Below are 111,574 nucleotides of genomic sequence, written 5' to 3' on the forward strand. Positions count from 1 at the left end.
GAAAACACTATACAGGGAAACAGTGGAACAGTGGAATTACTGGCAGTGTTGAGTGAGCCCTGAGGTTTATGGTCATGATTTTAAATGAAAGTAGTCAACTCAAATGTATGATTTTTCTCCTGTATATTTCAATTGTTTGAGAAAATGGAACATAGTTACCCTCAACCAAGGTCAGGGTTGTGCCAGGCATGTAAGATAGAAAGAGGAACGAGGTAATCGATTGTATTTACCAGGGAGCCATTATAATGATGGAACATGAAATTTAAGCTAGATAGTAAAGAAAATGAAGATAGGAGGAAAATGAAGGAATATGGGAGTTTGAAAAGAGAAAAGGATAGGACCGATGAATGAGAGGTCTTGATGAGGTCAGAGCATTGTTGCAGTGGAACTATTCTAGTTAGTGAATTGAAAGGACAGTAGGTGGTGGTCAGAGTGCGGATGCTTGAAACCAGAGATAGTGCAGTTTCTGGTCTAGGCTGTAACCATGGGAACAGGTGGCTCAGTTAAAATACAGAAAAAAAAATCATTGATCCTGAGGCAGGTAATCAACTGAATCGTCAAGATGTTGGATGAGTCACTCAGCTGGATGTTGATGTCACCAAGGGTGATGACAGAGGAAGGCAGCCAGGAAGAAGTCTTCAACAGATGCAGTTGGCAGATTTTTCCCCAGAAAAATCCAGCCCTCCTCCTTGGTGGCTGAAAATAATAGGTTTTCCAGTGAAGATGTTGTAGAGTAAAGCATTTCCCTTGCTTTAACCAAGGTGGACATCAGTAGATTAACCCCTAATTGAAATTCAATTATAAATGGGATCTGATTCTTTTCATATATATGAAAAAAAACCCCACAAAACCCAAAAAGCACCTATAAAGTGTAAGAGAGATCTCGTCCTTTTTAAAACATATTCGATGTCCTTGGATTTATCCCTGGACTTGGAGGCCTTCAAACAGTGTAAGTAGATAGACTCTGGAACAAGACTGTCTGGGTTCAAATCCTGGCTTTGTTTATTTTCTAACTTCTTGATCTAAGTCAGTTTCCTCAACCTCCCTGGTCCTATCTCCTCATCTGCAGTATAGAAGTAATAATAGTACTTAATCCACAGGGCTGTCATAAGGATTAAATTATTTAATGCATGTAAAGTGCCGAGTATGTAGAACTGAGGACAAAGTACAAAGTAAGTGTTAGCCATTGGCTTTAGTATTCTAAAATGCAGAGTAGAGAATTCCACCACAAGACACTGCCAAAAAGGGCTAGAAAAGCAAAGTGTTAACTCTTATTCTAAATTACTCAGAACTTGGGAAGATCATAGGCTTAAATTTTTTTTTAAGAAAAAATAAGAATAAATTTTTAAAGCATTTTCTTTACTTTTGGAAAATAAGAATTTTAGAAAGGGGTTGGATGCAACAAAGAGATGCCTCACCTCTAAGAACTTAGAAATCAGTTGGCCTCATATGGTTAAACTAAAGCGGAAATATACAAAACACCTTATAAAGACACACTATCTCTCCAGCCAAGGCAGGACTTTGAGTTAATTGAATATACTAATTAACATATAAAGAAACTATATGATGATCACAAGAGAGGTTATTCCACAATGGAAGCTGGGCTCGGAGCTGGGGGGTGCTGAGCAGGTAATGGACCTCAAATGCCAATGTCTTGTCCTTTTGACAGCTTTATTTCTCATCTAAATCAATAAAGGTCAAGATTTCACCCCCAAAGCCTGCAAGCCTGTGGCCACAAAGCCCTCCCCAGAAAACCTGTCTTCCCTCAAGATCCTTGTCCATTCACAGGATGTGCACGGGAGTGGTCAATGGTCAAGAGAGGAGGCCATGAAGGGCGCAATTGTGACGGCTTAAGCAAGGTGAGTCAGGGTTACCCTAAGGGCCCAGTGAGAAAATGATTTTGCTCTCAAAGTTGGAGTTCTTGGAGGACCAATGTTAAAAATGCCTAAAAAAAAAAAAAAAAAAAACCAAAAAAAAAGAAGATGATAATTTGCCAAACGTTCCGCTAAAATCAACTTTCAAAAGCAAATGTGGTTCCTAAAGTAAGCAAAAATGTCAGCTTCTTCTGGATCTTTAAAATGCCCTTATTATTTTGGAAAATCTTATGGCTTTGAGTCGAGGGGAGTGTGGGATTTTCCTGACCCCATTTTAGACATGCGTTAGATTTCTTTTAAAATCGTGCCAGTTTTCTTTCAAAATCAACAAATAATCTTGTTTTTAAAAGTTGAGTAAAGACTGTTTCTCATATGTACTTACTCCCTGGATTCTCTGTGTTGATTCTAACTTCCTGCTGAGGTTTCACAAAATAATTCAAAAACATTTCAATAATTTTTCTGATTCAAACCAGGCTAGATTTTATTACCAACTGAGGTTTAACCAACCCTATACAGAGGTATAAAGTGAATCTCATCTACCCCTCTCAGAAACATCATCATAACAAATTAGTCTGATTTTTGGAAAGAAGTCTTATCTTCTGCTGATTTACAGATTTAACCTCAATTAAAATATCCTATTTATAAACTTGCATTACTGGTCATAAATTTACTTGGTCTATAAAACTTCCTCTTATAAAAGAGAAAGAGAAGCAAGCAAGATACAGGAAGATGAGCAATCAGCTAATTATTTTTAAAGAAATAAACTCCTCAGCTTTCCCAGGGACAGATGTCTCTTGAGATAGTTTCTAGAAGTTTTATTACTAGATACAAAACACTGATTTGAGTGTCAACCACTTTTATTTTAGTTGATAAATCAGTCTGCTTAATACAGAGCACTGATCAGAATGTACAATGAGTTAAAAAGAGAGTAAAGCGTATTTAACTCTATCCTCAAAAACTTTTAGATTAATGAGGAATGATGAAATTTGTAAAAGAGAAGAAACAAAAACACCTCAAAAAAATTAGTCACAGAGCAATATTGCCAGGATACTAAGTTATAACTTGAGTTATAAAAGTACCTGATGCCTTCTCTGGGGAGGTAAATCATATGAGAACTCTGAAAGATAAAACGAGAAAAAGTAAGAATTTTTCTAACTCATAGCACTTCTTCCTTGGGGGTGGCCATTTTGAAACACATGTGTAAGCAAAGCTCTCTGAATCAGTTCTTATACATTTCAGTATTTACACATCGTCACAGAAACACAAACATAAATGCAGCCTGACTTGCCCCAAGGCAAAAACATAAATCTCAGGCCCAGGTTTATGTTTTCCAATTTTTATATCTCAGTCATATGTGTAGCAGAGACTGGTTTGCTCACACTAAACCCAGTTAGGTGTGACCTCGAAATCTGACCTTTGGGATGTGGCAAAACTGAAGTATGTCACTTCCAGGTTTGGCACATAAAAATGTCCTGTGTGACTCTGTGTGCTCTCTCTTCCCCTGTGTTCTGGCTAGGTCTTGATTCCAAGATGTCCTCCAAAGCCACATACTGAAGGTGACAGAGCCACCATCAGCCAGGTCTCTGAATGCTTCATAGAGCCAGTAACCATCCCCTGCCCCCAGCTTCCCACACCCCGCTCCCAGCCAATTGTACTTGCATCAGTGTACATTTTATTCTGTTAAACCCCTGAGCTTGGGATGTTTATCTGTTATGGCAGCTAGCATAGCCTTAACTATATAATGTATCATTTTTTTAAAACGAAACAAAAAGACATACATGTGATACTGCTGAATTATGTTGGTGAATGTTAGAAATTTATGAAAGACTTATTATGAGTCATTTTCATCTTTAAAGGTAAAAAATAAAACATTTGAATAGTGAGTATAACTAAAACTGTAAGTGTAGATACAGTTAGAAGAATACATGAGTGATAAGTTCAAGGGGAAAATTCGTTTGCATTTTCTTTTCCTTTTTTTTTTTCTTAGAGGTTCTCGCTCTGTCACCCGGGCTAGAGTACAGTGAGTGGCATCATCATAGCTCACTGCAACCTCAAACTCCCGGGCTCAAGCAATCCTCCTGCCTCAGCCTCCAGAGTACCTGGGGGTATAGGTGCCAATGCTTGACTAATTTTTTCTTTTTTCTTTTTTTCTTTAGCTCTAAGGTCTAAGTAAAGGCCTCAAACTCCTGGCCTCAAGTGATCCTTCTGCCTCAGTCTCCTGAGTTGCTGGGATTAAAGGCTTGTGCTGCCAACACCCAGCAGAAAATTCTTTTCTGTATTGGGTCAGACCTGGAATATATAGCTGTTCCCTTGCACCTAGCGGGGGACCGGAATAGCTTCTGACTGTGCGGAGACAGAGACTCTTTACTCACAGAATAAGAAGTTTTTGAGTGTGCAGGGTACTTCCCTTTCCTTTTCTTCTTTGTGTAACACTTCAGTAAATTTTACAGGGAAGCAAATACATAAGACAGACCATCTAGGGTCTAGGCTCTGCTTGGATTGAAGTGGGAGTTGAGAGTGTGGCTCTAGCCCCAAACTGTTCCTGGCACCCCTGGAAACACCTTAACAAAATCCCAGGGACTCTTAGGAGCACAGTTTGAAAGCCACAATTTATATTAATTCAATCACAAAATATTAAGTGCAGTCACATCAAACATCTTTAGTTTCCCTTATAACTTATAATGGCCCCATCACCTACCAGTTTATTTGTAGTTTTGGAAATTATTTAATTTTTCTACCTGTCTAAGCTCTTAGGTAATAGATTCTACTTTCCTTTAAAATATATATTTTTTACATCCATCTTTTTCCCCTTTTCTCTACTATCAGCCTAAGTCAGGCCCATGTTACATGGTGCTTTGCCTCAGTTTCTCCCCACCCTCCCAATCCATCCTCTTGGGGTCTGTTCTCCAGCAGCGGTGCAAGTGGACTTCATTAAATATAAAGCACTTCCTCCTCAGAAACTCCCCATGGCTCCCTGTCACCTATAACAGCAGTTTTCCACACTTTGTCCTTTTAAAGCCAATGCACTGTGTTCAATTGGAGACTTTTTGGGGGAGCCGGGATCAATTTGGAGATTCCCCTGTTGACCTAGTTAACAAGGGGTGGGGCACCAGAGTCCCACTAACATGCCCCTCCATGACCCCCACTGTACACTCCACCCTAAGCCCCCTAAGTACCTCCACAGAATCCCCGAGAGCCCCCAAAACCACAAATTGAAAACCAGTGGCCAATAAGACAAAGTCAAAGTTTTTAGAGTTATATTTCTGATTCCTGGGAGATCTCACTACTTGTCCTTAAATAGTAATTTATGGGGCCATAGAAAGAGCAGAGGACTCGGAAGTCATTAGGTTCAAGTCCCAACCCAGCCACTTACTAGCTGTGTGGACCCTATTCAACCTCGTTGACTCGTAGATCAAGTTAGTGTAACAATACCTCTGTCAGTGCTCTTGTGATATCACATAGTATGTGTCTTTGCAAAATGTGCGCTAGAGCACTTTGTTTATGGGATGCAAGATAGGTGATAGCAAAAACTATAGGTTGGGACCTGTTGACTTTGTTCAAATACAGATTCTGCCATTTGCTACCATGGGCAAATTTCTTATTCTCTCAGAGTCTGTTATCTCATGTATAAAATGGAGTGAATGTAGCATTGCATCCAGACATGAAAACCTTTAGCAGAAGAGGGATATCTCTTTCCATAAACCCTTTTTTAAGAGCAAGAAAATCTTTTCTGGAAGCTGTCAGCAACCCTGCCTCCTCACCTTGGCCAGTGTTTCATGCCATTTCTGAAGCAATCACTGGAAAGGGGGGTGGTACCAACATGGGGAAGGATGCCCAAATGAGATGGCGGCTGTGCCAGCAGGAAAGAAGGAAAAATGACTTTTGTATAGTCATTCAATTCCTACCCTTGAAGTCCTATTGCTAAGCCAGGCCCCTTGATATTATAGAATATTCCTCCATTCCATGAAGAATTACTACTGTATGTAGTGTCAATAATCTACAACACGGAATATTTTCAGTGGATTTGTTTACCTGAAAATAAGTTCTATCCTCTGGTTCTTCCTTACTAATACATTTAATTTTATCTTCATGATTTGTCTTATAGAAACCACTTAAAATTTCCAAAAGAGTAGTGTACATGTTGTCATGTATAATAGATACCCCCAAACTGCTCACCATGGAGCTGGGAGTCATCATCATCTTATGGATGGAAACCAAGATGGAACTTAGCCAATACTTCCATGGGTTAAACAGATTAGCAGAGAGAAAAAGTAGAGTTTTCCATGAAGAAAATAAATGGCATAAATAAAGTAGGAAGAAGAAGATAGAATTCTCTACAAAGATAAAGTGCCAACTTTTGTGCAATAGAAATAGGATTGCCCTGTCTTGGTGCATGGCAGAAAACACAGTTAGATCCTAAAATTATAGATAGTTAGAGCTAAAAGTGAATTTACTGTTTATATATAAAGATATTATGTAGCAAAATGAAAGAACACCTAGCTAGATTTTGTAACCTAGCTTTTTTTTTTTTCTTTTTAAAAGACAGGGTTGCCAGGCGAGGTGGCTCACACCTGTAATCCTATCACTCTGGGAGGCCGAGGCAGGTGGATCGCTTGAGGTCAGGAGTTCGAGACCAGCCTGAACAAGAGCGAGACCCTGTCTCTACTAAAAATAGAAATTATCTGGCCAACTAAAAGTATATGTAGAAAAAAAATTAGCTGGACATGGTGATACATGCCTGTAGTCCCAGCTACTCAGGAGGCTGAGGCAGTAGGATCGCTTGAGCCCAGGAGTTTGAGGTTGCTGTGAGCTAGGCTGACGCCACGGCACTCACTCTAGCCTGGGCAACAGAGTGAGACTCTGTCTCAGAAAAAAAAAAAAAAAAAAGACAGTGTCTCACTCTGTCCCAGGCTGGAGTTCAGTGACCTCATCACAGTTCATTGCAGCCTCAAACTCCTGGCCTCAAGATCCTCCCAGCTCAGCCTCCCAGAGTAGCTAGGACTCCAGGCGCATGCCACCATGCCCAGCCTAACCTGGCTTTAAGTGACATAGTGATAGAGCTGAGAGTACAATCTTTGCCCAAGTTATAACTCTTTGAGCCCATCTCAGTAGGAAGGTGGCTGGTGGGTCTCCTCCAAGACCACAACTATTAGGGTTTCAGTGGTTCAAATCATGTACCATTTGAGAACTGATGAGAAAGGAAACAAAAACATAGAATTAAAGCAAACTTTTACAGATTAATGTCAAATTGTACCTCATTTAATTTTAAACAATTTATCATTAATCCTATAAAATATCAGGCAGGATCCTCATTAGTATAGTGGTGAAGAAAAAATAATAAAAAAAGGAAAAAAAATCAGGCAGGAATTAAATTAATTTCTATGAACAGAATTTTGGATTTCACTGAGAACAAAACACAACTATATCATCCCTTTGGTTGGAAGAATGAGCCAGTTCATCCTTGTCAAATCATTTCCATCTGTTCACGAATACAGTTTCCCTTCAAAATAACTACCACTGGCTTCCAATTGCTTGGTGGCCTGAAACATGAGAAGCATCCTTTTTGTTATAGATTTGCTGATGATGTTCATCCCTCGACATGAAAGCTCTTAAAGAACTTCTTTCTCAGTGTGGTGTTCAGCCTGTTGTAAAAATCCTTGAATTCCTATGTGCCCAAAGATACCAAATGTAATGATACAGAAAACCAACACAAACCCTTACCCCCAACTGTAGATCTTTATTGTAAAACATGAAAGTAGGGTGCAGTGGCTCGTGCCTGTAATTGCAGTGCTTTGGGAGGCTGAGCTGGGAGGATGGCTTGAGGACAGTAGTTTGAGGGCAGCCTGGACAACATAGTGAGACCCCATCTGTACAAAAATTTTTAAAATTATCCAGGTATGGTGGTGCACACTGGTAGTCCTAGCTACTCAGGAGGCTGAGGCAGGAGGATGGTTTGAGCCCGGGTGTTTGAGGCTGCTGTGATCACGTCACTGCACTGCAGCTTGGGCGACAGAACAAGACCCTGTCCAAAAAAAAAAAAAGCCAAAGCAAAACATAATAATAGTAGTTAGCTATATTTTTCTTCTTTTACTGAGGCTTCAACATATTAATAATTCATAATATGGCTTATCATTCACATAATCATGGCTCAAATGTCCATTGATATTAATAGTATATTTATCCATTTTAAAAATGTATTTATTTATTTATTTTAACATATCCATGTAAGAAAATACTTACTCTACATGGCTACAAATTATGCTAAAAGCGTGGTAATTTCAAATACAAAGCCGTAACTTGAGTTTTGGAGGCCAGAACGGAGCTTGAATTCTGGCTCTGTTGACTGGCTGAGTGGCTTCGTGCCAATTAACTTGAAATCTGAGACCTGGTTTCTTTAAATGTATAATGGAATAAAAATATTTTCCTTCAGGATTTTTATGAGGATATCATGCCACATTACAAGTAAAGCATTTAACACAGTGCCTGGAACATAGTGCTTCATAAATGGTATCTATATTGATTATAATGCATCTGTACACACACGATTTTCACAGATTGCCCAGTAACTATCATAAAACTTGAAAAAACACATGAAAGAAATTTTCGTAAATTTTGCCTCTTGCCTTATATTTTAAACAAACAGTTCTTTCAGATTTCTCATTTTTAGGACCATTAAGATATTTTTAAATAACAGTTCTAAATATGAGAGACATTCCAAACACTTTTCCAGCTTTTTTGATTTTAAAAAGCCTCCTAATAATAAGGCTAAGGATGACTCAGTCCATGTACATGTGGGAAATCTTTCATTTCTTTTAAAGATCTTTTGAAGGCACTGAGCTGGACAAGAAAGCATTGGTATTAAGTGAAATTTGAGTTGGGAAGAAAAAAATACACTATAACATGTCTCCTCTTTGCCTCAAAAAAAAAAAAAAAACTGGTCATAACTTTCACCAACTTTGTGAAAAGGGAAGAAAGAGAGCTGAGGAAAAAGGAGCAAAAATAAGAGCAGATGTTCTTAACTGCTTTTGTATCATTGACTCCTCCAAATAAAGTGTTTAAATGCCTTAAATAAACAATGCACAGGGGAAAATTACGTCAATATAGTTGTCAAAACATTAAAAAGATACATTTGTAATAAAGTAATATATGTGATTCTTTATTAGCACATTAAGATCTAACAGTGGGTCTAACTATTGTAATTTTGATGTAATGATGAACTAATATTTAAAGACAGCTGAAACAACTGATGTCATATGAAAACATCTGTGATTTCTACAGGTGACAAAGGCACAGTTATTGCTAACACTCCTGAGGTTTGTGGCCCATATTCAAACTTGAAGGAAATACCAAATTTTAAGTATAGGGTGAGGAAAATAAAGATGAAACTTCTTCCCACCCAAGTTTACAGACCATCTGGATTCTACCCACTAAACCCCTTGGTCACCTGCTTTAAGAATTCCTGCATGAAAGACACACCTAATCTGTATCATCTTAAATGTAAGATAGAATCGGAATATTAGTTTCTTTAAATCTTTCCAATCATGGTTAAAATTAATGTGTTGTATTACAATTAACAAACTGAGAGGGAACATATAGTATTTCTTCTTTCCTTTAGTTTCTTGTGTGCAATATTCAAGTAAAGGTTAAGTGAATGGAAAACAATTACCTTAATTTTATTACTAAGTTTTTCTGGTGTGACTTTTCCACATTTATTAACAAAACTCTATTTCTTCTACTTTTCCTGGATTTTAATATTTTTTCAAATTCACCTATTTTATGATATACTTCTATGATAAACCACTGTAATATTTTATTGCAAGAATTATGTATATGTATAAAAATTAACCCAACAAATGAATGAGGACACACATATAATCTTATCATCATTGAGCTTATTGTGTTTTACCATGGTAGACACCAGAATCCTAGCTCCAGGGTAATGATTTTAAAGTTGAAACCACAAGAATGTGTGCAGTCAACAATGGAAATTATACTTTGCCCATTTTTCTTGCTGACATCTCTGTACTAAATAGTACAGAAGAAAAATCCAAGCACTTTATTATGCTAACAAATTTATGCCTAAACTTGGTATTGAACTCAAACAGGATTGAAAGTCATCAGGATGGTATATAGTATGCATTAAAGGAAAAGCAGGGAGAGAAGCAAGTTCCCTTTTCATGGTAAGCACTTGCTGAATATTAATATTGAGAGTTTGGGGTTATAAATCTAATGCAAACACTATTCTAGGTAGACTAGAATAACTGGGTGGTTCCTAATAATTAGCAGTATCTGGAAACTTGAAAATCTTAACGTTATTATTAGTGGTCTTAAGATGTTCATTTCAGCTTTTTTTTTAATTATAGCAAAAATTTTGAACAATCTATATAGCAAGAGACAATATGATCTAGTCATATGATGAAATAAATGTAGACATTAAAAACCACCTGTTTGAAGAATTTTTAACAAATTGGAAATGAATCACAATATAATGTTGAAGGGCTAAAGCTATATTCAAAGATGCATATTTTTATTGAAAACTCCCAATTATGTAAAATATATATTCCTTTATTTAATCAATAAGTACTAACTGATGTCCTAGTATATGTCAAGGTTTCCAGAAGACCCATTTCATCGTTCAGACCTCAATTTACATAGCTTCAGCTCAAAATTTTAAAGAATTATTCCAAATGCTGGAATTCATTGTCTGTCAACCAGTCATTCATTGAGCACCTACTCTGTGCTCAACAGTGTGCAGGGCAAATACACAGAAGATACAGCTGGAGGCTGCCTCCAAAACTGTGTGACTAGTAGGAATTGACACATTAGAAATGTCTTCGGTATGAACCAATTTTCCCTTTTATTTTCTAAAAAACTCTGAAAATAGAGCGAAGTAATATTAAACAAACCGAAAGGGACAAATGTGACACACCAAAGAAAAGCAAAAAGGAGGGAGAACAGTTCGAATGGTGGCCTCTGACGTGATGGCTCAGAGCACGCTACCTGCTGCTCCACAGGCAACAGTACTTCCCTGTTTCCAAAAGGGAAAGGGTGAGGTTTTATGGAATATTCCAGTGGCCACTAGGGGATGCCAGCATGCTAATGTCGTTCAGTGTTTCCAGTTTCCCTAGGGTAATCTGGGTTTGGGATTGAATACAGTTCAAGTTGACCAGAAATAACTTCTTCTTTTCCAGTAAAATTGTGAGAATGTGACTCAGGTCACACAGTTCATAGGAGACTGGTGCTATGGTTTGAATGTGTCCCCTCCAAAATTCGGTCTTGAAACTTAATAGCCAATGTGATGGTGTTAAGAGGCAGGGCCTTTAAGAGGTGATTAAATCACAAGGGCTCCTTCCTCTTGCATGGGATTAAGGCCCTTACAAAAGAGGTGTCGTACAGAGTTCGGCTCACTTGCCATTGTGCCACATGGGAGACACAGCGTCCCTCCCCTCCGGAAGACACAGCAACAACACACCGTCTTGGAAGCTGAGGCCGGGCCCTCACCAGAAAACAAACCTGTTGGTGCCTTAATCTTGAACTCCAAGCCTCCAAAACTATGAGAAATAAATTTCTGTTGTTTTCAAACCACCCAGTGTCAGGTTCCTGATAGCAGCACAAACAAACGAAGACAACTAGGAATTAGAACTCAAGTATTTGAAGAGTCTCAAGCCATTATTGAGTCCCAGGTAATATTAAATATTGCTACCCAAGAGAAAAAAATCTATCCCTTCAGCAGGAACTAATTAGTAAACTAAAAAAAAAAAAAGAAATTACCAAAGCAAAATGACAACAAAACCAACCAACCAATCAAAAGTCAGGAGTTGGAAAAATACTTCAGAATTTTTTAAAAAATGTTAAAGCTGCCAGGAGAATTGTAGTGTGCAAAGTGGAGAAGAGCTCCTGTAAAGCCTTCATCAGATCAAGGCCCTTGTGGTTAGAGCCAGGGCCTTTTTCTCTCCAGTGTCAGGGCAAGGTTTCTTCTTTTTTTTAAATTAATTTTTTCTAGCGGTAAAATACACATAACATAAAATCTACCACTAGGGACATTTAGCATATTCACACTGTCATGCAACAATCACCACTATTTAGTTCCAGAACATTTTCATTACCCCAAAGGCAAAACTCATACCCATTAAGCAGTCATTTCCCATTCTCCCTCCTCCTGGCCCCAACCGCTAATCCACTTTCTGTTTCTATGGATTTGCCTCTGCTGGGTACTTCATATAAATAGAATCATACGATGTGTGGTTTTTTTGTGGGTGGCTTCTTTTACTTGACATGTTGACATGTTTTCAAAGTTCATCCATGTTGTAGCGTGGATCAGAACTTCATTCCATTTTATGACTGGAATCCCATTTTTGTATCCCATTCTGTGGATATGCCCCAATTTGGTTATCATTCAGGGTTGCATTTTATTGTAGTTTAAATACTGGACTCTTTTTAAACTGCTCTGTAAAATAGATGTTGACTGAAATAGAACAGTGGTGTTTCTCCTGGAAAAATTTTTTTTATGGTATGATCCTGCTTTTTAGTCTTAGAAATGTAAAAAAAAGATGTCTATAGTGAAAAGCTTAGAAATATATACATCAAAATCTTAACGGAGGTGTTTAGAGGTGGTGGTACTATGTTCTTATTGTTGTTTTCCTGGGTTTTGTTCTCCTCTCGTTTATTCATTTTTTTCCCATCATCCTCTTGTTGCTATATGGTTTATTCATTTTTTTATAATTTAAAGATGTCACTTATTGTCTAACACAAGCTTCTGACATTACATTAGCACTTTGTCTAGGTAATGACATGTATGTATAGAGGTGATCAAAGTCTTCCCCACTCTTAACTTAGCAAAAAAGGGAGAGAGTAGAGAGGAAGAGAGGGAAAAAGAAAGGTTTCGTGGCAGGAGAAGTTCTGGAATAAGGCTTAGTGGGGGTTTGGGCAGAGAGAGCTGTGTTAGAACATGGGTGGGAGAGGGAATTTAATAAGTAGAATTCTGAATTATATTTTCAATCCACTGTGGGGTTTTCTTAAAATGCAAGTAAAGGTTTGAACTATGTTGGCATTGATTTCTGTGGCTTGTGTGTATTTCTTTTATAAAAAGATAACCTTGAGATTGAACAATGTGGCTTCTGGTTTAATAAAGGTTCAAAAATATATTTTATCAAACACAAAAAATTGTCTCAAATTAGATAGAAAAGCTGAATCGTGCCAAGTCTTGTCCTTTTGCTGTTTAATAAAGACACCATCCTCTGCCTAATTATTTACCTGCCCTGCCCTTCATCCTCCACATTTCCATCTTGGATCTAAATCCAGGACTTGATAAGTGTATTGCATAATTTTTTTTTTTTTAGAGAGAGAGTCTCTGTCACCCCGGGTAGTGTGCAGCGGCGTCATCATGGCTCACTGCAACCTCAAACTCCTGGGCTCAAGCAATCCTCCTGCCTCAGCCTTCCAAGTAGCTGGGACTACAGGCAGGCACCATGATGCCCCACTAATTTTATTCTATTTTTAGTAGAGATGGAGTCTCACTCTTGCTCAGGCTGTTCTTGAACTCCTGAGCTCAAGCGATCCTCCCACCTCGGCCTCCCAGAGTGCTAGGATTACAGGCGTGACCAGTTCAGGAAGCCGGGTTTAAGCCAATCAACACAGAGAATTGTCCTGGTCACTGTCACTGGTCCAGGAGTAGGCATATAAACTATGCTGGCCTAAGCAGATTTATATTTCTGTTTGGGGGAGGAGGTTTTTTCCTCTGTCCATGATGGATGTGAACAAGGAATAATGTCACAATTGCATAGGACTTGGTGACACAGCCACATCTGGACAATGAGGGAAGCCTGGAGATAGCACCAATACAAAGAAGAGGGCAGAACTGGGAGCACCACAGAGAGGAGGAGTCAGAGCTCTGATTATTCCATGCCTGGAAACTGCTGCACTTCGAGACTCCTCATTCTGTGCAATGAAGAATCTCCTTACTGTTTATGTCAGTTCAAGTTTCATTTTTTATTCGTTAGTGTTTAAAGGTTCTTGATTATGACAATAAAAATAATAGTGGCCAACATTTCTTGAGAATTACCTGTGACCAGCACATTGCTTATATTTGTAATTTTGCTTAATGTTCTTGACAATCTTATAAGGCAAATACACTATCGTCCTTATTTGTAAAATGTAAGTGATTTTGCTCAAGGTCATATGTATAGTAAGTGGCAGAACCAAATCTTTTTGTTTGTTGGTTTGTTTGAGACAAAGTCTCGCTCTGTTGCCCAAGCTAGAATTCAGTGGCATCATCACAGCTCATTGCATCCTCCAACTCCCGGGCTTGTGTGATTCTTCTGCCTCAGACTCCCAAGTAGCTGGGACTACAGGCATGCACCACCATGCCCGGCTAAGTTTTCTATTTTTGTAGAGATGGGGTCTCCCCATTGCTCAAGCTGGTCTTAAACTCCTGGGCTCAAGTGATCCTCCTGCCTTAGCGTCCTGAGTCACTGGGATTATAGGCATGAGGCACTCCATCTGGCAGACCCAAAATCTTTCAGAGCTCAGAGCCTGTGCTCTTAACTACTATGATGGTTCCACTGACAGATGAGGCAGAGAAAAAGAAAGAGGAAGGAGCTTGTGATGAGGCCACAGGAAGAAGAGGGGATGGTGATATTACTATTAATTTTATCATTATTAATATATAATCTTGTTCTCTCCACCTGGAATACCTCATCCCTGGGACACCTTTTCCCCATTCCCACTTTTCTGCCTAGGAACTTCTATTTGTTCTTTAAGAACTCGACTCAGATGTTACCTCCTCTGAGGAGCTTTCCCACGTCCCATCTTCCCAAACCTCCAACCCTCTGGAATCCCACAAAAATTTGCTCAGATTTGTATTATAGCCCAAGTTATATTATAAAGTGTTCATTTTCATACCTCCTCCTTGTACTAAACTCAGAACTCCTTGAAGGCAAGGACTATGTCTAATTATTCCTTGTGGTTCCAGTGCTTAGCTCAGCTCACTGTAGGTGCTCAGGGAAAGTGAGATTGAATAAATCAATCATCATACCTCAAGGACCCTCTGTGCTACCAGGTACCATGCTAAGAGATGTAAAGTTACAAAGATCAGACCTTTGGCCCCTTAAAGTTCATAAGCAAATTGAGGATGTGTTCATATCTTTCAATTCTACATTATAGAAACCCAACACAAATTAGCTTACAGGAAAAAAAGAATGTGGGCAGGGACAGAATTTATTTGTCCTAGGAAGGTTACTTCTATTAATAGTTTTAGGAATAGCTGAATCTAAGATCCAAAGGTTTCCAACAATGTTATCCTCCAGATTAGGTCTCTTTCTATAACCTGCTCTTGGGTGGCTTCATCCTCAGGAATTTTTTTTTCCATGTGAAAGCCCCTCACACCTCCATGTTTACATCCAATTGTAGCAAAAATAGAGATTTTTATACCAATGGTCCTAGCACAATCTCTAGGACTAATTCTCAATGCTTTTAATTGAGTCTCCTGCCCTTCACTGAACCCATTAGAGTAACTCTGAATAGGCCTACGTCACATGCCTACCTCTGGATTTGGAAGTGGGGTTGACTGCATCCAAATCATATGGATTAAAAGGTTGTTCACCAGAGGAAAATCAAGTTGCTGTTACTAAAAGGAGGAGAAGATATTAGGCAAGCAAAACCCAACACATGTCCTCCATAGAGGAGATGTCCTACACATCAGTAATTATATGGTAAGACTAGGAGTGATGGCGTCTTAAGTGCTTACAGCCAAAGATTAAGTAGGAGAAACGGATCACTTCAAGAACAGCTGTCCACAAACACCTTCTAGGAGGAAACCTATGAACCAGGCCTTTTGGATAGGTAGGATTATGGTAGGTGAAGATGAGGAGGCCTTTCAGATACATGGAAAGGCATGAACAAAGGCAGGAAGGTAAAGGACCCTTTGGAGGTTTTCCAAGTTTGCTGTGAACTTTTGGGAATTAAGTCTGGAGCTTTGGTTGGGGGCTAGATCTATACATAGTCTAATAAGTGCTAATCCTTTATGCAGATTTCTTCCATATATGATCTCAGAAAAGAGCAATTTTGGCAGGCACCAGGAGTAGGATTATCCTTCCCATGTTACTGATGGGGCAAGTAAGGCCTAGTGCAAGAGATGCCTGCTGAGAGTTCACCTTCTTGTGTCCAGAAACAGAACAGCACAAGAAGCCCATTTTCTACTCTCCAGCCCAGGACTGTGCCCCTCCCCCATCCACAGGAAAAATAAAATCTGGGGTTGGAAACCATATGACAGCAGCTGTGGCTGAGCCCCAGGGCCAGCCTGAGGACACCTTTGGAGGAAGCTGTGGGAACAACCATGTAGGCAGGAAGAAGGTATCTGACTTGCATAATGGCTAAGAGCAGAGACTCTATAATCAGCCCTGGTTTTGATTCTCAGTTTCATGAGTTAAGATGTTACCTTGGGCAGATATATAACTTCTGTAAGCCTTAGTTTCCTCATCTGTAAACAAGGTAAAGAACAATACCTATCTTATAGAATGGTTGATGAGGTCTGAATGAGGTATTGCATATTAAGAACCTAGCGTTCTCTTCCTCCTCCAGTCTGGTCTCCTCTTCCTCATCTGGTCTGGTCTGGTCTCCTCTTCCTCGTCCAGTCTCTCCAGTCTCGTCTTGTCTTCCCCATCCGGTCTCTTCTCCTCTTCTGGTCTGGTCACCTCTTCTTCGTCTGGTCTTGGTTTCTTCTCCTCTTCCTTGACTGGTCTAGTCTCTTCCTTGACCGGTCTGGTTTGGTCTTGTCTTCTTTTCCTCATCTGGTCTCATCTCCTCTTCTAGTCTGGTCTCCTAGTCCTTATCTGGTCTGGTCTCCTCTTCTGGTCTGGTCTCCTCTTCCTCATCTGGTCTCCTCTACCTCATCCAGTCTGGTCTCCTCTTCCAGTCTGGTCTCCTCTTCCTCGTCTAGTCTCGTCTGATCTCCTCTCCTGTTCCTCATTTGGTCTGGTCTCCTCTTCTTCGTCTGAAAAATATTTTTTGTAAGCATCACTGCTTCATTTTTCTGCAAAGAATCTTCTTTCATAATCTCTTAGATGCTTTCAAGGATATTATGTACAATTTTTGATTCATGCATCTTTTTGCTGGCAACATTAATTTTATTTAAAATCATACCAAGTTAATTTAGAACAAATAAATTTCAAAGTTATATTTTGAAGTAACATTTGGCCTGCTTTTTACGATCCATGATAAATTATACTGCAAATCTTTGACTCATTCTTTGCTTCATTTTTTCATTCTCAAAGGGTTTATAATATTGACAGAAAAAATACTGTGAGGCAGAAAAAATAACCAGAATTCACAGATTTTTTTCAACATTTTGTTATATATGATAAATTTCTTTCTCTTTTTTTTTTTTTGAGACAGAGTCTAACTCTGTTGCCTGAGGTAGAGTGCAGTGGCATCACCATGTAATAGCTCACTGCAGCTTCAATCTCCTGGGCTCAAGTGATTCTCCTGCCTCAGCCTACAGAGCAGGTGGGATTACAGGTGTGCACCACCATGCTTGTCTCATTTTAAAATTTTTTGTGGAGACTGGGTCTTGCTATGTTGCTCAGGTTGGTCTTGAACTCCTGGCCTCAAGTGATCCTCCCTTCTCGGCCTCCCAAAATGCTAGGATTATAGGAATGAACCACTGTGCTTAGCCTGTTATGTGATGATTTTCTAAACTTTGTACCTACAGAGTGTTTTGGAAAACCTATTTGACTTCAGGTAGATAATTTTTTTTTTTTTTTTTTTTGAGACAGAGTCTCACTTTGTTGCCTGGGCTAGAGTGAGTGCCGTGGCGTCAGCCTAGCTCACAGCAACCTCAAACTCCTGGGCTTAAGCGATCCTACTGCCTCAGCCTCCCGAGTAGCTGGGACTACAGGCATGTGCCACTATGCCCGGCTAATTTTTTCTATATATATTTTTAGTTGTCCAGATAATTTATTTCTATTTTTAGTAGAGACGGGGTCTCTCTCAGGCTGGTCTCGAACTCCTGACCTCGAGCGATCCACCCACCTCAGCCTCCCAGAGGGCTAGGATTACAGGCGTGAGCCACTGCGCCTGGCCAGGTAGATAATTTTTAACAAGAATGTATAATTTAAAAATATTTATATTTACATGGTCATGTACCCAAATTGGCAGGAGGTTCACTTAGTTTATCACAGTTAATTATTGCATTATTAAATATTAGTTATTTCATAGCAATTGTTGTCTTAATGAAAATACCTTTAGATTTAAATTGGGAACTCAAAGATACCATTCTTTTTTTTTTTTTTTTAATTAATTATTTATTTTTTTGAGACAGAGTCTCGCTCTTTTGCCCTGGCTAGAGTGAGTGCCGTGGCGTCAGCCTAGCTCACAGCAACCTCAAACTCCTGGACTTAAAAAGATACCATTCTGTACAATAAACAAACAGCAGATTATATGAACTGCAATATGAATGTCAAATTTGACCAGTGCCTAAGTCCATTAGAATGCAGTAAATGCTTGGTATTCATAGTAGTTATGTTCTATAAAGTTGCTATGAATGCTGAATTAGTGAATACTGAACCACTGCTCCTGGGGAAGTACAGGGTTAGTGTACCCCTAAATGTGGTGCCCTTCTGCAGTGCACAACCTGACCAATCATATGTGACAGCCTGGACTGTAGCACACGTTATGTAGGGGAAACACAACAGGAAAAGTAGATGTGTGCAACTTTTGAGAAATACTGAATGTTAGATAATATCAATAGTAAAATGAGTAGAAAATTTGGAGGCAAGAGATCTCACTTAAAATACCTGTACTGCCATTTAAGGGGCGTGAACATGAGCAATTTCCCTCTCTGAACTTTAGTTCCTGCCTCAGCCTTCTAAGTAGCTGGGACTACAGGCATGTGAGACCACACCTGGCTATACTTTACATTTTTGATAAAAAGGATTTTGTTTATTTTAAAAAATTAAAAACTTTAATTTTATTTTTTATTTTTATTTATTTTTATTTTTTTTTAGAAATGGCGTCTTGGTATGTTGCCCAGTCTGGACTCAACTCCAGGGCTTAAGCAATTCTCTCATCTCAGCCTCCCAAGTAGTTGGGACTACAGGCGTACACCCCTATGCACAGCTTGGATTTTGCTTTTTAAAAGAACAATTGTAATTTACCTTAACAATGAAACAGCAAGTCATCCAGTTGGTTATTTTCCATAAAGTGAGCTCTCAGTGGTTCTCAAAACTGAGCCTATTGTAAAGTTATAAAATGGATCACATTTATTTGAGGTAAAAAAATATATTGGAAATGGTCATATATATGGGGAAGAGAAAGAAAATTGACCTTAAAAATAAATGAAGTGAAAATTTATGAAAATCTTTGGACATGACATTGATAAATTGTTTTACAAACAGCTGTATGTCACAATAGAACAAATAAGGCACAGCGATCCATTTTAGGATGAATTGATAACGCTAACATCATTGCGAAAGAAGGGCTCATTTATTAGAGAGATAAAGTAGGGATTCAGTAAACAACTAAAATAAGGCAAGGAAAGGACTGAGATTGTCTTTAAAGACCTTTAAATGCTGTCACTCACTTGTGATGGCAGTACAAGGTTTTAGTCATCCGTATTTCACCAAGTAATTTTCTGTTAGATAAATAAAGTAGTTGTTTGCAGCCTTTGGCAATATTTCATTCAGTTAAGTATTAGTCCATTCAGGCCACAATAGCAAAATACCTTAGACCTGGTTAATTAAATAAACAATAGAAATTTATTTCTCACAATTATGGAGGCTAGGAAGTACAAGATCAATGTGTCAGCAGACTTGGTGTCTGATGAGGGCCTGTCCCTTATAGATGGATGTCACCTTCTTCCTGCATCTCACATAGTAGAAAGGGCAAGGGACCTCACTTGAGCCACTTTTCATTAAGTTTCAACAATATTTGTTTAATATAAACACATGCATATGTCACTTTTAGGAAAAATTTTGCTTCTAAAAATATTTTTTCATTAAACATTTTTAAAATTTTATTTTATTTTCAATTGGCATATAATAATTGTACATATTTATGGGGTACATAGTGATGTTTCTTTTCCTATGATGTAAAGTGATCAGATCAGGGTAATTGGCATATCCATCATCTCAAACGTTTATCATTTGTGTTGGGAACATTCAATATCTTCCTAGCTATTTGAAACTATATAATATATTATTGTTAACTGTAGTCATCCTATTGTCGTATGGAACACTAGAACTTATTCCTATTTAGCTGTAATTTTGTACCTTTAACAAATGTGAGCCACTTTTATAAGGCCACTAATCTCACTCAGAAGCTTGGAGCCCTCATGACTTGATCACTTCCCAAATGATTAAGGCCCCACCTCTTAACACTATCACATTGGGTATTAGGTTCCAACATATGAATTTGTGTGTGTGTGGAGGGACATCAACATTCAGACCGTAGCAAGTTGTTTAGGAAAATATTAAAATCAAACCTACTCTTTTCATCAGTCTTTAGACAAATAAAAATCACAGAAGTGGTTTCAGTGACAAGCTTTTAAACATAAGTCAAAAGCATCAAAAGTTGTTACCATATTACAGATTTTCCTATGATAAGCATGTGTATTTGTAAAACAAAGAAACAAACAAAAAGGAGGAAACCAAAGTCATAAACTTATGACACCACAAGAAAACCCCAAAATAGAAGCTCTAGTCTGTGGTTAGAATGGATAGAGCTCCTCACTGCCCTGCTGAACTACTTCCCTGGCATTTTTATTGTCTTTGGTATTGTGTTTATTCATATATATTCCAGCATACTGGGATTATCAATATGTTTCAGGATAAAATTTAACATAATAGTAGGGTAAGCTGGATATTCTGATTTAAACTGGATGTGCCCCGGACTTCCTGTTTCCCACCACAAAATATCTGTTTGTCTTGTCCTATGGGCCCCTCAGACTAAATTTGTCCCAAACTAAACTCTGTCTTCTCTCTTCTCTGCTTTGTTTCCTTGCTGCCTGATCAGGCCTCACCACATTTCTAGCCTGGCTGGCAAACTTGGACTCTTGTCAATTCCACCTCCAAATCTTTCCCCTCTTCACCATCACCACTTCCATTTCCTCAGGAGATAGTGTCAGATGATGTGTACAAGGCTCTCACAGCTGGTAGCTTCCTGTCTGTTGTCATTGTAAAGGAAAATAGAAGTCCGGACTGATGTACTGCAGACCCTAAAGTAGTGCCCACACACAGAGTTTTGTGAGAAGTCTGGACTGGAACACACTTTTGTGCCTTTTTACTTCCCTCCTATGCTTAAACTGCCATCAGACTTGGAGTGACTGGTCCCCCGCCCCCACAGTCCCAGTTCCTCCAAACTGTCATGCCCTCCAGGGTCCAACCTCGGAGTCCTCCCACTCACCCCCTTGACATCATCACATCCAGTCATCAGATACTGCCTTGAAGGGTCACTTGGCTCATGTCTTGACATCCCCAGAACCTCAAAGGCATCCGGGCAGGGATGAGCCAAGCACTTTTTCTGCCTTTGCTTACCACAAAAGTCCATTGCTTTTCCATAGAGAAAAATCTGTTTCACACAGATTTTTAAAGACTGTGCAAATTCATATCCATTGTTCTCCTAAAGAAGAGTTACAGGTTGACCAAAGTGACCAGAATTAAACTTTATAACATGGATTCTGAAACAACTGGATTAGAGTTAATAGAAAGAGGACTTTCTCAGGTTGGTTCTTTTCCAAGTACCTTGAATTTTCATTAATTTTGTGTTTCTTCTGCAAGTGTTGGTTCATTGAAAATCGAACAAGTTTGTAATGATTCTACTGTAAGGAAAAGCTTCAAACTTGAAAATACACTTACTACGAATGATACTATTAATAGGAGATTTCTGGAAAGCCTTAGTTTCCATTAAGAACTTTTTTTTAATGTTGCTTCAGGTGACAATGTTGAGATGATTCTGGATTGGGTATATGACAATGTCACTGTTAGATCAAAAGCCATTGTCAAGACCAAGAAATCCTCAGAGACAATATGGATTCGGGTAGGATGATTGGATGGAATATGAGGAAAGCTGCCACAGCTCTGATTTTATGTAAGTTTTGAACAGCACATGGGTCCACCAAGAGCTTTAACGTGAAGTGATTGTAGTTTCCATTTTCAGGTTTTGCTACAAATTGTGGGACTTTAGGCAGGTTACTCACCTTCTCTGTGCTTTAGTTTTATAATCTGGGGTCTGACTGTCACTCTACCACTTGCCAGCCATATATCTTGGACAATTTATTTTATTTCTCTGTGACCATTTCCTTACCCTACAAATAGATTATTCTAATAGCCATCGCATAATCTTGTTTTATTTAAGGAGATCATACCTGGGAAGCACTTGGAACAGCTCGGGTAGGAACACACAGCTGTGGCTGTTACCAACACTTGTATTATTACTATTACTTGTATTTCCTTGCAGGGTTGTTGAGAAGGTTAAATGAAAGAATGTGCACCAGGACAGGCCACCTAATTTGCGGAGCCCAGTACAAAATGAAAACGCAGGACGCTTTGTTCAAAAACGACTAAGAATTTCAGGAATGGGACAGCAGAGGGTTGAACCAAGCGCAGCACCTGAGCCTGTGTAACCAACCGCGCGGGTTGCACAGCTACAAAGACAGCCCTGGAGCTCACAGACGCATCTGCACACAGTGGGTGCTAAATAAATGCACCATTCACCGTTGTGAACTCTCCGACACCTCGCCCACGCCAGCACCGTTAACACTACCCACTCACTGTCACTTGTCCCTGACCTAAGGACGAGGCCTGGAATCGCGCTCACGATGGAGTCCCAGCGGGAAGACCGACCTCCATGCCGCCGACCCCGAGGCGCTTTGGCAGCGTCCCCCGCTCAGCCTCTGCCCCTGGTCCCTGAGCCTGTCCCGTGCCCCCGGGCGCGTCCCGGAGGCCGAAGGCGGCCGGGCCACAGTGCCCGTGCGCAGCGGGGCGCCGCCGCGTCCCCGCGGTGTTTGCCGGTTGCCCGAGGAGACGCGCCCGCGCCTCCCGCCCGCTCCCCGCCGCCGCCCGGCTCCAGACCCGCTCGGTTCGAGCGCCCCGCGGGGCTCCAGCCGCTATGAGCCGCGGCCGCTTCTCCGGCTCCAGGTGCCTGGACGGCACTAGCGACGCCGCGCTGGGCGCCAAGTCGCCGGTGCGCGAGGTACGGTCCCAGCCCCGGCCGCGCGTCCCGGAGGCCTCTCAGCCGCGGGAGAGGGCGCGGGGACAGGCCGCCCCAGGAGGGGCAGAGGCGCCGCTACGGGCACCCCTTTCCTCCTGAATGCGTGGGGAGGACCAGCGCAGAGGCGTCTCCCCGTGCGCGGTGGACGGGGACTGCCGGCCGCGCTGATTTGGGAAGTGATGTGCAGGACGGGAGTTTGTGAAATGCGTGTGAATTTTGGGTTGTGCCGCGCTGCTTCGCTCGACGTTGAAACTGGTTGAATTCGAAAGGCGCGGTGGTCGGCTCCTGTGGTTCCTCTCCCCACCTCGGCCGCCCGGGGCCAATCAGGCCTTCGTTGACCTGTCGCTGCTTAGCTACGGAGACGCGATTCAGAGCCATTTCTTGAAAATCGGATGTGGTAGGATTAATGCCAGCTCTGAGTAAAGTCGCTGGCCTTTTTGTTGCTAACTACTCCAAAAACAATAGTTCCGTTGTCGCTGGATCCATTTGCTCATTTACCCCAAGGAATCACTTAGGCCTTGGGGACTTCCAGGCGCGCGCGCACACACACACACACACACACACACACACACACACATACACAAGTTCTGGCTGGCTCAGCCTGAGTTGAGGGTCCACCTCTGGACCTGGCATTGGGAGCCACCCGGGTATTGTGCGTGTCGGGAGCAGTGGCCAGAGATGGGAGAATAGTGTTGAGCTGACCTGCTAACCTAAGAGGTGTCCTCGATATGGCCATAGGGACCGTGTATGTCCCTGGGGATATATTAGATTCAAAACATGGGTTGGACTCTCCAGCATGATGCCAGAATTCTGATACTCAGCAGCTTTGATTGTGGCTTTTACATCTCACTTGTACTTAGATTTCTCTGATTCCTGGTATATTTGTGGAAAATTAGTACTACCGTGTGCATAAAACCTATTTTTTCTTTCCTCTGACATTTTCATATTTGACTTTACTACATTTTATTCCAATACAGTGTCTTCTATGAATTAAGATTGTTAGCCCATATATAAATATGTAGTATTTTTATATTATTTATACTTTGGTGAGCCCACTGAAAGTATTAATAAATTACAGACATCAAGACCCTTCATCCCTGAATACTCTGGTGTGTATCTCTGAAGAGTACAGGCATTCTCTAACCAAAACACAGTGATCAAAATCAGGATATTTAGCATTGCTACAATAATATTATGTACACTATCTACTAAAATTTTGCCAATTATCCCAATTATTGCCAACAAATTTTTTTTATTCAAGAATCACACATTATATTTAGTTGTTACGTCTCTTTAAACCTGTAACAGTTCTTCAGCTTTTTTTGTTTGTTTGTTTTTGATGATACTGACATTTTTGCATAGTCCAGGTTATTTGTTTTATAGAATATGTTTATTTGATTGTTCTTCATGGTTAGATTTTTGGTAGGAATACTATATAAGAGATATTGTGTCTCAGTTCATCATATCAGGAGGTTCCTGATATCAACTTATCTCATTATTGTACTGGTGATGTCCCCAGATGGTGGCATCTTCCAGATTTTTCCACTGTAAAGGTCCCCTTTCCCCTTTAGCAATAAGTAAGTAATTATATCAATTAATTAATTTTGATTTAGATAGGAAAGTTTAGAATGATTCACTCCCTACATAAAGGAAAAGTTCCATCAAGCTTAAGATTTTAATTGGCTTGAAAGAACTAAACTTTATTGAGAACAAAAGTAGAAGTAGAAAGGCCAGCATTTATTATGATTGCATGTTCAGTTTGCAAAATACTTCATGAGACAATCTTACAATTTAGGTAGAAAAGGCAGGGATTTCCCATTATATAGAGGAGGAAATGACTTGCTCAAATGATGGAGCAGGGACTTCGATATCTTTCTTTTGAATGTTTTGTATTTTTCTCACCATGCTGCATTGAAAAACATTAGAATAAAAAGCAGAAATAGTTTGCAACTTTCTGAAGAAGCAGAATACTTAGGGACTGAGGTATTAGGTTTGGAACAAAAACTGAGTTCAAATTATCTTGATGTTACCACTTAATGTGTGACACCTTGGTCAAAAAAGTTAATGTCTCAGAACTTTAGTTGCTCCATATGAAACACAGGATCATCACACTTATCACATAGTGTAGTTTGGGGATTTTATAGTTAATATATGTAAGACACCCCATAGAGTGTCTGACAGAATAACTGCTTATCTATATTAGTTATTATTATTCTTTACAACTTTTGGAATGTACTTTGGTGTCAACACCACTACCACCCACTACTACCAGCTTCACCAGTACCCACATCAGTACCTCAGCTACCCTCTCAACAATCAGTTTATTGAGGATCTGTGTGAGGGACTAAGATACAAAACTGAATTTGACACCATCCCTGCTCTGTTCACAAAGAGTCAAGAGCTCACAATCAAGAGAAACAGACATACAAAAAGATTACTCTTTCATCTGTGTCACCCATGAAACAAATTTAATGCTGAATTTTTCTCAAGTTGGGTTTACCTGTAATCAAATCATCAGCAGAGCTTTACTAGGCTAGAAAATGTGCCAAATACTAAGAGCAATATTATGAGAATCAAAGCAGAGCAGGTCAAGCATGGAGGACAGAGATATGTTCTGAGGGACATTTACAAACCCAGCTGTCAGTGGACGGTATAACTTTGTCATGCATCTGAAATAATGCTACTGAATGAAAAATGTGACCAAATTATAAAATGGTATTCACGGGCAGCAAAAAGCTATAGCAATAGGTTAGTGGAAAGTGCTTGGATTTTGTGTCAGAGGCCACAGGCATATGGTGGCTTGCAGGCTGTCTTGCTATGCATTTTCACATACCCAGAGGACCTGAATCAATGGACTGGAGCTCCAGGCCATACCACTGAAGGAAATCTGAGCAAGTCTCTTTCCTCTCTGTAAAACAAGGGTTAATTGGAGTAACTGTCTGATGGGATTGTTGTGAGAAGTAAATGTAAATAGCAATAGTCTATCAGCGGCTATAGTTCCTCAAAGCAAAAGACTTGGTTAAATATAATTACAAAGGAGCTGGTTGTATATAATTATAAAGGAAATAAAATTTGTTTTTCTTTTCCTCCCATCATTTCCATTTAAAAAAATTGTATAAAATACACATAACATAAAATTTAGTGTAATACATTAAGTACTTTTATTAAGCACATAAAATACATTCACATTGGTGTGCAGCCATTGCCACCATCCATGTTTAGAACTTAGTTCATCTTGCAAAACTGAAACTCTGTACCCATTAAAGAATGACTTCCCATTCTCTCCTCCCCACAGCCCCTAATAACCACCGTTCTACTTTGTGTCTCTATGAATTTGACTATTCTAGGTATCCCATTTGAGTGAAATCATACTGTATTTGTCCTTTTGTGACTGGCTTATTTCACTTAGCATGTCTTCCAGGATCATCTGTGTAGTATGTGTCAGAATTTCCTTCCTTTTAAAGGGTGATTTATATTCCTTTGTATGCATATACCATGTTTTGTTTATCCATTCATCTGTCCATGGACATGTGGGTTGTTTCCACCTTTGGCTATTGCAAATAATGCTGCTATGAACATGGGTGAACAAATGTATCTTTGAGACTCTGCTTTCAATTCCTTTGGGTATATACCTGGAAGTGGAATTGCTGGATCCTGTGGTAATTCTATTATTAATTTTTTGAGAAACTGCTATATTGTTTTCCATAGTGACTGCACATTTTACATTCCTACCAGCAGTGCACAAAAGTTTTCGTTTCTCCACATTCTCACCCACACTTGTTATTTTCTGTTTTTCTTTCTTTGATTGTAGCCATTCTAGTGGGTGGGAGGTGGTATCCATTCACACTTTTTAATGAATCATTTCCTCTCTCTTCTGGTTTGCTTTGCTTCTTTTTGTTATTGTTGTTGCTCCTCCTTTTTATTAAAATCAAATTTAAGGAAAGATCTGACTCTAATCACGTCTTCATATGAATTTAAGCTAGAAGCCTCTTTTTTATAGGTATAAAGAAAAAAAACCCTAAATCCTCCCCTCTCCCTGAAAAATCAAAAATGGAGAGAAAAAGAAACAGAAAGAGCAAGGAAAAAAGAAAACACAAAATGATAGTTGAAAGCAATACAAATATATCAGCAATTACAATAAATGTATATGGACCAAATGCTCAGTTAACTGACAAAAATCATCAGATCACATTAAAAAATCCAAGTATGTGCTATTTATGAAAAAGACATCTAAACAAAGGGATATGGGAAAGTTGAAAGTAAAAGTGTATAAAAAGACATATCAGGCAAATAGACAAAATAAAGCTGATTAGTTATATTAACATTATGCAAAATACTTTTAAGGCCAAAAGGCATTACTAGAGGTGAAGAGAGTCACTACATAATGATAAAAAGTTTCATTAATCAGAAACCTGTAATAATTCTAAACCTGTATGTACCTAATAATATAGCCTCGAGATATAAAAACAAAAATTGACAAAGGTAAAAATCTGTAGGAACAAATAGACAAATCCACAACGAAAGAGAATATTTTTAACATACCTCTTAGTATTTGGTAGATCAACCACACAAAAATTTGGTAGGAGAGCTGTTAAAAGTGCCCAAATGCATACTTGGTTAAGTCATTGTGAAGAATAAAAACATATAAAATATTTGAGATATGGCCATAAAAGTTAACAGGATATTTTTTTCCCCTTTGCCCAAGGGAATAAATAAATACATTTAGACTATGAAATAATCAATTGGACCAAAGCCTAGAAAGTGTACTCTATTGGTAGAGATTGTATTAGATGAGTAATTAGTTTTCCTTTTGTTTTAAATAAAAAGCCTTTATACTATTAAAACTAAATCATGACCATATAATCATGAGAAACCATTAGACAAACTCACCTTGAAGGACATTCTACAAAATACCAACCAATAATCTCCGAAAGTGTCAAGGTCATGATTGGGGGAGACTAAGAAGGAATGAAAACTAAATGGTATGTGGGAGCCTGGATTGGCTCCTAGACCACAAAAAGGACATTAGTGAAAAAACTGGTGAAATTGGAATAAAGTCCGTAGTTTAATTGGTAGTATTATAAGAATGTCAATTTCCTGGTTTTAATAAATGTACCTCGGTTATGTAGGTTGCTAACATTAGGGAAAGCTCTGTAAAGGGTATATAGAAACTCTCTGTTCTGTTTTGCAACATTTCTGTAATTCTAAAATTATTTCAGAATAAAAAGTTTTAAAAAACAGATGATAAACAGTTAATTTATTTAGACATACAACTTTATTTTAACTTTAACGTTTGGTTTCTCTTGGTATCTAACAATTGTTTGACCATCTGGCTTCAGAATGTAGCGTGAGATAAAACCTTCAAAGAACAGGTAGGAGAGAACTTTTTGAACACAGAGAGTAGGTTTTTATTTGCATATTTTAAAGAGATTGTGTATTTACTTGGTGTTACCAAATACAATGTGTAGTATACTTCAAACAATAGTAAATACTCCTTGGTTTGTACTTGAGTTGACTAATTATAAAGGCTTATTTTTCCTGTGGTCAAGGACAACTTAAAATTTTTTTAATTGAAAAAGGGAGTAACATTTGCTGTACTAGGAATTATTTATGCTATGTTCTTTTACCCAAGGTTTCTTTATTTCTTTGTTTTGCTTCCAATTTTTTTTCCTTTGAAATTAGTGCTTTGGTAGCTTTGATCTAAGGCAGAGAAGTTCAAAAGCATTGCTGAGGCAGACCAGTAGCACCTCACTCATTCTCTTACTGATAACAAGGACAGCTATTGATTATAGCTTTTATAGCTACATGCTTAGATATTGATTAAATAAAATATTTTAAATATTGCTTATAAAAATAACTAAGTTTCCTCCTTAGTGCAGTAGGGGGTGTGTTGGTCTCATGAAAATAAATATCTGAATTATATTTCTGAATAACTGAAATGACTTTCTTTTCATCGACTGAATTTACCCTTAGACTTTTCCTCTTGAATTTTACTTCCTAGCTTTTTATAAAAATGTACTTTTCAGCAACATTAAGGTCATCTTAGTCTAGCCTCAATGTCAGTGCAAAGGGGAATGATATTAGACTTGACTATAATTGCCACATTTCCCGAAGTCTCTTCTACTTCAGGGTAAAAGAAACAGATAGCAGAATACTGAAAAGGAACACTTGATGTAGAAATCGTATGAATATTGGGAGTAAGAAAAAATGAGAACTTAGGAGGAAATGTGAACAATAGGTATTCTGCTTAGTGAATCATACACTGTGTTAGTCACCCATTTGGCAAACATTTATTGAGTCTTAGGCACCCTGTTAGGCACTGAAGATACAGAAACTCTTTCCTTCAGGAACTATAAAATGAGTACCTATTTTATTTTATTTATTTATTTTGAGACAGAGTCTCACTGTGTTGCCTGGGCTAGAGTGCTGTGGTGTCAGCCTAGCTCTTAGCAACCTCAAACTCCTGGACTCAAGAGATCCTCCTGTCTCAGCCTCCTGAGTAGCTGGGACTACAGGTGTGAGCCACCATGCCCGGCTAATTTTTTTCTCTGTTTTTAGTTGCCTGGCTAATTTCTTTCTATTTTCAGTAGAGACGGGGGTCTCACTCTTGCTTAGGCTGGTCTTGAACCCCTGACCTTAAGCAATCCTCCTGCCTCCGCCTCCCAGAGTGCTAAGATGACAGGTGTGAGCCACCACTCCCTGACCATGTGCCTATTTCAAAGCAGGCATTGTTTTAAAACAGGTCCCACTCTCCTAAAAGTTATATTCTATAAAAAAGTAAACAGATAAACAAGGTAGTTTCTGAGAGTGGCAAATGCTTTGAAAAGAAAAGAGAGCAGGATAACAGGATAGGGATTGGATGCGGTGAAGGCAGGTCTTGTTTGGATAGAGTGGGTGGGTTTGGTTCTCCCAGGAGAGGATGTACTAAGTCTGAATGATGCTGGGAAGAATGTTCGTGGAAACAGCAAGAGCAACACCAGGCCCTCAGTGGGAACAAACTCGAGGTGTTTAAAAAGAGTGCAGTTTGTGGAATGTTCTTCAATTTGGGTATATCTAATGTTTCTTCATGGTTAGATTCAGGTTAATCATTTTTAGCATTTTTGATGATTCTGTGAAAGGTGTTGTGTTCTCAGTGCGTCACAGTAGGAGCCTCATGTCAATTTATTTCATTATTGAAATTATGAAAGACAAAGAAAGGCTGAGACACTGTTCCACATTAAACAGATTAAAGATACCTGACAACCACATGCAATGCATTTACAGTTGCTCTAAGGAATGCTGTTGGGATAATTGGTGAATAATACTGTGTCATTGTTAAATTTCTTGAATTTGACCATTGTATGAAGAGGAATGTCCTTGTTCTTAGGAGACACAAGCTGAAGCATTTAGGGATAAGGGGCCATGACATCTGTAAATTGCTTACAAATGATCCAGCAATTATATTGTAATATTCGCATAGAAAAAGGAATAAATCAAATGTAGCAGAATGTTCTCACAATTGGTGAATCTAAATGAAACATACATAATTAAGTTCATTGAATTATTCCTGCAACTTTTCTGTAGGATTCAAAGAGAAATTAAAAAAAAAATTGTGTGCCAGGCAATAAATGGGGTTACAAAGTAGAAGGTACTCATTCCACCTATTGAGCTTACAGTTTAGTTAGGTAAATAATAATTGGTAATAAATAAAAGTTTTAAAAAGGAAGAAGACAAGCGTAGCTGGAGTAAATATATGGTCTCGGATAAGGATCTAGAGGGAAAGACACAATAAAGCAAGTGTAATTACACAGGTGCTCTAGCAGATGAAGGGGTAGGAGGGATGGCAGGTTTTGCTGCGGTTACTGGGGCAATGGTGGGGGTGGTTGGGAGCTGATTCTGACCTTGAGGTGCCAGCAGGACATGCAGTTGATGGTCAGTGGCCAGTTGGAAATGTGACTTCGAGCTAGAGGTGCAGATTTTGGAGCCATCAAACACTGGAAGTGGCTGAAATCTCAGGAGGGCATGGAGTAGGCCAATGGGAATGTCTTGAGTGGTGGGGAAAGAGTGTTAAGGACAGAACCCAGCAAATATGAGGTTGTGGAGTAGGTGGAGGAAGATAAGCTGTGAGGGGACTGGGAAGGGAAGGCCAGAAAAGGATAAGTTTCTGCGAGTGTGATGGGTGGGGCCCAGAGGATGAGCATTTAGACTAAGCACTATTTTCTTCTTCTTCTCCTCTCCTCCTCCTCCCCCTCCTCCTCCTCCCCCTCCTCCTCCCCCTCCTTTTCCTCCTCTTTCTTCTCCTTCTCCTTTTCATTCTTCTTTCTCTTCCTCCTCCCCCTTCCCCTCCACCCCCCTTCCTTCTCCTCCTCCTCCTCTTTCTTCTTTTTCTTCTTCTTGGAGGACCTAGGGACATCCTGTCTTCTTCTTGGCTCCAGCTCTAACTCTTCCCTCTTGGACTTGGCCGTCTGTCTCTGCTGAAGTCCTGGGCTCTGCCCTGACTTCTGAAGGTCCAGCCTGTTGCCTGCCCCATATTCCCATCCCAAGTCTCTTTAGATCTATTGCCTTACCTAAGTGGCCTTTTTGGTTTTCTTGGGAAAATGGGAAACAAGGTATGGTTTCCCTTCCTTGCCTGAGAAGTGGGTGCTGGAGCTGGAGCTTGGGACCTTATGGCACTGTCCTCTGCCCACTCAGTCATTGCCCTTGATTCTACTCCCAGGAGCTGTGCTGCCTGCAGTGTTTTCTGAGAGGCTCCTGTCTCTGTGGGCCGCTTTCTGGGAAGCCAGGGATCTAGCTGGAGTTTTTATTCCCAGCACCCATCTCAGATTGTGGGTCCCAAAATGGCAGGCAGCATCTAAGCACTGGTCCTGTCTCCCTCTGGTTTTCCTTCCCACTGTGTTGGTGCCAATTGTTCCCTTTCAGGTGGGAAAATGGCTCTCCATCATGGATTGTTCCCCACTCTAGGATTTAAAGCAATGATATTTCTGCTGTGAATCTTCAAGGCTTTGCTATTCTTATGCAAAAACATGCTATTGAAATTCAAAAAAAATTATTCTTTTTCAGAAAGCCCAGTTCTTAAAAATCAAGAACTCTCTAACTCTGGAAAGCTTCTGTTGATCCCCCAGTGTGGGCCTGAGCCACATGGTCATGGGCCCACCAGCAGTGTCTACCCACAAAATGATCCCTCCAAGTAATGGGATGAGTTGACTTACTGGATGGATTCATTTAGAATTGATAATTATAATTTTAGGGAATAGCTGAGAAAAATGATGATTATGGTTTTGACCATATTGGCAGTTAAGTGGTTGCTTTCTGATAGTACTTAAACAAGTATTTAGTGTCATTTCTGGTTCATGATTTTAAAACCACGACATTTGGGTAAAGATAAATATCTGTGCTCTTATTCATGAAGGCAAATGGGCAGACTGACATTTACTTAAAAGCAAAATTAAAATATTTAGATGTATTCAAGTTTACAAACCTAGATTTGTTCAAGATGCAGTGATATAGTTCCATGTTACATCATTGTGACCAAGAGACAATTTATTCCTCCTCCAATTCTGGCAGTGATATTTGCATGAAGATTTTTGTAACCTCGTGTAATTGGTATCAACCTTAAGGTCACACTCTTTTTGAAATGCAGGATGTGATGGCTAATTTTATGTATCGCTATGAAGGTATTTTTTTTTTAGATGAGATTGCCATTTAAATGAATAGACTGAAATAAAGTAGATTACCCTCTATAAGTTGGGTGGGCCTCATCCAATCAGTTGAAGGCCTTAAGAGAAAAGAATAAGATTTCCTGAAAAACAGGGAATTCTGCCTTCAGACTTCCTTTGCACTTGAGCTGCAATATTAACTCCAGGCTGCTGGCCTGCCTTGCAGATTTCAGGGTTGCCAGACCTCACAATCATGTGAATCAATTCCTTAAAATGAATCTCTCTCTCTTTGTGTATATGCACATCCTATTGGTTCTGTTTCTTTGGACAGCCTTGACTAATGCATGGTAAATTCACTTTGAGTCCTTCCATGCTTGAGGAATTTGTTAGAATAAATGGATTTGGAGCCCCCCACAAAGGACAGGCTGTGGCTAGGCCCACAAGTACATCATACATGGACTCAGAGGCTAATGCTTGCCAGGACCAGTGGCTCACACCTGTAAACCTAGCACTCTGGAGGCTGAAGCAGGAGGATCATTTGAGGCCAGGAGTTTGACACTAGTCTGGGCAATAGTGGGACCGTCATCTCTACATAAAATAAGAAAATTAGCCAGGCATGGTGGCACGTGCTGTATTCCCAGCTACTTGGGAGGCTGATGCAGGAGGATTGCTTGAATGCTCAGCTAATTTAAAAATTTTTTTGTAGAAACAGAATCTTACTATGTTGCCCAGGCTGGTCTCAAACTCCTGGCCTCAGGTGATCCTCTCACCTTGGCCCCCCAAAATACTGGGATTATAGTTGTGAGCCACCGCACCTGGCTGACCTGAAGCTTTGAATGGAGGTTGAAGTCATTTTCTGAAATCTAGGCCTTTTGTCAACAGTAAAGATTACAGGAAACACTAGCAAGGTGGGCACTTGCCTTTAGTTTATGACCCTGCCATGCTACAGGGGAAGTATGTTCCAGATCACTCACAGAAGGGAACTTTTCTCCTGTCAGAGCTTATAGCTACAGGAAACATTCATGCCTTTTGGTTTGTTAATGCTTCTGGAGAGGGACAAGCTGAGATGGAGTATAGCAGGCTATTTCCTGATAGTGGAGAGTCTGTGAACTTCCCACACCAGCCACTTCCAGGGCGTGGTGTTGGGTAGAAACAGCCAGCTCCAGGGGCTGAGGATACTTGGTATTGCACATAGGAAAAGAATGGGACTGTGGAGTCAGTCCTGTGGATCAGGACGTTGGTAAAAAGGGCATCCATCCTTCTTTAAACAATCAGATGGGAGGACTAGGATATTAGTAAAATGAGCATCCATTCATTCACTTGAGCATTTGCATTGTGAGGTCCCAAGCAGGTGCTAGTGTGACTAAACACCACAGCCTTCTGAGGCAGGGAGATGTTGACTACTCACTCACACACACAACCTGTCCCTTACCCTGTGCCAAGCGCTAGGAGAAGTGTGGGTTGCTGTGGGAGGACAGCTGACAGCGAGCAGTGGGAGCTGTGATCCGTCCAGTTGTCCAGAGCACTGGGCAGAGGAAAAATGGCTTGGGAAGACTTTTTAAGTTGTAAATATAGGGAGAGTGAGAGGATTGCTCGGAAGGTGTGTGCACTGGCCAGTCGCTGATTTTCTTCGTGGCCTCTGATTCCTTCCTACGTTCCTGAGCTGCCTCCTGCTGCTCTCTTCAGTGGAGGGAGGGTGAGCTTGGCAGGACAGGAGTCCACCCACATCCGTCCTAAAGAGCGTGTTGAGGACACTCTTGTCACCTTCATGGTACGTCATCAGAGTTGCTAAGCACCACGGCGTAAGGTTTGAAAGCTGCCTTTAATCCGATTTATTCTGGGAACAAAGTAGTGAAAAAAACAATTCTAAAGACTTAATTGTGGACCTTTCTTTGTCTCCTTGGAAGGATTCTTATAGGAAGGTTAGAAATGATTTGATTTCTTTCTCACGAAGAGATTACATGTTGCTAACATTTCCTCTCTTCTCAGTTGTTTACACAGCGGGCCACTGCGGAGGCTTTGTTACCATCAGGAGTTTGTGTTCACTGCATGTTCTAGATTCCTTTTCACAGAAGAAACGGCAGCTAGACATGATGAAGCAGCACGATTTGCACCGAGTTTTCTTTGAGCAGAGCTAAGGACCACCTCGGAAGGCAAAGCAGGGATTTAGCGTGACATGGAAGTTACTTAGACAATTTTCTCTCGCTGGTTTGTGCTTTGCTAATTGGAAGTCTTACTCCAGTGAATAAAAACATAAAAATCATTGAATTCTTGTCTTAACCTTTGAAGACACTTAATATTTTGGCTATAACATTATTTATATTCCATTTATTTTAATGATGAATTTCCTGTTCCAAATGTAGTCAGAATGTGTACTTGCACAACAAATGCATTCCAAGGATTGCTGGAGCTCAGTGATTCTTCTTTCTACTTCTTTGTGCACGCTGGGGTTCAAGTTCAGGGTTTCCTATTGCCTCTGCAGGCAATAAGGAATTCACAAACGTAGTATGAAGTTTCTTGAAGTCTGAAGTATAGGAAGATTAAGATGTGAACCTGAGAACCTAATAAATTGGACTCCAGATATTTTCAGTTGTCTTTTACTTAAGAAACTGATTTTAATGCTAAAATTATAGTCGCTTTTCCTTTAAACATTAGAACATTACAAATGCAGTGACAGTTCCCTTTGATGACCACATCCCATCTTGATCCTCTTCCCCCATTCTCCAGAGGTAATTATTATGTAAGTTTGATGAGTGTTCTTCAGAACGTTAAAAAATACTTCTCACATTCATATTTGTGTTGATAGAAAATATATTTTGTTTAGCATGTGCTTTTAAAACATAAATTGTATCATACTGTTTGTTTTGTTCTCTAATTTCCTTTATTTAAAAAAACAATATGTTTTTCAGATCTAGCTATCTCGCTCCAAATAGATTTAGTCTGGTTCTTTTAACTGCTTTTCCAGATTCCCATCTTATGAGTGATGTACTGTCGTTTACTAATTCCTGTATTGATGGACATTGCAGACCATAAACATTCACGTAGAATTAGAGATAGAGCCATAGGGTATCTGCCAAAGTGCCCCCTGCAGTGGCTGGGACATTTTACATGCCCATTCATTACACATATTTTAAACTTGCTTTTTAAATTATATAGCACAGAAAAGCAGTCGTTGCTTCCAGATTTACTGTTAGTTTTTTCTTTTCTTTTCTTTTTCTTTCTTTCTTTCTTTCATTCTTTTCTCTCTCTCTCTCTCTCTTTTTCTAGTTGTTTTCTATCTGGCAATATAGTTTCCCTTTTGTAGGCCTTAATTGCCTTATTTTTAGGTAAAGGCATAAGAACAGTCCCCACTAAAAAGATTATTATAAGGAGTGAATAGGAACAGTTCCTGGCTCAGTAAATATTAGTTGTTATGATGATGATGATGATGTGTGTGTGTGTGTATATGTATGTTTAGGATTACATCAGGACTAGTAAAGTAAACCCCCCAAAGGGTTTGATACCTAAGTTTTTCTAACTGTGGCCCCTGCCCACCCAATGAAAAGAAGACTCAATTTATTTTAGTAGAACAATAATATTAAGAATATTTTGGAATACTGCATCTTTTTCAATAGGGATGTTGAATAAGAAGGGTTTTTAAGTGAATAAGAGTGATGTCCAAGACAAAAGGAATAGGAAAATAGTGCATAAATAATATGATCAGCATTTTCACAATTCTTGGTTTTATGCAGAATGCCTTCTTCCAAAACTTACCCCGTAACCACTAAGATGCAGATGCTTAGATTCATTTTCTGTATCCCACACCCATCACACTCTCCCTTGCAGGCACTAGTGAGTCCCAGAAGCCAAGTGCAGTTAGAAGGAAAAAGAGAAGCAGGAAGGTCAAGAAAGTCCTTCCAAGTAGGGAGAAGAACTGATAAGTAGTCAAAAATTGGAGGAATGATTAGATCGGAGAAATACAACTTGCAAGACTTAATTTATGCACTGTAAGTTATCAAAGACACTTTACCTGGTGGGAAGAAGCTGGATAGTAGAAAGGAGCAGTGGCAGGGAGGGAGGGGGGAGAGAGAGAGAGAGAGAGAGAAGGAAACATTCCATAATGGAAGAGCCTGTGGTAATGCAGCCGTGCACTGCAGTATGGATGATGCAGGGACAAAGGAGAGATTGCTTATGGGACAGGATGATGAGAATGGAATGGATAGGAGCTTTTGTGTGTCAGAGGCAGGCAGTGATTTTCATCTTATTTTTCTGTCCATGGGATAATAAGACAACTAAATACCATAGTAGCAAGACTGGCCCGAGACATTGTCCTTAGGTCAGATAATGGGGCACATTGTATACTAAATTAGGAATAAGCTTATCTTTGCTTTATGCCATTGAGCTTTGAATCCATCCTTTATTCTGAAAAAGACTATGAACCACCCTGTGAGGCAATTTCAATCATTATCATAAATACCAGTAGCAGAATCAAATCATATGTAGTTGGCCCGTTCAAATTAATATAAAATTGCTTCATGGATTAGTTGAGAGGTACCTAATAATATAGATTGTCCTCATGTGAGGACAAATGGATGAGTTTTTATTTAATCATGCCATTTTGAATAAGGTAAAAAAACTTTTTTTAAAGCAAAAATTGTTTAATACTTATAGGAAAAGTTGAAGAACTTTCAGAAACTTTTATGAAGTCCAGGAGGGCTTAATTGAGAGCAAACCCCCTGAAATGTCAGCTCTCTTGTCTGTTCAAGTCTATGCTACCTATGGTTGTTTCTTTGTCATCATGTTCTTCATAAAAGCACAGCATAGCAGGGTTGGTGAGTTTTGTCTGTCCTTGTTTCTTTTTCTTTTTTTTTTTTAACATCTAAGAGAGGATGTTTATTTATCTGATTATGAAAGTAATACACAGTCATTGTAAAGGATTTGTAAATATAGAAACATATAATAAAGAAGAAAATAAAATCTATCCTATAACCAAAAGATAACCACACTGAACATTTCTTTTTTTTTTTTTTTTCTTTTTTTGAGACAGAGTCTCACTCTGTTGCCTGGGCTAGAGTGCTGTGCTGTCAGCCTAGCTCACAGCAACCTCAAACTCCTGGGCTCAAGAGATCCTTCTGCCTCAGCCTCCCGAATAGCTGGGACTACAGGCATGTGCCACCATGCCCGGCTAATTCTTTCTATATATTTTTAGTTGTCCAGCCTATTTCTTTCTATTTTTAGAGGAGACAGAGTCTCGCTCTTGCTCAGGCTAGTCTCAAACTCCTGACCTTGAGCGATCGTCCTGCCTCGGCCTCCCAGAGCGCTAGGATTACAGGCGTGAGCCACCACTCCAGGCCACACTGAACATTTACTTCCAGTGGTTTTTTTTCTTTTCTTTTCTTTCAATTATATTTAGTTATACAAATAATGCCTAAGGACATCTTTCTTAAAAAAATTAAACCATTGCCCCACTCCCCCTAGCTCCAATAGTGGTGTCACCCCCAGAGGTAAGTACTATCATCAGGTGACGTGTGCTCTGTCAGACTTTTCTTTTTTGTCTCTAAATATATTTGTAGCAAATACATAGTATTTTTCCTCCTGTCTGTATTGTAGAAAAAAAGAGTATCAAACTATGGATCTACACTTTCTTATTTTTGTTCAGTGGTATATATATTTTAGGGTCATTATTATGCCCAAACATACAGATCTCTCTTATACTCCCTGTTGCACAGAATTTGACAGTATGGAAATGCCTTTATTTGGTAATTTCCCTGTCAACAGGAATTTACATTTTTCATTATTGCCCTTCTTGTTGCTATTACGAATAATGGTATAATGAATATCCTTATACATATCTCTATGCACATGTGTGAATATTTTTCAAGGGGAGATGATTGGAAAGTGAAGCTGCTGGGTCAGATGGTATCTTAGTCCATTTTCTGTTGCTATAACAGAATACCCCTGACTGAGTAATTTATAAAGAAAAGAAGTGTATTTGGCTCAAAGTTCTGGAGGCTGGGAAGTCCAAGAGCATCATGCTGTTATTTGGCGAGGGTCATCCCGTGGCGGAAGGGCAAAGGGCAAATGAAGGAGAACTCACTTTTATGGTAAAGCCACTTTGGTGGTATCTAACCTACTCCCACAATACTATTTATTAAACAGTATTTTCTTTCCCCACTAGAAAATATTTGTGATGTCTCTTTTTTCATACACTAAATTCTTCTGAGGATTAGAGATTAAGGACTGTACCTGGGGTTTCTATTGATCTCTCTGTTGATTTCCTGCATGAGTATCATATGGTTTTAGATGTTTTTCAAAAGGAGAATTTTTAAAAGGGATTTTTAATTAAAAAATTTTTAAATGCCTCTAAGCCACCAAAGGGCCATTTAGTTTAGAAAACTATCTGGACACTTCTAGTTTGAAAATGGTGGCATACCACTGGTCTTTCCCCCTTGCATTCCTAGAAATTAGCCACATACAACAAAGAAAACAAGAAACAGACTCTATTTTTGACACAATGAGATGGCTGAAATCCCAAAATGCAAAATTAGTGGAAGGCCTCCTCGAGGGCAGGGGTGGGGAGAAAGAATTTTAGCCTTAATCACAAAGACAAACCTGACTTTATTTACTTTCAAATCAAAGTGATATAGAAAGATTGGAAATAAGAAGATGGAACACACGTATATGCAGTCAGATGCAAACACAAAGAAACCAGAGAACAAAATCTCAATATCAGAGAAGATTGAATTCATAGGAGAAGTGATTAAATGAGACAAATAATGGCACATTCTAATGTTACACGCCACAATTCACAATGAAGATGTGAAAGTTTTGAGTATCTTTGCATGGAGTAAAATAGCATCAGCATCGATAAAGGAAGGATACACATGCTACAAGGAGACAGATTAAATTAGTAATAGAAGGCTTTAACTCACCTTTCTTAGTTGATGGGTTAAGTGTGCTCATAAAAGTGGCTCAAGAAAGCTCCTACCTCTATAAAAGGGTAGAAATTAAGCAAGGGCAAAAATACCTAATTAAATAACCAGTAAAGTAGATCTAATTTATTCTATATTCCAAGCCCTGCAGAGAATACAACTTTTTAAGTGCCCGTGGGATATTTATAGAATTGAACATTCACAAAAACCTCAATAGATCCACTGAAGTAGAAATAATATAGAAAGGATAATGATCACAATACACAATGACTGCTATAGCATGAGAATGGACTCAATTCTGAATGGACACTCTTCAGCCACACTGGCATGCACCAGTGAATATTAGCTCTGAATGTCGATGACATTCTCTGAGCACAAAACAATAAAGAAGTCAGTAACAAACTCAGAAAACAAAAAGCCACAACAATAAAGCTCTTAAACAACTCAGCTCGAAGATAAGGTCACACTGGATTAGGGTGGTCCCTAATCCAATACGACTAGTAACCTTACAAGAAAAGGAAAACAGACACAGAGGCAATGACATAGGGAAGAATTCTATTTAATAAGAGAGGTAGAGATTGGAATGATGTGTCCACAAGCCAAGGAATGCCAAGGATTGCCAGCAACAGCAGGAGCTAAGAGAAAATCATGGAACAGATTCTCCCTAGAACCTTCCGAGAGAGCACACCTGCTGACTTCTTGGTTTTGGATTTCTGGACTTCAGAACTGTGAGAGAATAAATTTCCATTGTTTTAAGCCACTCAGTTTGGGGAAATTTGTTACAGCAAATTTCCTAGGAAATTAATATACCATATAATGTAACATAGTCATAGGTTGGGAGGACATTATTCTGGCTGCCACAAGATTAAGTCAATATTAGAAAAGTTATTCATACAGTACCCTTTATCAACAGATCCAGGGAGAAAAATATCATTATCTTCATAGAGATCAAAAATGGATTTGATAAAAATCCATTCTTGATTTAAAAAAACCTCTTAGTAAAATAGGTATAGATGGATACTTCCTTAACATGATAAAATGTATCTGTTTCAACCCAAATTCCAAATTTTACCATCATGCTTAACAGGGAAATATAAATACATTTCTATGAAAGTTAGGAATAAGAAAAAATATCCATTATTGCTATTACTATTTAACAATGTTTTGGCATTATTAACCAGGGCAATCAGTCAAAAAAAATAGCGGCATAAAAATTGGAAAAGAGGAAGTGAAATTATTCTTATTTATAGATGATTTTCATGTTTACAGTATAAAATCCAGGAGAATCAAATTAAAACCATTTCAAACTGTAAGAAATATCAAAAAGGTATCTAGGTTCATATTAAATATACAGGAATAAATAGATCCAATTTACAATATCAACAAAACAGATAAAGTACAAAATATAGTAAATCTAAATTGCTACTGACAGATACATAAGAATACTTGAACAAATGGGAAAAAATGATATTAGTTGGAAGACTCAACACTTAAAAGATATCAGTTCTCCATAAATTTATTTATAAAATTAACATGATTTCAATAACAATACCAACAGGATTTTTGGGAATTTAGCAAGCTGATTTTAAATTTTATATGGTAAAATTAACAAGCAAGAACAGCTAGGAGTATTCTGAAAAAGAAGCCCTGCCAGATATTAAAATATATTAATGAGCTCAGAGCTGCCTTTCAAGCCTTGCTGCCACTATTCTTTACCTGACTTTGTGCCTGAGCCTCACTGTTTGCTCTCAGATCTTTGCCTACACAGGGCAGACTCCTGCCACAGGGCCCTTGCACGGGCATTTTGCTCTTTGAATGATGTGTGCTGCTTCTGCCTCAATACGTCTTGCCTGTTTAATTTATTTAATCATCACTTCCTTAGGGAACTCTTATTTTCCTTCTACCTCTCTAATCTTAATTCAGTTTCCTTTGTTATCTGTTTTTTCCCCTGTTCCTTGTGTTTATTTCAGTTTGTAATTCTGCGGTCATTAATATGGTTATTTGATAAATGCTCTTTCTCTTATTAGTCTGTAAGCTCAGTGCCTGATGCAGAGTAGGCTTTCAATAAATATTAGTTGGTGAATAATCCCCAGTCAGCTGGACTCTGAAGGGTGATTTGGGCCTAACAACTATTTTCTAAATTCAGTAATCAAAAGAGTCCCCCTAATGTAGGTCCTGCTCCAGTGTCAAGGTCATGATATCTTAATACATAGTTTCTTTTACCCATGAACGTTTGAAGATGCTAATGCTTTTGGTACTGTTCTGCAGTAGATTGCAGCCTCCTAAAGCAAAGGGCCATTTCTGAACTGTCTTATCTGGCTCATAATATTATATTATTGGATACAATATTTATTATAGGAAGGACATATAAAATAATGGTATGACTGTATATCATTTCCTAAAAAAGAAAATGTTAGTCATTGGAAGAAATAATCATATTTCCCCATAATTCATTGGGGAACTTATTTTCCTAAAGAATTTTATAAAATGATGTGGCATGTATACTACGGGTCAAATTTCTCCTAAGTGACCTACATCCTCACACGGCCTCGCTGAGGAAATATACCTGGTCAGGGTGGAGAAGACCCTTTTGACTATTGAACGAGTCTGAACAGGATGTGGTTCTCTAGTAAGAGATTCAGTTAAACTATTTAATGCTTCCGCCCCCAAGAGTACATATCTACCGTCTTCTTGACTGTGTTGTGATTGGCAAACACCAGCTGTTACTAAGTGCCCTGAAGGTTTTGTTTGGCATTTTGTGGATTGAATCACACTAGTCATGACAACGTGTGTTGTGAAGTTAAGGGCTTTGAGATGACTTGTATTCATAAGTATATCAAACAGTAGTCACTGGCAGCTGAGAAGTCTCTGGCAGTCATAAATGGGTTTTACTGGTGAGTCCCCTGAGGCCACTTAGATATTCCAGGAAATCCTCCTTTATGTGACCTCTTTGATATTCCTTCAAAAATGAATGGCTTTCTTGAACGCCTTTCACAAAGACCACAGGCCCTGGAAACTTCATAGCGGTGGGTGTAGGTCTCTGTCCAAGCTTAGGAAGAAATCCTGAAGGAGGCAGGCATATGGCATGAGTCAGACTGAAACAGGGCCAGAGGCTGCAGACTGCGACCCACAGGCCAAAGCCAGCAAATCTGCTCTGCAGGTGTGCTTATCTGGCTCATATGTATTTCTTTTTTACACATTTAAATCGGTTGCCAAGCTGCAAACACTGGGAATTTTTACTTGAAAAAATCTGGATATATGGCTTGTCTTAAAACATTGGAATGATTTGGCCAGGCTAGGAGCCTGATTTCTGCACCAGCACCCATCAGTGGAACTGAGAGTTGCTCCTGTCTAGGTGAGCCACGGGCTGTCCCTGTACCACTACACTGTCTCTAACCTCAAGCATTCATTTGAGTCAACTTCATGACCCCATGAGAGGTGATAAGATTGAAAGTAAAAGGCTTAATGAATAATTATGAAGGAGACAGACTTTTACATTTAGATTACACAATCCTTTTGATATGTAAACGAGACCCTTTATTCAACAGACAAGAGAAGAGTTGATCATCGTTGTGGTCTGGAAACAGAAGAACAATGAAAACTGCCCCCCTGCCCCCAATGCAGCATTAATTCTCTTCTGACTCTCCTGGTTCTGGGCAGAGCTAAATAGCATTTGAGTTGGGTGGAAGGAAATTCTCTACAGTGGCAAAGGCCAATTCTTAAATGCTAATGCTAAATCTCACCATTACCCTGGGGGAGTACATCATTTGTTCCTGGGCTGCCTCCTGCCTCCTTTTGAATTTTGAGAATGAGAACAAAATGGTCTGAAAACAGCACTTTCTGGGTAGCATTTTTTACACATTTGGAATACAAAGAATGCTTCTGTCTTTGATCTTGCTTTGCACAACTGCACAGAAAAGATTGTTTAACACTCTTTTTTGTATTTAATCTTTTGGGGAACTCTACCAGGAAACTTACGATCATCTTCTGGAAGTCCCGGTCACTCGGGAGCAATTAAACCACTATCGGAATGTGGCTGAAAATGCTCGAAGTGAACTTGCAGCAACTTTGGTCAAATTTGAATGTGCTCAGTCTGAGGTAAGATTATGCATCTTCACCAATCAGAAGTGGGCCTTCTTATCTTCTTATAAAATGAAGCAGAGCATAGAGGCAATTAGAAACAGGACAGTGGGATACAGATTTAAACCTTTTGGCAAAGTTGACACTTATTCCCTCACTGTGCGCCAATCTCCTAGAATTCCCGGAAGGTTATGCATTTGCCATGCTGTGAAGCACAGTGGCCGGGGCTGGACTGTGGATCCCAGAGGAGCTCTACAGCCTTGCGAGATGGGGGCACCTGAGGACTTTGGGCTGATGCTCCATGGGCCTCGGAGAACTTTTAGCCTCTGTCAGAATTCCTTCCGTTAATGTAGATTGCTTGTAATTTGGAGCTCTTAGGAGGGAATTCTGAACTCCTTCCCCGTGATAGTTCCAACTGGTTGGGAAAATTCTTGGAAGATGATTGGGATCCATCTACCCTCTAGTCTACATCAGGTCTAGAGAGGAGTTCTGAGAGAGTCTCCCTAAACTCCGTCTGCTTATGGGCTGGTGGCCCCGAGGCATGCTAGACTGGCCTGTGAGGTCTCGTTAAGGCTGCCAGGACCCCACAGAAAGATGATAATGTGTGTGTGAATAAATGTATACATATACACTTATAGTTCTAAATAAGTATATGCTTTCATAAAGTTTTCTTATAGGGTACACCCGACATCCTAACTCTATAGGGCACATACATTGTTTAGCATTTTGATGCCACAGAACGCATAAAAGTTAAAATGCTTCCTTTGTATAAATCCCATAAGGATTTCTCTTTTCTCCATAGTTTTTTCCCAGAAATTGGAACATTGTTTTTCCTTATGACCCACAATTAGAGTCCAGAAGACAAGTGGGAGAAATTTGGTGATACATTGAATAGTTTGCATTTACTTGGGAAACAGTTAATAGCTATGAAGTCACAGAGCGTACGACTTGTAGGTTCCTTGTTTCACATTCATCAGCAGGCAATAGCGGCAATACAGATTTAGAAAATGGGTTACCATTGCAAAATATTTTATTGCTCTTTTGAAATACACATCACATATGTCTCCTGGCTATATTTGTGATATATATCACAAATCAACATAAGACATTGCACAATTGTTTTTGGAACAGACAGAATATGAAGTTCATTACTTAGGCATAATTTCCCATTTGCTAAGACAGACACAAATATTTCAAAGAAGAAAATTGGATTAAGACATGAATAAAACAGTGAAATTTTAAATTAGGGTTTTGGGGTTCTTAAAGATACTTCAAACTTATACTGTTAAGTTCTTATTCCCTTTTTTTTCCTTAACTTTTTTTCCATGGTAGCTTCAAGACCTCCGATCCAAGATGCTTTCTAAAGAAGTGTCCTGTCAAGAGTTGAAAGCTGAAATGGAGAGCTACAAAGAAAATAATGCCAGAAAATCATCTCTCCTCACTTCTCTGAGAGACAGAGTTCAGGAGTTAGAAGAAGAATCAGCAGCACTTTCCACCTCTAAAATCAGAACAGAAATCACAGCTCATACTGCAATTAAGGAGAACCAGGAATTAAAGAAGAAAGTTGTAGAACTAGATGAGAAATTACAGTAAGGATACTGAAATATATTTCTCAGTTTAGCTAGCATTATGATACTAGCTTTTGATATCAAGACACATCTTTGAATATACTGGTATTGTGGATTATTTGGCCCTGAAACTCAATTTGGAAAAAAAAAAGTATTGACCTCAAAACACTCCTCATTAGGTTTTATTGCCAGTTTATGCAACAAATTCCTGAGACCTAGGTTTTCCACACTTTGTTCTGACAAGAGATAATTGTTGAGAAAAAATTGGGGACTAGTTGTTCCTAAAAAATATTTAAAAAATTCCACATTTGACTTAAATATCTTTATTTATAAAATGCTTGATGTTTATTTAATTTAATTCTTCTTAAACAATAACTTAATACTTCCAGCTATTGTTCTCTTTCTCTCTTTCCACTTAAAGCAAAATTCATTAAATATTTCTATGCACTCATGGTCTCCAATGTCTGCCCCCTCTCCTCTCTCTTGAACACGCTCCACCGACACCACTCATTAAGGTCACCAGGGAGTGCACAGTGCAAGTTGAGTGGTCAGTCTTCTCTTACTTAACCAATCAGCAGTATCAGGCACAGTTGATCTTTCTACTTGAATCACTTTCTTCTCTTGGCTTCCAGGGCAATACACATGCCTAGTTTTTATCTTACCTTCCTAGCTAGTCTCTGTTGCTGTTCCTCCTTACCTCCTTAGCTTTGAAATATCAGAGTGCTTTAGGGCTCAGTCCTTGAGTCACTTCTCATTTTTTTCTAAATTCACTCTCTTGGTGATATCGTTTAGTTTCATGGCTTTAACTATGATCTAAATGCTAGTGGCTCCCACATTTTGATGGCTAGCCTGAATCGCTTCCCAGAACTCAAGACCCACATATCTTACTACTTACCAGACATTTTCACACGGATGCCCAATAGCCATCTCAAACATCATGTGTCTAATACTGAGCTCCTGGTGTTTCCACAAAATGCTCCTGAACTTTTCCTCATCTCATTCAATGATAATTACATTCTTCTAGTTGATTAGGTCGAAATTCTTGGTATCATCTTTTGTTTTCTTTCTTTTTCACACTCCGTGTCTGGTTTCTCAGCAAATCCCATCATAGTGATCCTCAAAGTAAATTTAAATTCTGTCTGTGTTCCACTGTCACCTTCATGACCACTAACTTGGTCCCAGCCACTATCATCTCTCAGCTGGATTATTGCAATAGGTATTTGTTACAGCAGCACCTCACTGCTGGCACCAATTTCTGTCTTAGTCAGTTTGGGCTGCTATAGCAAAATACCATAAACTGAGTGGCTTAAATAACAGAAATTTATTCCTCACAGTTGTGGAGGAGGCTGGACAGTTCAAGGTCAAGGTGCTGGCCTATTCAGTTCCTGGTGAAGACCTTCTTCCTGGTTTGCAGACAGAAGCCTTCTTGCTGTATCTTCACATGGCAGAGAGTGACAGAGGTCATTTGTCATGTGTCTCTCTTTATAAGGGCACTAATCCCACTCATGAGGGCTCCACCCTCATGACCTAATTACCTCCCAAAGGCCCCACTTCCAAGTACCATATTAGGTTATAAAGTATGGAGTGTCCAATTTCCTTAAGTACTAAGTTTGACAGTTGATATCTCTGACATTTCACTTTGACACTTCCTGTTTTAATTTTATTGTGGGTACATTCTCAGTCTTTCAAATGCATGTTTTGGCTTGTGATTATCTGTCACGTTTTTTTTAGAGCAATTTTTGTGAAACCATGGATAAGTAAAAAATTCGTGTTATTTTCAAATATAAGTTCAGCCGTGGAACCAGTGCAGCTCAGACAGCTCAAAATATCAACGAAGTGTTTGGGAAGGGTGTGGCTAATGAACACACAGTATATCTATGGTTTGGGAAGTTCCATTCTGGTGATTTTAATCTTGAAAATGAGCCATGTGGGCCACCTGAAGACCAAGGTAGGTAATGATGAGCTGAAAGCTGTATTGGAAGCAAATCCATCTCAAACTATGCAAGAATTAGCAGCAAGGCTTGATGCTACATTTCCAACACTATTGGACCATTCGAAACAAATCAGCAAGGTAAAGAAGCTGGATAGATGGGTTTCACATGAATTAAAGGAGCATCAAAAGAGAAATCGTCTCGAAGTTTGTCTTTGCTGTTAGGATGTAAAGGCGAACCATTTCTACACCATATTGTTATGTGTGATGAAAAATGGATTCTTTTTTACAATCACACGTGTTTGGCACAATGGTTGGATAAAAATGAAGTGCCAAAACACAGTCCAAAACCGAATATTCATCAAAAAACTAATGATGTGTGTTTGGTGGTCCAGCGCTGGTATTATCCACTACAGCTTCATGAAACCTGGTAAATTGGTTACAGTGGATGTTTATTGCAACTCATTTGATGAAATGATGAGGATACTTGCGATTAAGCAGCCGAGATTGATCAATAGAGACAGGCCAATCCCCTTGCAAGATCTCATGTCACGAAAAGCAATGCTGCTCAAACTATGAAAGCTGGCCTTGGAAACTCTCTGTCATCCACCGTATTCACCAGACCTTGCACCAACTGACTACCACTTCTTCAGGCTTTGGACCACTTCTTGGAAGGAAAAATATTCAGTTCTCCACAAGCTATGGAGAAGGCCTTTCAAGATTTCATCGCCACTCGCTCTCCAGGCTCCTTCACTGGTGGCATGAGCAAGTTACTGTTAAGATGGCAATACTGTGTCTATAGTTTAGGTGCATACTTTGATTAATTGTACTGCGTCTTGTTTGAGATATAATAAACTACACTTTTGATTTGAAATCAGACATTTCATATTTAATGACCTAACATTAGGGCTTCAACATATGAATTCCAGGGGGACACAGACATGGAGTTCATAGCAGTGGCTTTCCTGCTTCTGATGGCGCCCCCTGTAGCCAGAGTGATCCTGTTAAATAAAACACAAATCAAATCACGTCAATCCTTGGCTCAGAGCCCTCAGTGACTTCTCAAGGTGAAGACAGAGTGTTTTCCATGACCTAAACGGCTCCTCCTAACCTGGTTTTGCTACTATTCTCTCCCTCCAAAGGAGTGACCCTACCTCAGGACTTTTGCAATTGCTAGTCCCTCTGCCTGGAGGGCTCTTCCCCCGGATATTGCACGGCTGCCCCTGCGTCATGTAGGTCTTCATTCAGAGGGCACCTTCCCAGTGAGGTCTTGCATGAGCACCACATCCAAAATTCTACCACCCCCAATATTTCTTACCCTCCTTCTGCTTTTTTTCTTCTCCAATCCTTTTATAAAATACTATATATTTTACATATATTAATATTTCCATTATTATCCATCTTTCCAACTAGAACATAAGCTCCATGAGGGCAAGGATTTTTATCTGTTTTATTACTGTACCTTTAGCACCTTTAACAAGGCCTGGTGCATAGTAGGTGCTCAATAAGTATTTATTAAATAAATGGGTAATGAGAATAATATATGCTTACTGTAAATTTTTCAAATACAGAAGAGTGCCAAGAAGAAATTAAAATTACTCAAAACCTTGTGATTGCAGAAAAGCTTTAGTTAACATTTTGTTAAACAGATCCTCAGATAGTTGTATACAAATGATGGCATGTAATGTACCATTTTTACTGAATAATATGTTGTCAATATTAAAAAATCATTTGGCATATCATTTTAAATGGCCCATTATATTCCCTTGCTTGAAATATCATAAATTACTCAACCAATTCCCTTTGTTGTTTCCTATAGGCACTTAGGTTAGTTTCATTTAAAAAATTACTATAACCCAAGCTGCAATGAATATCTTATGTGATTATGTTCTTAGGACAGATTCCTGGAACTTTGTTAGGTCAAGTGAAGTGTGAATAGAAGTGAAAGTTGTTAGAGCCCTTTGGAATGGGGAAATAATATTGAAATCTTGGGGTTAATATATGGAGTCATATATGTAAATCAATCAGCATCATAGCATTCACTGTGCTTTTCCTGAGTCTAAAAGACTGAATAAATATTACCTTTAATATGCTAAAAATAAGAATTCAGAGATATAGTGATGTTAGGCTTTTATTGTTATTCATTTTTCTAAATAGACATATGATATGCTTTTGAGTATCTGCAATTACAGGCTTTGTTAATCTTTGAATAGAGTGAAAGAATTTGCAGTAAACACTTGACATGGTAACAAGGGAAAGCAATAATCATGTTTATTATCTAGGATATTGAAAAAAATGATACTAAATTACTGAAATGATTCTAATTTGCCTGTAAAGTATGCCTATTTTTTGATGATCTCTTAGTCTCTAACGTTTAAAGCATTATTTCAACAAGCCTACCTGAGATTTGAAGTAAAATATTCGTACCATGTCAGAAATCTCCTGATTTTCCTTGACTGGGCAATTCCAATACTCTTTCAATACTCTTTCTTGCTCTCATATTTTTAGTTGATGTGTAATAATTGTATACATTTATGGGATACAGAGTGATATTTTGACAGGTATATACAATGTAAAATGATCAAATCAGGCTAATTAGCACATTTATCATCTTGAACATTTATCATTTCTTTGTGTTGTGAACATTCAAAATCGTCTCTTCTAGCTTTTTGAAAATATACACTAAATTCCTGTTAACTGTATTCACCCTGCAGTGCTACTGAGCACTAGAAATGATTCCTCCCTTCTAGCTGTAACTTTGTGTCTGTTAACCAACCTCTCCCTCCCCTCCCCCACACCCTCTCTAGCTTCTAATAAACCACAATTCTACTCTACTTCTGAGCTCAATTTTTTTATCTCCCACATATGAGTGAGAAGATGCAGTATTTATCTTCCTGTGCCTGACTTATTTCACTTAACATAATGTCCTCCAGTTCCATCCGTGTTGCTGTGAATGGCAGGATTTCATTGTTTTATATGGCAGAATAGTATTCCATTGTGATATCTGTGTATCTGTCTACCTGTCTATCACATTTTCTTTATCCATTCATCCATTACATGGACATTTAGGTTGATTCCATATCTTGGCTATTGTGAATAGAGGTACAATAAACATAGAGGTGCAGGTGATGTAGTGGTTTCTTTTCCGTTCTTCCAGTACTCTTTAAAGACTCAGGGTGTGTGAAGCTAATTATGATCTTTGTTAGTGATTGAACATCTTTCTTTTCCAGAGGTGAGAGGCTTCCCTGCTCCTGATGTATTTGTTGTTATAGTTACGCTTGGCCATGAACCAGGACCCTGATAGATCACGTATGTTAGGAAAAAGAAACAAAGCCTGGCCCTCTAGCACCGATGTGGTAGCACTCTCCCTCTTCCCTGTGAGGCCCCAGTGGAGATCTGTGGGTATGTGGATGGTGACCACACACATGGCAAAAGGTCCATGTGTGATCTGGAAGCTGCCTCCACTTCCGTAGATCCTAAGGGTTGAGGATAGGAGAGTCCCCTCCTGTTAATAGGTCCACGATGCCGTGAGGATTTCCCTACATTTCTGCCAAGTGGAGGTGCCCTGAAATTGCCACCATTTATCTCCTTCCCTTACAGGCCTTGCATGACAATAATTTGCTCTGTGTCTGGGAAACTGTGTTGTGTTGAAAATGACGATTAGTTATTTCCCACAGAGAGCTTAAGTTCTGACTTGGTTTGATGAATGTTATCTTCCATGATGTTAAACCCTGACTTATTTGTTATTTTCCTGATAGAAAGTGTTCAAAGGAAAATGAGGAGAATAAGAAACAAATCTCAAAGAATTGCAGGAAACATGAGGAATTTCTAACTCAACTTCATGACTGCTTGGATCCAGAAAAGAAGAATGAAAAGGCATCAGAGGAAGATTTAATTTTCAAGGTGTTTGTATACAGATTAAAAAGACTATAACCATAGTGCTTATTCTGACACATAGTACGAAAGGAAGCGCTGTGGTTGAGTGTGGGGGTGGCAGGAGAATAGGACAGTGGCCCAAGTGTAGCATTAATTCACTGTGTGACTTGGGACAGACTGTATTACCTCTCTGAGCCTCAATTCCAAGATTCTTTTTAGCATTATTTGGAATAATTATTCTCCAAAAGGGATTAACTGTTTTGTTTAAAATATTAATGTATTTAGTTTGTCACATACAATTAATTATTCATTTTAACGATTTGTTTTAGAGAGTTGTTTTTCCTTTTAGTTACAGACAGAAACACACACACACACACAACAGCTGTGTGTCATTTTTAAGATGGAAATTAATGGTATTAACTGAATAATTCACTTGGCCCATAGTGCTTTATTAGGGCACTCGAAAGCATTTGAGTGCTCATGGCATCTTTGCTTATTTACAAACCTTTCATATCCTTGCTTCCTGACAGATTTCCATGCAGCCATTCTTAAAAGCCACCTCTCCAGTGTCTACTACTGTCTTCCCAAATGTCCTCTCTGAAAGCTGCAAGATGATTTCATTTTACTTTGGGAAGTATTCCACTTTACTGATGGGGTTAGCTCAGGCCCAGGGTGTACCTGATACCCTCATGGGTGCTGGATGCTCCTCATCCTCCTCCCTATGGCTAACATGTGACCAGGAGCTCAGCTGTAAAAGTCCACTTCATAGTATAGTTTGGGGATTATCTTTTAAGTCAAGTGGTGGGGAAAGAAAAGGAAACTCAGAGCTCCTTCTTTTAGGACATCCTTTCTTCCCTCAGAGACAATCTCTGTGTGCTAGTCTGGGGTTCTCACTATGTTGCCCAGGCTGGTCTTGAACTCCTGACCTCAAGTCATCCTCCCGTGTCAGCCTCCCAAAGTGCTGGGATGGCAGGTGTGAGCCACTGCACTGGCCTATTGTTGGTGTTTCTGATGCATTGGCATCTGGGGCCTTGCTGACCCAGGAGAGACTGCCCCTCACTGCAGGGCTTTCAAATGCAAACTGACCAATTCAGAGCCCACTCCTTAACCACCTCCTATAACTGGCTGTTACACCTGGGGCCACTATCCCTTTGCCCCTAATCACCTTAGAACCAGATACCAGACAGCTCAGGGACAGCCCCTACACCTCAGAGCCACTGAAATCATTCAAACTACCAAACCTAAGCCTGCTTCCTCTGCCTTCGTCATTCCTTCCTGCAGAAGAGACAGTAAAGACTCTTGCCCACATTTCTCCCAACCCCTTCTGCCTCCTGACTGGCCCTGGTGCTTCCCCATGTGGCCCTGTGTGGCATGGTATGCTCCTTCTTCTTGGGAACCATGATTATTTTGATGACAAATGTCCCCTGATGTGTTGGCCTCAGCATCCCTGAGCAATAATGTAACAGATGGGAGGACTCTGGAGTGCTGGCTCTCCAACCACCTGAACAGGTGCCTATCTTAAAAAAAAAAACCATTGGCCAAGATCGGGAGGTCTGCTGTCTTGATCAAGACTGCAGCCTCACTAGGTGTTCCACTAAGAACAAAATCGCTCCAGTTCCAAAGCCACATGCTCTCGTAAACGTGTGTGCACACATACTCCCGAGGAGCCATGGTGGAAAAGGAGATATTCTTAATAATTCACTTAATATTCATTCATCCATTTCACTAATATTTAGTGAGTGCTTACTACATGCTAGACACTGTCCTGGAGCTGGAGATACAGCAGTGGGAATGAGATAAGACTAAGTCTGTGCTCTGCTGGAGATTTCATTATCAAGGGATAAACAAAGTGAAGAAATAAACAAACAAATAAGTACCACCTAGTAAAAGGTGCAATGAAGAAAAACCAATCAGAGTGTGGGAGTAGAGGGCGAAGCAAGTGAGAGGTGTGGGGTGCTGGTTTAGGTAGACTGGCCGAGGACTGTCCCCTGAGGGGGGCACTTTTGAAGGACGTTGAGGAGTGGTCATGTGAATGTGAGGAAAAGTGTTTGAGAGAGGAAAACGGTGCTGAGTTGGGAGCAGGGCACCATGTTGGCAGAGTGCTGAGGCTGAAAGACAGTCACTTCCACAGACAATCGTAACACCGACGTTGGCCCTGTGGTGTGGGGTTTCAAGTCTTCCTACAGGCGTCCTCCTGGCCTTCTCCCCGAGGTCAAGGAGCCTGCCTGCTTTGATTTTCCCCTTGTAAATCTTATAAATGCTCTCAGTTAACAATGCCAGTACACAATACAGAAAACAAAAAGCCTTGCTAATTCCAGCACTCAATGATAACCACTGTTAGAGCATTTTATTCAGAATTTTTCTATGCTTATACCAATTAAAAGAGTATTTAAAGAAATCATAGTCCTGTCTTCTTCTCAATTTCCCCCAGTGCCAGGGACCACCCTGCATGCAGCAGGCCCCAGTGGGTGTGGGCTGAATACAGCTTCCTCCCTTTACTGCCTGGTGTGAACTGGGTAGAGCTTCACCACGCCTTGGGTATTTAGCAGCCAGAGGCTTGCTGAGGCAGGTTCTGCTGGGAAGCTTTTGGCTTACCTCTCGTCACCCTTGCCTTGTGGCCGCCCTTTGAATAGTTTTAATTTGACTACAGAGTCTGCACCTAACAACGGCATTTAGAGGCTGCCTTTGAAAGTGTGATCCTGTGGGTCCACGCAGGGATAGTGTTTTTACTATTTTGCTAACGCGGTCATTGGGGCATGGACTGTGAGTTGCTTTAGAGAAAGTGTATGAAATTGTTAATTTTTATAGGATAGCTGTAACTGCTTTTTCTTCAGCTTAGAGAGCTGCACAAGGAAAATGCATTCGTGAAAGGACAAATTGTTACTCTTGAAGAGACCATAAATGTCCATGAGATGGAGGCAAAAGCTAGCAGAGAAACGATCATGAGGCTGGCTTCGGAAGTCACCAGAGAGCAGAAAAAAGCTGCCTCCTGCATTGAAGAGAAAGACAAGCTGAACCAGGTACAGTATGTGAAGTGTGTGTGTGCATCTGTGATCATACTTAGGAAGCAGAAATGGAAAAACGGATGTTGGATGGGTGCACTAGGGTTATTGACCACAATTTTAAAAGGCTGCTGTCAGCAGGAGGGCAGGGGGCAATGTGGGACAAAGTGACCTTGAACAGGCCATTGGAGATATATATATATATATATATATTTGGAAAAAAAGGAATAAAAAATACTTAAAAGAATTTGTACAGATGACTTACTTTGGTTAAATTATAAGGATTTTTAAAAATTTAAATTTAATATTTTTTTAACAAATAGATAATATATTTACAAGATACAGAATTCTAAATGCATAAAAGTATATGGAGAAAAGTTTTCTCCTTACCCTTCTCCCCAGCCACCCAGTTCTCCTCCGAGGCAACTTCTCTATTAACAGTTTCTTATGTGCGCTTCTGGAAATATCTATACACATATATGTATATATACATATTCTTTTTATTTATTTTTAACACAAAGGGTGACACACTCTATTTTCCTTTTTTTATTAATATTTTCAACACAAATGGCAACATACTATACACTATTATCAACAGGCTTCCATGAATAGTCTCACATTGTTCCTCATGTGTGAGAATACATTAGTAAGACAAAATCTGAAAAGTAGGTTTGCTGGATCAAAGGACATGGATATTGTAATTTTGAGAGATATTGCCAAAGGGAAGTGTTTTTTATTTATACAACAAATTGGCTACAATTTGTTTATTTATACAATGAATCCCACCGTGAGGGCCCCCCTCTCATGACCTCATCCAAGGCCAATTACCCCCCAAAGGCCCCACTTCCAAATATCATACATTGGGGTTAGGGATTTAAAATATGAATATTAAGGGGACACCATTCAGTTGTGAGGCCCCTGTGGCAAGGACGGGAGGCCTATTGGCTACCATGTGAGTGAGCTCAGCAGGGAATCCTCCTCCAGTAGGGGGCAGGGTGTGACTGTGACCTTGATCAGTAGCTTGACTGGAACTTTAGGAGAGACCCTGAGGCAGAACCACCCAATGAAGTCATGCCCAGATTCCTGACCCATAGACACTGTGAGATAAGTAATGTTTGTTGTCTTAGACCGCGAAGTTTGGGGCAATTTACTATACAGCAACGGATAACTAATAATCATCCAGTATCATTCTGCATTCAAATTTTACCACTTGCTCCAAGAATGTCTTTTACAGCTATTTTCTTACCCAAATTGGGATCCAGTCTAGGTTCATCCACTGCATTTGTTGATTATTTTTAGTTTTTATAGTTTTGTCTTTTTTTTTTTAAACAGCATTGACATTTTGGAAAGCTCAGAGCAGTGAGTGGTCTGACTGTTTCTTCACAGGCTTGTTTAACTTGTTTCTCTTTATCCTGTAAACTTAAAAGTTGGATCTAGAGGCTGGATTTGATGATTCCAGTTAAACTTTTTGGCAAGAAAATTTGAAAGGTAAAGTGGCATATTTCATATTGCATTATATTAGAGGGCAAATAATGTTAGAATGTTCCACTGTTGGTTTGACTGTCAATCTCTTTAGTGTAAAGGTATATATATGTTTTCTTCTGCGGTTAATTAAGGTTCTGTGGGGTGATAGTTGGGTTCTTTCTGTTTCCTATGACTTTACCGTGTGATGTTAGCATCCATTGATTCTTGCCTGGATGAACTATTACATCAGAGGTGGCAAAGTGGTAAGACTCTAATTTTATTATTCCTCCTATTGATTAGCTCATATTCTTCTGCAAATAAAAGGTTTTCTTTTCAATTCAATGGACACCTGGGTTTTAGTTTATTTACTGTTATAATCAATTATTCTTCTTGGTGCTCCAAATCCTCTAAATTTGTCCAGAAGAAGCCCCTTCAAGATGGGCCTTGTGACCTTCTAACATGACTCCTTAGTTTTACAACACTTCCTTGCTTTCTGGAAGAAGATATCCCAGGCTCACTTGCAATTGTTAGTCTACAGAACTAAAACCAGCCAATTCCCTACAGAGCTTTGGTTCCTTTTACCAGGGAATGGTGATTAGAAACCAAAATTTATGCTTTAGATATGCTCATTTATTGAATACTTACCATTAGCACAGTCATTGTGGTAAGTGCTCAGAGAGGTTATGCACTCTGCTCAAGTTCACACAGCTATTAAATGGCAAAGATGGGATTTGAACCCAGGAGATTACATTGCTATGTCTTCACCAGTAGTCCCCTTTATATATATGTCCACAGCTATATCCTATATAGGAGTCTCATGCCAGAAATTATTTATTAGTTAGTAGAACAACAATAAGTAGCTATACAAATTTCCTTAGTAACTTTTAATTCAATTATAAATAGTAGTTATTAAATTATGAAGACTTGAAAATTAGGAAGAATTTAGTATTTATTTTTAAATGCATCTCTGGAGATAGTACTAGGAAATGAGTAAGAAAATTTGTTGTAATATCACATTAAAAAAACAGAATTTATTCCTTTTCTTATATAAGCGTCTTTACTTGTGAATGTCTGATGCAATGTTATTCAGGCTTTGGAAACACACTCACTTTGGGCTGAGGTTCCTGCCAAAATAATAAAAATTACAAAAAAGTATACGGGCAATAAAAAACTTGAGGTCTTTAATAAAGTGCTCATTCATAAGATTATGACTCCAGAGATTTACTACTGAAAAATACTGTCAAGTGGTTTTACTGACACATTAACAGCCTCAGGAAGCTGTTCGTAGTGCTTTCTAAAGCTCTGTTTTTGAGGTAGGAAACTTACTTTATTAGTGAAGTCCAGAAGGACTGCAGTAGTAGAAGTATCTGCAGGGCCAGGGTGCTGTCTTTACATAACTCAGCTTTTCTGATTTGCTCAAAGACTCTACTTGAGTTTCTTTATGAAAATTTCAATAATAAACATCCAGGTGGTTTATCATATATTAATATATGGTAAATATGTTATTTGAAAATCTTTAGTAGTAAATATTGAAGTATGTTTTGAAAACTATCAAAGATTGGTACCTTTCCTCTTGGTTATCTTGAAAAACAGCAAAGTAGTCACTTTGCTTACACAAACTATATGCCCATTTCCTACAGACCATAGAAGTTAATATTGGTGGGATCAGAAATTAAACTTACATATTGCATTTTAAACAGCTTCTTTCCTTTCACAGTGTTCACTTTTTCTTTAATTCTAATAGCTAGATTTTAAAGCTAAGAAATAATAGTGGTATTGGACTGAGACAGGCCTGGGTTTGGAATGATGTCCTTCCTGACTTTTTGGTTTGTTACCCTGCAGTAGAATATGTAAGAGGCACAGTGAGCTGAGTGATTAAGCAGCGAGGCTCTTGAATTAGGCTTCTTGGGTTTTCCTCCTGGCTCCAGAGTCATCTGGCTGTGTGGGCATGTGGCTTTACCTCTGTGAACCTCAGTTTTTTATCATAAAATTGGAAAATAATTCGACGGTCTTTTACAGTTATTGTTCAGTATTTTTATTTCTCTTTCCTAGGTATTTATTTTACCTAGGGACTAAAATAAACATGAGATTATTTTAAGAGTACGGACATATGGAAGTAGTTCCTGGAAGTGTGAAATGATTACACAGGATAAATTCCTAAAGACATTAAATATCTCTTACAATTTTAGGATTGTAATGTTCGAAGTGACTTTCAGGTCATTTAGAATCTAGATCCTCTAACTCTCTATGTGAAATAAGAATCATCTTTAAAATGTCTCAGACTCTAGCTAGTGTCCAGCCTTTCCTTGAATTCCTCCAGAGGCAGGGACTCACTACAGTACAAAGAGGTCCATCTCATCTTTGTGCCATTCTAATTGTTTGACAGTTCTTCCTTGTAGCAAGTCAGGATCAGAATCCCTACAATTCACATCCTCATCCTGGCTCTATCTTATGAAACTTTACTGAATAAACGGAAATCTCTGTTCTTATGGCCTTCAAGCTCTTAAGGCTCTTAAAGACATTTATTATGGATTTTCCAGTCTCTTCTGCTAAACAGCCCCGGATCTTTCAAGCTTTTCTTACATGAACCTCCTTCTTATTGTTTGTGAGGTAGGGGGAGTTCTAGTCTCTGGGTGAGGAATTAAAATGAAAATAAACACCAAAATAATATCTGCCCATATTATAAAAAATTTAAGCTGTTTGTAAAGCTCCAAAGTACAATCAAAACCCCTCTCTTCTTCCATTCTCACCCCTAGTCTCACTCTTACAAAATAACTCATTTTAACTGTTTCTTTTTCATTTCTTCTGATAATTATCATAAAGACTTTCAAGTAATTGATTCATCAATTTGAAGTAGTATTTTAAGACTTTCTGCTATGAAATATGAAGACTTTAATGTTTCCTACTTATTTTTTAATGATACATAATATTTATACATATTTATGGGGTACATGTGATATTTGTTACATGCATAGAATGTGTAATGATCGAGTCAGGGTATTTGGGGTATCCATCACCTCGAGTATTTATCATTTCTATGTGCTGAGAATATTTCAAGTCTTCTCTTCTAGCTATTTTGAAATGTACAATACATTGTTGTTAGCTATAGTTACCCTACTCTGCTATCAAATATTAGAACTCATACCTTCTATCAAACTACATGCTGGTACCCATTAACCAACCTCTCTTCAAGCCCCCATCCCACCCCCACACCATTCCCAGTCTCTGGAATCTTTCTACTCTTTAACTCCATGAGATCAACTTTTTTTTGGCTCCCACATATGAGTGAGAATATATGAGTGTGATATTTGTCTTTCTGTGGCAGGCTTATTTCACTTCACATAATGACCTCCACTTCATCCATATTGCTGCAAAGGACATGATTTCCTTCTTTTTATGGCCAAATCATATTCCCTTGTGTATATATACACCACATTTTCTTACTTAATTTATCCATTGACAGACACTGGGTTGCTTCCCTATCTTTTGCTCTTGTGAATAATGTTGCAATAGATATGGGGGTGAAGATATCACTCTGATACACTGAGTTCCCTTTTTTTGGATAAATATGCAGTAGTGGGCTTGTTGGATTGTATGGAAGTTCTATTTTTAGATTTTTGTGAAGTTTCCATACTGCTTTCCACATTCCCACAAACAGTGTATAAGAGTTGTGTTTTCTCCATATCCTCACCAGCATCTTTTCGTCTTTTTAATAAGGGTCATTCTAAATGGGATAAGATGATGTGTCATTGTGATTTTAATTTGCATTTCTCTGATGTTTAGTGATGTTGGCCATTTTTTCATATACCTTTTGGCCATTTGTATTTATTCTTTTGAGAAATGTCTACTTATGTCCTCTGCTCACTTTTTGATGGGGTTGTTTTTCATTGTTGAGTTGTTTGTTTGATTTCTTTGTATATTCTGGATGTTAGTAGAATGGATAGTTTGCAGATATTTTCTCCCATTCAACAGGTTGTCTCTTCACTCTGTTGACTGTTTCCTTTGCTATGCAGAAGTTGTTTAGCCTATTTTTGTTTTTGTTGCCTATACTTTTGAGGTTTTAGGCATAAAATCTTTGCCTAGACCAACGTCTTGAAGTGTTTCCCTATGTTTTCTTCTAGTAGTTTCATAGCTTTGGGTCTTGTGTTTAAGTCTTTATTTCCATTTAGAATTGATTTTTGTGTACAATAAGAGATAGGGGTCCAGGTTCATTCTTCTGCTTATAGAGAACTAGTTTTCTCAGCACCATCTATTGAAGAGGCTGTCCTTTTCCCACTGTATTTTTGTGGAACCTTTGTAGGAAAATCAGTTGGATGTAAATATGTGAATTTATTTCTGGGTTCTCTATTCTGTTCCATTAGTCTATATGTTTGTTTTTATACCAATGCCATGCTTTCTTGTTTACTATCATCTTGTAACATATTTTGAAATCAGGTAGTGTGATGCCTCTAGCTTTGTTCTTTTTGCTCAGGATTGCATCGACTATTTGAGGTCTTTTTTGGTTCCATATAAATTTTAGGATTGTGTTTTCTATTTCTGTGAAAAATGATACTGGTATTTTGATAAAGATTGCATTGAATCTGTAGATTGCTTTGGATAGTATATTTAACAATATTAATTATTATGATCCATGAGCATGGGATGTCTTTCCATTTTTTAATATCCTTTTTAATTTCTTTCATCAGTGTTTTGTTGTTTTCCTTATAGATATGTTTTACTTCCTTAGTTAAATTTATTCGTAGGTATTTTATTTTTTTGTAGCTATTGTAAATGGGAGAGCATTCTTAATTTCTTTTTTAGCTAGTTCATTATTGGTGTACAGAAATAGTACTAATTTTTGTATGTTGATTTTTGTATGCTGCAACTTTACTGAACTTATCAGTTCTAAGAGTTCCTTTTTGTGGAGTCTTTTGGGTTTTGTAAATATAATATTATGTCAGTTGTAAAGAGAGACAATTTGACTTCCTCTTTTCTAATTTGGATACTTTTAATTTCTTTCTCTTGTCTAATTCCCTGGCTAGGACTTCCAGTACTACACTGAATAGGAATGATTAATGTGGGAGTCCTTGTCTTGTTCCAGTTCTTATAGGGTTAGGGTTATGTCATGTAGGCTTTGTTCTTTCTTTTTTCTTTTTTTTACTTATTTTTTTTTTCTGACTAGGTTATTTCAAAGATCTGCCTTCAAGTTCTGAAATTTTTTCTTCTGTTTGATCCAGTCTATTACTGAAGCTCTTAAATGTATTTTTTATTTCATTCAATGAATTCTTCAGTTCCGGGATTTCTGTTCTGTTCTCTTTTATGATATCTATCTCTTTTATAAATTTCTCTTTCATATCCTGGATGGTTTTTCTAATTTCTTTGTATTGTTTACCTGTATTCTTTTGTATTTAATTGAGCTTCTTTAATATTATTATTTTAGTTTTTACCCCAGCATTTCATAAATTTCTTTTTCATTGGTATCTGTTGCTGAAGAATTATTGTATTCCTTTGGAAATGTCATATTTCCTTGATTTTTTGTGTTTCTTGTGTCCTTATGTTGATATCTGTGCATCTGTTGTAACAGTCACTTCTTCCAATTGTTTGCATTTGCTTTTGTAGGGGAGGACTTTTTCCTGAAGATGTGTCTATGGTTTCAATTGGGTAAGGCATTTTGGCTTAGAGACTGTGTGCATATAGTAGTGTAGTCTCTGTATAATTTCTTTGACTATACATAGTGTCAGTGGTGTCTGTGATTTCCTCAGTGGCTTAAGGTGTGATTGTCAGTGGAGGCTGTGGTGAAGTTTCAGTGGGGACAGGGACACCAGGTGGGCCAGTCCTTAGGCCCTAGTGGGATCAGCAGCAGGCTGAACATGCCTGTCCTTGGACCCCATGTTGATGTATGCTAGCACCAGTGGTCCAGGTGGGCTGATTTTTAGGCCCCAAAGCAGTTTGCTCAGGTTCCAGCAGTGGCATCAATGGGCTGGGTGGCTGGGCAGGTCCTTGGGCCCCTGGACAGTGGGGTGGCATGGGCAATGATAGCAGGAGTAGCAGGACAACCTCTGCCTCCCAAGTGGTCCATGCTGGTATTAGTAGTGGCTGCAGTGGGCTGGGTGGGCCAGTCTCTAGGCCCACAGGTGGTGGGTCTGGGTGGGTGCCAGCTGTGGTGGTAGTGCCAGGGTGGGTGGGCCTGTCCTCAGGCTCCTGATAAAAGTACTCAAGTACCAATGGTGGCAGATGGAGCAGGGTGACCCTTTGGCCCCTGGATGGCATAGTTGGGCACTGGGGAAGCAGAGTCAAGATGGGTAGGAGTGTCCTCAGTCCTCCCAGTGGCGTGTATGAGCACTGGCTATGGTGTGCAGAAAAAAAAAGCAGGGTGATCCCCAGGGCCCTGGAGGAGAGTCAAGTGGGGATGGCAGTGGCTGCAGCTATAGGCAGGCAGCTGGGGAGTGCATGCCTCAGACCCAGCTGATGGCTCTGGGTGGGGGAGCCTGTCTTCAGGGCACATGTAAGTGTGTGATGGTGGCCCTTGCTGGGGGGGCAGGGTCTCTGCCAGTAGCTTATGCTTTGGCCCCAGCAACAGCAGCCAACTATAGTAGCAGCTGTGGGTAGGAAATGTCTATGGGGATCCAAGGATGTGGAGATGCAGGGGGCTGTTGGGCTCCAGGGCAGGATGCAGTCTAGTGGGGGCTGGGCTCTTAAAATGGTGCCTTGCTGTGGCTGTCTAGGACTCAGGGGTGTGTGGGACATAATGTGAGCTCCTTCTCGGGAGCAATCCTGTCACGTGGTCTCCAGACAATTCCCTATGTTAGTCTCAGATCCCGTGTGGGTCAGGAGGCTCTCCCATGGCTAGGATTGGAGGAGTTCACAATGGGAATGTGGATCGCTGGGAGTCTCTCACTTACCCTTTCCTCACACTGGGGAGCCTCTCTGGGCTCCCAGCCAGTGCTCGCTAAGCAGGCTGCTCTGCTTCCTTCTCCTTCTTTGCCTTAGGTGTTTCCTGGCACTTCTCTGTTGAGTTTCAGTGTTCTCTCTTTGATGATCTAGTTGAAGTATGATTACCTACTCACTGTTTTGGTTCCTCTTTGTGGAAGAGAGGACTGCCAGATGCCTCTAGGCTACATCCTCAAGCCCCTCCCCTCTAGACCATCTAATGCCACCTACATTTTAGCCTCTTCTTTCTATCTCCCAGTGTTTATCATATTATTATATTTACATGGTCAGGGTTTACATTCTGTTCTGTAACTGTAATGAAGTCTCCAACGGTTTCTCTTTAGGTTCATTCTAAAAATTAAAAATCAGTTAAAACAGTATTTAAAATAACATGATTATATAAATATTTTTATTGTGGGCTAATGTTAGCATGTGATGGTGAACCCATTCCATTTTGCCAATGTCCGTTTTAAAATTTCCAGATGGTAACTGTCGATGGTCCTCCAAGCACAGTCTGACCAGTTCAGGGCAGAGTGTCTGCAGGACTGTAGTGCAGCTGAGGAACACATTGGCCTTTTGGGCAGCTAAATTTGTTATCAACTGGTATTGATTTTGTTAATAATGAGAATTTCAAACTTGAGCTGAATTCTTATTATTTTCCAAGGTTGATGATGCCATTGGGACAGCTCGGATTTGCAAAAAATCTCATTTTCAAGTAAAATGTTACTCTGAAAGTTCTACTCTGTTAGCTCAAGGACCTAAGCAGAACAAACCAAATCATCCTACATGACAGGCTTCCAATCTTTTGAAGACATCTACAGGATAAATGCTTCTATTTTTTTTTAACATTTTCTCTTGGAACATGGTTCAAGACTTGCTATTCTCCTTGCTAAACTCTGAATATACCCTAATACAGTTTCTTTTCAAACTATCTATAGGGAAGTATACTTTTTTCTTTATTTCCAATCCTTTGCCGAGTGATACTTCTATAAGATACAATAAAAATGAATTAATAGGAAAAATTTATTTTAAAAGATATATAAAACAAAGTCCAAATTTTGAGTATTAGAAGTCACAGACATAAAATTAAATTTCAATAAATATTATCAGAATAAACATGGGAAAAATAATAGAATCACATAAACTACACCTTCTTTTTTGAAAGTATGTTTGTAAGAGATTAATATAGAGAATCACTATTATACTCATAGTTTTTTGTTATTCTTCAATCATATCTGACCAAGAATTTATGACTAAACTTCCTTGTATTAAAATTCTACATGTACACTTTGAATGAATACTGCTTATGTCAGTATTTAAAGTTTAATTGTGACTATGAGCTAGCTTCTTGCTGGTTAATTTAGGTAATCTTGATTGGATTGATGAAAATGCTGCTTGCAGAGGATAATGTATAGCAAATGATTTCATATTTTGCTTTTAAGATATTCACGGCAGTAAACCTATCTCACAGAGGTTTGTTGAGAATAGAAGAGATTTTAAAGCAATTTTAGCAATATCATCGTATTTATTTGTAACTTGTATCCAAAATGAAACAAATGTTCTGTTTTAAAAATCTATCCTCAGTCCTCTATCTGTAGACAGTTCTATATCTGTAGATAGTGTAATTTATTTTGTAAAGGTGTAGATAAATTTAGATTACTTTTTGGTGAATGAAATGGGTTCTGGATTTTATATAATTTTTATTATTAGATTATACTTGGCAAACTAATCTCAAATATCACATTTTTAACATTTTCCCACAGTATACAACAGATGTACAACTCATACTACATGCCACTTACCATAGGAGTTCAACAAAGCCTGAATAGGTGCATAGCTTGTTCAAAAAGCGAATCCACTGTTCTTGGATGTTGCTAAACTCTAACTCTTAATTTCTGAAATTATCTTGTTGGGACTTGGCACAGATAAGTGCATAAGTGGCACCAGACTGTAAATCTCATTTTGAATAGCACTATTTTAGGAGGGGTTTATCTGTATTAAAGTTTGAATCCCAGAACTGAATGCCAAACTCCAGCCTTGGTTTAATTCAATTGTAACAGAGCACCTTATTCTTTTTTTTTTTTTAATTTCAATAGATTTGAAATTAAAATAAAGTCTTTTTTGTTACATGAATGAATTGTATCATGTCAAAGTCAGGGCTTTCAGTGTATCCATCACCAGAATAGTGTACATTGTATCCAATAGGTAGATTTTTATCCCTCACTGTCTCCTACTCTCCCCTCTTCTTAGTTTCCAATGTCCATTACAGCTCTTTATGACTATATGTCTCCTTTTTTTAGCTCCCACTTATAAGTGAGGATGTGTAGTATCTGTTTTTTCATTCCTGAGATACTTCACTTAGGATAATGATCTTCAGTTCCACCCAAGTTGCTACAAAAGACATTATTTCATTCATTTTTATGGCTGAGTAAGACTCCATGCTTATACATATACCACATTTTCTTTATTCACTTATCAGTTGATGGACACTTAGGCTGGTTCCCTATCTTTGTGCTTGTGAATTGTGTTGCAATAAACATGTGGGTGCAGGTGGCTTTTTAAAAATATACATATAAAAAGAATTCTTTTTCTTCAGGTAGATAATCAGTAGTGGGATTGCTGGATTGAATAATAGGTCTACCTTTAGTTCTCTGAGGAATCTCCATACTGCTTTCCATAGTGGCTGTACACATTTATATGCCCACAAACAGCATATAGGCATTCCCTTTTCACCAGAACCACACAAACATCTATTGCTTTTTGACTTTTTATTAATAATAATGGCAATTCTGACAGGAGTAAGGTGGTATTTCTTTGTGGTTTTAATTTGCATTTTCCTGATAATTAGTGATGCTGGGCATTTTTTTCAAATGGTTTGTTCACCATTTATTTATCTTCTTTTGAGAATAGTCTGCTCATGTCTTTTGCCAACTTTTTGATGGGGTTATTTGTTTTTTTCTTGCTGTTTTTGTTTGAGTTCTTTGTAGGTTCTGGATATTAGCTCTTTGTCAGAGGAATAGTTTGTGAATATTTTCCCCCATTCTGCAGATTGTCTGCTTACTCTGTTGATTATTTCCTTTGCTGTGCAGAAAACTTTTAGTTTAATTAAGTCCCATTTATTTATTTTTGTTCTTGCTGTTATTGCTTTTGAGGTCTTAGCCGTAAATTCTTTGCCAGGCCAATGTCTAGAAGAGTTTTTCCTATGTTGTCTTCTAGAATTCTTATGGTTTCAGGTCTTACATTTAAGTTTGTAAGCCATCTTGAGTTAATATTTGTATATGGTGAGAGATAGGGATCCAGTTTCATTCACATGCAGAATATGACTATCCAATTTTCCCAGCACCATTTATCAAATAGGTTGTCCTTTCCCCAATATATATTCTTGTCTGCTTTGTCAAAAATCAGTTGGTTGTTGCTATAGGCTTTATGTCTGTGTTCTCTATGCTGTTCCACTGGTCTATGTGTCTACCTTTACACCAGTACCATGCTGTTTTGGTTACTATAGCCTTGTAGTATAATTTAAAGTCAGGTAAGTTGATGCCTCCAGATTTGTTCTTTTTACTTAGGATTGCTTTGGCTATTTAGGCTCTTTTTTGGCTCCAGGTGAAGTTTAAGATTTTTTTTTTTTAGGTCTGTGAAAAATGACATTGGTATGGGAATTGTGTTGCATCTGTAAACCACTTTGGACAGTATGGACATTTTAATAATGTTGATTCTTCCAATCGATGAGCAGGGAATGTTTTTCCATTCATTTGTATCATGCATGATTTTTTTTCATCAACGTTTTATAGTTCTCTTTGTAGAGATCTTTCATCTCCTTGGTTGAATATATTTCTAGCTATTTTATTTTCTTTGTAACTTTTGTAAATGATATTAAGTCATTGATTTGACTCTCAGCTTGACTGTTATTAGTGTATAGAAATACTACTGATTTGTGTACATTAATTTTATATCCTAAGACTTTACTGAATTTATTTATCAATGCTAGGGGTCTTTTGCTGGAGTCTTTAGGGTTATCTAGGTATAAGATCATATTGTCAGCAAACTGGGATAGTTTAACATCCTTTTTCCTGATTTGGATGCCCTTTATTTCTTTCCCTTGCTTGATTGATCTGGCTAGGACTTCCAGTACTATGTTGAATAGAAGTGGTGACATCTTTGTGTTATTCCAGTTCTTAGAGGGAACAGTGTCAACATTTCCCTATTTAGTATAATGTTGGCTGTGGGTTTTTCATATATGGCTTTTATTATTTTGAGGCATGTTCCTTCTAGGCCTAGCTTATTGAGGGTTTTTATCATGAAGGGGTGCTGGATTTTACTGAATGCTTTTTCTTCATCTATTGAGATAATCATATAATTTTTGTTTTTAATTCTGTTTATGCAGTGAACCTTTTGATGCATATATTGAACCATCCTTGAATCCCTGGGATTAAACCCACTTGACCATGGTGAATTATCTTTTTGATGTGCTGTTTGATTCCGTTTTCTGGTATTTTCTTGAGGATTTTTGCATTTATGTTCATGAGGGTTATTGGTCTGTAGTTTTCTTTTTTGTGTGTCCTTTCCTGGCTTTGGTATCAGGGTGATACTGGATTTGTAGAATGAGTTAAGGAGGATTTCCTCCTTATTGATGTTATAGAATAATTTCAGTCGGAAATGTACCAGTTTTTCTTCATAGGTCTAGTAGAATTTGACTGTTAATCCCTCTGGTCCTGGGCTTTTTTTTGTTGGAAGATTTTTTTTTTTACCCTTATTGGTGTGTTCAGATTTCCATTTCTTCCTAATTCAGGCTTGGGAAGTTGTGTGTTCACAAAAATTTATTCATTTCCTCTAGATTTTCTAGTTTCTGCGTGTAGATGTCTTCATAGTCGTCTCAAATGATATTTTGAATTTTGGAGATCAGTTGTAATGTCTCCTTTTTCATTTCTAATTGAGCTTATTTTAATACTTTCTCTTCTATTTCTAATTATTCTATTTAGTGGTCTATCAAGTCTATTTTTCTTTTCAAAGAACCAACTTTTTGTTTCATTGACTCTTTGTATTTTGTTTGTTTGTTTGTTTCCATTTTGTTAGGTTCTGATCTGATGTTTGTCATATCTTTTCTTCTGCTAGCTTTGAATTTTTCTTTTTCTAGTTCCTTGAGGTATGACATTAAGTTGTTAATTTCTGATCTTTCTGTCTTTTTGATATAGGGATGTAAGGCTATGTACTTCCTTCTTAGCACTGCTTTTGCTATATTCCAGTGATTTTGGAAGCTTGTGTCTTGTTTGTCATTCCATTTGAAAATTTTTTGATTTCCATCTTGATATCATCACTGACCCAAGGATTATTCAGCAGCAGGTTGTTTAATTTCCATGTATTTGTGTAGTTTTGAGAAGTCCTCTTGGAATTGATTTCTGATTTTATTCCACTGTGGTCTGAGAAGATACATGGTATGATTTTCATTTATCTAAATTTGCTGAGACTTATTTTGTGGTCTAACATATGATCTACCTTGGAAAATGTGCCATGTGTTGATGAGAATGTATATTCTGCAGTTTTTGAGTAGAATGTTCTGTGAATGTCCATTATGTCCAATTTTTCTAAATTTCTGTTTAAATTCTGTTTCTTTGTTGATTTTCTGCCTTGATGATCTATCCAGCTCTGTCATGGAATCTTGAAGTCCTTGGCTGTTATGATGTTCCTGTTTATTTCCTTCCTTGGTTTTACCAGGATTTGTGTTAAGAATGTGGTAGCTCCTGTGTTAGGTGCATATACATTTAAGATTGTTATATTTTCTTGTTGAAACTGATCTCTTTATCATTATGTAATGACCATCTTGTCTTTTTTTTTTTTACCATTAATGATTTAAATTCTATTTTATCTGATATGAGAACAGCTAGTCCTGCTCACTTTTGGTTTCCATTTGCATGGAATATTTTTTTCCATCCCTTTATCTCAAATTTATAAGAATCTTTGCAAGTTAAATGAGTTTCTTGGAGACAGCATAGTTTTATTCTTTTATCCATTTAGTCATCTATACCTTTTAAGTTGGGCATTAAGACATTTACATTCAATGGTAGTATTGATATGTAAGATACTATTCTGTTCATCATGTCGATTGTTACCTAGTTGCTTTGTTTTCTCCCTTGTGTTACTGTTTTGTAAGATCTGTGAGTTTTAACTTTTAGGTGTTTTTACACCCATGGGTGTCGATTGTTCTATTCCATGTATAGAGCACTTTTAAGCATTTCTTGTAGGGCAGGTCTAGTGGTGACAAATTCCCTTAGTATGTGTTTGTCTGAGAAAGGCTTTATTTGTCCTTCATTTAAGAAACGTAGTTTTGCAGGGTACAAAATTCTCAGATGGTAGTTATTTTGTTAAAGAAGATTAAAAATGGGACCCCAATCCCTTCTGGCTTGCGAACTTTCTGCTGTGAGGTCTCTTTCACCTCCAAAAGCTCTGTTATATTTTTTCTTATGTTATTTATCTCTTTATTGAATTTTTCATTCTTGTCCAGAATTTGTTTTTTGATTTCTTTGTGTCAGTTTCCAACTTTCTCATCAATCCCATTGGTCTTACTTGCCATCCACGTTCTGAATTCCCTCTCTGACATTTCAACAATTTCCTTTTGGTTGGAGTCTATTGCTGGAGAGCTATTGTGATTCACTGAGGGTGTCAAGGCAGCCTGTTTTTTCATGTTGCCAAAGTTCTTATGCTGGTTCCTTCTCTTCTGGAACCTCTTCTCTCAGCTCAAAGCAGATAGCTTTGTGGTACACCTGTTCTCCTCTTGCGGGACCGCTACTGCTCAGTGAAGTGAGGGAGAGGTACCTGGATGGCATGCTTGAGTCCTTCTCTGGAATTCACCAGGAGGAGAGGGCCTGTGAGCATTTAATACTGCCACTGTTCTGCATCTCCGTGTTCCCCTGTGGTTGTCATGCAGCTGCTGTGGCAGGGCAGACCTGTGGCAGGTGGTCCACCAAGGTCTAGCAGCATTGGCTGCATAGTTGTGTGCCTTGCCCCGGTCTGTTTCTGGTGGGGCTTCCCAGGCAGCCCAGCTGTGCTGCCCAGATGGCGTGCAGTGGGTGCTGAAGGTCGTAGGTGTGTGTTCATCATGGGTCTCATGAGTCTCGTGTTCATCATGGGAAGTGTGGTTGGGTGGGGCCACACAGGCTATGACAGCAGGTGCAGTGTCTGTGAGTGCCTACTCTGCCCCAGTCGCCTGGTGGTGGTGGTGGTGGGCTCATAGCACTTGCCTACAGGGCTCCCAAGAACTCTTGACTTTCCCACTCTCTCCCCAGACTGGCAGGGGTAAGGGGGGGGCAGCTGGTCCAAATCTCACCCCCAGGTAGACGCAGCACTCTGGGGCTGGCACCTCAAAATGGTGCCAGTTGTAGTTCCCAGGGTTTGGCAGCCAGCTGTGCCTTCTCTCCAGAGCAAAGCCACTGCACAGCCTCCAGTCAGGTCTCTGTATTAGTCCGGAGGCCTGCTGCAGTGGAGGGTCCCTTCTGCAGCTCCAGTTACAATGTCTGCAGGGGAAGTATGGAGCCCAGGGGTTCTTTTCTCTGTCCTTTACCCATGTGCAGGTACCTTCCCCAGGTGCCTGCAACCCTGCTGAGTGGGTCATCCTACTTCTCTCTCTTTGACTTTGAGTGCCTCCCATGGCTTGTTTGTTAATTCCCAATGCTGTCTCTTAGGTGATCGATCTGAAGGTGAATATCTATTGGCTGCTTTCAAGCCTTTCCATAAGAGTAGCATTGTGCAGGCTGCTTCTAGTCTGCCCCCTTGGCCCCTCACAACTCGCTTATTCTAGATACTTTACTAACACAGCCTAAGTGTGGTGCGTGTGTGCATGTGCTAGTCTATACTCATATCAATATTGATGCAGCACTTTAAATGGACCGAAGTTCCCCGGTGTTGTCACAGTTGCCACTATTCTATGGCATCTTTCTTCCATTTCAGTCCACCTTCCCTCCCCCCACATCACCCCCAGATATAGTTCCCTTCTACAGAGATAACCAGAATTGGCAGTTCCTTGTGCATGTCTCTAGAGGTACTGTTTTCATAAAGGTCCCAAGGTACTCTGCCAGACACAGTTTGGCACCTTATTTTTTCCACTAACTATATCTTGGGGAATGTTTCATTTTGGCATATGAAAAGTTTCCCCATTTCTTTTTAAGGGTATATAGTATTCTATGGTATCAATGTCTCGTATTTGTTTAACCAATCACTTATCAGTGAATATTCATGTAGCACCTATTTGCTATATTATAATTGAGTAACTCTGCATATATCTCATTTTCCATATTTAGTAATCTATCCTATAGATATATTCTTAAGACTAGAATTGTAGGGCCAAAAGGTATGTGCATATGAAATTTTGTTAATATTTATATCAACAATTTATACCAAAATTATAGCTATTCGTACTTCTACCAGTAATGTATGGGAGTGCCTGTTTGGGAGAATTTCTGAGTTTATTTGTTAATCATAACTACAGTAGGTAGAATTAACCAACTGATATTTCATTTTATAAAATTGATCTAGGATTGGAGAAATTTTAAGCTCAAGCCAGAGGTTCTCCACCCTGATGATAATTAGATGTTGTGTTTTCGATAGGCAATATGATCTCATGTGTATTTAAATCCATATAATAGTTAGCAACATCATAAAAAGAATCAAATGTGTTTTTAAAACACAAACCTTTGGATGGTTTCATTACTTAATGTAGATTCACACATTTAAATGGGAAGCTAAATTGAATTCCATAATCATATTACTTATAAATGTTTGTGTTACAAGTAATTGTGAAGGGTTCATTATTCCTTTGTTGCATTAGTCGGATCAAATCTAAAGATTTGTTAATTATAAAAAAAAAAATCTTTTTTAAGCAGTCCACATCACTGTCTATATAGGGCCTGTCCTCAATTGCAAATGTGATTTCCTCTGCGGAGGTCAGTCTGATTTTGCTCAGAGGAAGCTACTTCTTTCTTGTTCTGTGTGTCAGTGTGGTCTGACAGCAATCCTAGGTCCTAGCCAATGGTCCTGATGTCACATTATTTTATGCCATGTGCTTCAGTGTATCCTTGAGGTAGCCATGCAACCAGACTCCACTCTGGTGGTTTCTCCTGATAGGGTAATTGCATTTGCAGTCTGAGGACATCTATTTCCAGCAGATCAGCCCAGTGCCCCTGAATCCTCAAGCACTTAATCAGAGCACTGGAAGAGCGGCCGTCCCCAAGGCCTTGTCACTGGCTCCTGAGTGCTGCATTTCATAGGAGAAACAGATTAGAGTTCATGGGGCTGGATGTGTCCAGAAAAGGAAAACCTCACCTGCTAACAGGCACCATTGTAGTCTGTGATCACAAGCTAATTTTATGATTTTTACTAGACATAAATGTTTGTGCTTAGGTTTAAAAAGAAAAAGTGCTTTTTATCTGTTAGAGATGATTGTTTTGATCCTTGTCTCTAAGCCAGTGAAATAATAATATGATACTGGGGTAGGTATATTCCTCACAGTTGAAATATTTTAATTGTGTTTACTAGTCTCCTGGTGTTAGCTGTCAGTTGATCCATCTACTCCAAATTGACAGTAAGTCCATAGTACACGAGGATCTGATATATTTTTTGTGTATTTTGAGGGCCTTTTGTAAATAATTGGTTAAAATATTACTCTATCGACCATGGCAACTTCCTCCTTTTGCATTAGAGATTTTCTTTCAATTTCAAAGTTAATATATAATATTCTATGTGGTTTTAGAACTCTAAAGTGATTAGGATTAATTTTCACCCTTGAGTTACTGAATTTAGTACCTCAATTTTCTAACCACACAGTAGATTGTACAGTTGGTTTTCTGTGTCCCTGAGTTCCACGTCTGTAGACTCAACCAACTGTGGATTGAAAATATTTGGGAAAAAAATACAAAATAATGATACAGCAATAAAAAATAATAAAAATAAAAACCAAAACAGTACAGCAACTATTCACCTGGCATTTACATTGTATTAGGTATTATAAGTAATCTACAGATGATTTAAAGTATATGGGAGCATGTACGTAGGTTATATGCAAATTCTATGCCATTTTTTATCAGGCACTTGAGCATTCTTGGGTTTTGGTATCTTTGAAGGGGTCCTGGAACCAATCTCCTGAGGATAACAAAGGACAACTGTAGTTTCTAAGTAAAATATGGGCCCAATTTAACGTTGACACAGGTTACTCTAACTGAGCAAGAGAGCAGCTGTTGTATTACTATCAGAAGAGAAATCTGTAACTGTTAGAATATTGAATTTGTGATAAAGTGTCCTTGACTCCACTTTAAGGGTGATAATTTAATTAGCAGCAGCAGTGGGGCTTCTCTACAGACATGACTAGTTTAGAAAAGGAAAGGGGAAACCACCACCTTGAAAAGCAAGGCATTTTACAAAATAGGCTGCATAATTGGCTCAGTCAGTACATCTCTGAAAAGGGCAGGCTTCTCTAACTACCTATCCACTCTGTGACTTTTCTTTCAAATTGATGTCTGAGACTTCCTTGATTTAAATAAAATCACCATAATAAAAAAAAGATGTTATGTTTTCTGAAAAAGATGGGAACTAGTGTTTCAGTTTCCTTTTTCCTGTCTCTAAGCTGTCAGTGGAGAGAAATTCCCTTTAAAGCCCAGTTTTAATGCAAAAGAAATGATTGCATCTTAACTAGCAGCCTGATACGTTATTAGCTTGTTTAAATGTAGAATCTGTTATTCAAAGGTATTGTGTTTCTTTTTAGTGCTTTTTACCCCAATATACCATTTTAAATAAAAATATATATTTTTTGCTACTTAACTAGGCAGTAATACCATAGCAATGCTGGTTAATGAACTGCTTAATCTTTTAAAATGTGAATTCATGTATTTTGGAACTTGATGTTAACAAATAATTTTTTTTTTAAATTAATTTTAAAGATGCCCCTTTGGTGCCTCTTTGGATCACTCTAGATTATTCTAAATAGAAATAGGTGAAATAGTGACTTTCTCTATGCCTTTCATTATTTTTATGAGCCTAATCATACATATTATAATCTTTAAGATTATTCTTAGTATGATACTTTATCTTCCTCTACTTTTTTTTTTTTTTTTTTGCATTTGGGAGCTTCTACTTTTAATCCTCCCACCCACAAATATCTGGTTATTTCTGTTTCCTTTCTTCAGGTTCTATCTGTATTAGTTTTGTCTTTATGAGACAAAGGGATTCACAGTCAATCAATATTGGAAGAAAGATCTGGTTCTCTTTTATGCAATGATGTTTTTATGAGAATACTACCCTATTATTTAAAATAGTATTAAGGAGCCATCTTTATTCAAATAATTTTTAGTGCCTAGGTAGGACTCTGAGAGTTTACCATTGATTAAAAATCAATTTCTATGTATACCACACTTGAAAACAGGTAGTTCTGTAAACACAGTCTACATGTGAATTGAATCTATTAGTATATTAGCCAATACTTTATTTTTATTAACTCTTTCCATAGGTGTACATAGAAAAGGCTTATGTGTCAAAGTTTCTTTCATTTTCTAACCCAGATTCTCTGTTTTCAAGACATGTAAATTTTCCTGAAATATCCTTTCTAATTTAATAACTTTAGGAAGAGGCACTAGGGAACATGGAGTTAAAAGTGGAGTGAGGAGTTATCCCAACTCCTTGAAGTCATTAGTAATTGCGGTGAATGAATTGCTATAGTAAACGCAGGTGTACCTGGTTGGCAGCTAAGGTTATTATCTTCACTTTCTATAATCGTTTTAGGACTTGCTCAGTGCTGTAGAAGCAAAAGAAGCTCTCAGAAAGGAAGTTAAGATCTTCCAAGAAAGGCTGCTTGCTGGCCAGCGGGTCTGGGATGCCTCCAAGCAGGAGCTGAGCCTGCTGAAGAAAAGCTCGGAAGAGTTGGAGAAGAGTTTGAAGGCCAACGTGGACGCAGCCACAGCCTCGCGAAGCCAGTACTCCTCATTCAGGGAGAAGATCGCAGCCCTCCTCAGGGACAGACTGGGCATGACTGGGTCCACAGAGGATGCCATTTTGGAGAGGATTCGAGAAATGGGCAGCCGGGAAGAAAGCAGGGACAGGGTGAGTGGGTGGTGGCTGCTTCTGCAGAACGGTGAGCTCTTTCGTTCAGCACACTCAACACGAGATTTAGCTGAATTACTGAAAAGCATAATTTAAATGTGGTTGTATTACTTTCAATTTCAATAGCATTTAGAAGGGCCTGGGAGTCCCTCAAGCCACAGCTAACTTCGATGTGGGTTTTGGAGTCAGAACTCCCGGGCGCTGAATCCTACGTCCAATGCACATTCATGGGCAATGAGAGCTTCTGAGATTATGGCCTCTGAGATTTTGTTTCCTCATCAGCTAGAAGGGGCTGGCACAGGGTTCACAACCCCTTACCTGAAACCCTTGGGCCCCAATGTGTTTTTTTTTTTTTTTTTTGAGGCAGAGTCTCGCTTTGTTGCCCAGGCTAGAGTGAGTGCCGTGGCATCAGCCTAGCTCACAGCAACCTCAAACTCCTGGGCTCAAGCGATCCTACTGCCTCAGCCTCCCAAGTAGCTGGGACTACCGGCATGCGCCACCATGCCCGGCTAATTTTTTCTATATATGTATATTTTTTAGTTGGCCAGGTAATTTCTTTGTATATTTTTAGTAGAGACGGGGTCTCGCTCTTGCTGAGGTTGGTCTCGAACTCCTGACCTCGAGCGATCCACCCGCCTCGGCCTCCCAGAGTTCTAGGATTACAGGCGTGAGCCACCGCGCCTGGCCTCCCAATGTGTTTTTGAATTCAGAATTTTTCAGGGTTTGGAAAGGTCAGACGGTATACAGAAAGGTAAGACAGAAAGAAAACGCCTTACACAGTCCTCCATGGTGGTGTCTGGGACACACTCCATCACCGGCCACATTCAGAGTTCTGCAGCAAGACTGTGAGCAACTCTAAGTGAGGTAAATGAAGACTATAAATAGCCTCATGTCACTTTGGGTCAGGGTTTGCTGCCCGGATGGGTCAGGTCAGGCCAAGCTTTGTTGGTAAATGAGTTACAAAAAAACTGGATTTTGGACTTGTGGATAAAGATTCCCAGACCTGTAACAGGATCTGCTTCGTAAGGTTATTGTTTACTGAAAACATTAAATGGAAAAACATTGTTATAAAGACCTTAACACATTGCCTGGCAAATCACAATAAATATTAACTATTGTTGCTGTTGCCTCTTCCCCCATCCTTGCCTCCTTCTTTCCTCTTTTTCATAAGTGCATCGGTGTCTAGAACAGTCTTTTAGGGGACCTCTCGGATAAATGGAGAAAAATGGTTTAATTCACATATCTGACTGAAACTGGTTTAATTTTGTTGTGTTGTTTATACTATCAATAATTCTGATTTTCTGAAAGCTTTACTTAGTAACATCAACTTCAGCCCAAACTCTGTTTAAATTATTATCAAATCCAAATTATTAAAATCCTAATTAATGAGATTTTAAAGTAAATGATATCCAAAGTTCATGTATAATTCCATTACAAACTCTTTCTTCTACTGATGTCGTGCTTGCTCAAAAGGAGAAAAAGCCCATTTCCGTCTTTTAATGTTACTAAAAGAGTCAGAGTGATCGCTAACTCAAAGTTCAGGGTTGCACTTGTAAATTCCCTTTAACAATCAAAAAATTTAAAATTCACTTTAAAAATTCTCCAAAATTCATACATGCTCTACGACCAACCCTAGCAGCCCCTTTGGCCAAGTGCAGGGTTCTCTTTGTGGCTATAAAATGTTCACCCACAGAGCACTCGTGGACTCACCTCCACACTATGTCATGTAAGGATCTCTGAGAGTAACCCATTTTTTTGTGACTCAGTTTACATAGAGATATTTGGTGAGGAAGGAAATTTTTTATAGGTTTGAGAAAAACTTCATTATTTACCTTGAATGGTAATAGATACCTAGAAGATCTTCAACTGACAGTGGTTCGATTTAGGATTTTTTTGCTTTATGATGGTCTGAAAGTGACATGCATTGGTTCCACAGAAACAGTACCTCGAGTACCCACACATCCGTTCTGTTTTTCACTTTCAGTAAAGTATTCAATAAATTACATGAGATATTCAACACTTTATTATACAATAGACTTTGTGTTAGATGATTTTGCCCAACTGTAGGCTTATGTAAGTGTTTTGAGCGTGTTTAAGGTAGGCTGGCTAAGCTGTGATGTTCTGTCGGGTAGCCGTATTAAGTGCATTTTCGACGTACAATATTTTCATCTTACGATGGGTTTATCGGGACATAACGTCATCCTAAGTCAAGGAGCACCTGTACTTCAGTCGCGAATGGTTTTTTGCCATTTCATTTTATTGCTTTCCCTTCTCTATTTCCAACTATTTTCCTAAAACTATTTTAATTCCAGCATGTGAAATGTGGCACAATTGTCAGCATGATGTATATGTTTATTTTCTAAAGCCCAATGATGTAAATTGGTTAAGCTGGATATGCCTTCCCCCACTCCCTATAAAAATTAGAATGATTCAGAGTCTTTTTAGTGCCTTTGTCTGCCTTTCCCACCCTGTAATTTTTTTCAATAGCTGCTCTCCCTATTTAAAAGCCTGAAATCAAGCATATAGCTGGTGTCTTGTGTGACTCATCTTCAAGTAAAATCCAGAGAAAATGGATTTCATATATTGTCTCAGAAATCTTTCTAAAGAATGGAAGCTTTATAAATTGATGAATCTGTTTGTTGAGGAGGCCGCCTGCCCCTGCCAGCTGCCATGGCTATGTGCACAGTCAATGGTTGGGTAATGCCAACGGGAAGGCCCAGCAGTGGGATTAGGCTTGGCCTGGCAAATGCTCCACTTCATGCCCACTCCTACTGACGGAAGGTTGCTTTTCTTTTTTACCCCTTTGCTATCCATTTTTCCTCTCCTGTGTTTGCAATTCTCAACAGAATTCAGGACACCGCCCACACTTTTCCAGCAAGTCATTTTTATTTGTTCCTTACATTTCTGCTTCTGGGAAAATTTAATCTTCTTTTTAAAAGCTTTACTATATCTTAGAGCAGGGTTTCTCAGCTCCAGTGCTATTGACATTTTGGACTGGATGATATTTTGTTGTGGGCGCTGTCCTGTGCGTTGTAGGATGTTTAGCAGCATTGCTGGCCTCTACCCGCTGTATACCAGTAGCACTTTCCCCATCCCTAGTTTGTGACAACCACAGATGTCTCTGGACGTTGCTAAATGTCCTCTAGGGGTCAAAATTGCCCTCAGTTGAAAACCACTGTCTTAGAAGAATGTCCTAAGGCTGGGTTCCCAGGAGTTCTAAATGAGTATTTGAATGTTATTTAGTCTTGAAATTTCAGGACACCATAGGAGAGGCTTATGAAATAATGAGTTCTTGCACAATGGCAGAATATTGCAACATTTTCAGATTTTACTTTAGAATTTTGAGGCCATTTTTTTTTTCTTTTAGTAAGAAAAGGGGTAAACAAGAAAAGCAAGGTTCCGTCAGTAGGAGTCTGCATGAAGTGGAGAATTTGCCAGCTAAGTCTACACCCACTGCTGGGCCTTCCCGTTGGCATTACCCAACCATTGACTGTGCACGTAGCCATGGCAGCTGGCAGGGGCAGGCGGCCTCCTCAACAAACAGATTCATCAATTTGTAAAGCTCCCATTCCTTAGAAACATTTCTGAGACAATATATGAAATCCATTTTCTCCTGATTTTACTTGAAGTAACTGGCTGATCATCTCAATGAGAATTGATTATGTATAGAGAGAACGTGACCATGACCAATTTCTACGTCATTTCCTAAATTAGAGACAAATGAGTACAAGCTCACAAACCTCTATCTGGATAGCGTTTCTGTTCTGCTGTAGACACACTTAGACCTTTATTTCCTCCCCTGGAGTGTTTCCTAGTCCAGGGGCTCTGTGGGAGCTGTGGGGATCTGGCCCGATGCTGTGAAGAGCCCGAGATGTGCTCCACAACTCCCCTATGCCCGTCTTATCTCAGAGCCTGATCATCGTCCTCCCACTCTGTTCTCAATCCCACCACCGACCGAAAAGTGTCTCTCCAGAAGCCCCAGCAGACTTCCACTGGCCTGTCATTGTTCAGAATCATGTTACACGGTTACCCCTGGCCACAAGAGTATCTGGGAGAGTGAACAGATAGAGGTCTTAGCTTTCCCAGCCTCTCCATTTGTATTGGTTTCCTAGGGCTTCCACCACAAAGTACCATAAACTGGGTGGATTAAACAACAGACATTTCTTGTCTCCTGGTTCTCATAAATTAGAAATCTGAAATCAAGGTGTTGATGGTGTTAGCTCCCTCTGAGGGGCTGCGAGGGGGAATCTGTTCCATGCCTCACTCCTGGCTTTGGTAGCCTCAGGCATTCCTTGACTTGTGGATGGCATCCCCTTGGGTCCTTATGTCATCTTCCCTCTATGCATGTCTGTCTTTGTGTACAAATTTTTCATTTGTAAGGACACCAGTCCTATTGGATTAGGGACCACCCTAATGACCTCATTTTTATTCTGTTACTGCTATAAAGACCCTATTTCCAAATAAGGTTACATTTTGAGGTACTGGGAGAATTTAACATATCTTTTTTGGGGGGACTCAATTCAAGCTAAAACAGAAGTTGACAGGAACCAAGGAGGAAGGGGGGAGGGTTGGCCAGTCAACAGTGCTGGCCACACATACTGACAAGAAGGAAGAAGAATTTGGTTGATGTTAAGTTTATAGAAACTGATAACTTATTTTATATATTTTCCAAGTGAAAATTATAGCTTGAATAGTTGGAAAAGAGTCCATTTAGGACATGATGCAATCACTTACCGTCCAAAAAGCACTGGACCTTAAGTGACCCAAGTGGCTCTTTCTTCAGTGTAGAGCTCTTTTGCTTTTATTTGGTTTAATCTTAGGGCAAAAATGTCTCTCTGGTGAAATCAACAAATACTTGTCCTTGGGGAATGAATTAACTCCTTTAGGGCATTGTGACTTCACTTCCAAAAGTCATGCTGCTTGTTCTCAAGTATAGTTTAGTTTAGTGCCCTTTCTGTTTAAAAAATTGAGGTATATATATTCTTTATTATTAATACTTCTCCCACCCATTCCCTATATCTCTAGTATTAAAATTCCCGGCACATTTTGTCCCACAGAATATCAGGTATATGTTAATAGATGACACTAAGAAAAAGAAAAAAAAAACAGAAAAGAAAATAAAAGCTTGTTTATTTCTTAGACTTTTTGGTGTGAAAAACAATACAAGTTTACAGTTCTGATGGAACACATATGTTCACCTAGGCACTGACATTTGATGTTCTCAAGAATTGAGTCAGATTGGAATATTACTTTATTTGAATACATGTATGTAAATTTAGCTCTGAAAAAAACTCAGTAGTGTCATGTGCCCTGATACCTGCATAAGCATATGAGGCTAAGTTCTCTGACATGGTAGAGTATCAGGAGGCTCTCAGTTTGCTCCTCTCTGGACACCAGACTCTTGGCATGGCAGTTGGGTAGGTTTTGCAAAGATCAGCCATCTAGCCATCTATATTTAGTGGGGTTTTTTTTTTTTTTGAGACAGAGTCTCGCTCTGTTGCCCGGGCTAGAGTGAGTGCCATGGCGTCAGCCTAGCTCACAGCAACCTCAAACTCCTAGGCTTAAGTGATCCTACTGCCTCAGCCTCCCGAGTAACTGGGACTACAGGCATGCGCCACCATGCCCGGCTAATTTTTTCTATATATATTTTTAGTTGTCCAGATAATTTCTTTCTATTTTTAGTAGAGACAGGGTCTCTCTCTTGCTCAGGCTGGTCTCAAACTCCTGACCTCGAGCAATCCACCCGCCTCAGCCTCCCAGAGTGCTAGGATTACAAGCGTGAACCATCGTGCCAGGCCTATATTTAGTAGTTTTAAAAGACATACTCTGCTGAATCTTGGAGGTTACATGGGACACCCTGGGTTCACCCAGGGTGAAGATGCAAAAGGGATCTTCTCATCTTTGATTCAAACATGTTTGTCTTTTATTTGTCCTTCCAAGAAAGACTTCTATTTAGAAACAAAGGCTCTACAGCTGAAAATAGTTTGAGAGGCATGACATAGGGCAATTCCTAAAGGGGTTCTTTAGCTCTTTCTGGCAAGAGCATAGCATTGACTGAACCCATACGCCAGAGCAGTAATCCTGATGTCAAAAATGGATGCAATGTGTTGATCTTCAAGAGGGTGTGAAGTACTGTGCTGCTCAAATTGTCTGAATTAGCTTGCTTAATCATCACAGAAAAGTTTATGAGTTTCAGAGAGGTTAATTACTTGTTTTGGTTAACGTGCTGGTTAAGTGGCACGGTGGGAACCTGAAACCAGGGCTGTCTGGCTCTAAAGCCCCTTTCCCGCATTCTGGTCTACATGAGATGTCTGCTTCTTCTTTCAGGGTCACTGTCACTCCCTTAGTCTAACTTACTCCAGATACTCAGGGTGTCATCTTCAGAATGGAGTCCTTACTAGTCGATTTCTATGGAAGGCTTTGCTTTCTTCCAGAAAAGTCAGTGGTGTGCTGACTATGGCTAAGTGACCATGCAGCTCTCCCTCTCTTCAGCTGAGCTTTACCTGCATCTTTTATCTCTTTGGTTTCATTCTCTTTGCTAGGTCAACTGTGGGACAGGAGAAGTGTTGATGGCTCTTCAGGTGGAAAGACTCACTTCCTACTTGGAGTTCAGTGTGAACCTACATCTCCTGTTGCACAGAAACATGTGTCACACCTTGAATAATATGAATTAGTACCGTGGGAGGCGGCATTTTGTGGACATTGTTTCATGGCCATTTTTCTGTAGGTTACTTTGCATGTTGTATGAAGATGAGCACATCATTTCTCTTGCACTAATATCAGATCTATTATTAGTGTGTTTATTATTAGTAAGCATTAAGGGTAGGAAATACGAGATTTCTCATTTCATGTTTCATTAATGTCATGTTCTGTAATGACATTAGAATTATCCCCAGGGAGTATAATTCCTTGGATGTGGCTCTGAATAGCTCACTATCAAATATCTGATTTTAAGCACCCACGGAAATATAGAATTAATTGAATTAAAGGCCTGGAAACTTGAGAGCCATAGAAGCACAGGATTAGCAAGTTTAGAGTTCATGTGGTCTAAGCTTCCCTAAGTGGCACTTCAGTCCACACTGTAACATTTTTAATAAATACAGGCACACCTCAGAGACATTATAGGTTCAGTTCCAGACCACCACAATAAAGCAAATATCAAAATAAAGTGAATATCACAATAAAGCAAGTCACATAATTTTTTTGGTTTTCTAGTGCATATAAAAGTTATGTTTATACTGTACTGTAGTCTATTACATGTGCAATAGCATTATGTCTAAAAAGTCCAGTGTACATACCTTAATTAAAAAATACTTTATTGCTAAAAAATGTTATCATCTGATTCTTCAGAGAATCACAAAAGATTTCTCTGTAGTACGTGATGCTGTTTGATAGCATTTTACCCACAGCAGAACTGCTTTCAAAGTTGAAATCGATCCTCTCAAACCCTGCCACTGCTTTAGCAACTAAGTTTACATTGATATAGCATATCTATATCTATATTCTAAATCCTTGTTGTCATTTCAACAATGTTCACAGCATCATCACCAGGAGTAGTTTCCACCTCAAGAAACCACTTTCTTTATTCATCCATAAGAAGCAGCTCCACATCTGTTCAAGTTTTATCATGAGACTACAGCAATTCAGTCACATCTTCAGACTTCCCTTCTAATTCTATGAATAGTTCTCTTGCCGTTATCGTCACATCTGCAATTACTTCCTCCATTGGAGTCTTGAACCACCCCCTCAAAGCCATCCATGAGGATTGGAATGAACTTCTTTCAAATTCCCATGATGTTGATCTTTTTACTTCCTCCCATGAATTACAAATGTTCTTAATGACATCTGGAATAGTGAATCCTTTCCAGAAGGTTTTTAGTTTACTTTGGCCAGATCCATCAGAGGAATCACTATCTGTTGTAACAGTAGCCTTACGAAATGTATTTTCTTAAATAATCAGACTTGAAAGTCAAAATGACTCTTTTTGATTCATGGGCTGCAGAATGGGTGTTGTATTAACAGGCATGAAAACAACATTAATCTCGTTGTACATCTCCATCAGAGCTCTTGGGTGACCAGGTGCATTGTCAGTGAGCAGCAATATTTTGAAAGGAATCTTTTTTCCTGAGCAGTAGATCTCAACAGTGGGCTTGAAATATTCAGCAAACCATGCTATAAACAGATGTACTGCCATCCAGGCTTTTGTTGTTGCATTTATAGAGCACAGACAGAATAGATTTAGCATAATTCTTAAGGGCCTTAGTATTTTCAGAATGGTAAATAAGCATTGGCTTCAACTTAATGTCACCAGCTGTGTTAGCCCCTAACAAGAGTCAGCCTGTCCTATGAAGCTTTGAAGCCAGACATTGACTTCTCCTCTCTAGCTGTGAAAGTCCTAGACGGCATCTTCTTCCAATAGAAGGCTGTTTTGTCTACGTTGAAAATCTGTTGTTTAGTGTAGCCACCTTCATTAATGACCTTAGCTAGATCTTCTGGATAACTTGCTGCAGCTTCTACGTCAGTAATTTCTGCTTTACCTTGGACTTTCATGTTATGGAGATGGCTTCTGTAAATAATATAAACCAGTCAAGATGTTTCAGTGTCTGTGAGAATGGTACTGTAGTGTAATGTAAATATCCACTAGTCTTTTCCTTTCCTCTTCCTAAATAAACTATCAGAAGGAAACAAATCTATCACCCCAGATGTGGTGGTTTTATTGAATTCAACATTTTATGAAAACTGGATTTAGTAAAGTCAACTTGAGTATTGTGAAAGTGTACCTGAGGTCTTTGGTAAACTTATGCTCTTGATTTAAGGGGATGGCTGTACAAAGAAAAGACTCTTGAGAAAGATGGGACCACTGGGGAAATTAGGGGGGTTGTGGAGGGTCTTGGTGGGCTTTAACGGAGGGGCAATGATTGTATGCTATGGAAGAGGAGACAAGATTCTGTTCCCCTGCCCTCTTGAACATTGCTTTTACCCTAGTTGGAATCACCACGTTAAAGAGATTTTGACCTTTCAAATGCTCAAATGATAATATTACTATATAAGTATGTAGTGTAGTCAGTATGACTAGAGTTTGGGGCATGTGCAACCAACACTCTATAGAAGGTTGGAAAAAAGTTTGAAAAAATATATTTGTACCCTTGAATTTCCCAAAATGCCTCAAGGTTTCTTATCAAGATTAACTCACTTTAATTTTTCATCAACTATATGTGGTGGGAGAGTTTCTCTGGGGAATGACTCTTTTGTAGATTTTAGAAGTACCTTTTGTCTTAACTCTTTTAACCTTTGAAACTCCTAAATTAAAGTTTTGAAGGTAAGTAAATGTTATTCATAAATGATTATCCATTAACTTGTTGAAGGAATTATATAAAAATTAAAAATACCAGTCAAAATATTTTATTATATAATAAATGCAGATTTATTTCAGAGGCAAATACAGCTATCAATTACTTATTTTAAATCTCAGTTTTACAAAAAATCTGGAAGCTGGTGTCATAAACAGTTTTGCGGCTTAGGCTGAGCACTGGATTTTAACACTTTGTTGCATCTTTAAATGAGGCTTATTGTTATTCTGTTTCTTTTTTCCAGATGGTCTCCCAGCTTGAAGCCCAAATATCGGAGCTTGTGGAACAGTTGGAAAAGGAGTCTGCTTTTCACCAGAAAGCTCTCCAGAGGGCCCAGAAAGCAGAGAACAAGTTGGAGACTCTTCAGGGTCAGCTGACACACCTGGAGGGAGAGCTGGTTTCTAGAGATGTTTTGCGAGACGACTTGAATCTTGAGAAACAAAAAGTAATAATCTTGAGGGCATGTCTATGGGTGGAAGCATCTGTTGCAGTATAAAATTTTACCTGGAGATATTCTGAATTTTGCAGTACTTAGACTGGTTAAATCCTAGGTCATGTGCAAATTTCAAGGAACAATGGGTCTCTTTCTATTGTTCAGAGCTTTCTTGACTCAAATAAATTCAATTAAACACAAGTATTTTAATATGTAATTAGTTTTTTATTTTTTCAACAAGTATTTATTAAATGTGCATTATATATGAGGCCCTGAAGGTTTGAGGTGCTAAAGTATGAATAATAATACATAGTTCCTGATCTTAAAAGGCTCTTAATTCAATAGAGGAGGCAGATATTCAGATAATTTGCTGGACTATGAGGTTATAAGTGTTATAATAGATGTGTAGAATTCATGAAGTGCTGTAGGAACTTCTGGATAAAGGGAAGATTTTATAGGGGAGGAGATAATTAAATTCATCTTTGAAGGATAAGTAGGATTATAGTGGTGAGAACAGACAAATACTGCAGGGGAAAGAGCTTGAACAAAGGCATGAAATGTTGCAAGTGCATGGTGTATTCAGAGAATGCAGAGTGGTTAACCGCATGTGGCTGGACAGGTGGCATGATTTGTGGATCTGTGGCAAGAGACAAGACTGGAATGGCTTGGATTATGAAGCTGGAGCATTTTTCACCCTGTAGAGTATGAAGTGTGATAAGTGATTGCGAATGTTGCAGTATCTCAGAAAGATACATGACGTTTCTGTGGAGCTGAGATTGCAGGATGCATAGGCTCGGAAGTGATGGTGCCAATAGCCCAATGGGAGAGGAGAGTTGAGGGAGAGGAGAAGGGGTCCATACTGAGGGTTTGAGTGTGGGAGAGCTTCGGTGACCTCTGAGAGGCAGTTTTGGTACAATGGTAGAGAATAGAAGCCAGTTTGCTTTGGGCTGAGAAATGATAGAAAGGGACAGGGAAGTGACTTACGAACAGACTGCAAAGTCTGGTGGCCAAAGAAAAAAAAAGGAAGGAAGCAGTAGCTGTGACTTGGCTTGGTCTTGTCTTAATCCCTTTTTGTCTGTTGCAGTTGTTGCATGCTAACTAGATGGGTTATATGTAGAAATTATAAAAGAGGCTTTCATACCTTCACATAAAAGGTAATGACTCTATTTTATGTAAAATACAAGCAATAGCAGTTAGGTCACTTTTATACACACAGATTAGAAATCAAAATTCCAAAGGGAGAGCTGATACAGCATTGAGAAGTGATAACCTGATGATGCAGAGACAAAAGCAACCTGTGGTTTTGTAGTGCAATACAGTAAGTGATATTTGTAGTGACTGTGACTTACAAAGAAGAGATAAAATCATATTCATATGGATGGTATTTAAGAAAATTAGAAAATATACAAATAATTTTGTCCTGATGATTAAAATATAGATAGTTCTGGGCTTTAAGCCGGTATGCTTCAGTTAGCAGGAAATTATATTTATTTAGACATTTAATTGCCTGCAAATGCCAGATGAATGAAAAGTTATTACAATCAGCAGAAAATATCAAAGATAGAATCCAAATCATAAAATTGTAATACAGAAAGCTCATTGATTGATTTACTTATCCAGCAAGCACTTAGCATTATTCTATGTCTAGGCATGGCCAGATAAGCCATAGAAATCAAGTAAGGAAGACCCTTAAATAGTTTTATAACTTTAGCCTGTTAAAATATGAACCTTAACTTCCTTCTATTCCTTCCTCTATTTTAGGACATTGTTCATTTAACTTTTAAACACCTTTAAAGACATTTTCTAAAACCTTTTAATGAAAAAAAAAATCAAACCAAAATATTCAAATTTTGTTTGTACGGAGAGCTTGGAGTTTGGAGTAATTTGTAGAGCCTAAGAAGAGTGGTGTAGCAATTGCTTAAGTTGCCAGTTTCCACCTTTGAGGCCGGGGCCCAGTTAGGTGGGAAAAATTCCCATGGAAGGTGCATGGGTGGGTGGGTCTCAGAGATTGGATTATCCTGGAAGGGGCATGGTGGCAGCAGCATGTTGCCAAAGCAGAAAGATGAGGATGTAATCAGGGACATAGACAAATTTGCTATATGGCAGGGTTAGAAAGAGTTTATAATATTAGGTTGAACCTCAAGGTCACTGATGGGGACAGTCAAGATTATTTGAACAAGGAAAGGGAAGGAAACTGGCAGGGTGTTTCAGAAATTCAATACCAAATATTGGAGTCAGAGTCCAGGCTCTGTGCTGGGTTTAAAGAGAACTACCTGTAAGCTTAGGAGAAAGTGAAGCATGCTGTGAGATCACCCATTAACTTTTACCTTTGTGTCTCATTTTCGTTTTTTGTTCTTGGGCTTAGTATCTTACATTTCTGGATCAGCTTTCAGAGAAAATGAAATTGGACCAGATGGCTGCTGAACTTGGTTTTGACATGCGCCTGGATGTAGTTTTAGCTCGCACAGAGCAGCTGGTCCGTCTCGAGAGCAATGCAGTCATTGAAAGCAAGACCATTGCCTACAATTTGCAGAGAAAGGTAGGGGATATTAAAACTTGCTAGCTTTGAGAGAAGGAATTTCTGAAAAACCCAAATATTGAAAAATAACTTATCCCCACCATATTTACCAGAGTGGCTAGGAAATGTATTATAAAGTAACTATTTAGGATTTGAGACTCAATTTCAAGTCTGAAGAATATCTATCACCTAAGGTTATGTTTCACTGTGAGTATCAGAGAGCCTGAATAACAATGGCTTAAACAAGCAATGTTTTCTTTTTTCTTTTTTCTTCTTACACAAATTCTTGGAGATAGGCAGCTTAGGGCTGGTGTGGCAGCTCTGCTCTGTAAAGTCTTCAAGGAACCAGGCTCATTTCAGCTCATTAATTTCCCATCCCTAGGGTGGTCCTTATCTTCATGGTCAAAATAGGACCATTATATCTGTGTTCTAGGCAAAAGAGAGGAAAACGATGAGGAAGAGGGATACAAAAGAATATGCAAGAGGTGTCTCTTGAAAAAGGCTCCCAGTATTTGCTGCAAGAACTATATATCCCAAGGCCAGAATCTGTTCTGATGGCCAAACTAGCTGCAAGGGAGGCTTGCATATGTAGCCTTTTTTCTGGGTAGCCATTTGCCTGGCTAAAAAACCCCACAGTTTCTATTACTTTGGAAGAAGAGGAGAACTGGGAAAACATCTAGCAGTTTCTGCCTCTATAAGCTACATTGCACTGGAAAGTAGAGAGCTAAGGGCTTACTTTTCATTCACTCAAAAGAAGAGTTAGAAAGAGTTTAGACTAAATCAATGAAAGGGATAAAATGTAATCATTACTCATATAATCATGGTATTGGGGAAAGAAATAGGAAAACACAGATGTTTTCTTATAATAGTTCTTAGAAAATTCTATGGTAGAATTGTAGTGTAGAGGGCTCTGTAACGAATCACATCTGGGTTCCCAATTAGGCTCTATTAAGCTGTGTGACCTTGGACAAATCATATACCTCTCTGTCTCTGTTTCCTCATATTGAAGATGGGGAGGATATCTACCCCAAGGGGTTGTTAGTTTTCAATAAATAACATTCTTGAAATCTTGGCTCATAGAAGATACTTTATTCACATTTGGCCTCTTCTCGATTGACTGCATCTTGAGAAATCTTTTATAAAAGATAGCAGACAAGCCCTATTACCATCACACACATTAAACTGAGCTTTCTGAAGTTCTCAATAATTGATCCATTTTCTTCATATCCAATCCCATTAGTTTTTAAGAATTATATAATTATTAAAATTACTGGTGTCCAGAACTTACCAGTGTACGTTGCAATAAAGAGGAATTTGCCGTGAAGCAGCTCATGAAAGGGATTTTGGTTAGGGAAATATTAAAAGTGATCTGAGCATGGACACAGCTGCCAGTGTGAGGCAGGATACTTAATGCAGCATTTCAGTAAGTGCTTCTGACACGTTACAAACGCACAGTAGATGACGAGGGAAAATGCGACGATCTTCAGCTGGAACATTCAGTAATTCGACGTGATTCTAATATTTGTAACTGACGACAGAGGTTCTGTACTTAATATTCCGCTCACTAATTATGACGTGTGGAGCCCAGGAAGATTTTTTTTTTCCTCTTACAGTCCATAGTCGTTTTCTAAAAGTCACTCTAATTTCCTTCATCAAATTTGATTGCCGGTGATAAGTGACGTTTGAGGACCTGTTTCCTGCTTAGTTGGTGGTTCTTACAGGCCAGACATGTAACAAAGACACCAATGAACTTTCTTGAAGTCCCTTTTATTTCTAAGATTTTAAATGTATAAGAAAAGTTTTCTTAAAAATCTCTTTGATTACTTTGAAAATATATCAACTTTCACGTAGGGGGCCACTCATCCAGTTCTAAGGGATTGACATTACCAAGTCTACGTTTATAATACGAATTTGTATCCTGTCTTGTTTCAGAAAACACTGGTTCATCTCATTGTGGCCATTAGACATTGGGAGGATTTTGTCTCTCTGTCTTATTATAGTCTGCTCTTGATAAGCCCATTTTGGTAGTCTTAAAAGTAATTTCACATTTTTATTATTATGCACATAATGTTGGAGAGAATCACATGTTGAAAGCCGACTCCTCTGCCATTTTCTGTGGCTCTTTTGTCTCATATTTTGCAGCTACAAAATTAATTCCTGGAAAAGGTATGAATAAAAAAATGCAACCAGGCAAAGAAACCCAATGACCTTTTTTGATGGCTTACAAATGAGTCTTATTGAAGTGTTTATCTACACTTTTGGGTAATTCACTTATATTTAATGACTGTTCGATTATTATTATTATTATTTAAAAAAAAATCTCTGTTTGTATCAAACCAGCTAAAAACTCAGAAAGAAAGACTGGAGAGCAAAGAACTGCACATGAACCTGCTCCGGCAGAAAATAGTCCAGTTGGAGGAGGAGAAGCAGGTGCGCACAGCCTTGGCCGTGGAGAGGGATGAGGCACATCTCGCCACCAGGAAGTTACAGAAGAAGGTGGAGAGGCTGCAGGGGGAGCTGAGCCAATGTCAAGAATCAAACACTGAGCTCAAAGCCAAACTGGCTGACACCAGTGAGCTTAAGGCAAGGGCTTGGCTTCATTTCCTTACTGCTTTTTGCTAGTTACCATCAAAGTTTATGCAAAAGAATAGTAGCCTTGTAGTAGGCACACCAGAAAAAGAAAGATGAAAACTTCCTCCAATTTTCTAGAGTTGTGGGAAAAATGCAAAAAATCACACAAATCAGAATACATATCCATTTCATGTCTCTTCAATATTTGAAGGGAAGCTGTCATTGTGGGGTAAAATGTCATTCAAAAAGGGGTGATGTTTAAGTACAGGAGAAAAAAAAAACATTGCTCCAAAGTGCAGAGGACTGTGCTGTGAGGGATGGTGTAGAGATTTATCACCTAGGAATTTGCTGAGGAAGAAATGAGAAAATGGACACAAGTGTGTACTGAGAAGAGTCAGGCAGGCGACAGTGGTGACACTGTGCTCTGGAAGGTATGTCATTCCCAAGTTCAGTGAAGAGGTCAACAAATTGGGAAGTTGTAGTTCCTGTATGCAAGGTGTTCAACTTCTAATGAATACAGAGAAAAAAGAAAACTTAAGCAGAATTTAATAAAGATATTTAAATGTCTTACATGTGTGCCACTGGCAATAATATGTGACTTCATATGCACATAGCATCCCCAGCCGGTGTGCATATCACGAACACAGGGGACAATAACTTCCTGGCTCTTTGCAGATGAAGGCTGTGAAATTGACTTTTGGACTGTTTCTGAGACTGGAAACGACCAGTAGGGGAAAAGAATCTGGACTGAAGCCAGCCCTTGGACATGTGTAGTGGGGACAATATTTTAGAAAATATTTCCCACTGTATTTCCCCTTCTGAATAAATAGCTTTTTCCTTGCTGAAGCCCCTTTTGCCATCACAACTAGGACACCAAGTTGAGGCAAATTTCCCTAGAGAAGGGGAGGGGAGGCACAGCCCAGAGGAGGGGACATGTTTGAATACAAGGAAAGGGGGATGCCAGGGACAGCACCTGATAGGATGCCGTAGGTGGGAGAAAACCCCAGAGGTAAGTATTCTCAATATCCCCCTTGTGCCTTGAGACTGACCTTTGAGGGGTATGTGATCGGGCAGGGTAGAAGCCCTGAAGCCAGCATCAGGAGCTGTATAGTCTCTCTTGAACACAGATTGAAAAATGAAATAGTCTCCTGGTTTTGCCAAGACTTTACAAACTAAGTCACTTTCCAGCGCTCTCATGGTATTTAGTGCAACATTGCTTCTGATCCAGCAGCAATAGGTTGGAGTAGAGGTTAATGATATACGACAATGAAATGCAGTAAGACAGGTGCATAGAAGGTCTGTTTGGTTGCTGATGACACCTTGATAATTTCCGGGAGTCAGGGACTGGTAGAAGCAGCTGAGCAGCCGGGCAGGGGCTGGATCGTATGGAGCCTTGGATGTCATCTGAGATGCTTGGACTTATCCTTTGGGTCCTGGGGAGCCATTGGAGGATGTGAAGTAAGAGGGTAAAATTGTCAGGAAAGAGAGAGAGAAGAAACAGAGAGATGGGGGAGAGCAGAGGTCTTCAGAATGAGGCTGTGATCAACAGTATCAAGTGCAGCAGTGAGAGAAAGTCTAAAGGAATATCCATTACACTCGGCTTTAGAAAATCTACGACTCAAGCACGTATAGTTGTAATCGTGGTGGTAGTGGGTATGGGCTTTGAGAATAAGCCAACTATCAGGGATGAAAGAGAAATGGAAAAAAAGATGGTGCGTTACACTTCTGGGATATTTGGATGAAAGGGCAAGAGAGTTGGAGATGTAAATAAAACTGACTTACGTATTTACTTTGTTGTCTCATTTTGCATAGAGAGATCCATACACTTTTACACAGAATATGTAGGAAAGGTACAGGAGAGACTGAATTTAACTGACTTAAGAGTTACTCAGGCCCCTAAACATTTTAATGGAATGTTAAGTCTGTCTTCCAGTGGAGAATAGAGATCTCTCTAACTTACTAACACAGTAAGCTTTAAGCATTTATGAGATTTCAAATACAAAATAGATTTTATTTTGTATTTGATACAAATAGAAAACATCAGACTTCTGATATGAGTGTCCAAGACAGACTACTGATATTAACTATCCTAATTAGTATCCCATTACCTATGCTGTATCCTGTATGTTGCCTAAGCTTGTCCTTGTATTAATTTCACTATTCATAAAGTAATTATTTCTGGACGTTAGCAAAAATGGCCTCGCTGTATTAGTTTCTTAGGGCTTCCCAGTTACCAGAGACTAGGCGGCTTAAAACAACAGAAACCTATTCTTTCACAGTTCTGGAGGCCAGAAGTCTGAAATCAAGGTTTCGATAGGGGAGGTGTCTTCTGGAGGATCTGGTCTCCACCTCCCTCCTAGCTTCTGGCTGCTTCTGGCAATCCTTGGCTTATAGCTGCATAATTCCAATCTCTGCCTCCGTCTTCACGTGACCTTCCTTTTGTTTGTCTCTCCTTTTGTTTCTCTTATAAGGAAATCTGTCATTGGATTTAGGGTGCCTCCTAATCCAGGATGATCTCAATATGTGATCCTTACCTTAATTATATCTTCACAGGCCTTATTCTAAATAAGGTCACATTCTGAGGTTCTGGGGGACATAGCTTTTGGGAGGCACTATTCAATCCACTATACAAATTAAATGAACAATTTTACCTACACCATGAGCAGTGGGTACCATATATTCTTATTAATGGTGATTTTAGGAAAATAATGTAATCATACTGAATTAATGTCACATATTTAAATTCTATTTTTATCCTTTGTTTTCATTTCTAAATTAGATTGGATTTAATAATATTATTAGTAAAAATGTAATAAGATTAATTTCTATATAGTTTTAAGTTTGTGCATATTTAAGTAATATTCTCATGAAATTATTTTAATTCAACACAGGTAAGAGAATCTGAAAAGGAATATTTTTCTTTCAAAAAAGGATCTCTATAATAACTTACATTATAATATTAAATTAAAATTTAATAGTTCATCTGGAAAGGTCTACTTTTTCTGTCTAGAATTCAGGAGCGAATTTACTTGCATGGGTGTCAAAGGTAGAGATTTGGATAACCTAGAAATCAAGGTCTTCAACCATGGTTTTGCAATAAACATGGAAATGCATACAAAACCTTGCACACAAATGTTCATAGCAGCCTTATTCATAAGAGCCAAAAAGTATAAGTAATCCAAATGTCTATCAAATGCTGAACGGACAAACAAAATGTGGTATATACATATAATGAAATATTATTCACCCATAAAAAAGAAATTGTGATGGGAATGTTCTGGAATTAGATAGTGGTAATGGTTGTACAACATGGCAAATATACTAAAAACCACTGAATTGTACACTTTTAATGGATGAATTTATGGCACGTGAATTATTTCTCTATTTTTTTTAAAAAAGAAATGTCATTCAAATTATTATATTGACCTTCTATAAATGTCTATTTTTATGCCAGTACTCTGTTGTTTTGGTTAGTATGGCTTTGTAGTATATTTTGGAGTCAGGTTGTGTGATGCCTCCAATTTTGTTCTTTTTATTAAGTACTGCTTTGGCTATTGGGGTCTTTTCTGGTTCCGTATACATTTTAGCATTGTTTTTTCTACTTCAGTAAAGAATTTCACTGGTACAAAATACCAATAGGAATTGCATTGAATCTATAGATTGCTTTGGGAAGAATGGTTGTTTTAACAATGTTAATTCTTCCAATCCATGAACTTAGGATATCTTTCCATTTTTTGGTGTCCTCTTCAGTTTCTTTCATCAGTCCTCTTCAATTTTTTTGAACAGTTTGAGTAGAATTGGCATTCTTCTTTAAATGTTTGGTAAAATTTAGTAGTGAATCTATTAGGTCCTGGGCTTTTTCTTTGATAAAAGACTTTATTATGGTTTTGATCTTGTTACTCCTTATTAGTTTGTTTAGGTTTTCTATTTCTTCCTGGTTCAATCTTGGTAGGTTGTTTGTGTCCAGGAATTTATCCATTTCTTCCAGGTTTTCTAATTTATTGGAAGATAGTTTTTCATAATAGTCTCTAATGATTCTTTGTATTTCTGCACTCTCAGTTGTAATATTTTCTTTTTTCTTTCTTTCTTTTTTTTTTAATTTCAGCTTATTATGGGGATACAAAAGTTCAGGTTATATATATTGCCCATTCCTCCCAACCCCCCCGAGTCTGAGCTTCAAGCATGTCCATTCCCCAGACAGTGCACATTGCACTCATCACATACGTATACACCCATACCCTCCCCCCACCCCCATCCCTCCCAGTCAGAACTTCAAGCGTGTCCATTCCCCAGACAGTGTGCATCGCACTCATCAAGTAGGTATACACCCATCCCCTCCCCCCAGCCCTCACCTCTGTCCGATACCCAATTGGTGTTATTCCCAAATGTGCACTTAGGTGATGATCAGGGAAACCAACTTGCTGATGAGTACATGTGGTGCTTATTTTTCCATTCTTGGGATACTTCACTTAATAGAATGGGTTCCAACTCTCTCCACGAGAACCAAAAGATACCATATCACTGTCATTTCTTATAGCTGAGTAATACTCCATGGTATACATATACCACATTTTACTAATCCATTCATGAATTGATGGGCATTTGGGTTGTTTCCACATCTTTGCAATTGTGAATTGTGCTGCTATAAACATTCGGGTGCAGGTGTCTTTTTTATAGAATGACTTTTGTTCTTCTGGATAGATGCCCAATAATGGGATTGCTGGATCGAATGGTAGGTCTACTTGAATATGCTTAAGGTATCTCCATATTGCTTTCCACAGGGGCTGTACTAGTTTACAGTCCCACCAGCAGTGTATGAGTGTTCCTGTCTCTCCACATCCACGCCAACATGTGTTGTTAAAAGTCCCAAAATATTTTCCTTTTTGTTTCTGATTTTACTTATTTGGGTCTTCTCTCTTTTTTTCTCAGTCTAGCTGAAAGTTTGTCAATTTTGTTTATCTTTTCAAAAAACCAAGTTTTTATTTCATTGATCTTTTATATTTTTTTAAGTCTCAATTTCATTTATTTCTGCTCTTATCTTTACTATTTCTTTCCTTCTACTAGTTTTGATTTGTTCTTGATTTTCTAGTTCCTTGAGGTGCATTTTTAGGCTGTTGGAAGTCTCTCTACTTTTTATAGGCATTTATTGCCATAAATTTTCCTCTCAGTACTGCTTTTACTGTATCCCATAAATTTTCGCGTGTGGTATTTCCATGTTTGTTTCAAGAATTTTTCTTAATATTTTCATTGACCCATTGTCATTGTATCCCTTAAGATATGGTAATATTTGCTTTATATTAATATATATGGGTTCTCCAGCATTGGTTGCACATACAAGGGTTGTCCGAAAAGTATCCAGCCATGTAGTATGTTCTCATTATATTAGCAATGGCTGGATACTTTCTGGAGAGCCCTTGTATATTGAGAATTGTTATATACTCTCTTGATGAATTGATCCCTTTATCATATAATGACCTTCTTTGTCTCTTCTACTATTTTTGACTTAAAGTTTGCTTTATATGTTATAAGTATAGCTACTCCTGCTTGCTCTTGGTTTCCATTTGCATGGAATATTTTCTTCCATTTCTTTACTTTCAGTCTACATGTGTCTTTCCAGGTGAAGTGAGTTTTTTTGTAGGCAGCATGTAGTTGGATCATGCTTTTTTTCCCCCATTCAGCCTGTCTGTATCTTTTAAGTGGAAAATTTAATCTATTTACATTCAATGTTATTATTGATATGTGAGATTTTGTTCCTGTCATATTGTTAATTGTTTTCTGGATATTTTGTATATCCTCTGTTCCTTTCTTTCTCTCTTCTTGTTTATCATTGCAGTTTGTTGGTTTTCTGTAGTGGTATCATTTGAGTTCTTTACTCTTCCTGATTTGTGTGTTTGCTTTACCAGTGAGTTTTATACTTTAGTGTATTTTCATGATGGTAGTTTAGGACTCCCTTAAGAATTTCTCGTAAGACTGGTCTAGTGGTGATGATTTCCCTCAGTTTTTGCTTGTCTGTGAAATACTTTATATCTCCTTCATTAATGAAGGATAACTTTGCTGAGTACAGTATTCTTGGCTAATAGGTTTTTTTTTTTTTTTTTCCTTTCAGCACTTTGAATATATCATCCCATTCTCTCCTGTCCTGTAAGTTTTCTGCTGAGAAATCTTCTGTTTGTCTGATGGGGGTTCCCTTGTAAGTGACTAGATGGGATTTCTTTTGTTGTTTATAGAATTCTCTCTTTGTCTTTGAGTTTTGACAGTTTGACTATAATGCAGAGAGGACCTCTTTGGGTTGAATATAATTGAGGATATTTGAGCTTCCTGTATCTGGCTGTCCATATCTGTCCCAAGACTTGGGAAGTTTTCAACCATTATTCCATTTAATAGGTTTTTCCCCCTTCTTCTACTTCTTCTTCTGTAACTTCCATTATGTGAATATTTGTTCACTTAATGGTGTTCCATATGTCATGTAAGCTTTATTCATTATTTTTCATTCTTTTTTCTTTTATTTTTGTCTAACTGGGTTATTTTAAATTTAGAAATTCTTTCTTCTGCTTGATCTAGTCTTTTGTTAAAGTGTTGTTATGTTTTTTATTTTATTCATTGGATTCTTCAGTTCTAAGATTTCTGTTTGATCCCTTTTTAAATGATATCTATGTCTTTGTTCAATTTCTCATTTAGATCATGAACTGTTTTCTTTTTTGTTGCCTTTTCATGTGTATTGTTTCCCTATGTTGATATCTGTGTATCTGGTAGAACAATCATTTCTTCCAGTTCTATGGCATAGCTTTCATAGGAAAGACTTTTTTTTTTTCCTGTAGATATGTCCTATAGTGTTGCTTGGGTAGGGTGCTTTGGCTTTGTTTCTGGGTAGGCACAGTAGTGTAGTCACCATATGATTTCTTTGTTTGTAATCAGTGTTAGCAGTATCTGTGAGTGCCTCAGTGTCCTTGGCTGTGGCTGTTTGTAGAGGCTGTGGCTCAGCTTTGCTGGGGAGGAAGACATTGGGTTGGTCAATCCTTGGGTCCCCGGGTGGCACATACAGACATGGGACAGCCCCCTCACTGGAGGGGGTGGCATTGCCAGTAGAGGTGGCAACAGGCCCTGGGTGGGTGGCTTTCAGACTCTGGGGAGTGTGTACTTTGGCATCCTCTGTCCTGGGTGAAGACTCTATGCCATGCTGTAGCACTCCTAGGGAGTGGAGGCAAATCAGCATGAATTCCCTCTGTGGAATAATGCAGTCCTGAACTCTAGGCAGCTCCCTATCCTGGGCTTGGGTCCTGTTAGGTCTGTGGGGCTCTCCTGTAACTAGGATTGCAGGTGTCTGTGGTATATATATGGACTTCTGGGGATCTCCCACTTACCTTTTCCCTACAATGGGATATCCCTCTTGGCTGTGAGCCAGTTCTGGCCAGCTGCTTTGCTTCCCTCTCTCTGCTGCCATCTTGAGTCTCTGTGCCTCATAGTGTCTCTGTGTCTTGTGGAATTCCAGTGTTCTCCCTTAGAAACTGTATTCAATATGTAGTTATCTATTTGTTGTTTTGGTCCTTCTTTGTGGAAGAGGTGGATGCTGGGTCTTGAGTCAGCCAATTTCATGATTTCTGCTACTTAGTTAAATCTTTGTGGTCTTCTTCAGGGAGGGTTACAGCATCTATTTGGGCTGTGGGGAAACTCCCCTACTTTGTTGTCCCTCCCCATTCAGGGAGCTTGTGCACAGTGCCTGGCTCCTTTTGGGTGGTGTTTTCAATGCAGCTTCTTGAAACCCTCCAGCTGGAGAATTTAGATCTTCTGGGGAAGCCAACACATCAGATTTTAAATTTAATAACCTTCCCTTTCAGGGCCTTTGGCCCTTATAACATGAGAGAGAGTTGTTCAGTAGGTTTTAAAATGTATTCCCTTAGGAAGCAGACAGTAGATACAGTGTTTACTGAAAGTGGAGCACACTTGGAACGTTCTCCATCCTTGTTAGGCTCTGAGTGGCACATCAATCTTGTTTATGACCAGTTCTGTCCAATTGGAAAAGAAAATTAGGGACATAGTCTCTCACTGAACTCTGGGTTGGCTCTGGGAAGTTTCCTTAGGAATATTTAAGAAACCAACTTACTCCCAGGAATCTGTTTTTGGGTTTGACTTTAGGAGGCTGAGGCCTTCGTCATGCCGCTGGCTCCCAGTTCTGTCCTGGTGGCTTGGCTCAGCACTCCACTGTTTGCTCTTGCTTCCTGACAACAAGAACTCAGGCAGCCCTGAGGATTGTGATAAAGTTTCATATTTTTCAGCAATAAATTCTTCTCATTAGGACTTGATTTTATAAGCTTGTATTTCTCCAAGTTGTGTTCCATCCCCTTTGGTAGATAGCCCACAGTAAATGTTTTCTCAGTCTGAAAAGAAGGGCTGAATGTATCTCTTCTTCCATTAGTATGAGGAATCTAAAATACTTTTTAAAATCTGTGCAATAAACCCTTCATGTTTTCCTGTCATGGAAGTGCACCGTCTGTATATACACTACTAAATTTACCAAATTCAGTCCAGCTTAAAGTTGTTGAAGATATCTAGTCCCCATTTTCTATTCACAAGAGTGCCCGAAGTGAGTAACTCATCATAGCAAAGGAAAACTTCTGTTACGACCCGAATGAAGTATAAAACCTGTGGTGAGTCAGTAGTATCAGTTGACTCATCCAAAGCAGTTGAATAATATATATTTTATTTTTGAAGTATTGCATGAAGTTGTTCTGTTGAGTTGAAGGCTGATTCATGCTGCTGATCAGTTATGGTTCTCCTTGAAAGAGACAGTTGTTTGTACTTTGAAATGTTATTGGGACCTAAGCATCCTACAACTTCGACAATGCATTCTTTCACAATTTCTACATCACTGAATAACTTCACTTTTCTCCCAAGTATATAAGCTATTTTATACGTTGCTTCAGGGGCATTATTTCCAGGTCTTATTGCTGCTTGAAAGAATTGTCTTCGCTTTTGCTTTTCATCTTTTAATTTCTGCAGTATAACCTTTTGCACCTCTGCCTCTAATGTAAAATATCTGTGGTCCTTATGAGTGTTATAATGCTGATGAGCATTGAATTTCTTTGATGTTGATATTGCAGTATCACAAAGCAAGCAAATCATCTTATCTTTAGCAGAAACAAGATAATATTGCAATTCCAATCCTCTTTAAAAAATCTGTTTTCTTCCTTCAGTGTTCTCTTGGTCTTCTTTGACATGATGGGCTATTAAGCAGACAGAATTAAAAAATACTGTCAAGGTGTGTAACTAGTCACAAATTCCACTTCAAACAGAAACACAATCTACCACTGTCAAAAGCTAATAACAGACTGGTGTACTCGACCACCATAAATTTTTGCCAACCTGCATCATGCGGTAGTGGCACCAGTCAGGGAGCGGGGGAGTTAGAATGATTTGAGTGTAGCAGCTGTCAATTTAGCCCTTATGGCTTACTAATGTTCTAATTGTGCTGGTCAATATGGCAGGATTATTTCATTGAAACTTATTTTAAAAATAAAAAGATAAACAAAAATGTATTAATAAAAACAAAAGGATTTGTTCTGTAAAATCTGGATTCAGTCAAAAGGCTGCATTTAAGTTACCTAGAAGGCCACATGTGGCCCTAAGTCTGCAGGTTCCCCACCCCTGTCTTAGTCTATAAAGGCAGCTACAACAAAATACCATAAACTGGGTGGCTTATGGACAACAGAAATTTATTTCTCAGTGTTCTGGAGGCTGGGAAGTCCAAGATAAGGGTTCCAGCAGATTCAATGTCTGGTGAAGGCCTGCTTCCTGGTTCATAGATGGCACCTTCTTGCTGGGTCCTCACGTGGTAGGAAAGGCAAGGTAGCTCTCTGGGGCATCTTTCATAAGGGCACTAATACCATTCACGAAGGCGCTGCCCTCATGAGCTAATCACCTTCCAGAGGCCACCCATCACCTTGGGGTTTAGAATTGCAACATACAAATTTTGGAGGGGAGATGGACAAAAGCATTCAGAGCATAGCAAAAGAAATTTAATTTTTTAAGAAGTTGTGTGTGATATAGTAAATAAAAACTGGTTTCTAGTTAGGGTTCAGCAGGTCTTTGACTCAGGCTTCCTCAATTTAGTGAAGTCACATAAGACATTACAAATCTGACTTTCTATCTGGACACCCATATCCCAAGCCATCACATCTGCTCCATATCATGTCCTAATCTTAGCATAGTTGCTAGCATTTGCTCTGACTTTGTAGTGGGATAGTAAGAACCTTCAGAGTGTGGATCAGGTCAACTTGGGTGACAGTGAGACCCTATCTCAAAAAAAAAAAAAAAAACAACCCACAAAAACTCACAAACAAACAAAAAAGATCCTGGTACAGCTTCTCAGAGGCAAGGACCACCTGCTCCTTTTTTGTTTGCTGTGGAACATGGTTACCACCTTCAGACACTTCTGAAAAACTACCAGTGTATATTTTCCTCACAGCAGTCATGAAGATTTGCTGAGGGGATCTTAAGTGGGGCTCCTCTGGGATACATTGTGAGAAGAGGAGACATTTCACTCTTCCTAATGTTTACATTGTGGGGATCGCTCATTGGCAGGGGCAGCAAACGCGAGTTGCTTTTGCTCTTGGAGCACATAAGAGTGTGTGTGTACATGCCATCAGGCTTCACTGTAATATCTAACTCCAGAGTCATGCTGTCTACAGTTGTATCTCATTGATTTTCCAAATGAGAGTACTCGGCTATGTTGTTGATAAACTATAACTGTCTTAAGACATGTTTTCTGTTCTTTATTCATAAAAAAGTTATGCGGTGAATTCCACTGACTTCTGATTTATCTTGCTTATATAATTTTCCAAAATAAATACAAAAAAATTTTTCAGCATTCTCTTCACTTCTTAGATTAAAACTTTGGAACAGACCAAAGCCATTGAAGATCTAAATAAATCCAGAGACAAGCTGGAGAAAATGAAGGAGAAAGCTGAGAAAAAGTTAAAATCTGTCAAGTTAGAATTGGATACTACAGAACATGAGGCGAAGGAAGATAAAGAAAGGGCCCGAAACATGATAGAGGTAGTAAGCAGTGAAATGAAGATGCTAAAAAAATCTCTGGAAGAAGCCGAAAAGAGAGAAAAACAGGTGGGTATAAATCTGGTGGTGACACCTTCTTGTTTAAGACATGACAGGACAGTTCAAAAGCTTGATAATTATTCATGCATTTACTTTTTTTTTTTTTTAAATGTGGAACTCTTCATCAATTTCCACGTCATTCTTTCACAGGGGCCATGCTCATCTTATCTTTTCTTTATCATTCCAATTTTAGTGTATGTGCTGTGCTCCTAAATCGAGTACTAGCCATATATTTCTTCAAAAACAATTTCCAAAGCTTTCTATATCATTTCAACATATCTGTCCACCCAACGGCATCTTTTTGACACTTAAGTAGACATTATGATTTACCCAACTCAGGAAAACTATTCATATTCTCATGCAACGAATTTTAGGAAAGAAATAGACATTCTTATCACGGCAGTGGAAAGCTGGTGATAAACCAGGTTCTGGTCATGGCAGGGTTTTTGTTATGTTCAGTGATTGCCTCTGAAGTTTGCATCATCCCAGATCTTTTAACATTAGCTCGGGTTTTGGCCTTAAGAGGGAATCTTTATCTCTAGCAGGGATCAGTTGCAGGAAACAGCTCCGAATCTCCAACAATGGCACCCAGACTTGATAGCCAACCAAGCACAGATGTAAGCCATAAAAAAGTACTTATTTGCTCACTGGTTGCAAGGAAGAGCATTTTATCTGGTGAGTCCATCAGGAGGTCAGACATAAAGAAACATGTACCGGGCAGCCTGACCTCTATTGCTTTGGCTTTCATCTCACTCTCCTTCTAAAGCTCAAAAGGGCATAGAGTGGACTCTGATCCTAGGAATTTTTTTCCCTTTGGCTGCCTCTGCTTTGGCTCATGTGTCAGACAGAGTTGGGGAAAGCCAAACCATAAGAGTGAGTGTTCTCACAAAGAAAATCTCTCAGGAATTAAGAGCTCTGGCCACATTGGAAAAGGTGGAAAAGTTTGAGGGAAACATTTTCCTTAGGGGGACTAGGTTGGTGTCTTAGTCCTTTCAAGCTGCTAAAACAAAATACCACAGACTGGGTGGCTTAGAAACAACAGAAATTTATTTCTCACAGTTCTGGAGGCTGGGAAGTCCAAGATCAAGGTGTCTGGTGAGGACAGCTTCCTGGTTCAGAGCCAACACCTTCTTGCTATGTTCTCACATGGTGGAAGGGACAAGATCTCTGGGGTCTCTTTTATAAGGGCTCTCATCCCATTCATGAGGGCTCCACCCTCGTGATCTAATTATTCCCCTCAAGACCTCACCTCCCAACATCATTGCATTGCTGATTAGGTTTCAACATAGGAATTGTGAGAGGGCACAAACATTCAGACCACAGCTGGAGAGAATGTCACAGCTCCCAAATCAGACTCTGCATGGGAAGGAGTTTGGGAAGCAAATGAGTGTGGAGTGGGAATGTTCGGATGGCGTTCTCCTGGGCATAACTCTGTCTTCAAGTTGTATCACATCTCTTCCAAAATGAAGTGTACCTTTAGTGAGGCGTTGGCCAGATATCCCTGATTTGTCTGCTTCTGCACTGGCCTCGAGCCACAGAAACCAGCTATGAGAGTTTGAAGGGGTATGAGGTGAATTCAACCATGATCCCCATTCTTCTATTTTTCTTTTTCTGATCGACAAATAGTAGTCCCAGAGCAGTCCACTGTTAACAGCTTGTGAGGCAGAAATCTGTGTAATGTGCTTTCATAAGAGTTTGGAAGTCCTGCTTTTATCTGTTCATACTTTCTTGCCATTTTCTCTTTTTTTAGTTGAAGAGGTTATCACCCAGCTAAAATTCCAATGTGTAAGTACTTATTTTCCATTGACACAACCACACCAACATGTGTATAGCGCTTCCTACTATGCACAACATATGCACTGTCATCATTTCATCTGATCCAAATTTCAGAATAGCCATCTGAGGTAGGTATAGGGTGAGTCCCACCCTAGAGATGAGAAAATGGAGTCTTAGTGAGGTCAGAGTCTCATTCGTGGTTTCTTGACCAGGATTCTTGACTGGTACTCAGTACCACATTAACTGGCTCATCAGAAAAATGGTTATGAAATCTCTAAAGATTGACACCTGACGGGACTTAGAATTTGGTATTTTACAGCTGAGAGAACTAAAGCTAAAGAGGGTAGATAATTTGCCTACCTCATGAAAATCTGGGTTTTCCACAGGTTTGTTGCTGTTGCTGTTGTTGCATTTGGCTCAGCAGTAGTTGAGGTGATACATTTTGTTCTCCCAGTTATGTGTTCCTGTTTGATCTTGCAGCTGGTGGACTTCAGGGAGGTCGTGTCCCAGATGCTAGGCTTGAATGTGACCAATCTCGCTCTTCCTGACTATGAAATCGTCAAGTGTCTGGAAAAACTGATCCATTCACATCAGCATCACTTTGTCACCTGTGCCTGCCTCAAAGATGTGACTGCTGGGCAAGATAGGTACCCACAAAGCCACTTACAACTTCTTCATTGAACCGAGCATCTCTTGAGGGAGGTGGCACCGAGAGATGGGACACAATTCCCAATGTCACAAGTTCCCCACATATCTGAAGTTTGATCAGTATGTGAACATTGTATACTTTGATGATACAGTGAGAAAGCTTCATTGGCAAAAAAAGATCTCAAAAGTGCTCGGCTTAGATAAATACTAAAAACACCTATAATTTCATTTACCAGCACTTTAGGACCCGGAAGCCTTCCACTGGATTGCATTATTTAGATTGGGAAGTGGGAGTAAGGAACTAACATTTATGGGGTATCTATTGTGAGTCAGGGGCTTGACTAGCCAATTTAATTCTCATAATAACCATGTGGAAAAGTTTTAACTTTTTTATTTTACAGCCTCTCTGGGGCTAATGATGGTGTTACCTGCCCAAGGTGGCAGTTGGTGAGTGGTGGACGCAGTGGGCTCTGCATCAAAGGCTGTGCCTCTTGGCTACTTCCCAGTCTCGTCTCTCAGAATCTCTGTGATGCTGGCAGAAACTGTCTGTGTAAAGGAAGGAAGACATCCCCGCAATTAGTAGTTAAAGTCCCAAAGTGACAGATTTATAAGTGTAAACTATATAATTGCTTTAAAAAGCAATATACCTAATTCACTTCGGTAAAATATGCACAGGTCTGAGGTCCTATAAGAAACTTACCTGTTTCAAATATTGCCATCAGATTGCATCTGGCGGCAATTTTTAATGTTTGAACAGGGATGATCTCAGTCTTTTAAAAACGAAAGCTTTAATGTGAACCCAGCCCTACGAGATGAAGAAATACCATTCAGTCTTACTCACCGATACATCAAATGCACTCACAGCAAGGGTACTTTTCCAAGATCAGGATTTTATTGTAAATTGTTATCATTTCTTGACTTCTTTTTAGGTTTCTATTTTACAAACATTTTTCGGGAAATCATATTCTTAACTTCACTGAGAAAAATGTGTCACTTTTTGGGGGAATATATCGAATTTCTACCATTTAAAATGTATTTTTTATTGTCCCTGATAGAAGCACTAGCGTCTAATTAAATGAAAGGGAAAAAATAGATCTAGCATGCCCAAACATTAAGAGACAATGAAAAATATACAACAAACTGTTCGTGAGTCATCAAAAAGTCAATATTATAAACAAAGCATTGGCTTCTTTCTTCTAGACTAAAAGAGATTAAAGAATCAATTGCAATTAAAACTTAGGCTGAAACTAGATTGGATATTGGTTTGGATTTTAAAAAAGAATAAAATATTCTTGCAACAATTGGGTAAATTTGAATGCGGACTCAGAACTAGATGATATTAAAAATTATTTTTAATTTTTAGCTTGATAAATGCACTGATAGTTATACTCTAAATAATTAAAAATTCAAGAATCCATAGTGCTACACACAAAAAAAGGAATAAAATGGAGGAAAAAAGTGAAGCTCTTTTAAGAAAACTACTATCCAATAAACATAGAATGGACGATGGGAGAAAAAGAGAGAAAGGGAAAATCTAGAAGAAAGCAAATGAGTTTGACACTTACAGTTGGATGGCAGACAGACCGCATAGGGGAAGAACGACTAGACTTTGCCGGGGGGGGGGGGGGGGGGGGGGGGGGGTGGGGGGGGGTGGGGGGGGTGGGGGGGGCGGTCATCCCTGCCTGGCTTTCTCCTTCATGTGCAAGGACAGCATGAGAGGCGTTTCCCGAGTGAGTAAACACGCCTATGTGGCTCTGGCTTAGGACACACGCTGGACTGGCCAGAGGCAGGAGAGCAGCCTTGACTTTTCTTTGGGGTGAGCCTGCAGTCTCTGGAGGCATCCACATGTGCCAAAGATGCAGTTTTGGACCAAAGCTGCTGCTTTGGACCCGAAGTCGCCCTGAGTGGAGAATGAGACTTCACTGGGTGTCTAGATGCTCCAGAGCTGAGTGGCCCTGCTCTGCCCAGGAACATGTACCTGCGGGTGCCGCCGCAGGTGCGTGTGTTTGTATCGGGGGATTGTTTGTGTACATTCTCTCTGTTTTCATTTCCCAAATACGATCGTTAATAAACGATTTATTTTCTCTGTAAATTTATTTTCTATGTTATTCTGAGATATTTTAAATAATGTTTTAAAAATGAAGTATATTATTAATATTATTTTTTTCATTTTTGACATTATCATTAATTATATATCAGGATTCACGTAAAAGGCTAAAAATGGTCCGTGGTGGTTAGTACCGTACTTTCTCTTTATTACATGAAATTACATTCTGTTTATACAAATACATGTTTATATAACATGACCACTGTATGACCTAAGTGTATACACAATAATCTTTAGCACATGCAGAAATATTAAAAATGTCTGAATATAATCCTTAGGGGCTTCTAGTGGAAAGGTATATGAAATGAGAAAAACAAATTCTGTATATGCATATAGTCTATGGGCAACGTTAACTATTTGTCATTTGAAAAATTGAAAATACTTTAATAAAGCCATTTTCCTCCTTGTTAAAATGTCAGCTGGCCATTGGATTTTCCTCTGTGGCATTCATTTCCAAGTTGGCAGGCCAGCTCTGAATTTTTATATTAGATGTTCTTCTTCTATAATATCCATGTATATTTTATATTGTCCAATAAAATTCATTGGATGGATGTGATTTTTACATAAGGCTTTAAAATATTTAATATTAACTCTTCTACCAAATAAACTTGAGTGATAATTGCTACTGAGGTTATTATTCTGGTCATAGTCTGAGACAACTAAATACATGCATAAAATCTCTCAATTAGGAAAAAAAAATTTAAGCTCGAGCTATCTAAATTTTCAGTTTTACCTTATAGTCAGTTTTACAAATGAACAGCAAGTGATTCAAGGTCCAGGGATGGTGGGCTGAAGAAATGTTAAGGAAGTTTTAATTATTGGTATTGGAATAATACTTAGGACTTAGAAGTGGACTCTGATTTTTCCTGGGGAAGCATTTCATGGTTATATAACTGTTGGCTTGGAAGTCTCCACCCAGTTCATTCACTAGCAATTATATCCACATTATTGCACATTCCACGTAGCTTCTCGTTAGCAAGTGGGGTCTCTACGGTTCTCTTTCCCCATGTGGCTTTTGTACCGTTATTCCTTCGCCTTTAAATAAAAGCCATCACTCTTTTGAGGCTCCTGCTAAATGATATTTACATATAACTTTCTTCTGCTCCTCCTTGTGGTTATTTACTAACAGGCTGCCTGTTCTCCCTACTTAAGACTTCAGCAAATGGTTCATAGTTGTCTTCCCTACTGTCTGAAGCAGTGCTGCCTTCATCTCAGGTGACTTGATTCCCCATGAGGCCATGCACACAACGTAATTTCTTTAGTTCCTTGGACTTCTCACCTCTCATACCTTTATCTCCTTTTGTTTCAGCCACTCACACCCTAGAATGCAGGTTATAGTAATCCCATTTAGACTACCTTAAGGCAAAGGAGAATTTTGGAGCCTCATTTGAAAGATTCAGCAGTGGACTAGCTTCAGCTTTGCTAGATCCAGGGATTCAAAATTGTTGTCTGGATTCTTTTTGCTTCTCTCCCTCTCTCCTCTCGGCTTGATTTTGCTTGTCTTCATATGTTGGCTTCAGTTTCTCCTTCTGCAAGTGGGTTCCTCCATGCCACTAGGAAAGATGGGCACAAGCAGTTGCATGGTCGTTACAACTCAGGAGCTAAGAAAAAGGGCCTCTTTGTCTCCAAGCACCCAGAGAGCCTGAGCATCCCTTCTTGATTGTGTACCCATCCTTGAGCCAATCACTGTAGCCAGGGGGATGAACTCACCAGCCTGCATCCCACGCCAACCCCTGCCAGTGAGTTGGGGTGGGATGAGACTCTAGGATCATCTGTTCGACCAGGATCACGTGTAATGACAGAGGGAAAGTTCTCCAAAAGAAGAGAAGCTAGACATACACACGCACACACATCTATGACACATGGTCACATCAGGACCTTCTAATCATCTAGAACTTCTCCCACCTCTAAAATCTTAAAGTACATCTTTACAAACTTTTATCATCCCAGACCTCTACCTCTTACTCCAAAATCACTGTTCTTTGAGCCTCTGCATTTTCGTGGGTCTCGTATTTCCTCCCTGTTTAGCCCTGCCAGTCTTCACTCTGTCTGGAGCCAGCCAAGATATTATGGTTCATTTATTTAATCATTCTCTTCTTAACACCTTTAACTCCTTGTTCCCTTGACCTTCTGTCCTCAACTTTGAATTAATCCCAACTATCAATGTTTCCGGTGCTTTTCCTGCCCCACTGAATGAGGCTGGAGAAAATCACATAAAATCACAGCTAAGTGGCACACCAAATTCCTGGCCTTTGATCTCTCTTGAGCCCTCTGTGCTAGCTGGTAATCCCGCACCGTTTTCCCTGGTAGATCTGACTGCCATTTTCCAAAATGACTATTGCAAATATTCTGCCCTCCCTCAAGGCTGTTATCGTGTCTTTTTCCTCTTCGCTCTCAGCAGATAATCTCGTCTCCCATTTCACCCAGGAAATAGAAGTCATTACAGCAAACACCTTCAATGTCATGTCCTAATACAGCCTTCTGTGTGTCCACACCCACCCTTGCCTGCTTCCCTCTCCCTGTCTCAGGTTATTTCCTCTACCTGGGCACTTGCATTCTCATCAATTGTTTCCTTCTCTCTTCGATGTTGTCGCCCTCACCCTCATTAGTGGCTTAGTTCCATCAGCATTTAAATCTCTCTCATTTAAAAAAAAAAATAACTCCTTCTACTCCACGACAGCTTCTGCTTAGAGCCTCATCTCCCTCTTCTTCGTCACAGCTGGGCCCCTTCAAAGTGTCCTGAACGTTGCTTTCTGGTCTCATTTCCCATTCTTGCCACCATCTGTTCAATCTGGCTTCTGTCTCCATACATCCCATTTGCGTTTTTGTTAGTAAATCTCTGTTACTTTTAAAGTGCTTATCTTACATGATCCTTCTGTAACATTTGGTACAATCAACCATTTTCTTCTTGAAACATTCCCCTCCATTAGCTTCAGTGATTTTCACTCAACTTGTTTTTCTCCCACCTCTCTGGGTACTTGAGTTAGATAATTTTAAGATTGCAAGAAACAAAAATGAAATGAGAGATTAATGCAGAAATAAGTGTGGATATAACTGTGGGTGGGAATCTTGACCTCACAGTCAGAACTCAGTGAAGAACAGTGGGATGTCCCGGACCCTGGACACAGTTGATTGTCCAAGACCTGGAGGGCTGTGTGCAAGGCACACAGTGGCTCTGCTGGCTGGGTCCTCTTAGCTTCCCCACAAATCCAGGTTTGCTTTGATCTCATAATGACGGCTCAACTGCCCTCTGCCTCTGCACCTGCTGCTTCAGCTGGCATCAGCACTCTTCTCTCTACCTTTGGCTTCAACTCTCCCCACTCTTCTCTCTACCTTTGGCTTCAACTTCTGCTTATTCTGGGCTTCCCTTGTTCGTGTTTTCTGATGCTTCCTGGCTTTTCTGTGTCCTACCATTTCTGTTCCCAGCACTGACTGCTCTCGTTCTTTCTCTCTTTGTCTCTCCTTGGAGGCACACCCTGAAGGGGGGGAGAGAGAGAGAATGAATTGACAGAACTGAGTAGAAGCCCCAGGTTTCCTGACCCCTGGTCCCATGAGTTTTCCATTTCAAAAACTACATTCCCCTGCAATCCTTTGGGCAATCTTGTGGTTAATTCTTGACCTAGCAGAAAGTAGGGAAGAGGGTAGTATAAAAAGTGTAAAAAAAAATTCTACTATTCAAGTGGTAATGGCCAATAAAAAAAAGTGGAGAGATTGTTTCCATTGCTGATCTGGAAATAGAGAATAGGTACAGAGCCTAGACTCATGCTTTCTGGCTCTAGACTCACAAAGTTCTATTTGAAGAACAGACCTAACTGTAGTATTGCTAAGTGGAAGATGAATTTTGTTGTTACTATCATGCTGAAAGTCATTTACATACTCAGAACATACTTTTCCTATTTTCCTATAGGGCTGGACTAAATGTCCTCACAAGGCATTTAGGAAAAACTGTAAGGACATGACAAAGACAAATGATTGTCTGGGCTCTGCAACAGATGCTGCAGGGAACCCCAGCTTCCCCCTGCAGGACTAAACCGTTCATTGTGCAGCTGCCCAGAGCTGTTGGCTCCTGGTAACCCACAGCCAAATGCCCTCCAAGGACTTGCCCTCAGATGAAAGGAGCTGCCTCATCCTGGGTCACAGACCCTTTCCAAGGGCAGCTCTCATCCCGAGACTGGTCAATGAAGGGGTTACACAGACCTGGCACTCTTCCGTCAATGCAGGAAGGGTCACCTGAAGGGTCATCTCAGCTTCAGAACCCCCTTCCCCACCAGACTGGCTCAGGCCTCTGCTGCAGCCCCATCACAGGGCAGCTGTCCCCTCTGCTCATCCTTCTTTGTTACTTTCTTGCAGGTTTTGTTCTCAAGTGTGCAATTCAACTAACCCTCTACATGCAAATCTCCATTTCAGAGTCTCCCAGGAAACCTGACCTAAGACAGATTCATTCATTCTCCTTGCAGCTAGTTATGAAGATACTAAGCCTTTTTGTTATCGTCCATCAGGTGGTTTTATCAATCCATCAGTCAACAAGAATTTGTTGATCGTTTGCTGCTACAGATCCACAAAACCCCAAAACAACAAAACAAAAATATCCATGACTTATAAATTACTCATTTTTCTGTATCTTTTCAGAATTCTCCATGAGAATTTATAACTAGGTTTCAGTATAATTCTGACAACCAGAAAAAGATTTATTTTTTCTTTTGTGTCAGTTGCAACACGGTACAGAAGCAGAATAGGTGCTACTCCTAGTGGTTTAGGCAAGATGGGATATGTTATAGGGTATTAAGTGGCTTACAGAATCATATGAGGGCTGAAGAAATAGATTTGAGGTTGAACTTTCCATAGCAACTCCCAAAGGCACGCCACAGAACTAAGCCACCAGGAGAGCTGCTGCTACATCTACAATCAGAAAGCCAGTGGATACCGAATCACACTGATACTAGAAGGACCCTGAAGCCACTGCTTTAAATGTGCCTCCCCTCCTGCTGCTAATTCTAGAACATCACTGCACCAGATGCTATCTGGACCAGGAAATGCGTGTCTTGTACCCTGCCTTTCAGAACCCCTGAATCTAGTGACCAGATGCTGGATCCACTGCCAATGATGCCACAGAGGACCAAAAATGTCCCCCACATGCTTGAGAATAGGAAGAGCTATGGCAGTAGAGTGTGACCCCTGCTGTCTTCCAGATCTCACACTTGAGCATCTCACTGGCCAAACCCTAATTACGTCTGCAATCTTTCCCCAAGGCATGCTGGGAAGCATGGTATGCAATTTCCTAGTGTTAGAGGTGCAGAAAGGAATGCTAGAACAGTGTTTTTCAAACTTTTGACATAATCTCCTGTAAAATTCATTTTGTGAACACATACACACAATCATCTACATGCCTCCCTGAAATAAAAGATTCTCAAGACAACTCGATGCGCCCTGATGGTTTCTATTCTCGTCTGGGCTGTGCGCTGCTGTGTTCTATGCTCCATTAAGCAATGCTGGTCTTGACGCACTGAGTTGATTTCATGATGGACTAATGGATAGGAACTGGCAGTTTGAAAAAAACACTTCACTATGAGAAGGGAGAAATGGATGTTGAGTGCCAATCCACAATAGCCACTATTCCAAACTGCTCCTTCCTTTGTCCCTCAATTAACAAAAAGGATTTGAGGCTGCTCACAGAAGGGACTTAGTAACATGATACAGTATACAGTGAACTGAGGATCAGGAGAGAGGCTTCTAGTCCTCGAAGCAGCAGTTTCTCCATTTGTGAAGGAGAATGTTGTGATAGCTCTGTGTTATAATGACCTGATTGACATCTACCTAGTAGGAAAACTAAGGAAAAGGGCGATCACTCTGTACCTCGTAATTTTTGGTAGAGGATGGATTAAGCTCACAAGGCAGTCTTCATGGCAAATGCCCTGTGGTGTGCTTTTGGGATTAACTGTTGTACTCCTAAAAAACATTAGTTGGCTTTAGTCTAGTACCTGGTTTTGTATGTAGGTGTAAAACCTAATGATTAATTCTAAGAGCAGGGCAGAATGTATTGAATATGAAATACATGATTAGTTCTCCTGCCCCATGTCTGGAAGGCAATTGTTAATTAATTACACTGTTAACGTTTGTTAAGAATTTAATTCCTTAATGGAGAGCTTTTAGGTAAAGGCTTATATTTGCCAATGATTGCAGCTTTCAATGAGAACTTTTTTCTAATGTAGTGCAGGTTTGAAGGTAATTGGTTTTAAAAAAGAAAAGCCTGTTGAGTATGCAGAACGAATAAACATTTAACAATTTAACAAATGTCTAATCTGTGCCAAACCGAGTGCCAAGCATTTCCATATACAATAACTCAGGTAATCCTCACAATAATTCTTAATGGAGAAATTATGATTCTCATTTTTGCAGATGTGGGGAACGTCTTAAAGTGATTAAAAGGGACTCACCAAGGCCGTTAAACTAGAAAGTGGAAGAACTTGGAATTTGCATTCAATTCTGGACAATCACAGCTCCTGTTTTTCCTATTGTACCAGAATATGTGTCTGT

General features: G+C 39.1%; 1 protein-coding gene and 1 pseudogene across 2 annotated transcripts; one reads left to right on the plus strand and one right to left on the minus strand.

Moving 5' to 3' along the window:
• Positions 1 to 22,928: 22,928 nt before the first annotated feature.
• On the plus strand, positions 22,929 to 104,540 carry CCDC170 (coiled-coil domain containing 170). Of its 2 annotated transcripts, none has more exons than XM_045544586.1 (11): positions 22,929 to 23,057; positions 43,591 to 43,719; positions 45,034 to 45,290; positions 50,958 to 51,102; positions 53,910 to 54,095; positions 74,211 to 74,528; positions 84,123 to 84,323; positions 86,677 to 86,850; positions 89,170 to 89,412; positions 100,282 to 100,518; positions 102,766 to 104,540. In XM_045544586.1, exons 1-11 carry the CDS (start codon positions 22,974 to 22,976, stop codon positions 102,964 to 102,966), a joined length of 2,175 nt encoding a protein of 724 aa, XP_045400542.1. In that variant the 5' UTR covers positions 22,929 to 22,973; the 3' UTR covers positions 102,967 to 104,540. The 2 variants fall into 2 exon arrangements, with proteins under 2 accessions (XP_045400542.1, XP_045400543.1); XM_045544587.1 differs by having other exon boundaries at positions 89,170 to 89,259.
• LOC123633703 lies at positions 100,615 to 100,731 on the minus strand (annotated as a pseudogene).
• Positions 104,541 to 111,574: the final 7,034 nt, after the last annotated feature.

The sequence above is a fragment of the Lemur catta genome, chromosome 2 (genome assembly GCF_020740605.2).
Source record: "Lemur catta isolate mLemCat1 chromosome 2, mLemCat1.pri, whole genome shotgun sequence".
In the NCBI taxonomy this organism is placed as follows: Eukaryota; Metazoa; Chordata; class Mammalia; order Primates; family Lemuridae; genus Lemur; species Lemur catta.

Coding starts and splice junctions, on each gene's coding strand:
- CCDC170 (XM_045544586.1), top strand. CDS start 22,974: ATGAGCCGCGGCCGCTTCTCCGGCTCCAGGTGCCTGGACGGCACTAGC. Junction 51,103..53,909: donor AGGAAGATTTAATTTTCAAG/GTGTTTGTATAC, acceptor CTTTTTCTTCAG/CTTAGAGAGCTGCACAAGGA. Junction 54,096..74,210: donor AGAAAGACAAGCTGAACCAG/GTACAGTATGTG, acceptor TAATCGTTTTAG/GACTTGCTCAGTGCTGTAGA.